Source organism: Lygodium microphyllum, chromosome 30 (genome assembly GCF_053477565.2).
Source record: "Lygodium microphyllum isolate KBCC chromosome 30, Lygodium_microphyllum_v1.1.10, whole genome shotgun sequence".
NCBI lineage: Eukaryota > Viridiplantae > Streptophyta > Polypodiopsida > Schizaeales > Lygodiaceae > Lygodium > Lygodium microphyllum.
In genome coordinates this window covers 73,662,396-73,806,574 of record NC_141164.1, presented here as the reverse complement: position 1 = coordinate 73,806,574, position 144,179 = coordinate 73,662,396, and the positions used below count along the sequence as shown (strand labels likewise).

Below are 144,179 nucleotides of genomic sequence, written 5' to 3'. Positions count from 1 at the left end.
GCCATGAGGCAACTCCTCTATAATAGCCTTTCCTCGTTGCAGTATTTGTGTTGGTCCCTCATCTTGCTGGAGATTATTCCCTTGTGTGCGATGATTAATTGGATCAGGTTGTTTACTTCCTTGTTGGAGAGAACTAATCTTACTCCTATAGGTAGTGGCTAAGTGGCTAGACTTTCCACAAATATCACATTTGAATTCCTAGGAAAATGTTGGCCACCACACCATTTATAGCTGAATCTTGAGGGGCAACCCTCTTCAAGGCTTCGACTCCCTATCAAATTCTATTGCTTCTTAAGGAAATTGACATCCATAGCTATTTGTTGTTAGTGTTCAGAGATCATATCAGTATAGTGCTTCATCATGTCCTTAACTTCACCAAGGACATTAGAGGCACTCGACTCGTATCTGTGATCGTCAATTTGTCGTTCCATGGGCCTAACCACTTGATTAGGGATTGGCCGTTGACCTACTAGGACAACATTAGGATTCATTGTTTGGCCCCCACTATTTAGTGAAGCCGCCTGACCAGCCATGGGCATAGTCATGATAGGAGGAGCTGGTAACATAGGCAAATTTGGCATGATACCTCTTCTCCCATTTGTGTTTGACATGGGATCCCCTTGACTCCCATTGGTCAAGGCCAAGTTATCACCATTCCAATTTATCCTTGCTGCATAAGCCGCTTGCAAGCGCGACTCTACTCCTTTTTCTTGGATAATAGCAGTGTCAATGTCGACCAAAGCAACACTACTCAGCTGCACATGGATATTAAAATCCAATCCATGTAGGAAATATTGTAACTGGGCAGCCGTTGGAATGGGGATATAAGTATTTAGTTTACGAAGAACTTGCTTTAATTTCTTGGCATAGGCTTGGACATTCTCATTTGGCTCTTGGCGTCTTACATTCAAGACATGCAACCAATATTATCCACCCTTCTCAGCAGGGGCAAACTCTCTACGAAAAGTTGTAAAGAATTGGGCACTGCTAGTTATGGTTCCGGCTTCGAGACCGTGGTACCATACTGCCGATCTTCCTTTTAACGTCATGTTGAAGAACATCATTAGGTGTCCTTCGTCTTGGATTCGATAATTGAACATGAGTGTTTGAAACTCCTTAATGTAGAGTTCTCCATCTTCTTCCGCTAACCCATGGAAATGGGCAACGATGCTCCTAATGTCGGCAAATCCGATGTCCTTGCTTGAATTGCAATAGGTTGTGCCATGACTACAATTGGATTGACAATAGGAGTTTGTGCAGGTGAAACTACACCCCCACTTGTTGTGGGTTGATTAATTGGAAGTAGGGAAGCACTAGGACTTCCACTTGTACTTGAAGAGCTACTCGTAACTCTTAGGTTATTAGAACCACTGCCTCTTATATGCAATGGGCTACTCCTTCGAGGAGAATAACGACTTACAATCTCCAATCGTCTTCTAGCCCTCTCAGCACGTTCTGATTTTTGTATTTTGGCTTGACGGTCCTTGTTAGAGGACATAAACCAACTATTTGGTCCCTAAAAACCCTAGATTCGAGAACCACCACTTGTTGGCAGCTCCCGACAAACACACCATTGATGGGACCTAAAATGGGCCGGCATTGACTAAGGCACTAGTCAGATCTCATGCCCTCAACAGAAACCCCACCTCACCACACGGCCTCATGGACCAAGAGAGTCTGTCGAGGGATACACTATCCTAAACACTAATCACTGCGCATTTATAGTCTGTAATCCAATGGATGTTCCCTTTCCCCATCTCCTCGGAGGGAGATTATACATGTATTGGCAATAAATTCCACATATCACAGACCCAAGGGCACCCCACTGGCTAATTGCCGTAGCCCTACTGCAGCTCTCCTATATCTTGGGGATTGTCCCCTTGTCGATGCGCTACTTCCACACTTAGACGCATTCGAAACAAATTTCCCTCTTAGTGCTAATATATTTAATGTTCCAAGAATGCACTTATTCTCACTTATCCATCCCCTTTAACCCACCGTCTAGACCTACAATCGTGTTGCACTTTCTCTACGTGGGTCAAGTGTCCTAGAGAAACCAAGTGCTATGCATCCAGGAGCTTGCAATTGATACCATACATCAGATTTTATATCATATTTCAACACTCAAACTCCCCTCTCTCCCTATCGTTTAGAGTTTTGCTTGCGGTGATAGGTAAAAGGGTAATTTCATGTGTATTTCAAACAAAATAAGCAGTAAATACTCAAAAAAACATATAAATGGGGATAACTTGAGGCAAACCCTCATGCTTTATCCTCATTATATACTCACAAACACATCCATAATTTTCCTCATCCATTCCCTATTTTTTCCCCTTTTAAAGAACATTTTCCCCTATTTTTCCTTATTTTTTATCAATAAAAATGGAAGAAAATTAGCATTATTTTAGAGTTGTGGCTCTTGTTGCGGGTTTGCAAACTAGGCCCCCGTTTGATGCTCAGCCCGCTTCCACATTGCCATCTTTAGCCCACCTTTGGTTTCAAAGCAATCTGGTACCATACAGAGGACGAGCATTCACCAATCAGGCTTCATTCTTCTTCACATGCAAGAATTGCCCCTTGCAGGAGAGAGAGGGAGGAGAGGGAAAGACTAAAAATGAGATTTTTAAATCCTCCGTTGAAATGGGCAAGCTTGCAGCCATCTTGTTTCTCTCCCTGCCTTGATTGAGAATCTCCCTCTCTCTCTCCAAACGGGTTTGAATCGGAGAGGCAACGAGCAAAAATGAGGAGGCACATTGACACTTCTCTCTGTTCGACAATTTTTGCATTAGTTTCAAGGCTTTTATTAAGCCTAAGGTTTAAAACATTAAAATAACTGGTTCATCTTTTTGTATTCACACTGTCCCGCAAGTGGATTTTTCAATTTTGAAGGCCCAAATGAACTCCGATTTGCAATCCAATTGGACAGGCAGGTTCGTGGCATTGAACTCCATCAACCTAGCCTCTCCAGCGCACTTTACGACTTTCCAATGTGGTAGCTGCTTTATAACGCCGAACCTTGTGGGGATTGAATGGAGGGTCAAACAACCTCTGATTGATGAACCGAGACTTGTGTTGGATTCTTGATGCTGAAATGCATCGAGAAAAACCCTAGCTTGGCCATCCACCACCATTTGGATTTTCATAAAAATTGTCTCTTTAACACCTCTCGGGCACTTTCTGGCTCCAAAATGAGCTTCAACGCTTAAAGAACGAGTCCAAATCGGGTCCTAAAATCAAGAACGGGTCCAAATTGGGTCCTAAAATCCAGCTCTCAGTTGTGTATCATTTTTGTGATAATGGTAGAGAACATTGGAAATTCCATCTTTGAGAAGTTGGCAAGAATAACTACCCATCATGGAAGTTCTATATGATGAACTTCCTTATTGGAAAAGGTCTTTAGAAGTTAGTTTTAGGGAAAGAAAAGAAGCCAATGCTGAGTAATTTTGTGATTGCAGATGAATTAAAGATGTGAAAAGAATGGAATGCAAAGGATAAAAAGCTAATGTATTGGCTATCTACAGTCATTGATAAAACTATGTTGGGGCATATGAAAAATATAGAACTTCACATACAGCTTGGATAATTTTTTAGTCCATATTTTCAGTAAGTACACAGGTACGAAATATTCAACTCAAGAAAGAGTTAAATACTTTGAAGAAAGGAAAAATGTATATCAATGAGTATATTTTGAAGGTGAGGAGCATTGCAGATGCTTTGGCAGTGATTGATGCAATGTTTGATGATGATGATTTGGTTCTACTTTGGGTGGCCTTAATAATAAGAAGATTTGAAAATCATCTGTCACTTCTGTATATGTATGAAAGCCATTTTAAAGTTTTGATGAGTTGGTCTCTCTCATGATCACCGAAGAGATCAAAATACATGGTAAATAATCTAAAAAAGGTGGTGAATAGGTGTAAGATTTTTACTCAACTGTAAGAAGAGGATGTGGCAGATCCTCTTTGAGAGGACATGGCATGGGAGAAGCTAGTGATAACCAGTAAAAAAAGTTAAATCAGCAATTCGGTGAAATGCAAGTTTCTTTCAAGAGGCCATGAAAACTTTAGAGGTAGGGGGAAATCCAGAGGAAGAGGTGGATGGCGTAATAGAGATTCTAGCAATTATGGTATTGTTTATCATTGTTGTAACATTCTATTCTTCCCCCCTCCACATGGGAACGACATTCCCCCCCTCCCCCTTTTAAAAAAAATCAATTTTAAAAAAAATTACAACCCCCTCCCTGGCGATGCTGCCAGCTGCTGGCAGAGGGAGGGGGGGAAGCCAAACGGCAGTCGACAGGGGTCAAGGAGGAGATCATGACGACCAAGCTGGAGTTGATGAAGATCGCAATGATGGAGGAGAGGATGGCATCGATCATATTGATAGGGGGAGGAGCACACGTGTGCTACCTCACTCCCCCTCCACTATCTCATCCCCCCTCCCCCCTAAAGTTATAATCTCCTCTCCCTTATATAAACCCCCCCCATTGTAAGGGGCAGGGGATACATTGAAATGGAAGGGGCTGGGTGTTGAGCAACATGCTGAGGTAGAGAAAGAGAGTGAGGGAGAGAGAGAGGAGGAGGAGAAGAGAAGAAGAGTAAGAGAGAGGGAGAGAGAGAGGAGAGAAGAGGAGGAGAAGAAGAAGAGAAGAAGAAGAGGAAGAGAGGGAGAGAGAGAGGGAGAAGAAGAGAAAAAGAGTAAGAGCGAGGGAGAGAGAGAGAGGAGAGATGGTGCGCAGATCGGATGCGGTATGCGCATGTAGTGAGCATCAAAAGGTCCCCAAGAACAAAAGAACTCTACTTTTTGCACACAAATCAATGTAGAAAGCTTGCACGACATGAACAAGAGACCAATTGGGTGCAAGCTCCCCCCATACCTTGTGTGAGTGCTCCACAAAGAATGTATTTCATATATTAATCATCTTCAAGCTCAAATAATAGCCCAAATTACAAAATAGCATGCTTTAGCTTTTGAGTTTGCTTTTGTGCCAAATAGAATTAAAGCTAATGGGCGCCCAAGAAATCAGGCGTACCCAAACACAATGTCCAAATACAAATATCTAAATCGTGCACCCATGTGCATACAAAAATAATAAATAAATATCAAGCGCTTTGATAAATAAGTGCGACAAAATATAGGCACCATGCCTAAGACATGTGCCCATCAAAATATTGACGATAAATTTGAATACACACTATCCTCCAATGCTTTTCACTGCCACCGCTGCTATCTCTACACATCAACTGAAGCATTCACAATCGTTAGTAAAATAATACAATTAAACCAACAAAAGTGAATACCTAGCAGTCTTCAGCTATATAAATAAATTGGTTAGAAATCAATCCTAATCTTAATTTATCACGAGTGCACACTCTAAACTCATAAACGTTTATTAATTTAAATATGTATTTTGCGAAATCACCCGCTATGGAATCACCCATGTACACATAAAATTAACAAAACGCCCGAAAAGGATGGGCGTCCCCATCGACTTCTCGCACAAAGAATCCACTTTGTGTATGAGCGCCGGTAATAAAATCTTACGGAATCCATTGTAAAACCTCACGAAATCCACCATGGCACGGAATCCACCGTGGAATATGCCTCTTGGCATCATACCCCTGGGGTGGAATAGCAATTGTCCTCAATTGCTATTAGCTCAATGTGGAGCTAACAAAGTGGGGAAAGCATTTAAGTCTCTAGCGTGCATCCATTGGGCCTCTTCAACAGGATGGTTTTTAAATTTGACCAAATATCTAGAATATCTACGGTCAGTTCTAGTAGTCATAAAGTCAGTATCTATAATAGTTTCAGGCTCAAGAATTTAAGTCTCATCATCTAGCAAAGGTGGGTTTTCATAGACAGGGTGTACAGGTAATTGGCATCTAAAGGGTCATAATAAACTGATATGAAAAGTATTGTGGATTTTCCAATGTTGTGGTAGTTCTAGTTTAAATGCATTGTCATTGATTTTATGTATGATCTTGAATGGTCCATAGAATCTAGGTGCTAATTTCACAACTGGGTGTTTATCTACACTTTGTAATCTACGTTTCTTTATGCGTAACCAAACATAGTCATCAACTTTAAAATTCATAGCCTATCTTTTCTTATTTTCTTGTTTTGTATATGATTGCTAGGCTTTGGCAATCATATCTTTAACTTCATCAAAGATAGTGGCATGCATGTTAGCAATATCATCAGCAGTCTGAATTTTGTTTGATAATGATGCAACAGGTGTAGGCAATCTATATCCATAAATAACTTCAAATGGTGCTTTCTTTGTAGCTGTGTGTGGTGTATTATTATATGCAAACTGAAGTAAATGTAGATATGTATCCCATGTGTGTGGTTTTGAAATAGTATAAGCATGCAAAAGATCTAAAATAGTACTGTTAGTAGCTTCTGTTTGACCATTTGCTTTAGGATGAAATGCAGATGAAAAATCAATCTTTGTTCCTAAGTTAGCAAACAAAGTAGTCCAAAAATTATTATAGAATCTAAAATCACGATCAGAAATAATAACTTTTGGTAAACCATGATTAGTAAACACAGTTTTCAAAAACAATTGAGCAGCTTGAGATGCAGTTAAAGTTTTCTTACATAGAATAAAATATGCTTGTTTGCTAAACCTATCTACAATAGTCCAAATCATATCATGATTAGCTTTAGTGTTAGGTAAACCAGTGATAAAATCCATTGAAATTTGTTCCCATGGTCGTGATGGAATAGATAGTGGCATAAGTAAACCATATTGTTTACCATGGTGTCTTTTAACTCATTGACAAACTAAACATTCAGATACAAAGTTAGATACATCAGTGTCCATATATGGCCAATAAAAATCTTCAGTCAATGTACGCAAAGTAGATATAATACCTTTATGAGCTTGATATGGAGCACAATGAATCTCATGCAAAACAAATGATCTAAATGGACCTGTCACACATAATCTCTTTTCATAAAACATGAATCCATTATTGTAAGACAATGAATCAACAGGAATCCAATTATTTGCAACTAATTTATTCCAATCAACTTGAAAAGTAAGATCGTGATGATAAGTATCTTTCATAGGGATAAGGGAATCAAATCATATGACAGAAATATTATGAATTGTCGGTCTTCTACTCAAAGCGTCGGCTACCACATTCTCTTTTCCTGGTTGATATTGTATAAGGGGATGAAAACTTTGAATGAAAGCTGCCCATTTAATGTGTCGGTCAAATATTTGGGGTTGACTAAGGAGATGTCTAATGCTTTGTTGGTCAGTTTTAAGTGAAATAGTTTTTTCTTTATCATGCACAAAACATTTCATTGTTAACAAAGAATGTGGAGTTGGCATACCTGGCAAAGTATCCCAAGTAGTACCAATGTCGTCATCATCTTCCATAAAGTTAAGCATTTCATCACGTTCTTCTTCTTCCATTGCACCAAGATAATTGATATGGACAGGTGGCTTTTTCGATTGACAATTGGCTCCTAGATGTCCAGGTTGATGGCATTTGTAACAAACTATGGGTTTGGCTTTAGATACATTGTTGGTAATGGCAGGAAGTTTAGGAATGTTGGGATTTGGCTGTGAGGATGGCTCAGGGTTTGGACTGGTATTTGATGGCAAAGCAGGTGGTCGTGTCCAAGACTTACGGAATGAAGATGGAAGAAAATGACTTTGATTGAATCTTCAAAAATTTGAATTGAATTGTTTGGAACCATAGTTACCATTAGTTTGAAATTGTTGTGGCCACTTGTCTCTTCCGTGAATCTTGTCTTCAGTGTCATGAGCCAAGGAAATTGCATCTTCAAGGATTGTAGGCTTGAACATATTGACTTCAACATAGTAATGTCCAAGTAGACCAGACATAAACTTGCATTTGTGAGTTACTTCAGGTACATCTTCGAGCATTCGGAGTTGCAGTAGGCCATTCCAGAAACGTTCAGTGTATTGGGAAATAGGTTCACATTCTCTTTGCTGTAGAAGATCCCATTGCTTGATGGCTTTTTCATGGAACTGAGGAGGAAGGAAATTCTACAAAAACTTCTTTTGGAAACTCTCCTAGATAGTGGGACAATCAATGCTCTTGCGGACCATAGTCCACTATAAGGATGCTTGATCAACTAAATGGTTAGTGGCACATTTAATTTTGTCTTTCTCAGCATATGTTTCTTCATGGAAGTAATCATCAAATTGACTGATAAATGCAAGTACAGTCTTTCCATCTCGTGATCCATTGAAAGTACAAAATTTAAAGTTTCTTTTACTTATCTTTGTTTCTTTGCCGATGGATTGGGCTTTAAGTGTCGCATCGATGGTATGTCGTATAAGATCTTCAAGTTGCAGTCCATCTTCGTTGCAAATTGGCCAATTGAACTTGCAAAGCTTGTCGGGCTCTTCGTTCTTCTTCGAGCTACATCATAATTAAATCCAACTTTTGTTCCATCGTTGGTTCGGGTAAATCACCTTCAGCCATAAAATTGTCCATATTTTGTTCAGTCATCCTGTAAAATTCAAAAGACCTCACACTCTCGAAATTTGATTAGCGGGATGAGCGTAGCTCAAAGACGGGTATACAAGGCTTGTAAATTTTGTTTGGCTTTTGTAGTCTTTGTCCTTTGCGTTTTGCGATATTCATTGTCTTTGTAGAAACTGCATATGAACTACGTATGACCTTCTGCGTTTGCTGAAATTGGTTCAGCGAGTCTACAGGTGTGAACAGAGTCTACATGAGAGCAATACCGTGATTCTGTGCTTCTGCGTGTGAACAGCCTTTATGGGAGTGGTTGAAGTAAGTCTTTTATGACTTCTGTGACTTGTAGGACTTGGAGAGGTAAGTAAACTTGGTAACTTGGAAGACTTAGGAGTTTAAAGCTTATGTGATTAAGCTTATAGAATCTGACTGTTGACGATTTTGTTTTTAAGGAGGGGGGGCATTTTTTGCACCGTCGACCCAGGCGAGTACATGCCGCAATACCAAATCATGAAATTGTGGGGCTTAAGCTTTTTACTAAGCTTATTAAACTTTGAGCTATGGAGTTTACTGTTAACTCACGACTTGATTAAGGAGATGTCCACGTGGTCCTCTGCCTCCACAGGCTGGTCCTTCGCGATCAGAGAGTGCAGAAGGGGGTTCTTGACCGCCAAGAACACACCAGTATCGACCGTTCTTCGTGATGAAACTGACTGTAGAGATCGATCATTCCAGGAGCTCCTCTTTCGTGCAAGATGGTAAGCGATTGGAAGCTCTCGATCTCAGCTTCGCTCTGATACCACTGGCGCGCAGATCGGATGCCGTATGCACACGTAGTGAGCGTTAGAAGGTCCCCAAGAACAAAAGAACTCTACTTTTTGCACACAAATCAATGTAGAATGCTTGCACGACATGAACAAGAGACCAATTGGATGCAATCTCCCCCCATGCCTTGTGTGAGCACTCCACAAAGCATGTATTTCATATATTAATCATCTTCAAGCTCAAATAATATCCCAAATTACAAAATAGTACGCTTTAGCTTTTGAGTTTGCTTTTGTGCCAAATAGAATTAAAGCTAATGGATGCCCAAGAAGTCAGGCGTACCCAAACACAATGTCCAAATACAAATATCTAAATCCTGCACTCATGCGCATACAAAAATAATAAATAAATATCAAGCGCTTTGATAAATAAGCACGACAAAATATAGGCTCCATGCCTAAGACACGTATCAAAATATTGACGATAAATTTAAATACATGCTATCCTCCAATGCTTTCCACTACCACCGGTGCTATCTCTACACATCAACTGAAGCATTCACAATCGTTAGTAAAATAATACAATTAAACCGACAAAAGTGAATACCTAGCAGTCTTCAGCTACATAAATAAATTGGTTAGAAATCAATCCTAACCTTAATTTATCACGAGTGCATACTCTAAACTCATAAATGTTTATTAATTTAAATATGTATTTTATGGAATCACTCGCTATGGAATTACCCATGTACATATAAAATTAACAAAACGCCCGAAAAGGATAGGTGTCCCCATCGACTTCTCGCACAAAGAATCCACTTTGTGTATGAGCCCCGGTAATAAAATCTTATGGAATCCATTGTAAAACCTCACGGAATCCACTATGGAATATGCCTCCTGGCATCAAGAGAAGAAGAGAAGGAGGAGAAGAAGAAGAGAAGAAGAAGAAGAAGAAGAAGAAGGGAGGGAGAGAGATTCTTTCCCTTCCCCTCCGAAGAGGGTGGCCACATGCATCTCTTTTCCCCCCTGTAGCCATGAACCTATACCGACTTGCGAAATTATCCCCCACTCACAAACTCAACTCTCTCCCCAATTGGACCCACTAATTGAGCACAAGGTGCGAGAGTCTTGTGTGACTCGCAAGGATCGAGGATGACCCCCAAGCAAAAAGTGACGCGCGTGGATGGAAAACCCACAATGAGCAACGAAGCCCCGGGCGAGGACATCACTGCCCATCCAACTGTGGTACATGTTTTAAGTAACATATTTCCTGATTGATAAATGCTTACTTTGATTCCCGCATGAGATGCATTAGACCCATGTTATTCTATACGGGAATAGGACATTAAAAAGGATAAACTGCATCGCAAGTGTTCGAAGGATTGCATGGCAAGCAACTTAGCCTAGAAAAGAATTGTTATCGAGCTCTAGTCCTTTGTCCAAGCTCTCGTTAATAGCTTATGTTTGATAGATTGGAAGTCTTGGTGTTGTGCGTAGTTATCACAAATGGCGATCATAAGGGCTAAAATTGAGATGCCTTGAGATTCATCTGATAGCTACAATGTTATCAATCCTATTCAAGGATTGGAATGGATACAAACAAATCTAGGCCTCAAAGGAAAATGAAGAGCTCAAGAATTAGGAAACCTTAAATCAAAGGAAAGACCAATGCCTTTGTACTCAAGAAGGCTTGGTTATCAATCAAAGTAAGGGATTATTAGAACTCATGACTTGAACAATGTTGAAACTTTGACATATGTCTTTGTATGGAGAAAGGGTTAAGTAATTTTTGCATGGAATCGCTTAGATCCCAAGGGGGAGAGCAAACACACGATGGAAGGTTATCGCGACTATTCCCACAATGTTTGGAAAAAGGATATCATTGTTTTGTTGATTGATTAAATGATTATTCCAAGTGCTTGTGTTTGATGGTAAAAGCATGGCAAGGTCAGTAATGACAAGTTGCCATGGGAATAAAGAAATATTCTTATTGGAAGATGATATTAGGATGATTGCCTTGATTGTGCTTGGTTCTTAATTGGATTCATTAATGAAGGATATTTTGTGTAGGTGGATCATCTCCAAGGTCATGCCACGTTTCAACTCGAGAGAGCACTGCTCGATTCACGGGTCGAAGGTCGAGTGGTGAAAAGGCCAACCACAAAAAGTGTGTCTCACTCCTAGGTTGCTTGGGGTCAGTGGAGCTTTGGACACTCCTTGCCGAGTCCGGAATGGAGCCATAGACTCTGCCATGAGCCCAATGTCTAGGGCGTTGGAAGATCCTATTCTAGATAATGGATAGAAATTATGGTTCCATATTTGATTTGGACTAGTCACTTCAACAAGGCAGAAGGGGTAATTCTGTTGGATAGAAGGGAATATATAATTTCTCCTATATGGGCAGGAGACAAATATTAATTTAAAGATAAGTTAAGGAGCTTGTTTGTTAAAAGGACTACTTGTTTCGTTTTCGTGTTGGTGCTATAAATTGCGCGAACTAACCCTGTTTCCTAAAAAGCCTAATTAAGGAAGCTGATTTTAAATGTCACACATAAATGTGATAGGACGTAATTAGAAAACTAAAGCTATCAAGGGAAGCAGATGGGCAGAACCCCAATGGGTTTGTCTTATGGCAGGGTGGTCCCAAAGACCTGGGAGGCTTCTCACAAGGTTTTACCATCGGTTGACCTTTAGGTATGGTTAAGCTAGAACCCGATTCATGCTATTTTATGGGATCAGAATGGGACTATGCCCTATGGATAGAGAGGTTGAGCAACACATCCATCTTGTTTCCCATTCTCCTTGAACCAAGTGCGGCATGGATTTGCTTCGAATCGGGTATCTCTATGTAAAGTAGGATGTCCAGAATCCGACGTTAGAATACTGTCAGGAGACCTTGACCCCTAGGAGCCTAGATTTTAGGTTGATCCTAGTGGGTTTGGCTGTGAATGTTTCATTGCGAGGCGGAATCAGAAAACCCTAGGCGATAAACCTCAGAACATTCCATGGGAGTGCTGGGCGACGACGCTTAGATTCGTTTCTCGATGGACTGCTAAAAACGTGCTTGGACAGCCGATAGGCGAGCATGTTACAATTATTGTGGCAAAACATGTCATATTACAGCCCATTGTTATATTAAGATGGATGATATCCATACTGGTAAATTGTAGCAAGGAAACTATATATTGTCTTCAAAACAAAATGAAGACAAAAATGAGTGCCTATTTGTTATATAGCATATGATGAATTTTGTTACATGAGAGCGGATTTTAAAGTGGGGATTCAAGTGCAAAAAGACCTCAAGACCCATGTGCAAAATAAAATAGTTGCGGATCAAGAAGTTGGAGTTTCCTAGATGCATTTTGATGTTGGGAATACAACTCAAGTGTTCGTTTGTCAATCATAGTCTATTTAACCTCCCATTTTATGGTGGCAAGTTTTGGTGTTATGAAGCAGCTACATCCAAAAGCCAAAAAGCATGTGACAAAGGCCATATTGATAGATTTTGACACCAAAAAGTCACCTATCCAGTCAAATTGCAATTCTAAGATCGTTTGCCCTCTCAACCAGACTAGAATCACTTCACACAAGTGTGAAAATGCCAAAATGAACTAGTTATTTGTTGAGTTAGGCTTAAAACTTAATTAAAGAAGGGCTAAAACTCAAGAATTGGAACAACATTGGGGAGGGGGCACTTTTTTTTGGCATCTTCTCTATCCACCCAAAAAATGATTTTTTAGTGTTATAATGATATTCTTCATCCTCCTAAGGATTGTATGCTTCAATTTTTCGCTCTCCATTGCTATGATCTATACCAAAAATGATGTATTATTTGGCAAGATAAAAAATCAATGTTTCTCTCTTCTCTTTGCTCCTTGTTCATATGGCTATTTATGAGAGAGAGAGAGAGAGAGAGAGAGGGGGGGGGGGGGGGGGGGGGGGGGGGGGATGATTTGATTAATTGGTGATGGACAATGGTTTGAAAGCGTAATGGGAAGTAGATCGAGTAATTTGGAAGCATGAACATAGCTGGGAAATTATTTCAGTGGTTCCATTTCCTCGAAATATGAGACATATGTATATGAGTTTTCGAGTAAGTGATCATTATTTAATTTGTATAATGAATCGTTAAGTGCATATGATGAGAAAATGATTGCAAATGATTGAAATATATTTGTTGATATCTATAATATTAAAAAATAATTTATTTTCCATTCTTTATATTAAAAACAATAAAATTGCAAAACCCAAAACATGGGATTTAATGAAAATGGAGATGTTCTTGGATTTTGGGATTCAAATGATGTTCATATGGCATAAAATTAAACATGTTGATATATTACACTTTTCATAAGTCATATAGATCAAAAAATCAGAAAAATCAATACTTTACTTTAAAATAAATGAGAAAATTCGTGAAAATTAGTCAAAAGAAGGAAAAAAATTAGAGAAAATAGTTTTAAAATAGTTTTTGTATGTTTAAAAAATATGAAAAACTAGAATAATATATGTGAAGCATGAGGATTTGTCTCAGTTTGCTTTTATTTATATATTTAAGTGCTCATTTTGGGGCTTATTTCTATAAAAAATTATCATAAAATCCCCCTACATAAGCAATCAATCTAAATGTAAACGATAAGGGGTGTGGGACTGAAATGAAAGTATATTTGATTAAGTTGCTAATTTCTTTGCATATATTAGCATATAGATTGTGGTTCATATAAGTTTTAAGAGGTTTAGTAGTGTGGGTTAGCCAGGTGTATTGTTCCTTAGTAATGCCACACGACGATAGTAAAAAGAAATCATTAAAAGATTGTTTGTGCATTCCACGTTGGCTAGTTTTTAGTTAAGTTGTTTGAGCAAGAAATATCTAGGCGACGACCAACATTGAGAGTGTAAGGTTTCCCTTTGTTGCAAGGTAGTTTGATATCTTTGGGGAAGTAGATTAAGTGAGGAATATATATAGTCTTTTGGATTGTTACATAAATTATAAGAGGAATTTGTTATATTCATGTTCTATATATAAGATGATACACCTTGGGGCCAATGCCCAAGATGTAAGAGAGCCGTAAAAGCCACAACATTTTGCTCCTCCAGGGGGGCTCTTATGTATGTAAATCCAGGTTACTCCCTCTATTGGAGTCGGAAAGGGTAATAACGTTAGCTTACAATCGATAGAAACACATTATTTATTTAAAGTAGTGTACAATTGCCAGACTCCCCTAGTTGTGAGGCTATGAGGGTGGTCTGATGAGGGTAGGAGGCTTGGCTAGAGACCTAGAGCCTGGACATGAGGCCATGAGGGTGGTTTGGTGAGCGTAGGAGGCCTACAGCTAGTGCCCTAGAGCCAGTATCAGGCCCATTTTAGGTATTGATAGGTGGTATATTTGTTGATAGTTGCTAATAAGTGGTGGTTTTTTAATCTTGGTTAATTAGAGACCAATCAGTTAGTGTATACCAAAGAGCATTGAGATAGATCCATTATTTACTAATAAACACTATTAAGCTGATATTCAATGACAAAAAAGAGTTGAAAGGGCTAGACGACGAGCGGAAATCATTAGGAGATATTCTCCTAAGCATAGTAGTTCGATATCGTGAAGAAAAAGAGATCGTGTTAACCCAATAAATATCCCAATCAGTTTGTCAGGGGGAGGACGAAGCTCTAGCATTCCTCTTTCTTTGAAAAGTCAATCTACTTTGAGTGGGAGTATAACCCTACTGATAAAAACTTCTAGAGAAAACTTGATTGTCATGATGGTGCAACCCTTTGTAATACCTATAGGAATGCTAGATTTGCTAGCCCTAGGTTTCCCTCTACCCATTTTTAATGGGGTAGGAGAGGAAGAAACATAACTTTATATCAGTGAGTTCTATTGTTGAATTTAGGACAACGAAGGACATCTCATGATTTTTTCAATATGGCTCTGAAAGGAAGAGTTGCAATGTAGTATCATGGCTTGGAAGTCGGGACCATAATCATGATCAACTTATTTTTTGCATCCTTTTGAAGAGAGTTTGCCCTTGTGAGAGGTGGATAGTATTGACTACGTATTCTAAAAATGTAACATATCAAGACCTCATGAGAATGCTCGAGCTTATGCCAAGAAATTGAAAGAGGTGTTTCGTAAATTGCAAATCTCTATTCATATTCCACATGCTAGCCAATTGTAGTACTTTCTCCATGGATTAGACTTCAATGTCCAAGTGCAGTTGAGTAGTACTGCTCTCTTACTAGTATGTACACTGCTATTATACAAGTAGAAGAGGTAGAGTTGCGCTTACAAGTAGCCTACACATCTAGGGCTAACCTAAATTTGAGTCTAGGTTCTAGAAATAATTTGGAATTGGTCAATGGAAGTCAAGTTGCAACTAGTACACCTATGACCAGTCTGAATGGAAGAGGAAGCATAATGCAGAATGTGCCTATGCTATCAGCTCCTCTTAATGTTGCTATGCTGATAGCTCCACTAGATAATGAAAGCCAAGTGACAAACCCTAATGTCATGTCAAATAATCAGTGGCGTCCAATCCCTAATCAAGTAGTTAGGCCATCTAAATATAGCACAAGTGGATGATCACAATTATGAGCCTAGTATGTCACATGTTCTTGGAACTTAAGGAGATGATGAATCATTATATCAATATGATAATGAAAAAATATAGAAAAATAGCCATAGATGTTAATTTCTTAAAGAAGCAACAAAACTTGATAAGAAGTGGATGTCTTGAGGAGGGTGGTCCATCAAGCTTTAACTATAACTAGTGTGGTGGTCAACACTTTTCGAGAAACTTCCCTAATGTCAAATGCAACATATGTGGGAAGTCTAGCCATCTAGCTAGTACTTGCTGGAGTAAGCAAGGGAGTAAGCAACTAGGTCCAATTAATCATCGAGCACAAGGAAATAACCTTCAACATGATGATGGACCAAAGAAAATATTGTAGAGAGGAAAAGCTATTATAGAAGAGTTTCCCAATGGTCGTGGTGTCAGTGTTATTGAAGTGGTGTGTGTTAATACCATTGAGGCTTCCAATTTATGATCTATTACAAGAGGATAGATGGTTAAAGACAAGGCATTAAAGATAATGTAAAACCTATTGAGGCAAACACTAAACAAGATGATAAGGGGACACAAGTCCTTAATCTTGATGTTGAAGCCAGACCTCTAAAAGCTATTGGTGGCAAAGCTGACTCCAATAAGGAGTTGCCAAAGAAGAAAAGTAGATGCATATGATGAATCTCCTCAAAGTGAGAGTATTTTTATCTTCGACATAATTAGATGCATTAGGGGATCCTTCTAGCAGTGAGACTTCATCAAGCGATAAATCAAGAGAGGGGTCCACTACAAAATATGTCTACCAAGTGACTCTGAATGAGCCGATAGAAGCTCAAGACAGAATTAGAGATACAAATGTGACTGAGCTAGATCTCATACGTTGGATGAGCCATGGCCGATTAAATTACGATCTATGTTTGGTATGAAAGAGAGGAAGGACTATGTGTCCTTAATCCAAGAAATCCATGATATTTTACCTAGATTTATGATGAGCTGAGGGGTATTCCTCCTAGTCTTATCATGCATACTATTCCCCTGAAGGAAGGTAGCCGACTTGTTTGACACAAAGTGAGATGTATGCCTTTTGAGCTAAGGGAGAGACTATTTGAGGGGTTACAAAAATTGCGTAAGGCTAGCCTGATATTTCATGTAAAATTTAGGAGAATATTTATGAACGTATAATGAAGGTGAAGCATGAGTGTTTATCTTAATTTGCCTTTTTTTATGTGTCAAAGTGTGTGTTTTAGGGCTCATTTCTATGGAAAATTATCAGAAATCTCCCTACATTTGCACAATCAATCTAAACATATGGTAGGGGGTGTGGATGAAATGGAAAGATATTTGATTAAGTTGCTAGTTTCTTTGCATATCTTAGCATGTAGGACATGATTTGCTTAAGTTTTACGCTCAGTAACATGGGTTATCCTAGTGCTATTCCTTAGCAACATCACACAATGCGATTAAAAAGAAATCATGAAAAGATTATTTGCGCACTTCACATTGGTTGGGTTTTGTTAATTTTTTGAGTACGAATGCCATATATTTTTTATATGAAATTTAAACATGGTATTAGAATATAAATTCCTGGATGCATTGTAATTGTATGTTTAGGTGATGACCAACACTGAGAGTGTAAGATTCCTCTTTGTTGTAGGTTAGTTTGATATTTTGGGGGGGGGGAGGCGGAATTGATTAAGTGAGGACTATACACAGTCTCTTGGATCAATACCTTCATATTATGAGAGAACTCTATCACATTCGTATTCTATGTGTAAGATGATGCAACTTGGGCCAATCCCCCGGGTGTAGGAGATCCGTAGGGGCCATAACATTCTGCTGTTGGCGGGGGGGGGGGGGGGGGGAGCTCTTTATGTGTGTTAATCAAGGTGCTAGCCACCTATATATTTGGATACTCCCTTTGTGGAGTTGGGAAAGAGCAATACCATTGGATTGCAATCGAACACATGATTGATGTAGATTAGCATCGACCTCCAGATGCCCTTGGCCGCATGGCCATGAGGGTGATTTGCTGAGCATAGGAGGCTCGGCTTGTGCCCTAAAGCTAGTGTGTCGAGCATGTTTCAGGTCCTGATAGAGGTGGTGTGTTTATCGAGAGCCACTAATAGGTGGTAGTTTTCAAATATTGGTTATTAGGGATCAGTTGTTCAGTGTATGCCAAAGGACATTGAAGTAGATCCGTTATTTCCCAATAGACACTATCAAGCCGAGATTCGACAACAAGAAAGAGCTCAAAGGGCTAGATGATGAACATGAGATATTCTCTTAGGCATAGTAGTCTGATATCACTAAGAAAGAGAGATCTTGTTGACCTAATCAATATTGCAGTCACTTCGTCAAGGGGAGGAGGAAGTTTTAGCATTCCCCTTTCCCAAGATACTCAATCTACTTCAAGTGAGAGTGTAACCCCATCGATACAAACCCCTAGAGTGAAACCGATCATGATGATGGTGCAACCCATTGCAATACCTACAAGAACACCAAATTTTCTAACCCTAGGTTTTCCTTACCCATTTTTAATGGGTTAGCAAAGGAAGATGCAGAGCTTCACATTAATAAGTTTTAGAAATTAATGTTTAATTGCCGAATTCAGGATGAAGGGCATCTCATGATGTTTTTCAATATGACTCTAAAAGGAAGAGTTGCAATGTGGTATCATGGCTTGGAAGTTAGGACCATAACCACGATTGATTTATTCTTGCGGCCTTTCGAAGAGAGTTTTCCCCTGAGAGAGATGGAGAGTATTGACTACATGTTTTGAATGTAACACAAAAAAAGCCTCATGAGAATGCTCGAGCTTATGCCAAGAAACTGAAAGAGGTGTTTTACAAATTGCAAAACCTTTTACATGGACTAGATTTCAATATCCAAGTGCAGTTAAGTAGTGTTACACTCTTGTCGATAAAGGCACTACTATTACTCGAGTAGAAGAGATAGAGTCTCGCTTACAAGTGGCCTGCACATCTAGGGTAAACCTAAATTCAAGTCTAGGTCCTAGAAATAATTTGGCATTGACGAATGGAAGTCAAGGTGTGACTAGTATACTTATGACCGATCTGAATGGAAGAGGAAGCATAATGCAGAATGTGCCCTTGCTACCGACTCCTCTTAATGTTGATATGCCAATGACTAGCCAAATGGTTTCACTAAATAGTGGAAGCCAAACGATGAATCCTAATGTCATGCCAATTAATCAAGTGGTTAGGCCAATTGAGCAGTAAGCAGACAATCATGATTATGAGTCTAATGTGCCAAATGCTCTTGGTGAAGTCAAGGACATGATGAAGCATTATATCAATATGACCATTGTGCATTTATGTCACCGACTTGTCAGTTGCAGATGTGGTTGGTACACCGCCCACGAATAATAGCTAGATGACAACTATCCTTATCTACTCTAGTTCGTGGCTCAGTTAGTATGCCACCTTAGTTACTTGAGTTTGGTTTGAGACCCATATATAGGGTTCTTCTATTTCTATGTACTTGAGTTCCTTTTTGGCTTACACAACTAAGAATAGCAAAATTGTTTTCAGCCTCCACCTTTGTGTGTATTCCCCCATTGTGCAAGCAAGAAAGCTACAAGTGAGACTCCTTCCTTCTCTCCCACAATCTTGACATGGTATCAGAGCCTTATTCGTGGTAAGGAGCTCAAGAAAGCAAACCAAGTTCATGCTGTTCTGGTAAGAGGACCAATGTTGCTTTCATTTTCTGTTTTGGGAGCAAGTCTCTGCAGGTAGCACAATCGGAAAGTGCAAGAGTGCATTGTCTCAGATTGAGACGCCCTTCGCGGTGTAGCAAGAGGACAGTATATGCTAGGGGTGAGGGCTTTAGCCCATGGTTGCTTTGTTTTTTTGATTTGAGGCCATTTCGGGGCTTGTTTTAGAGGCAGAAGTTTTCTGCACGTACTCAGGAAAAGGCCGAGTTTTATGCTGTGCGACCACTGTTCTACAGGTCAGTGAAAAGTTACTATAGAAATTGCATCGTATGCCTGTGCGCAGAGACATTAGGAGTTACAGAATCATCCTTGTTGCCTGTTGATGCAAAATCGTCACTAGGAAGTGACTACGTGGTCAAATACCACTTTCGTCAGTTTTGCAGATTTGCCCTTGTGAGGCTGAAGCTGTGTTCTTTGCAGTGACAGAATTTTTTGCAGTGTTTTGTAATGGCATCTGATTCTCTTTCACAGATTGTCACTGAAAAGCTTGACAAGAACAACTTCTAAGCATGGAAGTTCACAATGACGAATTTCCTTATGGGAAAAGGATATTGGAAATTTGTTGCAGAAAATGAAGAAGAACCAGTTCTTCCTGATGTTCCCAATCAGCAGCAAATGCAGGCATTTGAAGCATGGCATGAGAGAGCCAGGAAAGTTATGTACTGGCTGTCTATCAGTATTTCAGACTCTATGATTGTGCATATTCAGGATGCAAGTACGCCAAAGGAGACATAGGATACTCTGTCAAAAATGTATAGCACAAATACGCAAGCCAAGAAAATGCAGCTCAAGCAAGAGTTGCACAATGTGCAAAGAGAAAGTATGAGCATCAATGACTACCACATGAAGGTGAAGAAGATTGCAGATGCACTTGCTTCCGTTGGGTCACCAGTGGAAGATGATGATTTAGTTTCTGTGACCTTGAATGGTCTAGGAAAGGATTATGCACAGTTCTGAACATCCATTTCTGTCCGTGAAAGATTTCCTGATTTTGAGGAGTTGATTGCTCTTCTAATTTCTGAGGAGCAGAGAAATGGTGGTGCATCTTCTTCAGGAGGAACTTCAAAAGAAGCTGTCTTCTACTCAAATGCTGGAAGAGGCAGAGGCAGAGGTAGAGGAGGCCGATCTAGAGGCCCTGGTAGAAATCAGAATATGCAACAAACTCAAGAAAACCAGTCCTATGGAGGAGGACGTGGTAACTCTAGAGGCAGGGGGAGCCAAAGAGGTCGTGGTGGATGGCAAAGAGGCCAAAATGCAAACAGTAATATTGAATGCTACTACTGTGGTAAAATGGGTCATATGTCTAAAGACTGCTATAAAAAGCAGAATGACATCATGAATGGAAAATTGCAACAAGGGAATTATGCATCTTCTAGTAGACAGGGTGATGACAGAAATGAGCATTTGTTTATGGTGCAGCACATGAACAATTCTATGACAAGTTTAGAAGAAAGCAACGATGTATGGTATGTTCACTCAGGTGCATCAAACCACATGACAGGTCATGCAGAATGGATGGAGGATGTAAGGAAAATGGAAAAACCAGGATTTGTGGAGATTGGTGATGATACTGCACATTCTATTGTGCAAATTGGAAAATTTCCTTTGTCTATGCAGGATGGGAAAAAGAAATACCTGTCAGATGTATTTCATGTCCCGAATATCACCAAGAATCTGGTTTCTGTTGGTCAAATGGTTGAGCAGGGCTTGCAGGTCATATTTAATCCTCATGGATGCTTTGTTGAGGATATGAAAAATAAAGGTCGCTTGATAGCAAAAGGAAAGAAGAAGGGCAGAATGTTTACGTTGGATGCTGACATGCCTGAATTGAGTGCAGCAATGTTTGCACATGGGACCGGTGTAGTTGCAGATATTGATATTTGGCATAAACGCATTGGTCATGTTAATGTACAATGACTTAAATCAATGCAAGCCCAAAATATTGTTGCAGGATTGCCTAAATTCAAGGTTGTAGAAATGCATAAGGTATGTGAAGCCTGTCAATTTGGAAAACAGGCAAGGAAACCATTTCCTAGACATGTTCAAGAGAGTAAGAAGCCATTGGAATTAATCCACTCTTATGTGTGGACTACTAAAGCTACATCTCTTGGAGGTTGTCATTATTTTGTCACTTTTATTGATGACTATAGCAGAAAAGTTTGGGTGTATTTTATGAAAAAGAAAAGTGAAGTATTTGGGCATTTCAAAACTCTTAAAGCTATGGTTGAAAAAGAAACAGGCCTACAAATAAAATGCCTAAGGTCAGATGGAGAGGGAGAGTACCTCTCAAATGAGTTTGCAATGTTCCTGCAGGAGCATGGCATAAAGCAGCAATATTCATGCAGTCATACCCCACAACAAAATGGAATTGTAGAAAGGAAAAACAAGCATATTGGAGAGGTATCTCGTGCCATGCTCAACGAAAAAGACTTGCCAGATTTTTACTGGGCTGAAGCAGTTGCTACAGCAGTCTACATAATGAACAAGACTCCTACTGCAGCAATACATGGGATGACTCCAAAGGAGAGGTATACTGGTAGGAAACCAAATATTTCTCATTTGAATATTTTTTGTTGCATTGCCTATGTTCATGTGCCAGATGAGTTGAGATCCAAGTTGGATCCAAAAGCTGAGAAGTGCATCTTTATTGGTTACTCTCTGTAGAAAGGGTATAGATGCTATAACCCTTCTACTCGTAAGTTTATAGTGAGCAGAGATGTTGTTTTTTATGAGATGAGTAGCTGGTATAAACCAGTAAATGTGATTGATGATGTAGATGCACAAAATGGTAATGCTGCACAAAATTCACAGCAGTAGTCACAAGATATTAGTGGACCTGGAGCGTCCTCTAGTAGTGGTTCACATTCTTCGCCATGGACAAGCAGATTGAGATCAGGAGAATCTTCTCAAAGCAATGCAGATAGTGGTATGCAGGTATCACGAAAAGGAAAAGAGAAGGTAGATCAGCCCATGTTTTATGTGAATGCAGGTCACTCTTATGTGGATGGTGAATCCAGTGGCTCAGAACAGAGCATTGATGATGAGTTGGGTATTCCTTCTATTGTTACACCTGGAGTAAGGAAGACCAGGGATGTTTTGAGAGCACCTGGGAGTGAACCTACTTTGTGCAGGTCTACTAGAGCTAGGTATCCTGTGGATAGGCTGAAATATGATGGATTTACAGCCATTCACTATGCATATATGGTCAAAGTGATACAGGAACCAGAACCCGCTTCTTTTGAGCAAGCCATGGGAAAAGAAAAATGGGAGAAAGCCATGGATGAAGAAATGGATGCCTTAGAAGCAAATGCTACATGGGAATTGGTACCTTTGCCTAAAGGTAAGAATGCAATTGGTTGTAAGTGGGTTTATAAGGTGAAGCACAATGCAGATGGTTCTGTGAATAGATACAAGGCAAGATTAGTAGTCAAGGGGTATGCACAAACATACGGCATTGATTATGAAGAAACATTCAATCCGGTTGCAAGGATGGCAACCGTAAGAGTAGTCATTGCTATGGCTGCATCAAAGGGTTGGTCTCTACATCAGATGGATGTAAGGAATGCCTTCTTGCATGGTGATTTGCAAGAAGAGGTCTATATGGAGCAGCCATCTGGTTATGTGCATGCTGTTCATCCTGAGTTTGTTTGCAGGTTGAAGAAAGCCTTGTATGGCTTGAAGCAAGCACCTAGAGCATGGTCTGACAAGATAGGACAGTATCTTATCACTATTGGCTTTCAGATTTCCAAGGTAGATTTCTCACTTTATGTGAGAAAAATAGAGAAAGGTATTATGCTACTTGTCATTTATGTTGATGATTTGATTATGACAGGTGACAGTGATGAAGATATCCTTCATGTGAAAATGCTATTGAAGCAGAAGTTTGAGATGAAGGATTTTGGAGAGCTGCGTTATTTCTTGGGCATTGAGGTGATTAGATCACCAAGTGGGATACGGCTCTTGTAGAGGCAGTATGGATTGGAAATGCTATCCAAATATGGGATGACAGGCTGTAAGCCTATTTCAGTTTCTTTGGAGCAAAATGTGAAGCTGAGTGCAGATGCAGGTGAGCTTCTCGAAGACCCTACTATGTACAGACGCATAGTAGGAAGTTTGATTTATATGACTATTATCAGGCCAGATTTGAGCTATGATGTTGGATTGGTAAGTCAGTTTATGCAGGCTCCAAGGAAACCGCATTTGGATGCGGCTAGACGCATACTCAGGTATGTGAAGTCCACATTACAGTATGGACTACTTTATGAGACTGGGGTTCAGATATAGTTGCATGGATACACTGATGTTGATTGGGCTGGTAGTATTTCTGATAAACGATCTACCAGTGGGTATGTGTTCTCTTTTGGGAGTGGTGCACTCACTTGGAGCAGCAAGAAACAGCCTACAGTTGCCTTGTCGAGCATAGAGGCTGAGTATAGGGGCGCAGCAATGGCTGCATGTGAGGTAGCTTGGTTGCATAAGCTACTTTATGATATGCATCGGCCTACAGATGGGCCAGTTGTCATTTATTGTGACAACATGAGTAGTATACACTTGGCAAATAACCCAGTCTATCATGCTAGAACAAAGCACATTGAGGTGCATTATCACTATATGCCGGAGAGGGTTTTACTAGGTCTTATTGATCTAGTTTATGTCAGCAAAGAGGATCAAGTAGCTGACATATTCACGAAGGCATTGGGCACAGAGAAGCTGAGCAAGTTCAGAGACCTGCTTGGTGTGCAGGAATTGGGATTGAGCTCGAGGGGGAGTGTTGAGATATCGAGCTCCACTCGTGATATGCCAAGGTGACCGTTGTGCATTTATGTCACCGACTTGTCAGTTGCAGATGTGGCTGGTACACCGCCCATGAATAATAGCTAGATGACAGCTATCCTTATCTACTCTAGTTCATGGCTCAATTAGTATGCCACTTAGTTAGTTGAGTTTGGTTTGAGACCCATATATAGGGTTCTTCTATTTCGATGTACTTGAGTTCCTTTTTGGCTTACACGATTAAGAAGAGGAAAGCTGTTTTCAGTCTCCACCTTTATGTGTATCCCCCTATTGTGCAAGCAAGAAAGCTACAAGTGAGACTCCTTCCTTCTCTCCCACAATCTTGACAGTATGGTGGTCAACACTTTTTGAGAAATTGCCCTAGTGTCAAATGTGACATATGTGGAAAGTCCAGCCATCTAGCCAGTACTTGTTGGAATAAGATTAGTTCTCTTTAGTAGGGGAGTAAGAAGCCAAGTCCAATTAATCATCAAGCACAAGGGAATAACCTTTAGCAAGAGGAGAGACCAAAGAAAATATTACAGAGAGGAAAAGCTATAGTAGAAGAGCTTTCCGAGTGATAGTGGTATCAACATTATCAAAGTTGTTCCTTTCAATACCACTGAGGCTTGTAAATTGTTGAGATGGCAAGCTCAACACGTGCAGACATTGATGATGGACCACCTAGCTAGATGGGTCTACGTGTCTACACTTAGTACATCAATGGTCATTATGATCCTCTCATGGCCCTGACTAACTTATCACTTACTATATTTAGTTTTTTGCACATATCTACAACTGGCATAATTATAGTGCCATTCAATTAGTATAGTCAGTTATGCACTATTTGACTTAGTAGACCACTTTTCTTTATGTTGTATATTATCTATACTTTGTGTACATTGTATTGTGTGTGGAAGAAGAAAAAAAAAATGGCAAGAAAATTTTTTGGCCTCCATCTCTCTTCTTGTGTCATTGAATGAACTTCCTCTTATATGTATGATGTGTGTTTGGCATAGCAACTCAAGAAACTCCCCCCACCATGCAATTCTTGACATGGTATTAGAGTGGTGCTATTGAGAGAGGCTGGTTTTGAAGGATGAAGTGAAGGAAAAGAAGTAAGGATTCGAGCAAGCAAGCAATGGTAAGAAAATCTCCCATTCTTCCACTCTTTCTCTTGGATAGTGCTTGTGGAGGCACCAGAAGCAGCATGGCAAAGTGAAAATCTCAAATTGTTGTGAGATTTGGTGTGCAAGCAGAGCATTGTATATTCCCTTGATTTTTTGGGTATTTGAGGTCATTTGGGGCCCCATTTTAGAGCCACAAGGTTGCGGATAGTATTTCTAGGTATATTAGAATTTCGGTTGTATCAATTAAAAGTGAGTGCACAAGTTGCATATTTTAAATCTTTACTTTTTGGAGTGTTTTCCACTAGGAAGAAAACATAAGTCTTATCTACAAACAAGTTATAGATTACATGTACTGTTGAGCAATCAGTGAAAAGGGTTGCTTGGTATATTGCTATACACTTGTTGTGAAAGGTTGTAGAAGACTTGCTTGTTTTTTTGTATCATTTTTATGGTAATGGTAGAAATGTCATCATTGAGAAGTTGATGGACAATAACAACTACCCTTAATGGAAGTTCTATGTGACAAACTTCTCATTAGAAAGGATCTTTATGAGTTTGTTTTGGGTGAAGAAAAGGAGCCATAGCTGAGTATTCCTACGACTGTAGATGAATTAAAGATGTGGAAAGAATGAAATGAAAAAGACAAAAAGGTGATGTATTGGCTATCTGCAGTTCATTGATAACATTATGCTGGCACATTCATGCAAAAACTTCACATATAGCTTGGACAAATTTTTAGTACATGTTTTTACTAAATATAAAGGCACATATTCAACTCAAGAAAGAGTCGAATACCTCGAAAAAGAAAGGGAAAATGTCTATCAATGAGTATTTTTTGAAGGTGAGGAGCATTGCAAATGCTTTAGCAGTGATTGATGCAATGCCCGATGATGATGATTTGGTTTCATCTACATTGGGTGGCATTAATAATGAGAAGGCTTGGAAATCATACACTATATCAAGAAGGGGTTGATGATGTTTATCATCAATGTGTTATGCCCGATGAGGTTCCATTTATCTCAGAAGAGTATCATGATTTCGATTGTGGAGGGCACTTTTCTAGATGATGGACTGCACATAAAAGTTTTGAGAGCCAGATATTAGTGACCGTAAATTTTTCAAGATGCATTTGCATATGTTAAGAGATATGACACATGTCAAGGCATGACAATAGGGAGAATAGGACACATGCACACTGACTCCTATTATGGAAATACTACCATTTGAGAAGTGCGACATTGATTTCATTGGACCTATACATCATTCGTCAACTATATGAAAGCGTGATATTATTGTGGCAACAGACTATTTCATAAAGTGGTATGAAGCCCACACTACAATGAAGGATAATGCCAAGGAAATGACCAGTTTTATTTTGAAACAAATTGTTTGTCATTTTGGTCCACCTAAGGATCTTGTGTCTGACCGTGGGACATATTTTTTGAATAAAGTGATTGAGGCTCTGAGAGAAGCTCTAAAATTTAAACATAACAAGACCACGCCTTATTGTCCCTAAGATAATGGACAACTAGAGAGTATGAATAAGCAACTTGTGGGGATTTTATATAAGATTGTATTTGAAGGTAACCATGATTGGAATAAGAAGTTGTATATGGAATTTTGGGCTTATAATACGACATTTAAAAGAGCTATAAGCCACACTCCTTTTAAATTAGTATATGGAAAAGAGTGAGTTTTATCTTTGGATATTGAGTTACCTACAATAAGGTTTGCTCTAAACCATTCCTTGGGAGAAGAGGAAGCATTACAAGAAAGGTTCATCTCCCTTGCACATCTGAACGAGACTAGTTACAAGCTTTGTTAGATTAGGAAGTAGGGAAGAAGCAAATGAAAATACTTCATGACCTTCAAGCTAAGAAGTATAAATTTACTAAGAATCAACTAGTTTTATATTACGGTCCTTATTATAAAATTGTTCGCATAGGAAATAATGGCTCTATGGCCCTTTTAGCAAATTTGCAAGGGATAGAGTTCAAAACTAAAGTAAATTTCAATCAATTGAAGCCCTACTATTATAGGGACCGATGTCAAACTTGGTTCTTTTGTAGGTCCTTTTTCGGGATCCAGTTTAAACTTTCAGAGGATACTGAGACTATTGGATGGGAAAAATCATTCCTTATCTTGAGCATCCATATTTAGAGCAGTATTACCACCAAGGCAAAGTGATTTGGTGGAGTAAGGGTTATCATGTTACTGAAAGGGATGCAGGAGACGCGGGAGAGAAGAGCACACACAATGTAGGTGCTGTCAACAATGTTATGGCATCCTTATTGCACTTTCATATATATATGAAGAAAGAATATGGGCGGTCACTGTACACAGGCAGGCCCAAGGGCCTTTTACTCCAACAACCTCCCACTAAAAGGCCAATGGGTTAGGGAGTAAAAAAACAAAACAAAAGAAAAGAGACAGGGTGAGGAATCATGACATCTTACCCAACGCCCAATTGCAAAGCGAGCTGTGCAATAAGTGTTGGGAATCTTCGAGTCCAAGACATCCAGGAGGCAAGTGATCCCGCAGTCCATACAACAGAGCAATGCAACACAACTCATGAGTGCAAGGCTGTACATCATCATCCTCAGAGAAGTGCATAGCATCGGCATGGCGCATAAAAGATAGCGGAGAGCATCCATACTCTCTAGAGTCAATCATTGAAAGAGGGCCAGCATCCCAAACATAATTCAGATGGTGTCTCAAGACAGTATACAGGCTCAACAAAGTGAAAGACTGACATACAGTTGTAGAATTAGCCATAAAGCACACTGAACGTGCATCAAGAGGCCTGAGAGGTGTCTGCATCTCATAAAAGACAGCATGACGGCTGCGTAGAACCTGTTGGGCATCCAAATCCCAAAACTTGTAAGTTGTAAAGTCACCATCTCCATAACTAAGGAGTATGCATCTGTGTGACATAGGCTCATGTGGTATACTGACATATGCCTAGCAACCAAACATCCTCAAGTGATCATAGGAGGTTTTCATGCCTCTACATGCCTCATGCGGTGTAATACCATCCAAATCAAGCACAACATCCTGTTAACCAAGTAGACTGCCGTCATAAGGGCCTTGGTCCAAAATCCATAAGACAATCCAACTGTGGTAAGTATAGCAACAACCTTCACCTGTAAGGTTAGGCACATACCATGATCAATCCGATAATATCAGGGGCATAAGAAATCAATGCCATACTGCTGACAAGAGATTCGCAAGCTGGGAGAGATAGCATAGCTCTCATAATCCATCTACAAGCACCTAGGCCTGCAACCAGCAGAATCCATAAACCTGTCAAGCATAGCTATGGCATCCTCAATCTGTACCAAAGGGTAAAACCAAACATGGTGGGTAGCATGATCCATGAAGGTCACAAAATACGATGCTCCACCAAGTGACTGGGAAGGCATAGGTCCATTTACTGCAACATGGACTAGACCTAGAGGAGCATGCCTCACACGATCGCCATAAGCCAAATAGGCTCTGCATGGACCATGAGTACAATTAGGGCAAGTAGCATGGGGAAGAGCATGCAATAAGCCCATATCACATAAAGGATCCATCTCAGTGTGTCGTACATGGCCTAGGTGACAATGCCATAACAATGCATGTGGTATCTGTGTAACTGCAACCATAGAATCTCCCACATGAGAGACATGCACTACATAATGACTGCCATATCTAGCACCTCTGGCCAATACCAAGCAACCACAATGAATTTTCCATGAAGTATCCCCAAGAGAGACATAATATCTTGCACCATGCAACTGACTGATAGAGATTAGGCTCTTACTAAGCGTAGGTATATGCAAGACATCACAGAGCATAAGAGAAGACCCATTTGGCAAAGCCAAGTGTATATCCCCTGTACCAATAACATGACAATCTTGCTCAAGGCCCAAAGAAATACATCCGTCAACCTCCCTGTAAGAAGAGAACCAAGCTCTATGCAGAGTAACATGACAAGATGCCATACTGTCTAAAAGCCAATCAAAGGTATAGGCCATATCACTGAGCAAGTAATCTGCAGGGTAACACGATGCCAGGAGTCTAGGCTCAGCTACATCATCATGGGTAACTACATGCACCATACCACTATCAACAGTGGTCTCATCTACTGTATCAATGACTCTACTCTTATGTCTAGTGCGGCGCAATCTTTTCTACTCTCTAATCCACTTGAAGCATTTATGCTTCACATGCCCTGTCTTTCCACAATGAAAGCAAACAGAACCTATAAAACCTGTAGAAGAGGACAACTGCTTTGTAATAGCATGAGTAGGGATGTCCAATACATCCAAGGAGCTCAAAGAATCAGGGGAACTCTCATAAGAGAGAACGTGCTCATCAAGAGGACTGTCTGCATGACTAGAAGAGCTGAAAGTCATCATAGCATACTACAAAGGAGACTCATCCAAACTAAAAGGGAAGAACACAAAGGTATCAACCACGGATGCAAAAGCTCCCACACAAACAAGCCTAGCAGAAAAAAGCATGGCATATCCAACCACTATAGCTTGTAACCATAAAATCATAAGCATGCCTCACATCTATAAATGAATAAGCATCCCCGAAACATAGGAGTATACATAACTTTGCAGTGTCTCATACCATGTAGTGACATGCGTGTCCAGCCAAGAACGGCAGGTAGCAAATAAACTTGCAAGAATCAAGCTCGAATTAAAGCCCAAATATCTGTGTAAAAGCATCCAAGTAAGAGGCTCTATAAAATACATAGCAGCAGACCATGTGCATACACGGGTGGCCATAAAGATCAACTGCTTCCAACTGCTTCCTGACATACACGGGCAATAGTAACCCAAATAGCATAGATGCCATACAATAGAGAAGCAAGATGGCCATAACTGTAAATTCCAAGCACTATCCAAGTCCATTGATCAATAATTATCCCGCATATCAAATGCAAATGAGCAATCACAGCTCAATAGGCAATTGCCAAAACAAGGAAGTAGTTCACTACTCAATACCTATAAGTGCATCCAAGTAATAGCCAAGATCCATAATTAGAGCATCAAATCCCATATAGTATCCAAGGTCCTAATGGAAAAAGCCAGTTCAATGTCGAACTGCTCAAGGGAATACTCAAATGAATGTCGAGATGAGCTCAATAACAACTGCCATCCACAGCCAAAGCATAAAGCATTCACTAAGACATCATAACCCGTACTGGGTAGCCTAGGCATAAACCATGTCATAGATGAAATGCCAACTGCAAAGAAGTGATAGTAAAACCCAAATCTAGCTCTAATCTCAGCTCAAAAGCGTTCCAAAGCATAAACAAGACATGTGGCATAGTCCAAATACATCATGACATCATACTGAGTAGCCGGGAGCACCCCGTGGCCAATAGGCATAACCCAACTGTAGCATAAATAGCCTCAATCCTAAAGTTTTGAGTAGCATATAACCTCTGTAAACTGAGAAAATCAGTGCTCAATCCAAGCTCAAATCCATAGGCAAACCATAGGTATACATTCCCGTATGTATAGGCACCAACGAGGCATAATTGGGCATCAAATGCCAAGACCTGTAAGCATAAAATTGAAGTAACAGGTGGCTGCCCTGTTTTGGACAGATCTGAGACTATTCAAAATTGTCAATGCTGAGCTAAATCATCTCCAAATGTGTCTCACATAAGAGGCATAGCATCCACAAGTGATCCAGTATTAATAGACATCAGTAGAAGCATCACATAAGCCATAGGCATACAAATATATGCTGTCTCAGATCTGAAATCTGTTGCAAAATATTTTGTCATGAGAATTTGGCAAATCCAACATCACCATTTCTTGCAAAGCGCACCAAAACCCCAACTTAGACTCTTACCTTGCCTGAATCGGGTTCCGAATGCCCAAGATATGACAAAAAGAGTGATTTTTGAGCCATTTTTGCAAACATACTCAAATAAACGTGAGCATGCTACTATACTTGAGGGGCCAAATCAAGGGGGATAAGCAAGAGCCCAATGAAGGCCTACAATAGGCCTACACATGCCTAGGACAAGTCCAAGCAAGAGGTGAAGATAACAAGCTTCAATGATGGAAGTTATGGTTGCCTCTTCATGAAACTCTGGTGTTCATGTTAAAGAATGACTGAGAGCTGAGTGGGAAGCAAGCTCTCATACCTCGTGTAGATGCCGAGGAAGGCCGGGAAGCACTCACAAAGGACTTGATCTAATACCAGTTGAAAGGGATATAGGAGACGTGGGAGAGAAGAGCACACACAATGTAGGTGCTGTCAACAATGTTATGACAGCCTTATTGCACTTTCATATATATATGAATAAAGAATATGGCAGTCACTGTACACAAGCAGGCCCAAGAGCCTTTTACCCCAGCAGTTACTGAGTGGCAAGATGGATCTTTTACATGGGATATTCATGTCTACTACCACCACTATCATAGGGTTCTTACTAGCGTCCCTACTGAGTATGATGGATCCTTTACATGGAATATTCAGTTCTACTACCACCACTATCATAGGGTTCTTACTAGTGTCCCTACTGAGTCCAATGAGGAAGGAGGGATTGCCCATGTCTTACACTCCCTCTCTCAATTAGATTTTGATTATCATAAGTACAAGTACGTTTATTGCCATGGCAGGTTATTTCAATGAAGCTTGGGTTTATACATTATATTTTGATGGAGCTTTTTGAAGGCCTGCTAAGCATACAAGTGTTAGGGTTGTTGTAAAAGATCCCCGTCATCGAGTAGTTTTAAAAATTTGGTGTATTTAGGCACTGTGTTTACAAATAACATAGTGGAATATAAGGCCTTGATTATGGGATTGAATCAACTAATTGAATGGAACCTATAATGTGAGAGATCCCATTCTATGAATGTACCATCATGAAACCTTGGACATCCTTGAGATCTTTGAGGTAGTGACTTGCCAGAGCTGATTCCCTGAGAGTGGAATCACTTTGCAGATTCCCTTGCTAATTATGCCTTTGTTGAAGATGTCTTTCTAAACTATGGTCCTAAGGGGTTTTTACAATTGCCTTATGATGTTAGTCCAAGGATATTATGGGGACTACTTGCTGACATGTCCTATTTTGCTCGGTGATGGTTAGTATGTGTTATGAGCCAGGTAGCGATTGACCATCTTCGTATTCTATCATGGATGCATCGCATCATTCAATGGCATATTTGTAGGATACCCCTTGTTGTTTATGCAAGGGGTTAGCTAATAATTTGATGTATTTAGTGTAGGGCGTGAGCAATTCACACCTTGGTCAAGTTTTGTGCTTCAGTATGGTTTATATGGGGGACCAAGGGTCCATTTTCAGTAGGTAGGATGCTGAATGCTTTATGGCTACATTTCATTAGGACAAGAGGGCCTTTTATTCTTGAAAATATTTGTCTAATTCATTAAGCCAAGAGGACCATTTATTTTGCAATGAAATAGATTTATCTTATTAGGCCAAGAGGGCCATTTGTTTGTTTGGTGTGGGTTAATGGTTTCTTGTCTTAGTGCTATACTAAATAGATTCGATGAAGCACCTCATTAGAGCCTCTTGCTACATGGATGCTTCTTGTGGCCAAGTCTAGGTGATGTCCTTCATTTATGAGTTCTTTCCCTTTACCTTTTATGTGTATATGTATGTGCGAAATTTATTTTTCTTTTCTTGGGGAGCAGCATTCAAGGCATGAAATCCTAGGGTTAGGTTAAATCATCATCATCAAACATTGCATCAATCACTGCCAAAGCATCTGCAATGCTCCTCACCTTCAAAATATACTCATTGATATACATTTTCCCTTTCTTCAAAGTATTTAACTCTTTCTTGAGTTGAATATTTTGTACCTTTGTAATTACTGAAAATATGTTCTCAAAAATTATCCAAGCTATATGTGAAGTTTCTACATTTTTTATATGCCCCAACATAGTTTTATCAATGACTACAGATAGCCAATACATTAGCTTTTTGTCCTTTGCATTCCATTCTTTTCACACCTTTAATCCATCTGCAATCACAAAATTACTCAGCATTGGCTTCTTTTCTTCCCCTAAAACTAACTCCTAAAGACCTTTTCCAATAAGGAAGTTCATCACATAGAACTTCCATTATGGGTAATTATTATTGCCAACTTCTGAAAGATGGAATTTTCAATGTTCTCTACCATTATCACAAAAATGATACACAACAGTAAGCAAGTCTTATGCAACCTTTCACAATAAGTACACAATAATATACCAAGCAACTTTTTTCACTAATTACTCAATAGTACATGCAATATACAACCTGTTTGTACATAAAACTTATGTTTGCTTCCTAGAAAACACCTCAAAGCTTATAACTATGAAATTTGTAACCTGCGCACCCACTTTCAACTGACGCAACTCAAATTGCATATGCCCTGAAATTGTTGCATGCAACCTTGCTTGTCTAAAAGGCGGCCCAAAACAGCCTCAAATGCCTAAAGAAAAAGTAAAATTTTTTAAAGGGGTTTATTTGGGGAATATATAGTGCTCTGCTTACACATCAAATCTCACAACAATATGAGATTTTCACTCTGCCTTGCTTTCGGTGCCTTCACAAGCACTATCCAAGAGAAAGAGTGGAAGAATGAAAGAGCTTCTTAGCCATTGCTTACTTGGTCGAATCATTGCTTCTTCTCCTTCACTTTAGCCTTCAAAACCAATCTCTCTTAGTGGTGCCACTCTGATACCATGTCAAGAATCGTGTAGTGGGAGACTTGTTTGAGTTGCTATGCTAAACACACACCACACACACAAGAGGAAGCCCACTCAAGAATACAAGAAGAGAGATGGAGACCAAAAAAATTTCTTGCTCATTTTTTCTTCTTCTTTCACAAAATACAATATACATAAAGTATATATCAGATACAACATAGAAGAAAGTGGCGTACTAAGTCAAACAATACATAACTGACTATACTAATTGACTAACACTATAACTATGCCAACTATAGGTAGATGCATTAAACTAAATATAATAAGTGATAATTCTATGGCCATGTGAGAATCATAATGACCATTAATATGCTATGTGTAGATGTGTAGACCCATCTAGCCATAAGGTCATCCATGAATGTCTGCACATATTGAGCTTGCCATCTCAACATTGGAGAGGTTCAAAAATCTTCAAGCTTTTAAACAAAAACATTTATGATAAGGTTTCTTGATTGTATTTTCTTTATGAGATATAAATCAACCATTATTCTCTCATTTTTTCCTAGTTTAGACTACCATTCAAACTATTGTGTATGTTTATATATCTTTTGTACATGTAATCTATGTGATTTTATAACATATTTGTTCCCTAATTGTAGAAGATAACACTTGATAGTTCTCCAAGGTCTATCCTAGCTACCAGAAACCATGCTCCATAGGAATAATAGGTGGCCTTGGGTTTGCCTTGCATTGAAGCGCTTAGTCTTGACCCACAACGATCGACCTAAAAGTTCCTAAATACCTAACAATCTCTAATAGCATTCTAGCACTTAGTTAGGATGATCACATGGTAATCCATTAAGACCAAGAGTGAGTCAATTGCCACACTTGGTTCATAGTGAGGGAGAGGCGAGGGGAAGCTAAACTCTACCCTTTGTCCACAAGGCAAAATCTCATCTTTGTTTCCCTAAAATAATGTATGACCAGTTTTGAGACCAAATTCTTAAAAAATTATGCATTTAGCTCTTGTTCTAAAATTCTTATATGAGGAAAGTTGGTTTTCTATTCAAACATGGTTTTGTTTAGTTTTTAAAACATAACATCCTAACATACTATTTGACATTTAAAAGTAGGTTTTTTAATTGTTCGTTAATACTAGGTTTGTTTCATGTATTCTTAAAGTACAATACAAAAATAGTAAAGTTAGTCCTTTCAAAAGATTTGTGTTGATATTTACAATATTTACACAAATTTCTGCTTATAGAGAAATGTACAAATATCCACTCTCTTCTTCATAGCATTAACTAGCCAATAATTTCTAGGCTCTTGATGCTCATCGCATTATATTTATATAGATTTCTTCTCCATCATAGAACCAATTATGCAATTATCATTTTTTAACTAGAGCCCCTTGGTTATGTGTTGCCATAGAAGGGAACCTTCCTGCCTAGATGTTATTGGGTGCTAGTTCTGTTAAACATGACAAGACCAGCTCAAATTGAGTGTAAGAAATTGCCCTTGGGAGAGTCCAAAGTGTTGAATCCTACCCGTCATCTGGGCATAAGTTAAAAAAATTATAAATTTCTAGATATATTTTTGTAAAAAGTAATAATTCCAAAGTAGTAACTAATTAGGCCTTCTCGCATAGTATTTTACTTATCTACTACTAAAAGGATATTATATCATTTTTGTAAGCTTATGCTTTTTTACAATAAGCCCCCCAAAAATCACTACATCGTATTGGCTAGAATTACGTGCTTTTACTATCATACACACCTTGTCATCTATGAATAATTATGACTTTCTAATTGTGTGTATATCTATTATACAGTTTTAATAATAATTATAAATATTTAGGCCTCATTTTATATAACCAACAAATGGTTGAGACTATTTTTCTACTTTTCCTAGCATGATTCTAAATTATAAAATCTAGGTGGATTTCTATTTGTACTCCTGGTTCCATATGATATGGTCATTCATGTGTAATGCAAAATTAGGGTATCCATAAAGTTGTGACTATGGACATAAATCTATCATACAATCTTATATATGTGCAGTCCTAACCATAGGGCTAGCTATTGCAAGGCTTAGTGGCTGCAATATACTCTATCTTAGTAGTAGATAAGATCGTGCATTTCTACATCCTAGACATCCAAGAAATAGTATCTCTAGCAAAATTAAAGACATACATAGAGGTGGACTACCTACTATATGCATGTGCTACATAGTCAGAGTCAGTATAATACACAATTGTAGTATCATGGCCACCCTAGTAAATATACATATCTATAGTTTCTTTCAAGTACCTCCTCATAATATCCTTCATGGCGTCCTAATGTCTCCAACCAAGTGTAGCCATATAGTGTACCATAATTTCCACTACAAATACTCTAGTAGGGTAAGTGGCTATCATGGCATACATCAAAATACCCACTGCAAATAATAAGTAAAATTGGCCATCTCAACCTTGTTTATCATCTGATGACTAAGAGCAATCGGCTTGACTAACCTTCACATGGGAAGGTAAATGATAGCCAATAATCTTAACATCTTATATATGGAATCACTCAAGCACCTTTTGTATATATGCCTTCTATGAAATGTAAAGGAGCCTCTTAGAGAAATCATGCATGATACAAATATCGAGAATATATGAGGTCTACCCCATATCTTTCATCTCAAATCTCTTCTTGAGCTCATTCTTCAAAGCATCCAAATGAGTTCTCCCAGTACTCAACGTATCATGGACATAAAGCACCAAGATAATAAGGCCACCATCTGAGCCTTTTTTGTATATAAATGTGGATCTATATTACTATGAGTATATTGATGCAAACACATGTAAGCGCACCATTTTCTAAGAGCCTATTTAAGGCCATAAAAGCTCTTTCTCAACTTGCACACTTGGTGTTCCTTGTCCTTTTCAATAAAGCCCTTAGGATGATGCATATAGATATTCTCATGCAAGTCCCCATGCAAAAAATCCATATTCACATCCATCTAATATAGATCTAGATCTAACCGCACAAGCAATACCAAAACCAACCATAGGGTAGTCTTGTTGACTATAGGAAAAAAGACTTTATCAAAGTCAACACCATGCTCCTACTTAAAACCCTTAGCAACCAATTGTTGAGATGGCAAGCTCAACATATGCAATCATTGATAGTTGACTGCCTAGTGAAATGGGTCCATATGTCTACACTTAGTACATTTTTTGTCTATATGATCCTCACATAGCTACTAACTTATCACTTATTATATTTATTTGTTACACCTACCTATAAAGCTTGTATAATTGTAGCACCAACAATTGATTATTATAGTCAATTATGCATTGTTTGACTTAGAAGGCCACTGTCCTTTATATTATATTTTATCTATACTTTGTACACATTGTATTATGAGAGAAAGAAAGAAGAAAAACCAATAAGAAATCATTTTGGTCTCCATCTCTCTTCTTGTGTTCTTGAGTGAGCTTCTGCTTGTGTATATTGTGTGTATTGGGCAAATTATCTCAAGCAAGTCTCCCCATCATGTTATTCGTGACATGATATCAAAGTAACACCATCCAAAGAGGCTAATTTTGAAGGCTAAAGTGAAGGAGAAGGAGCAAGATTTCAAGTAGTTAGTAAAAATCTCTCCCATTCTATCTCTTTCCCTTGGATAGTGCCTATGGAGGCACCAAAAGTAGGGCAAATCAAAAATCTCATATTGCAAAATGGGATTTGGTGAGAAAACAAAATTTGAGGCCATTTTGGGCCCTGTTTTAGCTCTGTAGGCTTGCAAATAACAATTTTAGGGTATATTATAATCTTGTCTATGTCAGCCATTCTCTAGTACAAAGGTTACAAATTTCAAACATATAAGTGCTAAGGTGTTTATTAAGAAACAAATACAAGTTTTATTTTTAAATAATTTGCAAATTGTTATATATTAATGAGTAGTCAGTGAAAAATGCTAGCCAAACTATGTACCTTTTGTGAAGGGTTGCAAAAGTTTTACTTATCATTTGGTAGTCAATTGTGTCATAATGGCTTAGAATAATGGAAATCATATCATTGACAAGCTAGATAAGAATAATTACCTATCATGGAAGTTTTGTGTGATGAAATTCCTTATTGGAAAATGCCTCTTTGAGCTCATTTTAGGTGAGGAAAAGCAACCAGAGCTAAGTGATCCTATGGATACATAAGAATTGAAAGTACCAAAAGAATGGAATGCAAAACACAAAAAGATAATGTATTGGCTATCTACAAACCATTGATAATACTATACTGGGGTATATCAAAAATGCAAAAAGTTCACATGCAACTTGGATAACATTCGAGATAATATTTTCAGTAAATACAAAGGTATGAAAAATTCAACTCAAGCAAGATTTGAATGCATTAAAGAAAGCAAAGATATTTATAAACGAGTATGTTCTGAAGGTGAGAAGCATTACATATGCCTTAGCAACTATTGATGCAATGCATGATGAAGGTGATTTGGTTTCATATACTTTGGGTTTGTTACTTCTGTGTATGTACATAAGGTGTTTTCAAACTCTAAGGATTTGGTCTCTCTCATGATCATTGAAGAGATCAACATATAGGATGATTTATCTGAAAGAAGTAGTGAACATGTCCAAGCATTTTACTCAAGTTCAAAAAGGAGATATAGTGGATCCTCTTCAAGAGGCCATGGTATGGGACATGCTACTAGTAACTAGCAAATAAGTTAAATCAACAATTTCATAATATGCAGATTTCAAGAGACCTTGGTAATTATAGATATAGGGGGAGCTCTACAAGAAGAGATGGATGGCAAAACAAAGGTTCTAATAATTTTGGTATTGTTTGTCATTATTGTGGGAGAACATGTCATATTATAGTCTATTGTTTGGATAAGAAGGATGACATTTGCAACGGTAAGTTACAACAAGGAAATTATGCATCAACTTCAAGACGAAATGATGAAAAAAATGAGTGTTTATTTGTTATATAGCATATTATGAATGATATTATAGGAAATGGGGTATGTGATGATGTATGGTATATTGATTCTGTTATATCTAATCATACGGTTGGCCATACTGAATGGTTTGGAGGGATGCAAGATTTACAAAGCCCAAGCTATATAAAAGATAGGTGATGATTCGTGTACTTTGATTCCATATATCAAAAAAATTTATTTGTCCTTTCATGATGGTCAAACAAAGTGTTTGTCAAATTTTAACATGTGTCATCCATCATAGAGAACTTGGTATATGAAGGTTAGATGATGGTAGAACAAGGGCTACATATCAGATTTAATGCAAATAGCTGCTTTGTTAAAGACTTTAATTTAATTTATTAGGAACCTAGTGTTCCATGCTAGAATAAAACATATTGACATGCATTACCATTTTGTGAGAGAGATGGTCCTTGCAAGAGAGATTGACTTAGTATATGTCAATACACAGGATCAAATAGCTTACATCTTCATAAAGGCATTGGGTATAAAGAAGCTTTAAAAATTTTGAAACTTACTTGGAGTTGCAAATATGCAATTGATCATGAGGGGGAGTGTTGAGATGGCAAGCTCAACATGTGTGGACATTGATGGTGGACCACTTGGTAAAATGGATTTGGGCATCTATACTTAGCACATTGGCAATTACTATGATCCTCACATAGCCACTAGCATATCACTTATTATATTTGGTTTGTTACACCTACCTATAGTTGGCTTAGTTATAGTGTCAATCAATTAGTATAATGATTTATGCACTATTTGACTTAGTAGGACACTTTCCTTTATATTGTATCTTATCTATAATTTGTGTGTATAGCATAGTAGCTCAAGCAAGTCCCTCCACCATGTGATTCATGACACCAATATGGCCTTATGTGTTAGCTCAAGGTATGCAAGGATAATCTTCAACTTGTACATTCACTTACATAGCAATGCATGGTTCCCCTTAGGAAAAGAAACCAAATCCCATGTATGATTTTTCTACAATAATGAATCAAACTCAAACTACATGGCCGTCTCCCAATAGTGACTATCACCTCTATGCATAGTCTCCTCAAGAGTAAGGGGCTCACCAAAAGGTGTCACCATAACATACCTATAAAGGGTTTAGGCTAATGTTTATCTCTAGTAGACAGACTATGGTGGAATATCAACTCTGATGGCTTTCTAGCTAGCTATACGTTAATAGGAGGCTTTTCCTGAAAGATCACTCTATGTATTCAAATACCTACTCAAGCTACCTATGCATCTTCTCTTCATGGAAACAACATCATGGATATAGATTACCTTCCAAGTCTACAGATCCCATAAGTGATAGCCCATCTCACCTATATCTCCATAACTAAGAAAGTTACATTTTATTGACTTAAGATCCAGCTCATTACATTTATCCTTGGGTACATGGCAGAAACAATTGGCCAAGAATTCCACTCTTCCATGCAAAGATAAAGCATCTTGAGTTGTGCTATCACTTCTTCAAGGAGGTGGTAGAGAACAAGTTTGTTGAGCTTGCAACTAATGAGAATCATGAATATCTGCTGACTAAAGGTCTCTTAATGGAATATTTTGGCTTCCTTAGGAAGATGATGGGTGTAGGATGAGATGATATCTATTCTTCATCTCATGTTGTACTTATGTACATTTATACTTTGTCACTTTTTTTTAATTCTCTCCTCACTCGAGATACATTTTTTATTTAAGTGTATAGTCATGGTTTATATATTAAGGCATACATAGAGGTGGACTTCTTACTATCTTCATGTCCTACATAGTCAGAGTCAGTATAACCCACAATTGTAGTATCATGGCCACCATAGAAAATATACATATCTACATTTCCTTTCAAGTATCTCCTCATAATGCCCTTCATGGCATCCCAATGTCTCTCACCAAGTGTAGCCATATAGTGTACCACAATTTTTACTACAAATACTATGTTAGGGTAAGTGGCTATCATGGCATACATCAAGCTATCCACTACAAATACATTAAAAAAATTGGCCATCTTAGCCTTTTGGTCATCTGACTAGGGACGACAAGTCTAACTAACCTTCATATGGGAAGGTAAAGGATAGCCAATAGGCTTAACATCTTATTAATGGAATTGCTCAACCATCTTCTATATATACGCTTATTGTGACAGGTAAACGAGCCTCTTAGAGCAATCATGCATGATGCACATACCAAGAATATGTGAGGCCTATCCTATATCTTTCATCTCAAACCTCTTATTGAGTTGAGTCTTCAAAGCATCCAGATGAGCTCTCCCAGTACTCAACATATCATGGACATAAAGTACCAAGATAATAAGGCTACCATCATGAGCCTTCTCTATGTATAAACTTGGATCTATATTACTATGAGTATAATCATGCAAATGCATGCAAGCATCAAAGTTATGGTACCATTTCCTAGGAGTCTATTTAAAGCCATGAAAGCTCCTTCTCAACTTCCACACTTGGTTTTCCTTGTCCTTTTCAATAAAGCCCTTAGACTGCTGCATATAGATATTCTCATGCAAGTCCCTATGCAAAAAAACCATATTCACATCCATCTGATAGAGGTCCAAATCTAACTACATAACCAAGACCAAAACCAACCATAGGGTAGTCATCTTGGCTATAGGACAAAAGACTTTATCAAAGTAAACACCATGCTCATGCCTAAAAACCTTGGCAACCAATTATTAAGATAGCAAGCTCAACATGTGCAAACATTGATAGTTGATTGCCTAGTTAAATGGGTCCATATGTCTACACTTAGTACATTTTTTGTCTTTATGATCCTCACGCAACTACTAACTTATCACTTATTATATTTTATTTGTTACACCAACCTATAGCTGGGATAATTATAGCACCAACTATCAACTAGTATAGTCAATTATGCATTTTTTGAATTAGAAGGCTACTTTTCTTTATATTGTATTATGTATATACTTTGTTGATATTGTATTATGAGAGAAAGAAAGAAGAAAAACCAATTAAAAATAAGTTTGATCTCCATCTCTCTTCTTGTGTTCTAGAGTGAGCTTCTGTTTGTGTATATTGTGTGTATTGGGCACATTACCTCAAGCAAGTCTCCCCATCATGTTATTCGTGACATAGTATCAAAGTAACACCATTCAAAGAGGCTAATTTTGAAGGCTAAAGTGAAGGAGAAGGAGCAAGATTTCAAGTAGTTAGTAAAAATCTCTCCCATTCTCTCACTTTGCCTTTGATAGTGTCTATAGAGACACTAAAAGTAGGGCAAATAAAAAATCTCATATTGCTATATGAGATTTGGTGAGCAAGCAAAATTTAAGGCCATTTTGATACCAATTTTTGCCCCATAGGCTTGCAGATAACAATTTTAGGGTATAATATAATCTCGTGTCAGTTATCCTCTAGTACAAAGGTTACAGATTTCAAACCTGTAAGTTCTGAGGTGTTGATCAAGAAACAAACACAAGATGTATAAGGGCAAACATCTTAGGCGGATTATTTTTGGCATATATATGAACCTTATCTTATGTCTGGTAACTTTTCAGATATTAGGAAGTAAAAATGGGTGTTTGGCTTTTCAGTTGCACAACCATATTCAGATATATAAGGCAGATGCAAGGGGCAGAAGTTATGATGGCTATGGCTGAATTTCTGATATGACAAATGGAGTTTGCAATTTACATTTTGTCTTCTTCTCTATCCCAATAATCTGTATTTTTTGTGTATTTCATGTTTAAGAGTGCAGTAACAATGTAGTGATGCTGAGTGGGGAATGTTCATGTTGTTGTAGTGACGTTTTTGTGAAATAGGTGGAATTCTGATGTTTGTCAGGGTAGAAGTCACATAGTTTTGTCAAAGTCTGTATAGAAACTGCTTGGCTGTGTAACCTTAATACACTAGCAATCATGGTGTTTATGAAGGGTGTTCATGGTCAAGTTTGCTCTCTTATGTGGGATGAGTGCCATGCTGAGAAGTGGTTTTGGGGGTAGTTACATTGGTGGTTATGTTATTTTTGGAAGTCAGATGTTGAATGATATTTCGTTCTAGAGAATTCACAGCAACCCGTACACCCGTATTTCATAAGGTGGGTAGCACAGCAGCAAGTGTGTAGCAGCGTGCAAAAGGGCATGAAGGTGGTGAAGATAGTGGGATGCAAAGTGAAAATTTGGAGGATGAGTTAAATCAAGGTGCAAAGGAATTGAAGGATATAAAGAATTATGGAGGACTTTTCAATGAACCTAGAGGAGTTGGGCAATTGGATCTGACTTTTGTAGGAGGAGTAGTTTTGCAGCAGGCATTTGTGGTGAGAAGACATTTGCAATTTGACCCTTTGGGAATTCGAAGAGGCGTACCAATACATCCTTCAGTACATACAGCATTAACATCATCTTCAATAGGGCATTTGACCCCAAATACGTAAATGAATATGGCAGTAGTGGCTAGAGTAGATTTATGTGTCTAGTTCGGGACCTTTTTCGATAAGTTCAAATAAGACCCCGATTGCCACATAGCTCAATTTAAGACAATGTGGCAGGCCAGAGGATTTGACAGAGTGTATGATGCGCAAGTCAAGATGTGACAATTCCAAGCAACACTTGAGGAAAGAGCCATGTAGTGGTTGAGAAATTTCAATGTAGGGCATTTTGCAGATTATACTGCATTAAGGGATGCATTTTTGAATAGATTCCATAAAAGGAGAAAACTCCAAATGATGAGCTTACAAAAATCATAGGGATTAAGCAGAAGAAAATGTCTGTGGAGGATTACACTCAGAAATTCAATCAATATTTGAAGAGGCTTACAAATGCAGAAAGGCCTACAGATGAAATGTTGGCTGGATATTACATGCATGGTCTGCGGAAGGAATTGCGGAATGCAGTAACAGGTGTAGATGTCAAAGCTGGTTTTAATGCCTTGGTGGACATTGCAACAAGAGTAGAAAAGAGATTTGGAGTTACAAATCCAAGTTCATCAAGGAAGAGTTCTCGGGTGAAAAGGAAGAGAAAGAAGGGGAGGAAGAAGAAGAAATCTTTGGATGACAATAGTGATGATGATTCTGATACAGATATAAATTCAGATATAGATCTCGATTTCAATTCAAAAGCAAGTAGTTGTTCAAATTATGCCTCCAATTCCGATTCAAATAAAGGAGATAAGAAGAGGAAGCATAAGAAGAAGGGTAAAGAAAAGATCAAGGGGAGTTTATTTCAAAAGATGGTGGAGAAGAAGTTGAGAAGGAAATGGGTGTCAAGCAGGAATCAAGTAGCAAGAAGGCTCATTGTGGCATTTGTGAAAAAGATGGTCATTTGACAACTAATTGCTAGTATAACTCAAACTTTTGAGGACAAATTCTAGAGCGGGTGTTTAGCACAAGATTCAACAAAATTTGGCACATGCAAGTGGAGTGTTTCCTGATGCTGTAGGATAGCAAAGGCCATTTAACAATTCAGGATGGCAAAGGCAACAACAACAGTTCTCTAGATGGAGACCACCTTTCAATCAAGATAGGCCATTCAAAGGGAATTACAATCAAGGGTTCCGAGACCAAGACTTGGTGGATTTCAAAATTCGAGACCGTGAGGAGGAAATTGGAAGCAACAACAAGGATGGCAACAGCCACCGAATTGGAATCAGTAGAACTAGAATCAGCAAGGGTGGAATTCACAAGGCTAGAATCAGCAACCACCAAATGAGCAGTTACCACGGCTACCTGCCCCACTTGTGCAGTCGAGGGAATTAGAGAAAGCACCTCAAAGCAATTTAATTGATGTGGAGATGTCTAAGGATCATGGGACAAATCGAGTGTCAACAGATTGTTATCTAGAATGTGATTGTTTGCAATGCAAGTTAGGTGAACAAGAAGTATTGGTGGTCACATGCTCTAAAGCAAAGATAAAATCACCTTTGGATTGGGAGGAACAGAAAGAAGTTAGAGATGACATGGTTGAAGAAGTGGAGAAGTCAAAGGGAGAAGAGATGATATCCAAGCAGAAGAAAATGCAATTGAAGTGGAGAATTCTAAATTGACATCAGGAGCATTGTTTGAAGAATTGTTGAATACTCCTATGCATTTTACATTAGATCAATTGCTCTCATTGGTCTCGATTTTCAGGGATAGGTTTTACTCAGTTACAAGGATGTCAATTGTTCCAAAGATTCAAAGTGCATTGAAGGAGAATGTTGGAAGCTATTAGATCTGTCCTTGTAACATGTCCACTTGTATCTTTAGGACACGTCTTAGCTGTCCATCGGAAAGGATGTCTAGAAAGCTTCGCCCGGCACTCCCATGGAATGTTAGGGGGTTTGAGATCTAGGGCTTTTCGTGTCTGCCACAAAGTGGAAGTATTCCGGCCGTCCCCACTTAGGATCGACCTGAATTAGGGTTTTCTTTATTGGTCATTTCCTAACGGCAACTAGCGTCGGACACAAGCGAACTACTTTACGCAGAAACACCAGGTCCGAAGCGGATTCACGCTGCACTTGGTTCAAGGAGAATGGGAAACGAGAGGGATGCAAAGCTCAACCTCTCTGCCATAAGGCATAGTCCCATTCCGTTCCCCTAAAACAGCGTAAATCGGGTTCAATCATAACTCTAGGTCAACGCTCTTGTTATTCGTGTTCTTTGACGATCTTCCTACTGTCCATCGTGATTTGAGAAAAGTTCCCAGCCAACTGGGACCACCCATCTGTAGGAGGGACCTATGGCCCATCCTCCGCACTTTCCTCAGGTTGTTTTAGTTATTTAATTACCTAACACATTAGTTGGACATGTAACAACCATCTTCTTTAATTAACCCGTTATGCACTAGTTCTTTCACATAATCTTATCACTTGACATAGAAAAACAATATCAAATAAGTTCCTTATTAACAAGTTATCATATTTATCTTTGAAATACAAAGAGTCCAGCCCGTAGGCTTATCCACAATCCGCCCGAAGGCTATCCAGCAATCCACAGGGATCACTAATCCAAGTTTTCGCCCGTAGACTAGTATGTGGACCTCGAGATCCAATCCCGAGTCACGTTAGCCTCTTGTGCAGGGCCCGAAAGGCGAGGGATTTACGGCCAGAGCCACCTCTGGCACCCAAACGTCCTCCTGCTCTAAGTAGTGCTCAACGGAGAGACCTCTCGCGGCGGGTTTGGTCCACTTTCTCAGCACGGTCAACAACCCCCTTGGTTAGGGTCAGGCAGGCAGTCGAGGATAACTGAAGCTGCCTCTCCCTTCAAGACTTCAACCTGAAGTATAGATATCCATTTATCTTTTAATTCATTGATCAAACAAAGCCAAACAGTGCTCTAAAATCTGTAGCAAGCACAAACATTTCCATTGATCGTTTTTGTTGGCAAACTGCTAAGGAATGAATCCTTCCTTTCAAATGCATCCAGCACTCGATCCAGGATGACTTGCAACTTGGCAAGATCCCCTATATCCTGGGTTAGGGCATACCCTATTAACCCAACTTGGTCAAACCTTAAGTTCATTGGTTACTTCAGTTTATCGGCTGGTCTTTAGTTTCCAATCAATCTTCTTTACTCAAGAAAGACCACTAAATTAGGATGATTATTCGTCCTCTTGCAAGATAACTTGCGTAAGGACATGCCAACTTCATTGCGAGAACTTGGCCATTCCCTTGTGATCCAATCACAAGATCATATGACTTCGCATTTGTTGCGCAAGTGCTGCATCGAACTATGAGCCTATGGAGTCACGAAACAATCTGTTTCAGGTTCTTTAGGCTGATGTTGTTAGACCTAGGGTTTCCAAGTTTCATCTTTGTAAGATTCTTAGGGACAAACCCTAGTTCACTTTATGATTACAATTCACTATCCCTACATTCAGTGAATGTGGGCAAGTATTTAAGGTATAGGCGTCTCTTGGAATTTAACTCATTCCAAACAAGTACTCCGCGGTTTAGGTGTTTTAGATTTATGCCAATTTTTTTAACTCTAGAAAATAATTACGGGATCATTTCTACATGACTTGTTTTCTATGCGTAAATTGATTTTTCAACCCTAAACTTATCGATTTGAGGTTAGGCATAGGTTAGGTTATTTCCAACTAATCTTCCTATACTTTGCGAACAAAATTCTTGCTAAATAAGCAAGCTTTTACTTGATAATTTATGCAGTTGACAAACGATATTTTCCTAGAGTTTATGCATCGTAAGAATCATTTCATGCTTGCACTTTCCATGATGATTCATTGCGAAGAGGATATGGGTTAATAGTGCGATACGTAGTTTATACATCTAGGCTTAAACGAAGTATACTATTTTAATGGATAATAATCTAGTTTATAATTCATTTCAATGCATAAAGCTATTTGCTAGAAATGCATTTATGCTTTCTTTAATTTGCATGTTTCATTTAAAAGTATTGATGACTAAGTTCCTCCGTTGTGAGCATCTAGGACAAAAATATATCCTATTTCTAACAATTAACGTTGCATGATAAAATTACAACAATATCAAATCAAAATTAGGAAGGAAAACCTGGGATTGGGGTGAGATGTCCACGTGGATGCCCGAAGATGACCCTCCCGCGGCTACACCCTAGACTTTCTTAGGAGGCATCGCAATTGTAGTCTTTCGGACGTGGAAGCAGCTTTACAACTCCTCTTTGGAATTCCACCATCGCTCCCTTGCACCGTCCGTCGAAGTTAGTTTTAGAAGGCCTCCTCCTTGAAGTCGGGAATTCGAAAGGGGTGTTTCAGAATCTTTCACGACTAAGACCCATTAAGCCATAGGGAAGGCTTAATGGCCTTTGTAAGGACTCGCACGAATGGGGAATAACAAGGTGTGGAATCCCTTACAAGGTTTTTTTGAGTGGGAAAGGGAGGTGTTTAAAAACCCTCAACACTCTCTTTCCTTTAGCAAGTGGGGAAAAAAACAAAGCCCAAGGTACTTTGCATAGCCCAAGGAAGGGGCTGAGGGGTTTAAACACGAGGGGGGGTGTGGTTTCAAGATGCCCAAGGGAAGGGCTTAAGGGTTAAAACACGAGGGAGGAAAAGGGTTTTAAAGCCTAAGGGAAAGGCTTAGGGGATAAAACACCGCCGGGGGGGGGGGGGGGGGGGGGGGGGAAAGGTTTCAAAAGGCACAAGAAGGGGGGCCTTGGGAGGTTTTAAGACACGGGGATGAAAGGGGGCTTGTCTAGCCCTTTAGAAGCTTCCCCCCATGAAGCTTCTAAAGCTTCCGCCACATGGGAGGGGGGGAAGCTCACGACGACTCGGCGGTGATTAGGCAGCTGGGGGGCGCGGACTGACAGTAGAGGCGATGCCGTTCTGGGCTTTGGCGGCAATCAGCGCCTCATCCTCTCCCTCTCACAACATCCGTCTCCACCTCGTATTCCTCCCCCAGGCTCTGGTGATGACAGGCAGCCCGGCAGCTCGCACCCTTACGAGTTGAGTGGAGAGACTCACTCTCTCCCTCTCTGCAATGATGGCGCACGGCGTCTTTTCTTCAAAATCTCTACCACTCTGTTATCCTTCATCTTGTGGCCCCCCCTCGATTATATAGGGGAGGGGAGAGGGATCCTCCCTCTCCTAACGTGTCGACAGGCATGGCCATATCACCCTGCGAGCTCCACCGAGGAGCTTCAGCATCCTTTCTATTCCCCTCCCCTTCCAGCACAACAGTCGGCTGGGGAGGGGAATAAGGAAAAAAAATTTGCATTATCCTTAGGAAATTATCAACATTGCTATATCATTATCCCCATTACTTAAAAGGGGGTTCATGTGGGTAGTGTTTTGGTATATATTACAGTCCTAATGATGTTGATTTTACCATTCCAACTATTAATCTTGAGTTTGATGGTCGCACATTTTCAAATGTTTTTCTAGATAGCAGATCTAGGGTATGCAAAGCTTGAACTGGCACCATTTCAAGTAAGGATGGTGGATTAGTGAAGAGTGCAACTGATAGGGATGCTGAGAGGGCAAACCCTCAAAGTGCACAAGTTGTCATTTCAAGCAAATTTCATTGTTTTGAAAATGCATGATGCATGTAATGCTTATTCAATGCTATTGGGAAGACCCTGGTTCAAATTAGCAAAGCTTAAGCAGGACTAGGAGCGAAATGAAGTGGTTTTAAAGAAAGGAAAGAATTCAATAAGGATTCCAATGACATCTATGAAGAGGTTGCCAACAACAATAAAGCCAATGATGGGACTCAAACTATTAATTTAGCTAAGGATGTTGAAGATGAGGAGGAAGCATGTTTTCTGGATGCCAATCTCAGTGTGGTACCAGCATTTGAAGTTGATGTGGAAAGGATTGTGCAAAAGGAATCTGGGAAGTTAGTTAAGGAGTCATCTAGTAAATCAAAGGATGTGGATGTAGAGCAGAATCCAACTCAGGAGTCAAGAGTTTCTCATCAATTAAAGTTGAGGAGGATTTGGAATGTGCCAAAGGGGAGGTTGCACGAAAGGAGGCAATAACCAGAGCTGAATTCTTGTATGAAAAACTGATGGAAAAGGTTTCACGGGTCAAAGAGGATGATTTGCAAGATTTGAATTTGGCATCTAAAGTTAGCCCGAAAGTTGTTAAAGTCAGTGTCAATTTGGATGACAGATTTAAGGAGGATCTTAAGAAGTTGTTGCAGGAGTTCATGGATGTATTTGCTTGGGATTATTCTGACCTGAAAGGCATGGATCCAGGAGTGTATAAGCATTAGATCAATTTGAAGGAGGATGCAATGCCAGTGATTCAACAACATTATAAGATGAATCCAAATTATGCAAAGCAAGTGAAGGAGGAGTTAGATAAGATTTTTCAAGTGGGTTTCATTGTCCCAATAGATCAAGCAGAATGGCTATCGCTGATAGCGGTTGTTCCAAAGAAAGTCAGAGTGTGTGTGGATTATAGGAAACTAATTGCAGCAACAATCGCAAATCCATTTCCATTGCCATTTGTGAATTCAATTTTGGATTATGTCATTGGGCATGAGATGTACAACTTTCTTGATGGATTTTCAAGATACAATCAGATCTGGATGGCAGAAGAGGATGTTGCCAAGATGGCTTTTATAACTGAATGGGGAGCATTTGCATACACAGTGATGAGCTTTGGATTGAAGAATGGACCACCATCATTTTCTAAAGCAGCTTTCAAAACTTTTGAGTTGTACCTGACGGAATTTATGAGGATTTTTATGGATGACTTTTTGGTGTTTGGAGCAAAGGCAAAGCATCTGGAGTATCTTAGGAAATGTTTGGAGAGATGTCGATTGTTTCGGATGTCTTTGAATCCTTACAAGTGTGCAATTGTTGTGCTAAGAGGGAAATTGTTGGGTCATATCATCTCAACGGAAGGGAAGTCAATTGACTCTGGCAAGATAGGTGCAATCCAGAAGGCAGTAGCACTTGACAACTTGAAGGCGATGTCAAGATTCATGGGGCAAATAAAGTGGCATAACTAGTGTTTGCGGTATTTGGCAGATGTCAGTTCACATTTGACTTATCTAACAAAGAAAGATGTTGAGTTTGTGTGGGGAGATGCTCAAGAGAAGGCATTTCAAATTATAAAAAAGATGCTTGTGGTTTCCCCTATCATCCAACCACCACATTGGCAGTTACCATTTCATGTGTTTGTGGAAACCTCGAATATGGCAGTCAGAGCAATCTTGATGTAGGAAAATATCCAAGGATGGTTCAAACTGGTGTATTATGCTAGTCTCATGACTAAACCGGAGAAAAAGTTTAGGCGTTATTTGCTATATGGAATAAAGTGATCTTTCATGTGGATCATCAAGCGCTCATTTTCTTGATGAAGAAACCAAAGCTGGAAGGTCAACTTGCTAGATGGATGCTTTTATTACAAGAATTTAATTATACAGTGCTGCATACACCAGGCAACAAACATGCAGTGGCAGATTATCTTAGCAGATTAGAGCATGTGCAGGAGGCGCTTGGATTGTAGATCAACTTCTAGATGCGGAATTGTTTCAAATACAAAGGCAAGCTTTTGACAATTGGTATGACCAAATGGTACAGTTTTCGATAGATGGAGTGTTGCCTTTTGATATGTTAATAGACCAGAAGAAGAAGTTTGCTTTGTTGAGTAGGCCATTCTTAATAATTGCTGGAGCATTGTATAGGAAAGGAGCATATCAGATAATTAGAAGATGTGTTCCAGATGAGGAGCAAAAGGCGGTTTTGCAAGAAGCACATCATGGATTAGCTGGAGGGGATTTTTTAGGTGAAATTACGGAAGAAAGATTATGCAAGCAGGTTTGTGGTGGCCATTGTTGCTTAAGGATGCATATCAGTTTGCTAGGGAATGTTTGTAATGTCAAAATATTGGGCAACCAACTTCAATGGATAGGATGTAAGATCATCCTGTGTTGCCACTTGAGCCATTCCAAAAGTGGGGATTAGACTTTGCAGGTCCCATGAAGCCAAAAGCTAGCAAGACAGGAGCAAGATATACTCTAGTTGCAACGCACTACACCATAAAGTGGGTAGAAGCAATACCTTTGAGAGATAACAAAGCAGTAAGTGTGGCCAAATTCTTGTACAAGCACATTATGACAAGATTTGGATGTCCAATTGAGCTAGTGTTTGATCAGGGTATGCATTTTGTGAATTCAGTTATTGAAGAGTTGACAAGTAATCATATGATCATGCATAAGAAGTCAACCCCATATCATCCATAAGCGAATGGGCAAGGAGAAAGTACCAATAAAGTGCTGGTGAGGATTTTGAAAAAGATAGTGGCAGAGAACAAATCTGATTGGGATGACAAGTTGGATTCAGCATTGTGGTCATTCCACATAGCATACAAAGTTGCAACAAGGATGACACCTTTCAAGCTAGTTTATGGGATTGAAGCTATTGTAGTATGTAGTTCCCAGCTTGAGTGAGGCTAGCAATACAGCATAGGATGAGCCCCAAGGATTCAGTTTTGCATACACAAAGGGAGTTGCTGAAGCTGGAGGAAGATCGAATTCAAAGTGCATATGCAGTAGAAATAAATTAGAATAGAAGGCAAGCATGGATTTCAAGGTAGGTAAAATTTAAGATATTTCAAAAAGGGGACTGGGTGATGCTCTATAACTCAAAGTTAGGACCACATCCTAGTAAATTGAAGTTGAGGTATTTTGGGCCATATCAAATTGTTGAAGAATTGGAACAAGGCACTTTCAAGTTGAAGGATGTATTTGGAACTCCGGTATTAAAGCCGGTGAATGGATTCCCATTGAAAAAGTTCTATGCCAGAGGATCCGTGAACTCCCTCATTGGATGGTGAATAAAGCTTATGATATAGCAATTAAGTGGGTTGATGTTGTTCTTGCGGTCCTTGAGGAAGACCCAACAGAGTTGTGGAGAAGTTAACCTTTGGAAGATATGTCAAGATGTCAGAGTTGCAGTGGAATGCACAAGGCAGATGCAGCGGGGAGTCATCAAGTGGAAGTTGGAATGGAGATGCGATGAAAAAGGCAGAAGGTTTTGAAGACATGGCTAGTGGCTGAGTGGATCAAGGGACTGTGGGTCAACTATTGCCTCAAGCCACCGAGTTGTGCCAAGTGTATAAGGGCAAGCATCTTAGGCAGATTATTATTGGCATATGTATGAACCTTAGCTTATGTATGGTGGCTCTTCAGATCTTAGGAAGTAAAAATGGACGTTTGGCTTTTCAATTGCACAACCATATTCAGATATATAAGGCAGATGCAAGGGGCGGAAGTTATGATGGCTATGGTTGAATTTTTTATATGACAAATGCATTTCACGATTTAAATTTTGTATTCTTATATGTCCCAATAATCTATCTTTTCTACGTATTTCATGTTTTGGAGTTCAGTAACAATGTAGTGATACTGAGTGGGGAATGTTTATGTTGCTATAATGACGTTTTTGTGAAATAGGTGGAATTCTGATGTTTGTCAGGATAGAAGTCACACAGTATTGTCAAAGTTTGTGCAGAAACTACTTGGCTATGTAACCTTAATACACAAGTTTTATTTACAAATAATTTGTAGATTATTATATATTATTGAGTAGTCAATGAAAAGTTCTATCCAATTTATTACTATGTACCTTTTGTAAAAGGTTGCAGAAGTTTTACTTCTTGTTTGGTAGTCTATATGTAGAGGGAGCTCTACAAGAAGAGGTGGATGGAAAAATAGAGGTTATAATAATTCTAGTATTGTTTGTCATTATTGTAGAAGAACATGTCACATTGTAGCCTATTGTTTTGATAAGAAGGATGACACTTGCAGTAGTAAGTTGCAATAGGAAAATTATGCATCATCTTCAATATAAAATGATGAAAAAATCAGTGTTTATTTATTATGCAACATATGATGACTGATGTTACAAAAAATGGGATATGTGATTATGTATGGTATATTGATTCTATTGTATCTAATCATATGATTGGCCATGCTGAATGGTTTGGAGAGATGCAAGATTTACAAAGCCCAAGCTATAAAAGATAGGTGATAATTCATGTCATTTAATTTCATATATCAAAAAACTTTATTTGTCATTTCATGATGTCAAACAAAGTGTTTGTCATATTTTTAACATGTGTCATCCATCATAAAGAATTTGGTATATGAAGATTAGATGGTAGAACAAGGGCTACTTATCAGATTTAATGCAAAGGGCTGCTTTGTTGAAGACTTTAATTTAATTGATTGGGAACCTAGTGTTCCATGCTAGAATAAACATATTGACATGCATTACCATTTTGTGAGAGAGATTGTCCTTGCAAAAGAGATTGACTTAGTATATATCAGCACACAGGATCAAATAGCTTACATCTTCATAAAGGCATTGGATACAAAGAAGCTTTAAAAATTCGAAAAGCTTACTTGGAGTTGCAAAAATGCAATTGACACCATGAGGGGGAGTATTGAGATGGCAAGCTCAACATGTGTGCACATTAATGGTGAACCACTTGGTTAAATGGATATGCACATATATACATAGCACATTGGCAATCACTATGATCCTCACATGGCAACTAACTTATCACTTATTATATTTGGTTTGTTACACCTAACTATAGCTGGCTTAGTTATAGTGTCAATCAATTATTATAATGAGTTATGCACTATTTGACTTAGTAGGCCACTTTTCTTTATATTGTATCTTATCTATAATTTGTGTGTATTGTATTGTGATAGGAAGAAAGAAGAGAAACCAACAAGAAAACATTTAGACCTCTATCTTTATTCTTATGTTTGGTGAGTAAGCTTCCTCTCATGTGTATTGTGTGTGTTCAGTATAGTAGCTCAAGCAAGTCCCTCCACCATGTGATTCATGACACCAATATGGCCTTATATGTTGGCTCAGGCCATCCAAGGATACTCTTCAACTTGTACAATCACTTGCATAGCAATGCATCTTTCCCACTAGGAAAAGAAAACCAAATCCCATGTATGATTTTTTTGTAATGAATCAAACTCAAACAATATGGCCCTCTCCCAAGAGTGACTATCACCTCTTTGCATAGTCTTCTAAAGAGTAAGGGGCTTACCAAAACCTATAATTGTAATATAGTCCATAATAGTCCATAAAGGGTGAAAATAGATTAGACTAACATTTATCTCTAGTAGACCGTCTATGGTGCTTGTACATCCTATCCAACATTATGATCATGGACCATTGGAACATCGGCTCGGTTGGCTATCTACCTAACTATACAATAATAGGACGCTTCTCTTGAAGGATCACCCTATGTATCTCAACTACCTATTTAGGCTACTTATGCATCTTCTTCTCATGGAAATAACATCATCGCTATGGATGACCTTCCAAGTGTATAGATCCTATAAGTGATAGCCCATCTAACTTGTATCTCGATAACTAAGAAAGATACACTTCACTGACTTAGGAATCTAGGATCCAATTTATTACATTTGTGCTTGCAAGCCTCACGTCTAGAGACTCTAAGATGTGCATATGAGGGAGGCTTTCCAAACCATACCTCCTTTACAACCTGAGAGCCAATAGTAGTGTATAGGGATCTATTTATCAAATGTACATTAGTAGTAACTACCTCAATCCAAAAATATTGTGATAAGCTTGCTTGGGACTAAGCATACTTTGGATTGTTTCCTAAATGGTCATGTTCATGCACTCAATAACATCATTCTGGGATGGGATGTATGGAGTAGTTAACTGACACTTAATATCCCTCTCATCACAAAATTGCATAAATACTTTAGAAACATACTCACTTCCATTGTCAAACCTTAGGCATTTAAACCTATACCGAGACTTGTTCTCAATAAGAGCAAGCCAACACTTAAAGGTAGATAAAATATCGAAATTTTTCTTAATAGGATATGCCTAGACCTTATATGGATAATTGTCAATGAACATAACAAAGTACTTCATGCCACCCAATGTGACTAACAAGGCATGGAACCAGATATGTCAAAATGTACAAGATCCAAAGGCTCGCCCATGCATGTAATGCCAAACTTCTTATGAGAGCTATGTGTCTGCTTGCCATAAAGACAATGGTTCTAAAAATTGAAACATTTGTAATCAAGAGATGGAAGATACTACAAACAAGTAAGAATTTTCATTCCCTTTAAGGACATATGCCTAAGGTGATGATGTCATAAAGATACATGTTGTATGTCAAAACATGCTCAAGGGATCCAAGTACAACTAAAGGATAGAGGCTATTAGCCTTGACACCTCAGACAAAAAACAAGATTTCCAGGACATCTCTCATGCAAAATTGGATTATCAAAAGATACGTAATAGCCTACATCATCCAACTACCTCTAGCAGATAGAAGGCTCTTCGTCAAAGCTAATACATGGCATTGTCGTGACACTACACATCCACCATTGTGAATTTACTTTGGACTCTTCTAATGACCCTTGCAAACTTTACAAACCATTTCCAGATTGGATTAGGTGTAAAATGTGGAGTGATGTAATTTGACCATGAAAAAGGGGCTCTAGATTTGTCTTTGTGTGGTTTGGAGACGAGCTCAAGTAGTACTTCAGTGGAGGAGAGGGATGATGGAATTGACATGACAAAGGGTGATATAGTTGGGGGAAGAGTATCAAAGTTGCTACTAGGATCTGGTAGATTGAAAGTACAGCTTTATCCACATGTGTTTGGAAGAGTGTGCATTATTGATCTATCCGATGTTCTTCAATCTCAAATCAATGAAAGACTTAATTAGAATTCCAATCTGACAAGGTCTGATTCAGTTTTAGCATTGGAGAAGCTAAAAGATCTAAGGGAGGAGATGGAAGTGCAAGGCTTTGTCAAGAATGTGACAAAGAAAGGTTGCTTCATAACCCTTTCACGACATATAGATGCGAGAGTTCTGACACCTTCGTAGGGGAACCATATGCAACAGGAAGACCACCCATACAAAGGGGTTCTGGTGGCCGGTCTAGTGGGGCTTTTGGAGGTGGTGGTTACAATCACAGTTCCTGATCCTCTCATTATGGTCATGGTGGCTCAAATTATAGGTCTCTCTCTACCTTTGGAAGGGGTGATTGGTCTATCAGGTCATCTAGTAGTTCTCAATCTTGTTCTCGAGGAACTAGTAGCAGTTCTAGCTCAACTGGGATTCCTTCATCATCTACCAGTGGCTCTAAAAATAGGTATTTTGTTGGTCAATGTCTCCGATGTGGGTAGTCACGACACCATGCTTCAAGCTTTTTTTCGAAGTGAAGGCCCTAAATCTACAAAACTAATATTGAACAAAGATTAGATGGTCCTAAGGGGCAAGTGATTGCCCTGTCAGTAGAAGCCAACAAATTGTACACTCGAGGCCAAGATTAGACCATTTGCATATGGGATTGTGGAGTTGGGGAGTGCACCACTGGTGTTGCCATGGGAGGTGATGTTGGGTGCTTGCTCATGAAGGCAAGGTGGCATTTATATATTCAAAATCATAAGCAACAGTAGTCAAAAACATAGCAATTTAGTCAATGACCATTCTAAGATGGTGCTCATTAAAGGCCGAGAATACTTCAAAATTGAAGTGGCAATGAACATGTAACAGTTATAGTCTATTCATTGAGACCAAAACCATGAATGCCATTAACACTTAGAGGAGGAGCTCTGATCACGATCTGAAGTGATCTATCATCATAAGGACCATTGAATAAAGCACATGATAGCAGTCGTTGATGATTCAAGAAGGTGGCAAAAAGCATTCTAGTCATTAAAAGCTTAAAAGCTTTAAACCCATCGTTTTTGTTAAAACTCTTAATTTAAAACAAACTAAAGTAAGAAAATGCCTCTCAACCTATGGAAAGAAAATCTATATAAGAGGAGGTGTATGAGGAGTTTAGGGACACCATCCTTGATCTCTCCAAGAAAACCATGTATGAGAGGCTCTTGAGTTGAGCTTTAAGATCATCGCCTCTTCAAAGGAGGGCCATCAAATAAAGTGAGAGAGACTAGAGGTGGAGCTTGTATCCCTCGCCCTCTTCAAAGATCTTATCATCGAATTTAGGAGAGAAGGCTTGAGGCCGAGCTTCAAACCCCTCGCCTGAAATTTCCACCATCGAGTCGCCTATGAAGATTGAGCTTTAATGTTCTTGCCTACTTTTGAAGATTGTCATCAAGTTCCATGAAGTGGCTTCCGAGTCGAGCTATGAGCTCCTTGCCCTCTTCGAAATTCTCATCATCAATTCTACAAGAGTGGTTTGAGTTCAAGCTTGGTGCTCCTCACCTTCCTCTAAAATCTTTCCTTAAAATCTAACATTCCACCTTCGCTTCTCTCTCCGTTTGAGATTTCAACCTTGTCTTTCCCCAAACTCTTGTGATTAAATCTGAAAGTCTTTTGAACCTGTATCTTGCCTATACCTTTATTCAAGAATTTGTTTTCTCATTCGACTTGAATCTAAACTCATCTGGAAAATTATTTTACATTGAGTTCTCCCATCTCAAAGCGCCCCTACGGCAAGCGACTTTCAGGAACCCTCGCACAAATCCCATGCAACATGTAATGAACCTAACATAAAAGTGTTCCTTCTTATCATCGAGATGGGAGACTCTTTGAATAATCCATCTTCTTCATCAACTGCTTCTTCCTTTTCGACCGATGAGATGAAGTCTTTATTACAAACTTTTTCTTCAACCATTATGATGTAGAATCAGCATATACAATTATCTATGCAATGCAACAATCGTAGCAGTTACATCAACAACAATTAGATCAACAATGAATGTTGCATCAAGAACAATTGAAGAGCATGCACATGGTGCGACCAAGGTAATCAAGGCTGTGGTTAGTGAGTGCAAATTATTTGATGGCCAAAATGTATTGGCCTACATTAAAACCTTTCAAAGCCAAATGCGGTTGTTCCGAGTCGTCTGATTGGAGCAACTATTTCTTATGGCTTGTCATGCCTACTTTGCGGATTAGAGTGACAGATTTGTTTGTGCAAGACTTTAACTGGAATTTTTTCAAAAGAAAGCACTCAAATATGAATATTTTCTAGAGAATTCTGGTATTGCTACATGGAAGACATTCAGAGAGTGGGTTTATCAGCCGAATAAAGGTCTTGTTACTTCTGAATTGCTGCAAGAACTTGAGCAATATAATCAATTGGATGCACTAGAGCAAAGAGCTCTAAACTTGGAGAAAGTGGAGTTATTCTTACATGTGGTTGATCGTGCACTTCAAGATGAGTTGGGAGAGATTCTTGAAGACCATACGTAGCCTATGGGATTGAAGACAAATTGATAGGATGCTGTCGATGCAGTTTCTACACTTACAAAGAGGCAGAGATGGAAGGCTTGCTTGCAAAACGGAATGCAATCACCATCATCGATGTCTTCTCCTACCACGACCTCTCCTACTTCTCGTGTTGCACCATCCGCTACTTCTCCTATTTCTATGCATGTGTCTTTACCTATACCTATTCTTGCTATGATTGTTAGCCCAATTACAAAATCAACTGTTGAAGATATGATGGAGGAGATTTTAAAGAACTCAAAGGACCGACAAAACAAGATGACTAGAAGGGAGCAACAGCCAACTCCAATTTCAGTCCCGATTTCATCTACCCTTGCAAATTCTTCTAGGATGGCAAAATCTCAGGGAATCGAAGTGCTTGTTGAGGAGAAGCAGAGAAGAGATGATGTTAACCCCCAAACGAACGAAGGTGGAAAATCTGAAAAAGCTAAAGCAGAAGACAAAGACAAAAGCCAAGGCAAAGAGAAACGGAAGACAAAGATGCACAAGGAGAAGAGTCCTAAATAAGGGAGAAAGGCGCAAAGGAAAAGCGCAAGTCAAAACTTTTGTAAAAGAGCACAAGCGCATCATGGTTTAATTCAAGGAGCGCCGGGCTCTCACCCGTGCAATTTCTAAATGTAGACGCGGGCGGTGGAAAGGAAGCTAGGAAGATAGAAGGACAATGGGAAAAAGGGCCTAGGCTACAGCCGGCCATGCAAAAAAGGGGAAAAGGGGATGACTGCCCAAAAGGGATTTAGGGTTTTGTATATAAAGTTGAAAAGTGAATGAGAAGCTCGTTCTTGTGTGTGGCAAAAAGTAGCTCTCCTCTTCTTCTTCTTCTTCTTCTTCTTCTTCTTCTTCTTCTTCTTCTTCTTCTTCTTCTTCTTCTTGTTGCTTGCTTGAGCTTGTGCTTGAGAGAGGGAGTGTGAGAGTGTGAGGGAGTGAGTGTGTGAGGATGAGGGACCGAGGAGGAGAAGCTCTCCATCTTCTCCTCTCTTCTTCTCTTCTCTTCTCTTCTCTTCTCTTGCTTGCGGCAATGGAGCTTGGAGCGTGGAGCTTGAGGATGGAGCTTGCTTGAAGCTTGCACTTGGATCGTGGAGCTACCGGAGTGCGCGGGAGAGGAGGTAACTCAAACGGCACGGAGGTAAGATCACTACACCCTTAGATATGGATGGCGTGTCGATTATGTGAGAGGTAGCTATTAGTGCTCGGCTTGGAACGCTTGAAACAATAAGCGGTCCGTGGGTCTTGGCGGTTGAGTGAAAGCTCCCACAGATGATGATTCATTTGAAGGTTCGAAGAGGGTGACTAGAAGGAGTGATCTAGTTTCTCAGTCTTCTTTAGGACCAGATCAGAGTATGATGTTCAAAAGCTGAAAGTACAAGAAGATCAAAAAGCTCAGAAGACAAAGGATCCGAAGCCAAAAAAGCAACCTAGATTTAAGCTACTTTTTAACATTGAGATGACTACCGAGGACTTGAAGAAGAATGAGGAGATTGATTTTATGAGGAGATTACTGATGGTCTCTATGACGGGATATTATGCTTGATATTATGGAAAATCTTTCAACATTGCTGAAAACTAGAAATCAAGAGTTGTCATTGTGGGAGCTTTCGCTCAACTTCCAAGACCCATGGACCACTTATTGTTCAAGCGTTCCAAGTGAGCTCTAATGGCTATCTCTCACCTAGCCGACGATTCTTGATGCTAGCTCAAGCATCCTCAAGCCTCCTCCGTCTCCAAGCTCCATCCTCCATAGCTGCGCGCGTAAGAGAAGAGAAGAGAGGAGAAGAGAAGAAGAGAAGAGGAGATGGCAAAGATCTTCACCCTCTTGATCCCTCACTCCCACACACACTCACTCCCTCACACTCTCACACTCCCTCTCTCAAGAGCACACACAAGCAAGAAGGAGAGAAGAAGAGAAGAAGAAGAAGACTCTTTTTTCCACACACCAAAGAATGAGCTTCTCATTCACTTTTCAACTTTATATACAAGCCCTAAATCCTTTTTGGGCGGTCATCCCCTTTTCCCTTTTTTTACATGGCCGGTCATAGCCTAGGCCCTTTTTCCCATTTCCCACCATTCTAATTTATCCTGTTCCCAACTAATGCATACACTTTGCACAGGAGCGAGCCTGGCGCTCTTTTACAAGGATTTGGGAGTGTTTTCATATTTAATGGTGCGCCTTTTACTCTTTTGTCACCTTGGGCGACACTGAGACTTTCTGAGGGTTGTGCCCGAACCTTTAAATTTTTCAAGGTCTAGTTACTGGTCAAGGTGCCTTTTTTGCTATTTCCCTTTTTTCCGTTTTCCGCTCCTCTGTGCTGCGGGAAACACGGTAACATTACCCCCTCCTAGCCAAGTGCCAGTCCCGTGGCACTACGATGGGAAGTAGTGGCTAGTTAGGGTTGCTACGAGACGGAACTGGTGGGTGGATGACACCTCTTCCAAGGTGGTTGTGTGAATGAGAGTTGATGGAGTTTAGTGATGATGACCAGAAGAGGTTCCAGCGTGCTTTAGGCTCCATGGAGATGCTCGGCATCTTTCACACAGTTGTGGCATCCCGTTATGTAGCCGGTCGTCCCTTGAGCATCAGAAACACTTTAAGCAATAAGCAATCCCTTAGGAGGATGGTATTGGAGGGATTTATTCTGGAGAAGGCCCCCCCCCCCCCCTCGAACTCTATTTTGATAAAGATATAGTTTGTCTTCGTATTGAAAATCTGTGTCGTTGATTTGAAGGTCTTTGTCTTTGAGTTGAAGGTCTTCAGTACGGTATTGAAGATCTTCAACCCTGCATTGAAATTCTTCAGACTGGTGGAATCAATAAGTGATCCGTAGATCTTGAGGCGTTGGGCATGCATCTTTGGAAGATGAGGTTTCAAGATCTATGCCAATGGCAAATCTATCTTGACTTGGTTCAATCATGGTAGTCATCAGCAGGCAGATGGCTGGATGCCGGCACATCGAAAGAAGTTTTGGTCATTAAAGGATGCCGTGGGTGATCCTCTTCCTCGGAGTAGCCATTTCTTGAAACTCGAACATAACCTGCAAGAAAAGTTGTGCACTCCCTAAGGGGTGTGTCTGTCTCGTCGTGTAGTGTGTGGTGCCTGTGGCATTGGAACTGGGAGATCGGTCTAACCTTGGGCAAGCCCTTGGTAACGTCCCACACTTAAGGACCCAGTTCGTGCGTCGTTGGAGGTGCGATGCAAGTCTTAGGGTGACAAGTCTGAAAGTCCTACCCTTGGTGTGCCCTAAGTGTGAAGTGGGGAGGGGGCTAGGGAAAACCCTAGGTGCAGTGACTGTGGTGCATTTCCCTTCTTTTTCTTTTCTTTTCATTTCTTTTCTTTTCTTTTCTTTTTTTTTGGAAATGATAAATAGGCCTAATTGTCTTCATCGGAATGAGGAGGAGAAGGGGGTCAAATAGATTTGCTCAAAAACTGGCGACTTTGCATGTAATCTTTTAGATTTATGCGGACATGAAGAGAAGTGGTGGAGAGGAAAGGGTGATTGCACCTAATGAATTGGCTGTCGTTCATATCTTCTAGGAGGGATAGGCAAAAAGAGGGAAGGAGACTAACCCTCATCATGAGACGAGCCATGGTGCAATTGTCTATAGCATTAGGATCAAAGAATAGGGGAGGTAGGCCGCGCTCTTGTGGAGCCGGGTCCTACTTAAGAAGTAGCCTAAGTAACCTAAGATAATTACAAGTTGTTACAAAAGCGGGGTCAAGACATGAGGAGAAATCCGCAAGAAAGCGCATCATAGACTCATCTAGGCTTTCGGCGGTAAAAAGAAGGGCATGCTCAAAGGATACTACAGTGGAGTTATAAATAATGGGAAAGTTGTACCGCCCGTGGAGGGTGGCATCAAAATTTACCCCTACCCTTCGAGGGTACGCCATGTAGGTAGGGTTGTTCCACTCTGATGCCAGGAGGCATATTCCACGGTGGATTCCGTGAGGTTTTACGGTGGATTCCGTAAACTTACTTAGATGACCGGGGCTCATACGCAAAGAGGATTCTTTGTGCGAGAAGTTGATGGGGATGCCTGTCCTTTTCGGGCGTTTCATTAATTTAGTGTGTACATGGGTGATTCCATAGCGGGTGATTCCGCAAAATGCATATTAAATTAATAAACGTTTATGAGTTTAGAGTGCGCACTCGTAATAAATTAAGGTTAGGATTTATTTCTAACCAGTTGATTTATTTATGTAGCTGAAGACTGCTAGGTATTCACTTTTGTCAGTTTAATTGTGTTATTTTACTAACGATTGTGAATGCTTCAGTTGATGTGTAGAGATAGCAGCAGTGGTGGAGGAAAGCATTGGAGTCTAGCGGGTTTTCGACCTTTCGACTATATTTTGATAGGCGCCACGCCTATATTTTGATTATGTCTATAGAGACATCGATTATTTATTATTATTTTGTATGCGCTTATGCGCCTGGATATGTTATTTTTATTTGGACATTGAGATTGGGCGTGCCAGACTCTTTGGGCACCATCCATTAGCTTTATTTTCCTATTTTTGGTAGAAAGCAAACTCAAAAGCTAAAAGCTTGTCATATTTTTGTAATTGGGCTATTTTTGAGCAAAAAGATTGGAAATATACATTAAATACATGCTTTGTGAAGCGCTCACACAAGGCATGGGGGAGATTCAACCCAATTTGTCTCTTGTCTCATGTCGTGCTTGCTTTTATATTGGTTTTTGTGCTAAAAAGTAGAGTACTTTGTTCTTGGGGACCTTTGGGAATTCACTACGTGAGCTACCTGCGTCCGATCTGCGCACTAGTGGTATCAGAGCGGAGCAGAGATCAAGGGCTTCCAATCGCTACCAATCTCGGGCGAAGGCGGAGCTCTAGGAACAAACGGCCTCTACAGTCAATCTCGTCGCGAACCGTCGATACAGGCAGACTTCTGGCGATCAAGAACCCCTATTTCCACTCTCAGATCGCGAAGGACCACTCTCTGTTGGCGGAGGACCACTCATCAATTCTCTTCATCAAGTCGTGATAAAACAGTGAGAAAGCTCTAATCTTCTTCATTAAAAAGCTTAATTACAAAGCTTAAGAACTTAAGAGAAGCTTGATAAGCTTCAAAACGACAAATCGATCAGCAAGGGAGACGCCCGAAAATCACGCGGAAAAAAAAAAACGCCCCCCCCCCCTCACGACTGAAAAACGGCGGCCAGTTTAAGCTTATTAAGCTTAAGCTTAATATATTAAGCTTAAGCTTAATAAATTAAGCTTAAGTCATCAAGCTACTCTCAAGTCAGTGAAGGCAGACAAGTCTGCAAACTCCGGGTCTCGCACTACAGCAGTCAAGTTTCGCAAGTCGATTCTAATCAAGTACTGCAAGTCCTGCAAGTCGGCTAAGTCCAGCAAGTCAACAACTCTGCAAGTCTACTAAGTCTGCAACTCTGCAAGTCAGACTAAATCAGAACTGACTAACGCTCGAAACTCCTAGAAGACTTGTTCGTTTGCAAAAACTCAGAACTGGAAATTTGTTCGCAGCAAGCTGTTTTACCTATCTACAAGTTCGTTGAAGTACTTTCAGCAAACGGATACAGAAATATTGCAGAATTTCTGAAAATTGAAGAAGAAAATACCCAAAAATACATAGCCTTGTAACCCCAAATTTGAGCTACGCTCATCCCGCTAACTGATTTTGAGTGAGTAAGGTTTGTTGAGTTTTACAGGATGACTACCCCACATATGGATGATCCTATGGCTGAAGACGACCTACCCGAGCCTACCATGGAACAAAACCTGGATCTTATCATGTTACAATTGGACGAAGAGCGAAGAGCTAGGCAAGCCTTGCAAGCGCAATTGACAAAGCTACAAGGAGCGTCCACTGATAAAGAAGAACCCCAAGCTGAAGATCTGATTCGCCGTACCATCGACGCCACTCTTGAAGCACAAACCATTCGCAAGGAATCCAAGATAAGTAAACGAAGTTTCAAGTTTCGCACTTTCAATGGCATAAGAGAAGGAAAGACTGTTTTATCATTCATTAGCCAGTTTGATGACTATTTCCATGAGGAAACTTATCCTGAGAAAGATAAAATCAAGTGTGTTACTAATCATCTGATAGATAGAGCATCACTTTGGTGGACTGTAGTCCGCAAGAGCATAGAATGTCCTGCTACATGGGAAGATTTTAAGAAGAAGTTCATGCAAAATTTCTTACCACCGCAATTTCATGAGAAGGCTATCAAGCAATGGGATTTACTTCAACAACGCGACCGTGAGCCTATTCCACAGTATACAGAGCGTTTTTGGAATGCACTCTTACAGCTACGCATGCTTGAAGACGTACCAGAGACGACACATAAGCAGAAGTACATGTCTGGACTTCTTGGACATTACTACGCTGAGGTGAATATGTTCAAGCCTGCTACCCTTGAAGATGCCATCTCCTTAGCTCACGACACTGAAGATAAGTTACGTGGAAGAGATCGACGACCACAACCATTCCAAGCAAACGGTAATTATGGATCTAAACAATTCAATTCAAATTTCAGAAGGTTTAATCCAGGTCGTTTTTCATCACCATCTTTCCGCAAGAATTGGCCTAAACCACCTGCATTACCATCCACTGTCAATCCAAATCCTAAGCCTATCCAACAAGCAAATCCAAATATACCCAGACTCCCAGCCATTGCAAATAATGTGACCAAAGCCAAGCCCATCGTATGTTACAAGTGTCACCAGCCAGGCCATCTCGCAGCAAATTGTCATTCAAAGAAGCCATCAGCACATATCAACTACCTTGGAGCTATGGACGAGGACGAGCATGAGGATATGCCGGATTTCACTGAAGAGGAAGATGATCCTACTACTACTTCCGATACTTTACCAGGTATGCCTACTTTACATTCATTATTGACTATGAAATGTATGGTGCATGGAAAAGAAAGAATTATATTGCATGATGACGGTAGTACGCATGATTTTATTTCAGCAAAATTGGTAAAGGAATTGAAACTGCATACAGTACCTACGCATTATCGCATAAAAGCTGCATTTTTAGGCACTAGGTACAATGGCACACAAGAAGTTCAAGATTTAGAAATTCAAATTGGTCCATATATTGAAAGAAGAAATTTCTTAGTTGTCCCATTACAATCTAGCGACATTATTCTAGGAATGCCATGGAGACACCAACATAATCCCAATATAGATTATTCCACACACACAATGAATATTAATTTTCAAGGAAAATCTATTACATTATTTGGTATGCATGCATCTCATATGTTTCCACTGCTTTCGCATACTCAAGCAAAACGTGCACTACGCAAGAATACTAAATCATATCTCATTTGGGTGAATGAATTACACGCAAAAGAAACTCATATGCACCCTAGACATAAGGAATTTCTTGCATATTTTAAGGACTGTTTTGCAGAAGACCTACCACCAGGTTTACCTCCATCACGTCCAGAAGACCATAAGATTGACCTAATACCTGGCACACAACCACCTTGCAAAGCCCCATATAGGCACAATCAAATAGAGCAAAAAGAAATCCAGACTCAAGTAGAAGAATTACTAAATAGAGGTTTAATTCGACCTAGCAGTTCTCCATTCGGTGCACCTGTGCTCTTAGTCAAGAAAAAGAATAATACTTATCGGATGTGTATTGACTACCGAGCATTAAACAAGATCACTGTAAAGAATAGGTATCCTATACCTAGAGTTGATGACCTTATGGACAAACTGCAAGGATCTTCTATATTTAGTAAAATTGACCTTAAATCTGGATATCATCAGGTGAGGCTAGATAGATCCGACATATTTAAGACTGCATTCAGGACACAGTTTGGCCATTACGAATTCTTAGTTATGCCATTCGGATTAACTAATGCACCTGCCACTTTCAGTAGAATGATAAACCGTATTTTTCTAAAATATCAGTATTGTGTGATTGTTTTCTTTGATGATATTTTAGTGTTCAGTCAAAGTGAAGAAGAGCATTATGAGCATTTATCATTAGTTTTTCAATTACTGAAAGAAAATCAATTGTTTGCAAATCCTGGCAAGAGTGAATTCTTTAAGACAGAAATAGAATATCTAGGTCATATTGTATCAAAAGAAGGAATAAAAGTTGATCCTAAGAAAATTGATGCAATATTGCATTGGCCTATTCCTAAAAATGTACATGAATTACGCTCATTTCTTGGTCTTGCTAGTTTCTATAGGAAGTTTGTACGTAATTTCTCATTACTTGCTTTACCACTGACCAAACTTCTTAAGAAATGTATTGTTTATCAATGGACTGAAAACCAGCAGAAATCCTTTGATTTACTTAAATGTGCATTGACCAATGCCCCTGTCCTACAATTGCCTGACTTTAATAGACCATTCTTTTTAGTTGTGACTGATGCTAGCGGATCAGGAATAGGAGCCGTGCTTATGCAAGACAACCATCCAATAGCATATTCTAGTTCTAAGCTGAAACCCTCTAAGCTCAAATATTCCACTTATGACAAAGAAACTCTTAGCAGTTGTCCAAGCATTGAAACAATTGAAGCATTATTTAATGGGTTCAGAATTCATGATAAAGACTGACCAGCAAAGCATTAGACATCTACTTAGCCAACCCCAAATTTCTGACCGTCATATGAAATGGGCTTCATTCATTCAAAGTTTCCATCCTATCATTCAATACCAACCTGGAAAAGAAAATGTAGTTGCTGATGCATTGAGTAGAAGACCTGCAATTCATAACATTTCTATCATATCTTTTGATTCTTTGATTGCTATGAAAGACACATATCACCAGGATATTACTTTTCATTCTGATTGGCAAAAATTAGTTCAAAATAATTTCATTCCTGTTGATTCATTGTCATATAATTATGGATTCATGTTCTTTGAAAAGAGACTGTGTGTTACTATTCCATTCCGATCTTTTGTTTTAAATGAAATTCATTGTCCCCCATATCAAGGTCATAGAGGTATCATTTCTACATTACGCATGTTAACTGAAGATTTTTATTGGCCGCATATGGATGCAAATGTGTCTAATTTTGTTTCTGAATGTCTGATTTGTCAAAGAATAAAAAGACATCATGGTAAACAGTATGGGTTATTAATGCCTTTATCTATTCCATCTAAACCTTGGGAACATATATCTATGGATTTCATTACTGGCTTACCAAATACTAAATCTAACCATGACATGATTTGGACAATTGTAGATAGATTTAGTAAGCAAGCATATTTCATTGCATGTAAAAAAACTTTAACAGCATCACAAGCAGCACAGTTATTTTTGAAAACTGTTTTTACTAACCATGGATTGCCGAAAGTGATTATTTCAGATAGAGATTCTAGATTTTGTAATAATTTTTGGATTACACTGTTTGCAAATCTAGGCACAAAGATTGATTTTTCATCTGCATTTCATCCAGAAACAAATGGACAAACAGTAGCCACAAATAGCACTATTTTAGATCTTTTACGTGCATACACTATCTCTAAACCTCAGACATGGGATACTCATTTGCATTTATTACAGTTTGCTTACAATAATACACCGCACACATCTACAAAGAAAGCACCTTTTGAAGTTATTTATGGATATAGATTATCTACACCTATTGCATCTTTGTCTAATAGAATACAAAGTGCCGATGATATTGCTGTTATGCATAACACTATTTTTGATGAAGTAAAGGATATGATTGCTAAAGCCCAACAATCATATACCAAACAAGCCAACAAGAAAAGACAAGCCATGAATTTCAAAGTTGATGATTATGTTTGGCTTAGAATAGAAAAGCGTAGACTGCAAAGTGTAGATAGACATCCAGTTGTCAAATTAGCCCCTAGATTCTACGGACCATTTAGAATCATTCATAAGATTAATGACAATGCATTCAAGTTAGAATTGCCATCTCATTGGAAAATTCATAATACATTTCATATTAGTTTATTGAGACCATTTAGAGGACAATTACCTATCCACCCTGTATATGAAAACCCACCTTTACTAGAAGAAGAGACTGAAATCCTTCAACCAGAAGCCATCATAGACACTGATTACATGACCACTAGAACTGGCCGAAGGTACTCTAGATATCTCGTGAAATTTAAGAACCATCCTGTAGAAGAAGCACAATGGATGCACGCTAGAGACCTAAATGCTTTCCCCACTCTGTTAGCTCCACATTGAGCTAATAGCAATTGAGGTCAATTGCTATCCCACCCCGGGGGTATGATGCCAGGAGGCATATTCCACGGTGGATTCCGTGAGGTTTTACGGTGGATTCCGTAAACTTACTTAGATGACCGGGGCTCATACGCAAAGAGGATTCTTTGTGCGAGAAGTTGATGGGGATGCCTGTCCTTTTCGGGCGTTTCATTAATTTAGTGTGTACATGGGTGATTCCATAGCGGGTGATTCCGCAAAATGCATATTAAATTAATAAACGTTTATGAGTTTAGAGTGCGCACTCGTAATAAATTAAGGTTAGGATTTATTTCTAACCAGTTGATTTATTTATGTAGCTGAAGACTGCTAGGTATTCACTTTTGTCGGTTTAATTGTGTTATTTTACTAACGATTGTGAATGCTTCAGTTGATGTGTAGAGATAGCAGCAGTGGCGGAGGAAAGCATTGGAGTCTAGCGGGTTTTCGACCTTTCGACTATATTTTGATAGGCGCCACGCCTATATTTTGATTATGTCTATAGAGACATCGATTATTTATTATTATTTTGTATGCGCTTATGCGCCTGGATATGTTATTTTTATTTGGACATTGAGATTGGGCGTGCCAGACTCTTTGGGCACCGTCCATTAGCTTTATTTTCCTATTTTTGGTAGAAAGCAAACTCAAAAGCTAAAAGCTTGTCATATTTTTGTAATTGGGCTATTTTTGAGCAAAAAGATTGGAAATATACATTAAATACATGCTTTGTGAAGCGCTCACACAAGGCATGGGGGAGATTAAACCCAATTTGTCTCTTGTCTCATGTCGTGCTTGCTTTTATATTGGTTTTTGTGCTAAAAAGTAGAGTACTTTGTTCTTGGGGACCTTTGGGAATTCACTACGTGAGCTACCTGCGTCCGATCTGCGCACCACACTCAAATGGCAGGGTGTTACAAAACGCCATCCAGGTGAGTGCTGATGTCGCATACTCGCCTCCTCCACAAGGGTTGGCTTTTGTAGCCATGTACCGTGTGTGGGACTTCAAAAACTTTATTTTGCTAGTAGTTGGCTGCTTCTGTGTCCCAAGAGGTCGGGGTCTTTTCCCGCTCTTCTAGCCACCTTTGCCCCAACCGGCCCCACCGACCGCGATTAACTCATGCATCACCTTGAGCGGCAGGACCCTCCGTAGACTGTTGGGTAGGAGGAAACTAAAGGGGAATGGATCCTTCCCTAGTTCCTGTATCTCCCACAACACCAGTTCTGCTTGGAATCCTGCGGGAAGATCATCAGGACACTGCTATCTTGCATTCCTCCTTAGCCATCTTGCATTCCTTCTCGGCTGCCAACTCAGCCACTGCTATCTTGCATTCCTCCTTAGCTTTCTCCAATTGGGAGAGCAGCTCGACGACGTATTCATCGTAATTAGCCGATGGCATCATCGTTCAATATACTTTGTGAGGTTGCATTGTTCCACCACCCTCCTGGCTGCTTCCTCCTTGGCCACCACGACTTCTATGTTGTGGATGGTTCGGAACTTAAGCTGGCTGAAGCCGCGGTTCTCTAGATGGATGTGGTATTGCTCCCTTTTCTCATCTGTGAACGGGAGTCGATGGGCGCAGTCTTGCTACGACATTTTATGCTCCTGCCATAATTTGTAACTTTCATTGGTAATGTTACCGCATTTCCCGCAACACAGAGGAGCGAAAAACGAAAAAAGGAAAATAGCGAAAAAGGTGCCTTGACCGGTAACCAGACCCTAAAAAATTTAAAGGTTCGAGCACAACCCTCAAAAAGTCTCAGTATCGCCCAAGGCGACAAAAGAGTAAAAGGCACACCATTAAATACAGAAGAGCTCCAAAATCCTTGTAAAAGAGTGCCAGGCTCACTCATATATGCAAAGTGTATGCATTAGTTTGGAACAAGATAAATTAGAATGGTGGGAAATGGGAAAAAGGGCCTAGGCTACGGCCGGCATGTAAAAAAAGGGAAAAGGGGATGACTGCCCAAAAAGGATTTAGGGCTTGTATATAAAGTTGAAAAGTGAATGAGAAACTCATTCTTTGGTGTGTGGCAAAAAGAGTCTTCTTCTTCTTCTCTTCTTCTCTCCTTCTTGCTTGTGTATGCTCTTGAGAGAGGGAGTGTGAGAGTGTGAGGGAGTGAGTGTGTGTGGGAGTGAGGGATCAAGAGGGTGAAGCTCTTCGCCATCTCCTCTTCTCTTCTCCTCTCCTGTCTCCTTGTCCTCTCTCTCTCCTTTGCTTCTTTTAGGGACTCTTTCTTCGCTCTTTCCACGTCTTCTCTCTCCTTCTTTCTACCTTCGTCATCCTTCTTCTTCCTCTGCATTGTCTTCTTCTTGGTTTTCCTGATTGTCTTTTTGCTAGTCTGTCCCTCCCCTTCTTCTTTTGTTTCAGTTTTGTCGGTGGACCTATCTTTGTCCTGGTGAGGAGGCGACCTCTTTGGCGTTTCCCCTTCTCTCTCTTCCGCCTCCTGTGCTTCCTTTACTGCCTCCTAGATGAGTGCAGTCAAGACTCCTCCATACCCAATGAAGGAGGCTTTGGAGGAGGCTTTCTTCCTTTCCGTAACTTTAGAAGCCGAAGACTCTCCTCCTACTGGTACACTTCCTAGGGCCAGCGCTTTGGCCGCTTGATCAATCGTTTTCCGCACGTACGCATTCCAATCTACTTCGTCTAGGGTATGGGCTGCTACATTCTCCAGCACAGGTACGCTAATTCAATGCATCAAGGAATTGTAATGTTGGCTGGAGAAGAGCACATGTACCAACTTGGCCTGCAACTTGACTTCTATGTCAGGGATGTCCTGGATGCTTATGCCGTCATTTGTGAGCACCTCTTCCTTCTTCATTTTCAGCATGGCATACACATCCCTTTTTTGTTTCCTTTCTGTCTTTGGTACCAATCCCAAAGCCTTCTCCACCAAGGCTGGATCCAACCGGACTTGTACCTACTTTGCACCTTCTCCTTTGCCCACTATTACAATACCACTTTCTTGGTATGGGTTTTATGTTCTAAGGAACTCCACGCACTTTAGGTGGTCCAGCTCCTGCGAGAATTTTTCACTATACTTTGTGAGGTTGCATTGTTCCACCACCCTCCTGGCTGCTTCCTCCTTGGCCACCACGACTTCTATGTTGTGGATGGTTCGGAACTTGAGCTAGCTGAAGGCGCGGTTCTCTAGATGGATGCGGTATTGCTCCCTTTCCTCGTCTGTGAATGGGAGTCGATGGGTGCGGTCTTGCTGCGATATTTTATGCTCCTGTCATAATTCGTAACTTTCATTAGTATTTTCCACATATCAATTCGCTGGTTGCGTAAGAATAAAAACTCTTGAATGAATTTCTTAGGAAGCCATTTTTTCATATTATATGCTTATGCTTTTTCACTACCTTTACTTTACTGTGTTCCTTTTGATTCATTTCCAATCTGATTCCTTTCACCTTCACCATACCCCCTCCCCTTCCATCTTGAAAAGAATCCTTCCTAGGATTGGGGGTCAAAAGGTTAGGGGATTTCAGTATGTTGGGGTAGGAGTTACTTATGAAGGAGCCAAGTGTAGAAATTTGGATTGTATTCCAATTGAGCAGCCCGGTCTAGATCAAAGGGTCAAATTCCTACGTGTGTGACGTATGTGAGGACATCTGTGAGGAAGTCACCAAAGTCGACCCGACTCGCGATGTGGAGATCTTCCTCTGTTAAGAGGCGGTCAAGGTAGGGATGCCCCTTGATATGCTCGGGCCCTGAAGAGTGGTTAACACTCTATACGAGGTAGGCGCGACGTAAGTGGGATAATACTCTGTCGTTTTGATGGCTCGGCATTGGTCATTATGCGACATCCGTCAACTTCCCATTGCAACCTAAGAGCATATCACTACCTCAAGAAAGGTGATCCAGTGTCAGCAAGGTGGGATAACCTTGCAATCTCTTGGTCAGTGATAGCAGAAGTGGTCCGTGGATCATATGACGTGATGAGACGTTGTTTAATGGCTTGCTCTTTGGAGACCTCGCTACCGAGCAACTCAGCAGTAGAGCGAGAAGCCTTTGCAAATGCGAATTCAAAAGTCTCCCAAGAGCAAGGCATATTGCACACTTCCGTTGCAAAGGGTTCTTCTAATAGACCCAAGTCCAAGCGGTCGTAGCTGAGGGCTAGCGATACGAAGGTGGCATCCAGTCGTTTAATGCATTCCACTACGTCATCCCAAGTGTCCTCCGCAAGGTCTGGAGTGGTCCCCAGTGTGCGACTCTCTTGGGCCAAAGCGTAGATGAGTCGGATGGTTGGGGCTCTAGAGAGCGTTGCGGCCTATGGTTGGGCTGTGTTGAGGGACGCGGGCTGATCAAGCTGGCATATGACTTGTGCCGTTGGCCGTAGGGGCCTTAGGGAACCACAGAGAGGTATTTCCCTCATAGTAGCCTTGCGCATGCAAGAGGGCTTTAGGGACCCATCTTTGCTTAATCACGCGGCTCTTCCTGTGATTGCATTTGGGCCTCCTGGGTTTAGAGTGCTGGGGTTTATGAGGATAGGTGCATCTAGTCCTAGGCGGTTCTCGCGACTGTTTAGGCACCCATTGAAAGTGAGGCTGTTGGGCCCTTGCTTTGGTTGTTGCGGGCTGCGGTTTATGGAAGTCAGGGAACGGCAGCCGTGCACTACCCCCCTCCTTAGTCTTGCCTACGGACGTCTCGATCGGTGGCTTTGTGGACAGTGATAATATCGTGCAGCCCTTGTCGAAATCTGTGACAATGCGCACGTTTCCTATTACTAGGTGGATGCGCTGCGACTCATAATCAATATTGCAGTGAGTCTTGACATGACTACCATTGAAGAAGCCTATTCCTTCACCGTCTAGGGTCTCAAGCTCGACATTGTCGGTTCGGCTGATTGCATGAACCTTGAAGGTTCGGCTTATGCCCTTTAACTGAGTAAAGGAGCACTAAGTCACCATGTTCGAATCCACACTGCTTGGCATGCTTGTCGAACCAGGTTTTGCGTCGGGCTTTCTCACAAATCAGCGCGTGGGTGGCTAGAAGATGAGTTTCTGATAGGCGTTCCAGCTCAACCAGGCATTGCATCCATGCCTCCTTCTCTTCCCATCGTTCTTGAAGTGCTATTCTCAGGCTAGGAACGAAGAATTCTAACGGTAGAATTGCCTCAGTCCTATAGGTCAGCCTAAAGGGGGTTTGGCGGACCGCCGTTTTATAAGCTGTGCGGTAGGCCCACAAGGCTGCCATCAACTTGTTGTCCCAGTCACTTCGTGAGGCTGAGACTACTTTAGTCAGGACATTGATAAGAATCTTGTTAGTTGATTCTGCATGGCCATTAGCTTGAGGGTAGTATGGTGAGGATTTGCGATGGATGATGAGGAAGGTGGATAGGAGATATGCTATCACTTCGTTGATGAAATGTGTGCCTTGGTTGCTAACTAGTTCGATGGGGCAACCGAAGCATGAGATTACTTGCTCCCATAAGAACTTGGCAGTCGTCCTAGCGTCATTTTTTCGTGTGGCTCTTGCCTCTGCCCATTTCGTGAGGTAATCTGTGGCCACCACGATGTACTTGGCTTGCGAGTACTGCGCCGCAGGACTGATGGGTCCTATGAAGTCAATTTTCCATTTTTCGAAGGGTTGGCGAGCAATAATTGGGGTCAACTCCATTTGATCCTTACAATTTGGGACTTTTGTCCATTGGCACTCGTCAAAATGCTTGACAAATCGCGTGGCATCGCGGAAAAGTGTGGGCCACCATAGTTGAGGCTGCAGCACCTTCCGTGCTGTCATGTCTCCACTAAAGTGTCCTCCCGCAATGCCGTTGTGTGCCTCCGAGAGCACACCGTGCATCTCATGCTCACACACGCACCTACGTAGTAATCTGTCTTGCCCCAGCCTATAGAGTTGGCCTGCAATCAGCTGGTAGGGCTGGATCTTCAGGATCAAGCGTCTAAGTCGTGCCTTTTCTATTGGTCACTCAGGTAGTCCGTGCTCGAGCACTTGGACTATATTGTTTGCCCAGTATGGTGTTAGATCGGCCTTAAATAGATCTCTCTCGCTGGACAGGTGGAATAAGTGGGCGTCAGATAACTCCTCAACGATGCCTTGTCCAGTGGCTTCTCCTGTGGGTATGCGGGACATGTGATCAACCATGTAATGTTGTTTTTCCTTTCGTACCACCAGGAAGAAGTCGAACTCTAGGAGCAGGAGGAGCCATCGAGCTATGCGCCCTGTAGCACAAGGTTTGTTTACTAAATAGAGCAGGGCTTAATGGTCCACAAAGAAGATGAAGGGTGTGGCCAATAGATAATGCCAGAATTTCTTTACAACGAACACCATGGCTAGTCCCTCTGTTTCTGTTGTCGAGTAGTTCATCTCCATCTCAGTGAGTTGTCTACTAGCAAAGCTCACTGGATAATCTAAGTTGTGCTCACCAGGTTGGCACAACACTACCCCCACGGCAAACTTAGAAGCATCAATGTGCATGTGGAAGGTAATGGTCCAATCTAGGGCTCGTAGAATTGGTGCTATTGTTAGAGCCTTTTTCAATTCTTTGTATGCCCATTGGCATGCCTCGATCCACTCGAAGACAATCAGCAGCTTGTACAATGGTCGAACGATTAGCGCGTAGTTTAGTACAAATCGCCGATAGTATCATGTATGGCCTAAAAAGCATTGAACTCCCTTGTAATTAATTGGGGGTGGAAGGTCAACAATAACCCTGACCTTCGAGAAGTCAGTGGCAATGCCGTTCTTCGACACCACATGTCCTAAGATGCATACGTGCTTTACCCAAAACTGACACTTCAAGGGGTTCAAGGAGAGATGATATAAGCGGCACTGTTCAAAGACTGCACGGATTTTGTCTAAGTGTTTGATCCAGGTCGAATGGACACACAGGTCATTGACAAAGACCTCTAACTCCTTGCGAAGAATGTCCTTAAAGATGGTGCACATGAGGCGTTGGAAATTAGTGGGGGCATTGGTCAACCCGAAGGGAATGACTATGTATGCAAAGATGCCCCACTCAGTGGCAAAGGCGGTCTTGTGCCTATCGACAGGATGCACTTGCACCTGGTTATACCTTGAGAAGCCGTCCAGAAAACTGTAGGCTTCCTTGCCTGCCACCCTCTCAAGCATGTGCTCGGTGTACGGCAATGGATAGTTGTCTCTCTTCGTAGCAGCATTCACCTTCTTATAATTGACGCACACTCGGATTTTTCCATTCTTCTTCATCACGATGACTATGGGTGATACCCAGTTCGTGTGCTCAATTTTGTAAATGAATCCAGCTCTCATCAGCTTGTCAATTTCCTCTTTGACAGCATGAGCATATTTTGGATTCATAGGGTATGGTCGCTGCTTGACCGGCGTTGCATCCGTCATCATGGGTATGTTGTGAGTCACAACACTCGGATCTACCCCTTGTAGCTCTTCTAAGGACCACGCAAACACGTCTATGTACTCCCGCAAGAGAGTGACAAGACTCAATTCTTATTTACCAGTCAAGTCATCGGCAATGAATACTGGTCGGGGTGTTTCCCCTTCCAGGGCTAGGTCTACCTCTTTGACTTTGGCTGGTCCTTCGATTGGTTCGCTCATCTGCCGTTGACGTTTGGCACCTAATAGAACTACCACCCTATCCCCTTTTTTGAATTTCGTGAAGCGTTTGGGGAGGTCTTGCGGCTTTCGCTATTCTTCTAATTGTGTATCCCTGGGGTGCTGTGCCTTTTCCTGCCTTAACTGTCTGCGCCTCAGGTGGAAAGGTAGGTCCCCCTTGGTGCGTCTGGTCATGGGCAGCCTAGGGATCTTTGGATCACTGTCCGAAGTAACTTCCGATTCAGAGTCAAACCCTCCATCTTCACTAGATGAGGTGGTCTCCCCTGGTGGCCGTAATTCAGATGGTGATTCAGTCCTAAGTATTGACGTCATTCCTAGCTGGGCTAGGCTTGCTTGCTCAAGGTCTATGGCTCCTATGCATTCCAACCAAGCGTGATCACATTCCATGCGCATGACTCCTCGCTCTATTCCAGGGGTCTACCTTCCCTGCGGCTTGGCGTCTGCTCGTATCTGCTCAATTTCTCGTCCTTCAGTGTCGTATTCTATGGTATCTATTTCACCCTCGCTCTCTTCGCTGAAGGATTGGCAGTCTTCGTATTCTTCGCTGGAATCCTTGTCATCCGACTGCTCGTCATCTCCTAGGGCTTGGTATGCCTCGTGTCGTTGGTCAGGAACTAGGATCCAGTTATACATGAGGTTTAAATTGTGCACCCTGGTCCATTGCCACTTGGAATCCTTTAAGAGATCCTGGAGTGGTTTGAAATTTGCAGCTGGGTTGCCAGCTAGCTGGTCCGTTAGGTATTCCAATACCCCCTGGAGTTCCCTTTTGTTGGATGGTACTTGGAAGGTGATAGGCTCAGGCTTTCCCCGACGGCCTCGTGCCATCATGCAGACTGGTGCAAAGAGTGCTTCGTTAGACTTGCTGATCATTTTGATGGCCTGCTCATATGCCTCATGATCCGAGAATGGCAAGTCGATTGTAGCGAGAACATGCATCCAATCCTGCTCATCCTCTGGGCATGGGATATACTTGGTCAAGGGCCCATAGGGCTTCTTGACCTGTATGTTCCCTTTGAGCATGGCAGAGATGGCATCTAGGTCGACTGGTGAGGTCTTCCAAGTGTCCATCTCTATTCTTACTACATCCATTCTATTACTAAGAAAGATCAAGCTGTTACCCCAATCTTTGATGACTCTAGCATTGCGCATCCAGGTTCGGCCTAACAGGACATCATAGTCCAATCCCTTCATGACTATAAAGTTGATAGAGAACTGGACACCTACGATCTTCACTGGCCAATTTTTTAGTACCTCGAATGGTTTCACTCTCATACCGTTTGCTAGTGTGACATTAAACCTAGCAGCTTTGACAGGCGGATTTTCCCAAGTCTGAAGCACTGCGTGGCTAAGCACACTAACCCCAGCTCCCGTTTCTATGATTCCCTTTCTTGTTGTGTCACCCAGGGCTAGGACCAATAGGACCGCATGCATCTCAGAGCCTTCCCAAAAGGCGTTGACGTGAAAGGATTTAGGCACGGAGTGCAGCGTCAAACTTGGCAATTGTGTTTCTGCGTCCTGGTCTCGAGGGTCTGTCGTGACCTGCTCTTGTGATCCTTCGACCCACCGCTTAAGGTCTTGCCATAGGGTATTTTGCTACTTAAGCAGATCTCCCAGGCTAAGTGTTACAGGGGTGGTCACTAGCGTGGTCAAGAGATCATTAGATACTCATCCTTCCCCCAGCCTAGACTTTCCGAGCCAATGGCCGCGGCTGATCTGCGGTTCTATCGCGTCTAGGCTCGGCCTTAGCGGCACTGCTTGTGGCACAGTTGCTTCTTCCGACTTAGGTTGAGGCGATGATATTGGCATGCTTACGCTGGAGAGATCATCGATCTCGTCCTCTATGATGGGCTCACCGTCTTTGAGATGCTATTGAACCTCCCTTACCCATTCCCTCACCTTTTCTATGGCCTCTAATTGTCGCTTTGGATGCGAGTATTCCCCTACCTTAGCGCTTCCTTTTTCGGCTGTCTTAGGGACTGAAGTCTATGCCTCCACATCTGAAACCTTCTTACCCGCAGGTAGAGTCGTAGCACTCTCAGTCTTTAGTGCGACCTTAGCTTTCGATCTCTTCTTTTTCAGCCTGCGACTTTTCTTTCCTATCGAGGTTGCGTCAAGATTGCTAGGTCCTAGCAGAGAGATGCCGGCCTGCTTCGTTTGGGCTCGGGTCATAACCCGCAATGGAATAGGTGTGGCCTCCCCATCGGGGTTTTCGACACCAAAGAGTCTCATGGGACAGATGGCAAGTTGGTTGAGCTAGAGGATGGCTTTCGCTTTGGGCAATCTATGAAAATATGGATGATTCCGCACTCTGCGCACCTTTGGTCAGCCTTGTCTCTATTTTGCTACTCTCTTTCAGGGCAACATGATGAGACATGACCGGGGTGACCACAAGTCCAACAAGTGACCGGATCATGTGGCTGCCCTCCTAGGCCTCTACCTCGCCCTCGTCTTAGCGCCACCACCGACATGGGTCGATAATCCATGAGGACCACATTGCCCTCGTCGTCGTGCGAGACGTAAGGGTATATGTAAGTCTCTTCATCATTCGGCTCCTCCACGTAGTGTACTGGATCATCGCTCGATGGGTGGGTCACGTAAGGACCAAGCGGCCTAGGAATGCCTATAGGATTTATGTCCATTCTAGGGACGGGTGGTTTCATATCATTAGGTGCGAGAAGAGCCAATGGGGCTCCCCTTCCGAAGAATGGCTGCAGCCTGTTCGCTAGGTAAGGCTAGCCGTAAGGTTGCGAGTATGGAAGTCTTCTTGGTAACCTACAATGTGCGACATCATGGCCGAACCTACCGCAGTTAGTGCAAGGTCTTGACCTAGAGTCTTGACACTCGGCCGGCAAGTGGTTTCCGCCATAGTACACGCATTGGACATGCAGGCACGTTGGTCATCTCAACATGTCTTGTAACTTGGCTAATTCCATCTTGACCTCAGCCAAGCCTTGGTCTGTCTCGGTGGCCTTCCCCTTATCTTGGGATGATGGGATGGACCACTCACTAGAGGCTGACATTCTCTCTGAGCTTCGCGAGTTGGGTTCTTCTAGATTTGAGCTCCTAGAGCTCCGCTCTTTCAACTGGTCATCTATTCTGATGGCTTCCTCAAATACTCTAGCCACCACGTCCCGCTGCAAGCTTGAATTGCTTGCCAAAGCCTTATATAACTCCTCGTCCCGAATTCCGCTAATGAATACAGTCGAAACTGCTCTGTCAGCTAGTCACTCGCCTAGAGGGATTCTCTTAAAGAGACTCCTCACATGGGTCACGTAGTCGCGGATGTCCTCCTTCTCTTTCTGCTTGACGTTCATCAAGCGTACTAGCAGGTTATCTGAGTATCCGGGCTCGGTGAATCTCTTGACGAAGAGATCCTTGAGATTATTGAAGTTGGCTCGTTCTATGGCATCCAGGCTTGTATACCACGTCCTACCCTTGTTGCCTAGGCAAAGACCGAATGCTTGCGAACGTTGAGTCTGGTCGTTGAGGCCGTTGGCTTCGCAGACTTGCTCAAACTGCTCAACAAAGCTGTATGGATCTCGTCATGTGGTTGGTACTTATCGAGTTGCTTGGCAACAATCGGTATTTTGGCCTGGCTTTTTGGGCCTTGGTTCGCCCCTAATCCTGTAAGCAGAGACGTTGCTAGTGCGGTGGCACTCTACTCTACTGCAGTGTTATCGAGCAGCCGTTTCATGAGGAGCTCGCTCAATGTCAAGTCTCCCTCTAGTGCTCTCTCATGGTTCGTTCGGTTTCGGCCAGCCAACTTCAGCACTCGTTGCACCTCATGCAGCTCCATGCTTTGCCTTTGACTCCTAGCCTGCTGATCCCTATTATAATCAGCCATTCCCTGCAATGCCTTGCGGGCTAGCCTTCTCTCCTCCTCTAGGTCTGCAATAATTGCATCTGTTGTCCTGCCGCGGTGCTCATACCAGGCGTGCGCATCGTAACTACTCAGCTAAATAGCATCTGGGAATACACTCAAATCGAGCTCCTCATTAGACCGATGGTTTGAGCTTTCTTCTGTCATGGTCGAATTCTTGCGCTCCACTACGCTGTCAATCAAGTTGAATAGTCTTGACAGATCTTCGTCGTTGGCCTTCCTTGCTTGGTCCTACTCTGTGCTTGATGGTTTGTCTATATCTTGGGTCCTCTCCTAGTGGTGGGTTCCTTGAGTGTTTTATCTGAGTGAGTCCCTTTGGTTATTGAATACAGACCTCAATTTAGGGTCACTCGATGAGTGTGTCATTCCTCGTGCACTTGTCCCCAATCAAGCTTTTAGCTTTCTTAAGTGTACTTCAAGTGCGAAAATTCCATGTGAGTGCAGCGACCCATTCCTCAGCGTCCTACACACTATCACTTGTTTCAGGCCTAATAGGCTTGTAGGTCCATTTTCTGGCCATTTAGTCAGGTTTAGGGTTTCCTTGTATGTTGCCTTATTCGCTTCCGGTCGATCAAGTTTTACGGTTCAGCGGCTCGTGTCCAAGTCCTTGGGTCTCGCAACTGTCCACTTCTAGCTGCTAAGCGGCTGCGCACTACAATTTCTCTTGTCACGTGTGCCAAAATCCAGTTCTGGGCGCCCGAAGGGTTTTGACAGTTTGCGCTAATGCGTATTTGCCTAGTCAGGTCAAATTTCTGACAGATTTGACAAAAAGTTACACTTGGACCGACTGGTCCAAATTGCAGGGTCCGAGTAGGTCACTCGAACGGGCTGAGGCACGGGGTCGAGGGCCGAATTTCCAAATTTGACTCGAACGATTTTGATTCGGACGGGCCGAACGGCGAATTCGGATAGGGTAATTCGGACGGGCCAAACGGTGCTTGGCCGAGGGCCGAATCCCGGGTGTGGCCGAGGGCCGAATTTGAGACTCGAACAGGTTGCTTGGACGCGGATATGCCACGTGGCAAAGAGATTTGACTCGGACTGCCGAGTGGGTTGACTCGGATAGTTGCCTCGGATAGGCCGAGGGCCGATTCTGGGACTCGGCCCAAGAGAGGCCACTTGGACGGGCCGAATGAGGTGCACGTAACCCACGCGAACGCGATTTCGATCGTTTTACCAAATGTAGGCCGGGACCATGGTCATGCACTTCCAGATCCTATCTAGGAGAGTAGAGGGAGAGGTTTGTATACCTGAACGGGCTAGTAAGTACGTCGGTGATGCGATCGAAACAACACAGGCTGGAGCTCTCTCTCTCTCTCTCTCTCTCTCTCTCTCTCTCTCTCTCTCTTTGAAATGGCACAAATGAGCTCTCTTTTGGCCTCCTGTCTCTTATATGCCTTCCCAAATGTGGTGTTGACGCCCCAGTCGCTCACTTTGCCGATGTTAGCATCATTAGCGAGCATTTTACACATTTTGCACGATTTTTTCCTATTTTGCCCTGTTTTGAAACAGTAAACCCTACCTTTTCCGGTTCGATCTCCTAACGCTAACCTACGCTAAAGGCAAAAAACTAAAATAGATTCTCCATGCTTTCCAATCATCAAACAACCAAAATATCCCAAAATACTTACTTGTTTTGAAGATTAAAAACACCCAAACTTCCTACCTATCTCAAGCTCCGTTTCAGGGATGAGTACCCTACTTCGATGCTCAATATGAGGCACGCAAGTGATCAAGCTTGAATCTGTTGGTCCCGGTAACGGAACCAAAATGTGGGAGCTTTTGCTCAACCGCCAAGACCCACAGACCGCTTATTGTTCAAGCGTTCCAAGTGAGCTCTAATGGCTATCTCTCACCTAGCCGACGTGCCGTCGAACCTACGAGTGTAGTGAGCTTACCTTGATACTTGATCAAGTACCCTCCTCTCTCTTGCACTCCAGTAGCTCCACGATTCTTGATGCTAGCTCAAGCATCCTCAAGCCTCCTCCGTCTCCAAGCTCCATCCTCCATAGCCGCGCACGCAAGAGAAGAGAAGAGAGGAGAAGAGAAGAAGAGAAGAGGAGATGGCGAAGAGCTTCACCCTCTTGATCCCTCACTCCCACACACACTCACTCCCTCACACTCTCACACTCCCTCTCTCAAGAGCACACACAAGCAAGAAGGAGAGAAGAAGAGAAGAAGAAGAATACTCTTTTTGCCACACACCAAAGAATGAGCTTCTCATTCACTTTTCAACTTTATATACAAGCCCTAAATCCTTTTTGGGTGGTCATTCCCTTTTCCCTTTTTTTACATGGCCGGCTGTAGCCTAGGCCCTTTTTCCCATTTCCCACCATTCTAATTTATCATGTTCCCAACTAATGTGTACACTTTGCACAGGGGCAGGTTTAGCCTCATCACTTGTACATAAGCATTGAACACACCCAAAGTGCACCTTTAACAAAACCTCTCTCTCTCTCTCTCTCTCTCTCTCTCTCTCTCTCTCTCTCTCTCTCTCTCTCTCTCTCTCTTTTCTACTACTGCTACTGCTGCTGTTGTTGCTGCTGTTGCTGCTGCTACTGCTACTGCTACTGCTACTGCTACTGCTACTGCTACTGCTACCGCTACTGCTACCGCTACCGCTACCGCTACCACTACCACTACCACTACCACTACCACTATGGCTGCTGCTGCTGCTGCTGCTGCTGCTGCTGCTGCTACTGCTACTGCTACTGCTACTGCTACTGCTACTGCTACTGCTACTGCTACTGCTACTGCTACTGCTACTGCTACTGCTACTGCTACTGCTACTGCTACTGCTACTGCTACTGCTACTGCTACTGCTACTACTACTACTACTACTACTACCACCACCATTCCACCTTTCATATATTGCTCAACAATTTCAAAAAACGAGAGTACAGCAGACGTGATGGCCATTTCTCTCTTCCTATTCCTTTCTTCTTCTCCCTCTCTCATTTCCTATATTTCTTTTTCTCTCTCTCTTTCTTTGTTGCCCCTCTCTTTGTTTCTCTCCACCCCCTTATGTTTTCTCACTCATTCTCCTCTCTTCCTCCCTCTCTCTCTCTCTCTCTCTTTCCCCATTTCTTTGTTCTCTCTTCCTTTTCCTTTCTTCTTCTCCCTCTCTCGTTTCCTATCATTCTCCCTCAATGCACCACATTCTGTGCCCTCTCTCATTTCTGATCTCATTTTCTCTCTTTCTCCCTCATCAATGCACATCATTGTAAAAAAAACAAAGAAGAAAAGAAGAAATTAAAGAACAAGAACTAACCCTCTCTTTGTTTTTCTCTACCTCCTCGTGTTTTCTCATTCATTCTCCTCTCTCTCTCTCTCTCTCTCTCTCTCTCTCTCTCTCTCTCTCTCTCTCTCTCTCTCTCTCTCTCTCTCTCTCTCTCTCTCTCTCTCTCTCTCTCTCTCTCTCTCTCTCTCTCTCTCTCTCTCTCTCTCTCTATTTCTCTCTTTCTTTATTATGTTTCATGCTTATTACCTCTCACTCTTGTTCTTTCTTCCTTTTTCTTTCTTCTTCGCCCTCTCCCATTTCCTCTCTTTCTCCCTCAATGCACATCATTATAAAAAAACAAACAAAAAAAAGAAAAAATTAAAAACAAGAACAAGCCCTCTCTTCATTTTTCTCTATCCCCTCGTGTTGTCTCATTCATTCTCCTCTCTTCCTCCCTCTCTCTCTCTCTTGTTCTTTATTAATTTTTCTTTCTTCTTCTCCCTCTCTCATTTCCTCTATTTCTCCCTCAATGCACCTCATTCTCAACAAAAACAAACAAAAGAAAAGGAGAAATAACAAGAACAAACCAAGAGGGAGCAATGCACTCACCGCAAAGGCCCGAGAATGGATTCTTCATCTTTTTATCACGACGGCGACTCCTCTTCACCCTTCGTGCACTTCCTCCTCTTCTTCGCGAACAACAGTGGCAACGGTGAGAAGCTCTCCTTTCCTCTCTTTCTCTCCCTCTCCCTCCCAAACATACAATCTATTTTGCTCTCTCTTTCGCTCTTCATGGCAAAATGTCACGCTCGAGTTTTGATCCTTTTTTTTGTTTGAGTACCATTGCTATTTGTGTCGCATTTGTGATGCAAATAGCGATGCTACTAATTTGCGTCAAAACTACCCATTGCTATTCATGAATATCCTTATAGTGACAACACATCATCCACTCTTGCAGTCCATTCACTACATGGTGTAGGAAATATATATCCCGAATACATAGCACTTGCTTTTATAAACGTTCACCCACGAATGCTCAGGGTGAGGAGTCCCAAGCTATAGGATTAGTATATTCATTTCTTTGGGAACTAATAAAGTGAGGATACAAACTATCTCCAGGAATGATCGGTTAAAAGAGAGGAATGTATATTGTACATGTTATATGTTTGAATGGTGCATCTTGGAATCCATCCCTGAGGTGTATGAGAGCCGTAGTGGAGCTACACGGCAGTCAATCAAGGGGTGCTTCCTATGTATGTTCTACAAGGTGCTAGGCACCACTATGTTTAGGTACTCTCTGTGAGGATTTGGGATGGGATCCGTTGGACAATAAATAATATAAATGTGTGTTTAGGTTAGACCAGTTTGTATAGCCTCTAGACGCTTCTAGTCGCGAGACTGTGGGATGTTTTGGTTGAGCATAGAGGCCCGGTTAGAGCCTTAGAGCCAATATTAGGCCTAGTTTAGATCCTGACAAGTGGTGCATTTTTTGGGAGCCAATAATAAGTAGCAGTGTCCAAATCTTGATCGATAGAGGACCAGTTGATTAGTGTATACTAAAGGGTAGTGAAATAGATCCAAAAGACCGTCAGGCCAAGCTTCAAAAGCAAGAAAGAGCTTAAAGGGCTAGATAGCGGGATGAATTTATTAAGAAGTATTCTCCTCAATGAAGCAATCTAATATCCCTACAAGGAAGGGGTCTTAGCAACCCTAATTCTATGAGTAGTTCTTTGGGAGGAGGGGGAAGCTCTAGTACTTCCCCTCTCCTAGTCGGTCAACCCACTTCGGGTGGGGTAATAGCTCCAATAGTTCAAAGACCTTAGCAAATCCGATTGTCGTCATGGCACAACCCATTGCAATCCCAGTAGGGATGCTATATCTGCTAGCCTTAGGATTCCCTCTACTCATTTTTAATGGGTTAGCAAAGGAAGACGTGGAGCTCCACATTAATGAGTTCTAAAAGTTAATGTTCAATTGTCAAATCCAAGATGAAGGACATCTGATAATATTCTTTAATATGACTCTAAAAGGATGAGCTGTAGTATGGTATCATGTTGAGATATTTGCAATCACACCTACTTCAGTCTCTTTGTAAGGAGCTGTGTGGGCTCAGGGCTAGAATCCCATATGCATAGTAGGAGAAGTGCTACCATTCAATTTCCTATAAAGCATTGTACTTACACTCTTTTCAATGTAATGAAAGTACTCTTTTCTTTTCAGTAAAGTGTCCTTCACTGTCCACACACAAGATTGTATTTATGAGTCTAAGTCTCAATCTTGGAACCTAATTCACTTGTGTAACAATTTGACTTGTCAATGTCAATGTCTTCATGAGTTCATTCTTCCTATTTCAACCTCCACAGCTTCTGTCATAGCCATGTCCTAGATCCAAGTTTTCACATGGTATCAGAGCCCAGTCGGGCATGGCCTAGTTTTCTCTATGCTCTTCCACCTTCTCTTTATCTTTTCCCAACTCAGATTGATTTCATGACATCATCTCCAGCTCCAATTCCACTTCCATATCTCCCTTTGACCTTCATGGTAGCCATAGCCTGCAGGACCTTGCCTCCTTGAAACTTCCATATCTCTCTTTACAAACTATATCATTAGGAGCTCTCTTGTAGGATTTTGTTCATCTGCTGAAGGCGCTTCTCTATATCACCTCATAACTTGACATTGCCCTATCTACTACTCAGCATTGTCACTTTTTCAGGCTCTGTCTTGTGTGACCTCCACAGCCAAGCAGTACCTAGTCACCTGAGGCCCTAGATATCACACTACAAGCCTTCATTCATCATGAATTCTTCTAGGGAAATCCTCTTTAACTTCAGGCACATCTTTTTGGCACATCACATCTCGACATTGATGCCGCTTCAGCCTGACATTGCACAAAAATTACATTGCTATCAGAAAAATGGTGCAATCTAATTATGTGCTTCATGCTCTCTCCAAACGATGTGATGTTGGCCTCCATGATAGGGCTTTAGTAGCCTATCACCTAAGCTTCCTTGCCATATAGAAGGCTCTTGAAATAATTCAATTTGCAGTGCACATAGAAGAGAAAACCAGGCCTAGGTCAGAAACCCTAATCCAGACTCCATAGCCAAAGCTCCAACACTTTCTCAAGCTCACTAGAGCTCCTGCCACTCAATTCTACTACCTAACCAAAACAACAAATCAATAAGGAGGGGAGATCTTACAGACTTGAAAGATTTGGAGAAAGCAACAAGACATTTAAGCTCAACATCAAGTTCAAGCATAGTACCTACATAGTGTGTTTTCACACTACCATTGTTTGTGTCTTTTGACACATTAAATTTCATCTCTACTACTGAAAAGTTTCAGAGTTTCAAGACTGATTCTCAATGGAAATTATGAAGACTTAGATGTGAAAGATCTTGAAGGACTTTGAAGGTTTGAAGATTCAAGGAAAAAGTTACAGACATAGTGTCCATTGATACTCACCTAGTGCTTCTTGGCACTTGTGCTCAACTCTTCTGCTACTGAAATCTGAGAATTTTAGTGCTGATTTGTTGTTGCTCCAGCTATCTAACATGAGAAAATACTCTCCAACTTCTTGCTTCAAAGGAGTCGGGTTTCACACCTGGCAAACGCGCATCAAACTCATCATGATGAAGAAGGGCCTCTGGGCCATTACTACTGGAAAAGAAAAGAAGCCTCGTGATACGGATCTTGCAGTCACTTGGCAAAAGAATGATGATAAGGCTCAAGCCATTATCAAACTGGAGCTAGACGAAAGCTATATCCACCATGTGGATAACTGTGATACTTCACAGGATACATGGAAGAGACTTGACACCTTGTTTACTGCACTGTCTAAGTCATCAAAGTATGGTCTCTTGATTGAATTTTTCAGGCTTGAAATGAAGTCCAGCACATCACTTGCCACGCATCTAAATTACATGAAAGGACTTCTAACCCAACTTCCAAGAATCAACATTAAAATGGAAGAAGATGTTTGCATTCGTGTTCTACTTAAAAGTTTTCCTTCTGAATATAATAATGTATCAACAACTCTAATCAATATGCCAAACCATGGGCTTGTTGATATCCAGGCATCACTGTTAGAGGAGGAAAAGAAGCTAAAAACTAAGGAAGAACCAAGCACCTCTAGAGATGAACATGCATTATATGTTGGCAACATATACAAAGGCAAGAAGGACCATCTTTTCTGTGACTTCTGCAAAAGGGCCAGACACAATGAGAAGTTCTGTCACGCCAGAAAGAGGTCCCAAAAGGCCTATCTAGTTGTAGTTAAAGAAGAAGAAGAAGAAGAAGAAGAATTCTATTTGGATAGACTTTTTTAGCCTTGTATTTCCTAGCCCTAATGCTCCAAACATAAACTTGTAAACTCCTCATGTAGCCTTGTACTCTGTGTGAGGCCCCTACTACAGCCTCTAGATAGCCATCATATTTGTGGTACCCACACTTAGCCTTTCTGTGACAGACTCTCGAGTTTTGGCATATTTATGGTGTGCCCACACTTTGCAAGAGTTGCTCTCACTAAAGCCTCTACACACTTTGTACTTTTGGTTGTGATTGAGGAGGGGTATTGAGATATTTGCAATCACACCTATTTCAGTCTCTTTATAAGAAGATGTGTGGGCTTAGGGCTAGAATCCCATATGGAGAGTAGGAGAAGTGCTACCATTCAATTTCATATAAAGCATTGTACTTACACTCTTTTTCAATGTAATAAAAGTACTCTTTTCTTTCCAGTAAAGTGTCCTTATCACTATCCACACACAAGATTGTGTTTATGAGTCCAAGTCTCAATCTTGGAACCTAATTCACTTGTGTGACAATTTGACTTGTCTGTGTCAATGTCATCATGAGTTCATTCTTCTTATTTCAACCTCCATAGATTCTGTCATAGCCATGTCCTAGATCCAAGTTTTCACATATCATAGCCTAGAAGATGGAATCATGCTGATTTTTTTTCTTTACGAAAAGAAAAATAACTACAATTGATCTATTTTTTTTAGCCTTCTGAAGAGAGTTTGCCCCTGAAAGAGGTGGTTAGCATTGGCTATGTCTTCTTAATGTAACATGTCAAGAACTTCATGAGAATGTTTGAGGCTATGCCAAGAAACTAAAAGAAGTATTTCATTAATTTTAGACTTATATTCCCATTCCATCTCTGTTGCTCAACTATAGTACCTTTTTGCATAGGCTGGGACTTTAATATCTAAGTGTCGTTGAGCAATGTTTCATACTACGATTACACGAGCAAAGGAGGTAGAGTTGCAATTGCAAGTGGCCTACGCCTCTAGTGTAAACTTAAATTCAAGTCTAGGGCTTGGAAATAATTTGGCATTGATCGTCGGTGGAAGTGAAGGAACACCCATAACAATTTGAACGAGAGAGGAAGCATAATGCAAAGTGTGCCTATGTTACAAGCTTCCTCTAATGTGATTATGCTGACATCTAGTTAGATGGCTCCACTGAATAATGGAAGCCAAAATGACAAACCCTAATGTCGTTCCAATTACTCAGCAATAACCGATCCCTAATCAGTTGGTTAGACTGACTAAATGGCAAGTAGATGATCATGACTATGAGGCTAGTGCATCAAATGTTCTTGGCAAAGTTAGGGACATGATGAAGCATTATACTGATATGATAACGGAACAATATAGACAAATAGTCATGGATGGTAATTTCCTAAAGAAGCAGTAGAATGAAGCAATAGAACATGATATGAACTCGATGCCTTGAAGAGGTTGGTCCATCAATATTCAGTTGTAAGTAGTGTGGCAGTCTGCATTTTTTAAGAAACTGCCCTAATGACGAGTGTGACATATGTGGGAAGTCCAGTAATTTAGCTAGACTTGATGGAGTAAGATCATCTCTTTTCACCAAGGGAGTAAGCAGCCAGGTCCAATTAACCATCGAGCATAAGGGAACAACCTTCAATGAGATGAAGGACCAAAACAAATACTACAAAGAGAAAAAGCTACCATAGAGGAGCTACCTAGTGGTAGTGGTGTCATCCTTATCAAAGCTATGCATGTTAATACCACTAATGTTGAGATATTTGCAATCACACCTATTGTAGCCTCTTTGTATAAGGAAATTCTGGGCTTAGGACATGCAGGGAGACTAGATCCCATATGCACAGAAAGGAAAAACTGCTACATATCTAGCAACTATAAAACATTGTACTTGACTACCACTTTTCATATGGAATGAATACAATGTCATGATGCTTTGTACTTTTAGTTAACTATCTTGTCTTTGTCAGTCCTACACAAGATTGTGTTTATGAGTCCAAGCTGCTATCTTGGAACCTAATTCACTTGTGTAATAGTTTGTCTCTACTTGTCTATTTTATCATGAGTTTGGTCTTCATCTTCCATCTACCATAGCTCTTTGCCATGTCCTAGATCCCACACATTTTCACATGGTATCAGAGCCTAGTCAGGCATGGCACTACCTCTCCATCCTCTCTTGGTTTCTCTCAACCTCAGTCCAGCTCACTGTCAGTCCATGACTTCATTTTCAACTTCATTTTCATCTTGCACTGCTTAGAAGCCATAGCCATCCTGCACCCACCTATCTTGGAGCTTCCTAATCTCCTTCTATAGGCTATATCTCCTCATGCCTTCTTCGACAAAAAACTTTCCTAACCCAAGGCACATGTGCATATTACCATAGACCCCAACATTGGTGCACCTTGAGCCAGCATTGTGTAATTTCATCATCATTGCCAAAATTGTGCCTGTGAGAGGTCGTACTCCTACCACCATCACTATAGTCCACGATTTGACCTGTGCATATGACATTTGAAGCTCCTAATATAAGCTCTCTCCCCACTAAGTATTTTTGCATTAGTCTTCCTGATCCTCTTTTTCTTCAAGGGGATTCGAATATAAGCATGTCGGTCCTTGACCCAATTTTTTACTAACTTTTTCAACCTTGTATTGCCTAGCCCAAAATGTCTTTATCATAAGCTTGTAAACTCCTCATGTAGGCATGTACTATAGCCTCTGTAAGGCCCTTGTTACAGCTGTTGGATGTCCTTCATGTTTGTGGTACCCACACTTAGCCTTTTCTGCAACAACCTCTAGTGATTTGCCATGTTTATGGTGTGCCCACACTTTGCAGGTGTTGCTCTCACTAAAGCCTCTACACAATTTGTACTTTCTGGTTATGATTGAGGAGGGGTGTTGTGATATTTGCAATCACACCTATTGTAGCCTCTTTGCATGGGGAAATTCTGAGCTTAGTACATGCATGTAGACTGAATCCCATATGCACAGAAAGGGAAAACTGCTGCACATCCAGTGACTATAAAGCATTATACTTGACTACCACTTTTCATATGGAATGAATACAATGTCATGATTCTTTATACTTTTAGTTAAGTATCTTGTCTTTGTCAGTCCTACACAAGATTGTGTTTATGAGTCCAAGCTGCCATCTTGGAACCTAATTTACTTGTGTAACAGTTTATCTCATCTTGTCTATGTCATCATGAGTTTGGTCTTCATCTTCCATCCACCATAGCTCTTTTCCATGTCCTAGATCCCGCACATTTCCACAACTAAGGCTTCCAATTTGCAAGCCACTATAAGAGGACAAAAGGTTAAAGAAGGTGACAATGATAATATAAAACTTGTTGAGAAAAACCCTAAACATGATGATAAAAGGTGATGCCAAAGAAGATGATAAAAGCTAAGAAAGAGATGCCAAATCCTATTCACCGACCAAGAGAAAGAATGGTCTGGTAGAAGAAGAGAACCATTGCTAATTATCATGAATTTGATTTAGCAAGTTCTCTTTGTGTGAGGTAAAGCCTAATGTGAATCTCCTGCAGGTAGCTGATCAAGTTATCTCCAGGAATGCATAATGAGTTCAAGAAGATTCTTCACACTTGGTATAACACTGAGCCCTTGGGAATAGCTTGGGTGAAAAATGATTGGTTTGAATATACTGAAAAGCATTGCCCAAGGGTAGCAGCATACATTGATGGCATATTAGTAGAACATGCCATTATGGACACGAGATCCTCTGTCAATATTATGAGTTTAGAATTGATGGAAAGATTAGGACTGGAAATTCAAAAGGATGCCTCCACAATCCTCCGAATGGTTGATGATAGGTTAAGGCAACCTGAAGGTTGCATTACCAAAGTCCACGTGACTGTTTCTAATGTGGAATGCATTGTGGAATTTAGGGTTATCACATTTGTAGGATAGCCAAGCTATCAAGTATTATTAGGAAGGCCATGGATTTTACAATCCAACTGTCAAGTTGATATATCCACTGGTCATCTAATTTTTAGTAGAGGTACTCGACGTGTGATAATAACACCATATTAGAGATTTTGGAAATTTTCCAAGTCCCACTTTTAATGAATGTCTTACTTTTGTGAATGAAAGAGAGCACTATGTTTATGTTTATCTTTAAAGGGCACTTTGTATGTTACAAATATGAGATCACATATCTTGAGAGCTTAAATGATGAATGTAAGCTATGTGGCTATTAAGATATTTGGATTTCACCTCTATCTTTTCTAGCATACTAACAAAATATGATGTTGTATGGTGGTGGAAACATCAAGGAGGCTTAACTAGTATATACCTAGGAAATTTCCAAGTTTAATATAAGAATACAAGGTTTGAAGGAATGCACAGAGAATTTAGAATACAAGAGCCTTAAACATTATATGAAAATATGTTATCATGGCCAAAATTTATAATGTATAGATTTAAAGATATTATAATATGAGTTTTTTCTTTTAGATATAGCATCATTTAAAGTGACATGTATAAGTTTTATAAACTAGGACCTTAAAAGAGTCACCACTAACTAGGTGTGGTTTAATAACTTGATCTAATACCATATAGTAATAAGTTTGGATAACATATGATATGATGGTTCTTTTTTTTGTGTAAACCAATAGACACAAGTATGTTAAATAATTGCTCACCCCATTTATATTTTTTGTATGTATATGCATGATATATAAATATCTTTTGTTCAAAATTTCTATATATCTTGACAATATATGGATAAGATGGATATTGGCTTTGGCCAAAATCAACTAGCTTCACGCTTTGACTAGCTAAATGAACTTTCATATCATAAAATGAAGATTTATATACCAAGCTAGAAGTTTATGATTTTTCTAAGACCAAAGATTTAACCTTTGACCAATGGTTTGTGTTTCCAAAGAAATAGACATAAATTTTATTATTAATTAAGACTTATTTGTTAGCTAAGTCATAAAGTACAAAATTGGACTTAAACTACTTTATAAGAAATTTCAACACAATTAAATAATGTTATTGAAAGAATTAAAAACATTAAGTAGATTCTCTCATTGATATTGGTGGCCTTTAAAAACACCAAGGTAACTACATAAAACACTTTAAATGTCCAACAAACATATATTTCATAGCCATGCAAAAGCCCTTAATGTAAGGGATATATTTACTATGGAAGTCAAAATTAGTCCATATAGAGTCACTGCCTTGTTGCATCATGTATATTGAAAAAATACAACTTTTGTAGATATCTCCACTACCATTTATGAAATGTTTGTGATATCCTAACTCGTGAGGAAGTTGCATTGCTTCCATATCTTTCAAAGTAGAGACTAAAGGAGTTTGTTTCAACTTGGATAATTCAGTCCTGAACAACCGCCATCACCAAATGGAACATGCCCGGATGGCTTGCCATTTGCGGTTATGCAAATCTATTTGGTGCGTATAATAGATGGTCATAAAGTACAAAATAGGATTTAAATCACTTTATAAGAAATTTCAACACAATTAACTAATGTTATTGAAAGAATAAAAAACATTAAGTAGATTCTCTCATTGATATTGGTGGTGTTTAGAAATACCAAGGTAACTACATAAAGCACTTTAAATTTCTAACAAGCATATATTTCATAGCTATGCAAAAGCCTTTAATGTAAGGGATATATTTATTATGAAAGTCAAAATTAGTCCATATAGAGTCATCGCCTTGTTACATCATGTATATTGGAAAAATACAACTTTTGTAGATTTTGTATAAAACTTTTAGCTACACTACCATTTATGAAATATTTGTGATATCCTAACTCATGAGCAAGTTGCATTGCTTCCATACCTTTCAAAGTAGAGACTAAAGGAGTCTGCTTCAACATGGATAATCGTGAGCTGTTCAATGTAAGAGACGGATGACGTGAGGCATTTATTGAGGATGTTTGTATAGTAGATGGTCTCTTGAAGCAAGAAGTAATTGAAGGTTGAACATATATACCATCTTTATCAATCATGGTCTCGTGCGGTGCTGATGATAATGATGAAATACCATCATTCTCTACTCTAGTCCATTCATCAATGACAACCTTGAATTGAGTATACAATTCATGTCCATATTGAACTGGATCCTGTCTATATCGATCAAACTTGATGACTTCACGTGCATCATGGTATTTTCTTAAGCGAGTAAAGTATTATAGAAGTTCTTTGATCAAGATAGAGTCTTCACAATCAATATCAAATATTTTTGGATAAATGCAATTCTCAACAGGATTTGGGCATCCTTTGTAAGGACTGTCATCTATGAGAATAGTCGTGGTATGCTAACAAACATCTCCATATTGATCCATACATACTTCAAAGGCTTGAACATTGCTTCTACTCCCATCTTATCTGGCCTATATATGATTTTGAGTCGATGTCTATGACATTATTCTTGGCTCCAAATCATGAAAAAATGATACTTTCTTTTTGCATGGATCTCCAAGCACTTAATAACTGCCATGACATTCTTATGTAAAGCTGTTAACCAAACTCCGACTTAGAATCTTGCAAATAAGGCTTCAAGAAACTCCATACATCCTGGTCGAAGAACATGCCATTGCTTTCCCATTTGAAAGCTTTGAAACCTTTTAGACTTAGCAAAGTATCATTGTAAAAGAAGACCATTGAGATCAAGTATTACACATAATTGTGTTACATTTCTTATCAAGGACACATCAATCACATCATTGTGCTCTACTGTTGTTGAATATGTTAGATATCCAACCATAAATGTCTTAATTGAAGTTACAAAGAAGAAAAATAAGCACATTAGATTCATTTGCTTCCTCATCATTCTACTTAATGTTTGAGCTATAAATTGGCATAGAACACTAAAGCAATTTAACTTCACATTGACAAATACAGATATAAGTACTACTTAATAAATGATGTCTTAAGAAAAGAGACATTTGACCATGTGGACAAATCTAACCAAGAGTAATATCATGAGGTGAAAAAAACATATATGATGATTTCTTTGAAGTAAAATCTATTCTAATAAAATCATTTTTTCATACCTACATTTTATCGCTAATTATAAGTATACTTGGGATACTAACAATATATTCTTGTAATTATTTGTAAAAAATTATCTTATCATTATAATATTAAGCATAGTTAGTTTTTAAAAAGGCCTTCAAAATGGCATGTACAAAGAAGGTGTTTATTAGTCCTAATTATTAAAAGAAAATTTAAATGTAATCATTTTGACCATGTGACTAAAACTATATCACATATATGAGTGGCACGTGATAATTTAATTGAGATAATTTATACTCTGTTTGGATACTTTTCATAGTTTCTTCTTAAGACTAACCATTCTATTTCTGAACTAGTTATATCCCATAGATATTTAAACTCGTGAATTGTAACAAGGATTTTACCTTAATATTCCATATACACATCTCAAAAGATACATTGGAGTGAAATCTTTGTTGCAATATTTACTACTTAGGTAAAACTCCTTTGGGAGATGCAATGAATCTTTATTGGGGTGTGCAATATATTGTTGGCTCTCTTATCCTAAGGTACATGCATAGACATACACTAGTGATGTTTTAAAAGAGGCTATAAGAGATAAGAGATTTGACCATATGGACAAATCTAACCAAAACTAACATGACAAGATCATTACACAACACATATAAGAGTTTAATTGAAATAAGATCTAAAATAGACTTAAGTAAATTTTTCATAGCTAGCTCAAACTTTTCATTATAATAAGTATTCTTACACACTAGATTACAATTAAACAGTTATCCTTACAAAGGATGATAAATTTTAATGAGATCTTTAATATTGTTTTAGCAAAAAAATTACTTAAATAGATTTTTTAAACCAAACATGCTTTGTACCTTTTGTAAAAAATTAAAAAACTAAAGATAGTTTATTTAAGTAATGTCACCAAAGAAAGAAAATATTGCAAATGCTAATGAAAGTAACTTCTCAAGAAAAAAATCAAACTTACATCAATGTGTCTTCCTTGATGAAAGGAGAAGGAATAGAGTTTAAACACCTAAAGTAGTCTTTAATTTCTCTTTCATAATTAGACTTGCCATATCTTGGCTTAATTCTTCTATGCCCTCGAGTGGTACTTCAAGAACTTGAACTTTAGTAGAAGGAACCTCTTGGGAGTTTGAATTTTGTTTGACACTCTCATGGACCCTCCACAATTATACTTCAACCTCTCTTTGCTCTTGAGTGTTGCAAATCACTACAATAGTCTTCATATGATTTACCAATGTCACCTTAGATGCAAGTCCACTTGCATATATATCAAATACAACCTCATGAGCATCATTGAATGCTTTGATTGTAGTTTCCATAACTTTCATTTTCTTTCTCAAAACGGCCTTTGAAATCCTTTGTTCTTCTTCAATATCTTCATCATTACACTCCTTGTCCAAGCCTTTAAAGTCCAAAATGGAAGGCTTGTTGACATTGTTTATATATCGCTCAAAATTGATGAAGCTTTTCTCCATGGAAACTAATATCAAATCCACAAAAGAATCTATAGATCCAAAAGCAAACGTTCTATCCATTGGTAGAAAGTCAACACTACCAACTAACATGCGATACTTGCAAGAAATGCTTTTAAGAGCATTTTTCAAAGCTACCATTTGCTTTCAATCAAGAAATGATAACAACATGAATTGTTTAGGTCGACATGTCATTTGTAGTAGAGTGGATACAACCTTTCCAAACTTTATAGAGTCCCATTTCATTCCCTCAACCCCATGTGCTGCATCTAGAACAACAATCCCAATGGTAATTGGATCTCAGTAAACATTATGTGTAAGATCAAAGGTTTCTAGATTGCATTCGACAACATATACACGCCAAGGGGCAGTAGTGGAGGATTGAAGAGGATTTTACTTTTTTCCAATTAGGAAGTTCACAATATCTTTTGCTCCATTTGGTAGGGACCATGCATCAGCTCCACGTGTGAGCTTCTTTGATACCCAATCATTGCAAATGCCTAAAATCTTTGTGTAGACTTCATCATTGATATCATAATCATCAAGAAGCTCTTCCCAAGTCTTCATTACATCACTACTTTCTGAAGCTGAAGCATTGAAAAGAGTGACTAATTCCTCCTTTAGGACCCTATCTTTCTTAATTTGCTTAGCCCTTGTTTCCATGTCAATCATATCTTCCTTATCCCATTTGTTTCTAAGAAAAATGATATGGTCTTCATTGATCTCCTCTTGTAGTGTAAGGATGTCTCCATCCTTTAAACCCATAAGGCAACGAAATGCAATCGGAGAAGGTTGTCTTCCCTTTTTTCTCGAACTCTCCTCTTGGGATATAAGCTCACCTCTAGAGTATCTCTTCATGATTTTGATCCAACTATCAAATAGTTCTTGGGAGCTAACAATCATATGGCAATCTCTAAATGCATAATTTTCTCCAATGTATGCCACAAATCTCTGCCAAAAAAATATCAAAATAGTGAGCATAGAACAAAAGAAAGAGTATCACACTAATCTTCATGAAAAGAGAATGTAAGCTTATATGTGATTACCTGTCATGGTACTCTTTGAGAGCTTGTCTTAGAAAGCCCTTGTTGAGGTTTTGGTGGAGAACCAAATGCTAGCCACCGCTGATCTTTTAATTGTTGAAGTTGCTCAACATAAGGGGCATTTTTCAAACATAAGGGAAAATTGTGTTGTTGGACCAAATGGAAAGAATTTTTCAAACATGTGAAATCCTAATTCTTTCTTCTTTCCCTTCCTAACTATCTCAAGAATGTTCTTTCTACTTCCTTGACCTCAAGAGAAATTATTGGCTTTGCAAGTGTAACTTCCAGCATGGAAGGTAAAGTGGCATCATTCTCAGTAGTATTAGCAACCATACTAACAACAAGAGCTTGTGACAAGGAACTTTGTTGAGGTGATTTTGACTTTGAGCTTGTGGGATTTGGTGAATTAATTTCTTCTTGAGGAGAAGTTGAAGATCTCAAGTCTATTTATTTATCTTGGAGCTTCATTCTTTTGTTGGGGTGATCACCTTTTCTTGATAGGGAAGTAGCTCACTATTTTGGTCAGCTTGGAATGCTAATATAATGTCTTATGTGCCCTTTACCTCCTCAAATAAGGCCCATCCCATTGTTTTCAAGGATTATTCTTCATCCTCTTTAATATAGGAAAAGTGAAATGACAAAATCAAGTTTGTATACTACATTTTTTCCCTTGATCTTAACATAGTACATGGTATTGCCTCTTTCCCAACACATCCATCTGTTATCTTCTCTATGACACCATCTTGTTGAAAAAATGCAATATCACTCTTTAAAGTAAATAAGAGAGCATTGTCAGTCCTTTTTCCTTTGACTATCATAAACATCCACATACCATGGATACACAAAATCACCACTAACTCCATCAATGGTTTGGGTCTTCTTTTTGGATATGCTATCTTTCTTTGCCATTGAATAGTTCTACAAAGAGAAAAAGTTGTTAGAAAAAAGTGGATTTAAAAATATTCAAAATTCACAAAACTCAAATAAATGTATAAGATTTCTAGGTTGCAAATTGAAAACACAACACAAGATTTTTCGAAATACAAGACAAATGTACTCCAAAGGGACTCTTCCATAAAATGAAATATTGAAATTTGAGATTAAGTGTGGTATGAGATCCAACCATAAATATATGTGCTTATATATCAAATCTCATGGATTATTATGGCCCTAAGTTAGCAATAATTATGTTTCTCTTGCAAGAATCATATAGTAAAAACTTTGCTATGGACTTTGATGAGAAGATCAAATTCTATTAATAGTGAGACTTGACCATGGGCTTAACCAAATGGTCAAGTAATAATGAAATGTTGAGTGTGAGTGTGGTATGAGATACAGTAAAAAATCATTGTGGTTATGTAGAAAATGTCGTGGGTGAGTTAACATTGGATTTCTTCTCCATGTAAGTTTCTTATGCAAGGATCATACTCTAGGAACTTTGCTACGATATTTGGCCATTTGGTCAAATCCTATTTAATCAAAGAATGAGATTTAGTCCAATATGAGATCCACCCATATATCAATGTGGTTATATAGCCATCTCACGATTCCATTTGGCCCAAAGTTAACATTTTAATTAGTGCACATGTAAGTTTTCCTTGAAAGGAGCTATATTGTAAAAACATTGTTACTGGTTTTAGCCATGTGGTCAAATCCTATTTAGTCATAAGACTTATCTATAAGATTAGAAACTTTGCCATGGTTTTTTATCATATGGTTTGTAAAGGCTAGTTAAAGAGAGGATGTGGTTTATTGTGATATGAGATTCACATATAAATAAATATGGCTATGTAGCAAATCCCATAGATATCAATATAAGGTAATGTAAAAAACACTTGAAAGGTGGAGATCTAATCTCGCAGTGAAACCTACAAGATAAGACGATTTCTATAAACTAGTTTTAACCATATGGCCGAATATAGTGTGTCTTGTTGTATGTCAATTCTACATCAAGGAGGAATGTGTATAAGTTGTATTGGATTTTTATGTTAGCCCAAGACCGCCAATTGTTTTGAATACATAATGATCTGTTTTATTAGGCCATAAGAGCCATATATTTGTTTGGTGCAGATATGTTTAATGGTTCTCTATTTTAGTATTGTACCAAACAGGTTTGATGGAGTGCCTAGAGGGAGCCTCTTGCTGCATCGACGGTTCTTGTGGCCACGTCCAAGTGGCTATTTTGAGCCAGTAGTTTTACATGACAAATCTTTGGATCCTCCACTTCTTTCTTGGATTGGAAACTAGGTGCTAAAACACCCAAGGCTGCCACCAACAAGGAGCGCCCACCCATGACCTCGCAAGGCTAGAAGCTTGTATTTAAAGTCCTTCCTTTATGAGTTCTTTCCCTTTATGCTAAATGGTTGTGTATCTGTGGGGACTTTTCTTTCTTTTATTAGGGACTGGCAGTCAAGGCATGAAGTCCCAAAGTTTAGGTTATGTGTGTTTAAGGAGGTTCAAGTAGTTGTCTACCTCCTATAAAGACATTGTCAAGCATCCTAAGAACTATTTTAGAAGATAGTCCTAGTGACCCTATTCTGCTTTGTAGAAGTTTCTGTTAGTTGTGAGGTAGCTAGAGAAGCCCGTCAAAAAAAAAAAAAAGTATATATCTAAAGACTATAGTATACGGAGGTGTGTAAAAAGGGATTCTAATCCCTAAACAAAAGAAAAAAAATGAAACGAAAGAAAAATCAAAGAGCAGATAATCATCACCTTGCAAAGGCCTGGTAGATTTTGGGGATGAATCAAACCCGAGGCTGATGCCTTGTCATCCTGGGAGTGATATTTGGCAATTAAGTATATTCCTACTCACATTTCTATCATGCAAAAAAGGTTGTCTTGCTTGCTTATCAAACTGACATGCTTCATACACTTTATGAAATTTTACAATTCTAAAAGTAAGCAACTCTTTAACTAATCCTTTGGATTATCTTAATTTTAGCATTTACACATTTGCATGTACAATACGTTTGTGCCATGTTTCAATATCTACAACCACTCCTTTACCTTTACCATACATAACAACATTCATAGCAAGAATTCACATATCCAAAGTGAACATGTAGCCAACTCTACTCCCTTTTGCGACCTTTGTCATTAGAGTCTTTCATATAGCAATATTTTACATTAAATCAAACTTACAACCCTTGCTTTACCATCTAGCGGCCAACAGAAACCAAATTCTTTGTGATGGATGGTACATGTAATATATCTAATAAACTTTGTTTCATCATCATGCAAGGATAAGATAACTTTTTCAATGTGTAAATTTGGATTGCATGAATCATCACCTATCTACACATAATCTCGATTTTACAAATCTTATATCTCTCCAAACCATTCAGTATGGCTGGTCATATGATTAGATGCACTTGAATCAATATACCATACATCATGCGTTTTCTTTTCTATAACAATATTCATATGTTGCATAATAAATAGATGCTCATTTTTATCTTCATTCTGTCATGAAGATTATGCATAGTTTCCTTGATGCAATTTATCATTGCAAATATCATTTTTCATAGCATAACATTGGGTTGCAATATGAGATATTTTGCCACAATAATGATATACAATACTAGAATTGCTAGAATCTTTATTCTAATATACACCTCTTCCTCTAGAGCTTTCCTTGTCTCTAAATTTGTCACAACCTCCTAAAACCTACATTTTATCAAACCACTAATTTAACTTGTTTTATTGGTTATCACCAAGATGTTCCATGCCGCGATCTCTTGAAAAGGATCTGCCAAGCCTTTTTTCTAAACTTTGGTAAAATGCTTGGATATGTTTACTACTTCTTTAAGATTATTCACATATGTTGATCTCTTCAATGATCATAAGAGAGACCAACTCATCAACATTTGAAAATAGTTTTTCTACATACACAAAAATAAAAAATAATTTTTAGGCATCATTATTAAGACCACCCAAAGTAGAATAAACTAAATCATCATCATCATCAAGCATTGTATCGATAGCTACTAAGGCATATGTAATGCTTCTTATTTTTAAAACATATTTGTTTACAAATATATTTATTGTGCCATGCACTTTGTCTCTATTTTTCTCTTGTTGAGTTATGATGAACAATTCCAACATTGATATCAAAGTTATTTGTATTGTTAAGTCACAACAATTGCTTTTCTATCGTCGAGCAATCTTATCATTATTGATTTAGTTTATTTAGATAAGAGATTTGATTGTCATATTTGATATGGATTTTTCTCTCTTCATTCACCACAAGGTCATGACTTATTGCACACATGCAAACGTATAGCCTTGATCACACCATACTAGGTGATTGATAGGAAAATTAGTGTTTTTTTAAGAGAGATTATTAGATTGGGGAATTGAAGGAAACTATAATTTTTATATTTCACCAAGAAAGCCCTATATGAAGCATAAACAATATTTTTGACATATACTATTTATGTGCTTAGTGTACAAGACATTCTATATTTTTTGTGTTTCTATGTTGTGGCCCTTAGATTGGACATATTTAAGTCCCAAAGATATTGTTTGAAATGCTAGATATCATTTAGATATTAGAATAAGAGGAGCCATCCATGAAAATAAACAAAAAGTGTGGATATATTATCTTATTTTTTAGCACAAGATCAAAGAAATCAATAAATGCGTACATTGAGAAAAGCCCTCTCAATACATAAAGGGAGATTGTCCCAATGACTCTATGTTTTGCTCATATAACTTTTACTTCATGGATTTTGAGTTACTAATTGTATTGTAAAGAAGTACACCATGTTGAGATTATCTTATCTTAAATTTGTACCCCTTAGGATTGCTAAATTGAAAAAATAATGTATTTGTAAAGAATGTTGGGATCTCTATACCAAGAAGTCTTAAACATCTTGCAAAATGCTAAAAATTTTCATATTACTAAATTAGGGCCTTGTACTCTTGCAAAAGTAGTAGACTTTTTGTTTTATTTGATCACTCAAGTGCTTGATAAGGCAATGAACTAAGTGGTGAGTGCCTCATGACATATGACCACTCTAGAGATGCAAGAGAGCTTAATAAGGCTTTAAACTCATAAATCCCTTGTAACCATGGAAGGAATGTGACCAAATACCAATCTTACAAGATTAAAAGATTCCATTCTAGGCTTGAAAACTTTTACCACTTGTGGGAGTGATGGTTTTGTAATAAGCACTTTGAGTTAATATTTATTGTTTATTCATATATGTAAAAGTTGTGAGTGAACCTTGTGTAACAAATCAATAAAATAAAAGTACTTTTATATATTTACACCATGTGGTAGTATAATTTGTCTAATTAGGTAACTAAAACAAACCCATCAAGAAAAATAAAAGGCCTTAATTCCAAGAACTAAGAGTTTATAGTTGGGTAGATCTAATTAGTCTAATAACTTTTCTAAACATTGTATAAAGTTGCTAGAATGTAATCCCCTAGTTTGGTTTTACAGATTTGATTTAACACTATTTTAGGGGACCGAAGCATAATTAAGTGTATTGATCCTAATAGCTATGAAAGTTTAATAGGCAATGCCACTCTTCAAACCAATTGCCATGTTAGCCTACTCCCACCTTTGATTTTCTAATCACCATGAAATTTTTAAGTATAGCTCCACTCTCTGAACCAATTGCCATGTTAGTCTACGACCTTTGATTGGTTGCAAAGCAACCCTACTTAGATGGATATTAATTTGTTATTAGGGGTGATTGATCAAGTGATTGTTCCATGTTTCCCTCACGAAGGGGAACCAAAACTTGCATACTTAATTAAGTTTGTCATTTCTAAGGGGAGATTGAATGGTACTACACAAGTATTTCAAGTTTTAGATGACTACTTGATGCCAGGAGGCATATTCCACGGTGGATTCCATGAGGTTTTGCGGTGGATTCCGTAAAATGTTATTATCGAGACTCATACACAAAGTGATTCTTTGTGCAAGAAGTCGATGGGAACGCCTATCCTTTTCGGGTGTTTTGTTAATTTTATGTGTACATGGGTGATTCCATAGCGGGTGATTCTGCAAAATATATATTTAAATTAATAAATATTTATGAGTTTAGAGTACGCACTCGTAATAAATTAAGGTTAGGATTGATTTCTAACCAATTTATTTATGTAGCTGAAGACTGCTAGGTATTCACTTTTGTCGGTTTAATTGTATTATTTTTCTAACAATTGTGAATGCTTCAGTTGATATGTAGAGCAAGTAGCGGTGGTAGTAGGAAGCATTGGAGGATAGCGTGTATTCAAGTTATCGTCAATATTTTGATGGGCGCGTATCTTAGACATGGCACCTATATTTTGTCGCGCTTATTTATCAAAGTGCTTGATATTTATTTATTATTTTTGTATGCATATGGATGCACGATTTAAATACTTGTATTGGACATTGTATTTGGGTACCACCTGACTTCTTGGGCACCCATTAGCTTTAATTCTTTATTGGTACAAAAGCAAACTCAAAAGCTAAAGCGTGCTATTTTGTAATTTGGGCTATTATTTGAGCTTGAATATGAATAATATATTAAATACATGCTTTGTGGAGCACTCACACAAGGCATGGGAGGAGATTGCACCCAATTGGTCTCTTGTTCATGTCGTGCAAGCTTTTTTCATTGATTTTTGTATAAAAAGTAAAGTTATTTTGTTCTTGGGAACCTTCTGACGCTCACTACGCGCGCATACGACGACCGATCTATGCACCAGTGGTATTAGAGCGAAGCTGAGATCGAGAGCTTCCAATCACTTACCATCTTGCGTGAAGGCGGAGCTCCTGGAACGATCGAGCTCTACAGCCAGTTTCGTCGCGAACGGTCGATACCATCGTGTTCCTGGCAGTCAAGAACCCCCTTCTGCACTCTCTCATCGCGAAAGACTAGCCTCTCTAGGCGAAGGACCGGCGGCAAAGTTCCTTACTCAAGTCATCAATATGCAAATAAGCCTCCATAGCTTCATACCTTTAAGCTTAAGCCAAAAGCTTATTAAGCTTAACACTAAGCTTAATTTTAAAAAAAGCTTTACAAATGAAATTTTCGCATCTATGGCGACAGTATGTACTGCCCGCCGTCGACGCTAGCGAGGACATACTCTTGTCCTTTAAATCCACGCTTGATCAAATAAATATAAAGCTTTTAAGTCCTCCAAGTACTCCAAGCTTTTTTAATTCTGCAAGTCACAAAGGTCACTAAAGACTTACTCAATAACTATCATAGAGACAGTTCACACGCAGAAGCACACGAATCAGTCTATTGCTCTCTGAAAGTCCCTATTCACACTTATAGACTTGCTTAACCAGATTCAGCAAATACAAAAGTTCATACACAGTTTCTACGCAACACTATTCTTTTGGAAGATGGTTGTGATAACGAATACCGCAAATGTAAAGGAGAAAGACTACAAAAGTCAAACAAAATATACAAGCCTTGTAAACCCACCTTTGAGCTACGCTCATCCCGCTAATAAGATTTCGAGAGTGTGAGGTCTTTTGGATTTTGCAGGATGACTGATCAAAACATGGACGATCTTATGGTTGAAGGTGATCTACCCAACGACGGAGCAAAAGTTGGATTTGATTATGTGATGCAGCTCGAAGAAGAACGAAGAGCCCGACAAGCTTTGCAAGTTCAACTAGCCAATCTGCAACGATCTACCACTGACCAAGATGAATTGCAACCCGAAGATCTTATACGACGTACCATTGATGCAACACTTGAAGTCCAATCCATTCGTAAAGAAACAAAGATAAGTTAAAAAAACTTCAAATTTCGTACTTTCAATGGATCACGCGATGAAAATACTACTTGCTTTTATCAATCAATTTGATGATTACTTCCATGAAGAAACATATACTGAGAATGAAAAAATTAAATGTGACATTAACAATTTAGTTGATTGAGCATCCTTATGGTGGACTGTGGTCCACAAGAGTGTTGATTGCCCCACTACATGGGAGACTTTCCAAAAGAAATTTTTGCAGAATTTCCTTCCTCCTCAATTCCATGAAAAAACCATCAAGCAATGGGATCTTCTACAGCAAAGGGATCGCGAACCTATTTCTCAATACAGTGAACGTTTCTGGAATGCTCTACTGCAAGTACGTATACTCGAAGATGTACCTGAAGCAACTCATAAACGCAAGTTTATGTCTGGCCTACTTGGACATTTCTATGCTGAAGTCAATATGTTCAAGCCAACAACCCTTGAAGATACAATTTCCTTGGCTCATGACACTGAAGACAAGATTGGAGGACGAGACAAGCAACCACAACAATTTCCAACTAATTGTAACTTTGGTTCCAAACAATTCAATTCAAATTTTCGAAGATTCAATCAAAGTTATTTTCTTCCATCTTCATTCCGTAAATCTTGGATACGACTACCTGCCTTGCCATCAAACACCAATCCAAACCCTAAGCTATCCTCACAGTCAAATCTCAATATTCCTAAACTTCCTGCCATTACCAATAATGTATCTAAAGCAAAACCCATAGTTTATTACAAATGCCATCAACCTGGACATCTAGCAGTCAATTGTTAATCGAAAAAGCCATCTATCCATATCAATTATCTTGGAGCCATGGAAGAAAAAAAACGTGAGAAAATGCCGAACTTTACGGAAGATGATGACGGCATTGGTACTACTTCGGATACTTTGCCAAGTATTCCAACTCCTCATTCTTTATTAACAATGAAATGTTTTGTGCATAATAAAGAAAAGACTATTTTACATGATGATGGGAGCACACATGACTTTATTTCTGCAAAGTTAAAGAATTAAATTTACAAACTGTTTCTACACATTATCGTATCAACGCTGCATTCTTAAGTAGTCTAGTGACATTATCTTAGAAATGCCTTGGTGTCATCAATACAATCCTGACATAGATTATTCTACGCATTCAATTAAAATTTATTTTCAAGGAAAACAAATCACATTACATGGTATACATGCTTGTAATAATTTTTCACTTCTTACTCATAATCAGGCTAAATGTGCACTACGTAAAGGTAGCAAATCTTATTTAATATGGATGAATAAAATTCAAGCTTTAAAAAAATAAATGTATCCTAAGCATACACGATTTCTTGCCCAATTTCAAGATTGTTTGCTATTGATTTACCATCTGGATTACCACCTTCATGTCCTAAAAATCATAAGATAGATTTAATTCCTGAAACACAGCCACCATGTAAAGCACAATTTAAACATAACCAAATTGAACAGAAAGAAATTCAAAATCAAATAGAAAAATTACTTAACAAAGGATTAATTAGACGTAGTACTTCTCCATTTGGTGCACATGTCTTATTAGTGAAGAAGAAAAATAATACTTATCGCATGTGCATTGATTATCGTGCCCTGAATAAAATTATTGCTAAGAATAGATATCCGATTCCTAGGGTAGATGATCTTATGGATAAGCTACAAGAATCTGTCATATTCAATAAGATAGATCTCAAATCTGGCTATGATCAAGTAAGTTTGGACAAATCTGATATATTCAAAACTGCATTTAGAACACAATTTGGACACTATGAATTTTTAGTTATGCCTTTCGGTTTAACTAATGCACCAACCACATTTAGTCGTATGATGAATCGCATATTTTTAAAACATCAATATTGTATCATAGTATTCTTTGATGATGTATTAGTATTCAATAAAAATGAGAATAAGCATTATGAATATTTGTCTTTAGTTTTTAAATTGTTAAAAGACAATCAATTATATGTTAATCCAAAAAAGTATGAATTTTTCTAGATAGAAATTGAATTTCTAAGACATATTATTTCATCAGAAGGTATTAAAGTCGATCCTAAAAAGATAGAAGCAATTTTAAATTGACCCATAGTCAAAAATGTGCATGAATTACGTTCTTTTCTAGGTCTTGCTAGCTTTTACAAAAAGTTTGTGAGAAATTTCTCATTACTTGCATTACCTTTGACAAAACTTTTAAAGAATGGTATTGTGTATAACTGGTCTGACAATCAACAAAAATCCTTTGATTTATTGAAACATGCTTTAACACGTGCTCATGTATTACAACTACCTGACTTCAATAGACCATTCTTCTTAGTAGTTACTGATGCAAGTGGATCTGGAAGAAGAGCCGTTCTTATCCAATATAATCATCCCATAGCCTACTCTAGTTGCAAACTCAAACCATCTGAACTTAAATATTCTACCTATGATAAAGAATTGCTAGCTGTAGTACAAGTCTTACGTTAATGAAAATATTATTTAATGAAATCTGAATTTATGATCAAAACTAACCAACAAAGCATTAGACATCTTCTTAGTCAACCACAAATATCTAACCGACACATTAAATGGATCGCTTTTATTCAAAGTTTTCATCCCCTTATACAATATCAACCAAGAAAAGAGAATGTTGTAGCTGATGCTTTGAGTAGACTTCCGACAATTCACAATATTTATGTGATATCATTTGATTCCCTTATTCCTATGAAAGATACTTATCATCAAGATCCTACTTTTCAAGCTGATTGGAATAAACTAGTTGCAAATAATTGGATTCCTATTGATTCACTATCTTACAATAATGGATTCATGTTTTATGAAAAAAGATTATGTGAGACAATTCCATTTAGATCTTTTGTTTTGCATGAAATTCATTGTCCTCCATATCAAGGTCATAGAGGAATTATATCTACTTTATGTATATTAACTGAAGATTTTTATTGGCCACATATGGACACTGATGTATCTAACTTTGTATCTAAATGTTTAATTTGTCAACGAGTTAAAAGATACCATGGTAAACAATATGGTTTACTAATGCCATTATCTATTCCATCACGACCATAAAAATAGATTTCAATGGATTTTATCACTGGTTCATCTAACACTAAAGCTAACTATGATATGATTTAGACTATTGTAGATAGATTTAGCAAACAAGCATATTTTATTCCATGCAAAAAAACTTGAGCTGCATCTCAAGTTACTCAAATGTTTTTTAAAACAGTTTTCACTAATCATGGTTTACCAAAAGTTATTATATCCGATCATGATTCTAGATTTTGTAATAATTTTTGGATTACTTTGTTTGCTAACTTAAAAACAAAGATTGATTTTTCATCTATATTTCATCCTGAAATAAATGGTCAAACAGAGGCTACTAACAGTACTATTTTAGATATTTTGCGTACTTACACCATTTCAAAACCACACATGAAATACACATCTACATTTACTTCAATTTGCATACAATAATACACCACATACAGCTACAAAGAAAGCACCATTTGAAGTTATTTATGAATATCGATTGCCTACACATGTTACATCATTATCAAACAAAATTCAAACTACTAATAATATTACTAACATGCATGCTACTATTTTTTATGAAGTTAAAGATATGATTGCCAAAGCCCAACAACCATACACAAAACAAGCAAACTAAAAAAGACAGGCTTTAAATTTTAAAGTTGATTATGTTTGGTTACGAATAGAAAAATGTAAATTACAAAGTGTAGATAAACACCTAGTTATGAAATCAGCACCTAGATTTTATGAACTATTCAAGATCACGTGAGGTTTTGTGGTGGATTTCTGTGAGGTGCTCGCCCATCGGCTTTCCAGACACTCTTTTAGTGGTCTATCGAGAAACGAATCTAAGCGTCACTACTCGGCACTCCCCGGGAATGTTCCGAGTTTTGTCGCCTAGGGTTTCCCGAATCCGCCTCGCAACGGAATGTTCATGACCGAACCCACTAGGATCGACCTGAAATTCGGGTTCCTAGTTGTCAAGGTCTCCTATTAGCATTCTAGCATTGGGTTTTGGGCATCCTACTTTACGCAGAGATATCCAATCCGAAGCAGACCCATGCCGCACTTGGTTCAAAGAGAATAGGAAACGAGAGGGATGCGCTGCTCAACCTCTCTGTCCATAGGGCATAGTCCCATTCCGGTCCCCTAAAACGGCATGAATCGGGTTCTAACCTATCAATACCTAAAGCTCGAATGACGATAAAAACTTGTGAGAACCCTCCCAGTTCTCTGGGACCACCCTGCCGTAGGACGGACCCATCGGGGATTCCGCCCACCCGCTTCCCTTAATAGCTTTAGTTTTCTAATTAGGTCCTACCACATTTATGTGTGACACTTAAAATCAGCTTCATTAATTAAGCCTTTTAGGGAACAGGGTTCGTTCGCATAAATTATAGCACACACACGAAAACAGAGCAAAGCAATCTATTGACAAACAAGATCAAACAAGTTCCTTAACTTATCTTCAAGTTAATCTTTGTCTCCCGCCCATACAAGAGAAATTATGTTTCGCTTCTGTCCAACAGAATTATCCCTTCTGCCCTGCAGAAGTAACTGGTCCAATTCACATGGCACCAAAACTCAATCATTTATCTAGAATAGAATCTCCCAACATGCCCAGATGTTGGGGGCCACGGAGGTCTTCAACTCCATTCTTGACCTAGCAAGGGGTGTCCAGAGCTCCAACTGACCCGCAAGCTGTCTAGGAGCGAAACATCATTCCCGTGGTTGACCTTTTCACCACTCGACCTTCGGCCCGTGAATCGAGCAGTGCCCTTTCGGGTTAATACGCGGTGCGACCATGGAGGTGATCCACCCGTACAATATATCCTTCCTTAATTAAATCCTTTAAGAATCAAGCACAAACAAGGCATTCAGCCTAAAATCATTTTCCAAGAAAACATTCCTTTATTCCCATGGCGACTTGTCATCACAGACCCTTGCCATGCATTTACCATAAATCACAAGCACTTGGAATAATTATCCAAACAACTAACAACCGATTGAATGTAAAAGCATTCAGGATATTGTTTGATCACCCAACAAAACCAATTGCATTCTTTCCAAAACAATGCAAGAGTAGATGAAATAATATTTCACATTGCATAATTGCTCTTCCCCTTGGGATCTAAGAGTAATATTATGCAAAAATGTTCTTAACACTTTCTTCCTTCGACTAGGGTATAGGTTAAGGGTTCAAACATTATTCATGATGTAAATTCTATAGGTCACTTACCTTGATTGATAACCCAACCCTGAGTTTGGATTAGTAAAAGTCATCGTTATCCAACGGATCTCAAGACATCCTAGTTTTAACCCTTATGATCAATTTCTTGTACTAGCTCTTAGTCAAGTCATGAGGCAAATAGAAATTTATCCTCATATATCAAACATGTTATAGGCATAACGTATAAATACTTGATAAGATAAGTGCGAGATGATCTCAAGTAATTAGACTCCTAGGCTCTTGGGCTAAGTACTTTTGAAGTATCTAAACTTTAAACTGGTACTTCTCTATTCATGATTCTTAATGTCATATTCTTTTAGCAATCATACAAGTTATAACCCTTGACTATACTTTAATCTAGAACTTGTATGCCCAATCTTTTAATGTCGTTCTTTTGACGACTATGCCATTCATAACGCTTGACTAATTCTTCCTTATAATTGCTCTACTAGCACATAAGTCATATGTGACTAGGTGCAATTATCTTCCCTTGATATATGCACTTTACAAACTCCATCTTCCGAATAGGTGAGATGAAATTTATCCTTTCCCATTACCTATACTCATGCAATAGTATGGGGCCTAACGTATCTCATACGAGAATCAAAGCAAGCATCAATCAATTTGAAAATACATTACTTACGACCGGAACCGCAGTTGAATTGACGGTGATGCCTTTGCTCGAAGCCTTGTTGCTGGTTGCAGGATTATCATCCGCACGCGACATTCTTCGCTTGGAGGCCATCATCCGCAGGTAGACTCAAGAGATTAAGAAGGTGGAATAGATTCAAGATGGCAGAGCGTAAGAGAAGATGGTTAAGTCGAGGATCGAGATAGAGGGAATTGAGCTAATTCTCTTCCTTGCAGCCTCTCGGGGTGACTATTCTCTCTCTCTCTCTCTCTCTCTCTCTCTCTCTCTCTCTCTCTCTCTCTCTCTCTCTCTCTCTCTCTCTCTCTCAAGCTCTCTTTCAAGCTCTTCCTCACAATCTCTTGGAGGGGTATCCTTCTCTCTACCTCTCTCTCGCAGTCTCTCGGTGTCTCCTTATCCTTCTTATGCCTCTCCCATGCCTCATATTTATAGTGAATTAGAGAAGAGGGCTTGTAGTTGAGAAGTGAAGCTCTTTGTGGAGGGGGATCTTGGAAAGATCAGTGATCTGATGCTCAGATCATAAATCTGATGGTTCCATTGGCTTCGAAAGGGGGGTAAAACCCCAAAACACTTGATTAGAAAGCTCTCAGTTCACTCATTTTCTCTGTTCGAAGTACTGTCTACTGCCTGTAAACTGCGATCGCGGCGCGCGCGATTTCGCCAGTCACTTTTCTTTATTTTTCTTTTTATAAAATCTTCAAACTAACTAAAATATCACTTGTCTTTTCTTTTAAATGACATCCAGTTCCATATCGTTTTTTTAGGATAATATCTAAAATATACTAGCTTTGCCCAAAATCTAATGTTTTTGGACATTCCAAACTATACACATGAACTTAGTGATTAATATAACTCATAAGTCTCATTCACGTTGTAATTTACGTGAAGGGTAGCTACGGTCTTTGCTAATTCGAGAAAAATATCGAATTTACGACTCTTGATTTTTCTAAATAAAATATTTTAAATTAAATAAAAATTATCAATAATTAATGTTAGTTAGTTTTTACCTTAGTTAGTCTTTAGTTAGTAATCTTACTAACTTATTAATTGACTAACTAACTTAGGAACCAACCAACTAACTTTTATTATGCGGAGATATTACATCCTCCTCCCCTTAGAGAAATCGAGATGTCCTCATCTCGAGAGAAACATAGGGTATCATCTTGGAATATGTGGGTTATGGAACACCACGCTTCTGCTGCGCTACTCTGATCTCTCACAGACATACGATCTTTTGGAAAAAACAACTTATGGTATTTGATATGTTTGAGTCTTGGTTACAATAGAAAATTTATTGTAGTTACATCTCATGGATATCTTCTAGGTTTTTCCTAAGCACTTGGTATATTCTAGATCATTGGAGCTTGTACAGCTTATTTCTTGTAAGCTTAAGTTCTCTTCGAGCTCTGTTGGGACAATTGATATAGTTATATCCAATGTTGTGGCACTCGGAGCATCGGTGTTTAGGGTACCTTGGGCATTCCCTTTTGAAATGACCTAACTCCCTGCAATAGAAACAACGCGGAGCTTTATCACTTGTGGTCACAAGATTTTTGGTTGTCCTTGGTAGGATTTTCTTCTTTAGACCAAAGTGTCCTAGGATTTTTCAGATTGGAGTGATCCTTTATCTTGGAAACTACATTTCCAGATTGTCCTGCCCTTAGTTCGGGACTGAGCTCCATGGACAATTGGCTTTGCTTGTAATACTAAAGAATACTTCCAAGCTTCGACATTCTGGTAAGACCCAATCTATATTAGTTGAGAATAAATGACTTAAGAGAATTTCATTGCACATTATGACTATCATTCCTTGCCAGAGTATCTCCAATCATTTGCAAGTTCTAGGCTCAAAATAGACGCAACTCATATTACTCAAGTTAACTGTAGTTACAAGAGTAAAGTTTATTCCAATACAAGTTGTATTTCATGTCGACAAAATTTCTAGGATTTCTAATAATCTTAAAGTGGTGTAGTAGGTTCTAAGTATTCGTCTTCATCTGATTCTTCTATATATCCAAAGACTGCACTTGTGTAACTTCGTTTTCTTGGAGACTCCGTATCTTTTGGACTTAAGTCAGGGCAGTCTACTTGGACATGTCCTAGCTCATTGCAATGGAAACATTGACGGTAGGGACATCTCCTACGGATGTGCCCTATCTCTCCACATGTATGGCATCTCTTACCCAGATCTCGGGAGTCATCTTTACTAAAATTTTCCGATTTAAATTCTTGGACGATTGGATTCGCTCGGAGTAATGCGTCTTGCAAGTCTGTTGGACGCATTGCTTCAAGACGATGGTTCAGAGGAGTGTTTAGGCCATGGCAAAACTTAGATACTTGCTGCGCAATATCCATAGGTGGTGCGTATTTTAGTAGGGTTACAAACTTTGAGTAGTAGGCTTCCAAAGTTAATTCTAGTTGCTTTAGCCTAAAGAATTCATTCATCTTCAAAGTCTGGTAGGTTGGCGGAAGGTATCGTATGCGTACAGCATCTTTCAACTGAACCCAAGTAACAGCGGCTTCAGAAACACCTTCATCTTTGCACCATTGCTTCCACCATAATCGAGCCTGGACAACTAACTTAAGTTTGGCTATCATTGCTTGATTGGTAGAGGCAGTTCCCAAAGCAAAGAAATAGTCATCCATTGACTCAATCCATATCTCCACCTCTGCTGCAATGTCTATCCCTTCTCCATCAAACTCGTGTACCTTAATTTGCTTGAGAAGGAATTTCTTCTCTTGCATGTCAACATTCGTGGGTACAGAAAGTGCCTAACAATCAAGCCATACTGCTTAGATTATTTTGTTTAGGATATGTCTACAAACTATACATTAATCAATCATGTATCATTACAAAATTTCGCTCTGATACCAACTGTGAGGTGCCCGCCCATCGGCTTTCCAGGCACACTTTTAGCGGTCTATCGAGAAACAAATCTAAGCGTCGCTACTCGGCACTCCCAGGGAATGTTCCGAGTTTTGTCGCCTAGGGTTTCCCGAATCCGCCTCGCAACGGAATGTTCATGACCAAACCCACTAGGATCGACCTGAAATTCGGGTTTCTAGTTGTCAAGGTCTCCTATTAGCATTCTAGCATCGGGTTTTGGACATCCTACTTTACGCAGAGATATCCAATCCGAAGCAGACCCATGCCGCACTTGGTTCAAAGAGAATGGGAAACGAGAGGGATGCGCTACTCAACCTCTCTGCCCATAGGACATAGTCCCATTCCGGTCCCCTAAAACGGCATGAATCGGGTTCTAACCTATCAATACCTAAAGGTCGAATGACGATAAAAACTTGTGAGAAGCCTCCCAATTCTCTGGGACCACCCTGCCGTAGGACGGACCCGTCGAGGATTCCGCCCACCCGCTTCCCTTAATAGCTTTAGTTTTCTAATTAGGTTCTACCACATTTATGTGTGACACTTAAAATCAGCTTCATTAATTAAGCCTTTTAGGGAACAGGGTTCGTTCGCAAAGCAATCTATTGACAAACAAGATCAAACAAGTTCCTTAACTTATCTTCAAGTTAATCTTTGTCTCCCGCCCATACAAGAGAAACTATGTTTCGCTTCTGTCCAACAGAAGTATCCCTTCTTCCCTACAGAAGTAACTGGTCCAATTCACATGGCACCAAAACTCAATCCTTTATCTAGAATAGGATCTCCCAACATGCCCAGATGTTGGGGGCCACGGAGGTCTTCAACTCCATTCTTGACCTAGCAATGGTTGTCCAGAGCTCCAATTGACCCGCAAGCTGTCTAGGAGCGAAACATCATTCCCGTGGTTGGCCTTTTCACCACTCGACCTTCGGCCCGTGAATCGAGTAGTGCCCTTTCGGGTTAATACGCGGTACGACCATGGAGGTAATCCACCCGTACAATATATCATTCCTTAATTAAATCCTTTAAGAATCAAGCACAAACAAGGCATTCAACCTAAAATCATTTTCCAAGAAAACATTCCTTTATTCCCATGGCGACTTGTCATCACAGACCCTTGCCATGCATTTACCATAAATCACAAGCACTTGAAATAATCATCCAAACAACAACTAACAACCGATTGAATGTAAAAGCATTCAGGATATTGTTTAATCAACCAACAAAACTAATTGCATTCTTTCCAAAACAATGCAAGAGTAGATGAAATAATATTTCACATTGCATAATTGCTCTTCCCCTTGGGATCTAAGAGTAATATTATGCAAAAATATTCTTAACACTTTCTTCCTTCGGCTAGGGTATATGTTAAGGGTTCAAACATTATTCATGATGTAAATTCTATAGGTCACTTACCTTGATTGATAACCCAACCCTGAGTTTGGATTAGCAAAAGTCATCGTTATCCAACGGATCTCAAGACATCCTAGTTTTAACCCTTATGATCAATTTCTTGTACTAGCTCTTAGTCAAGTCATGAGGCAAATAGAAATTTATCCTCATATATCAAATATGTTATAGGCATAACATATAAATACTTGATAAGATAAGTGCGAGATGATCTCAAGTAATTAGACTCCTAGGCTCTTAGACTAAGTACTTTTGAAGTATCTAAACTTTAAACTAGTACTTCTCTATTCATGATTCTTAATGTCATATTCTTTTAGCAATCATGCAAGTTATAACCCTTGACTATACTTTAATCTAGAACTTGTATGCCAAATCTTTTAATGTCGTTCTTTTGACGACTATGCCATTCATAACGCTTGACTAATTCTTCCTTGTAATTGCTCTACTAGCAAATAAGTCATATGTAACTAGGTACAATTATCTTCCCTTGATATATGCACTTCACAAACTCCATCTTCCGAATAGGTGAGATGAAATTTATCCTTTCCCATTACCTATACTCATGCAATAGTATGGGGCCTAACGTATCTCATACGAGAATCAAAGCAAGCATCAATCAATTTGAAAATACATTACTTACGACCGGAACCGCAGTTGGATTGACGATGATGCCTTTGCTCAAAGCCTTGTTGCTGGTTGCAGGATTATCATCCGCACGCGACATTCTTCGCTTGGAGGCCATCATCCGCAGGTAGACTCAAGAGATTAAGAAGATGGAATATATTCAAGATGGCAGAGCGTAAGAGAAGATGGTTAAGTCGAGGATCGAGATAGAGGGAATTGAGCTAATTCTCTTCCTTGCAGCCTCTCGGGGTGACTATTCTCTCTCTCTCTCTCTCTCTCTCTCTCTCAAGCTCTCTTTCAAGCTCTTCCTCACAATCTCTTGGAGGGGTATCCTTCTCTCTACCTCTCTCTCGCAGGCTCTCGGTGTCTCCTTATCCTTCTTATGCCTCTCCCATGCCTCATATTTATAGTGAATTAGAAAAGAGGGATTGTGGTTGAGAAGTGGAGCTCTTTGTGGAGGGGGATCTTCGAAAGATCAGTGATCTGATGCTCAAATCATAAATCTAATGGTTCCATTGGCTCCGAAAGGGGGGTAAAACTCCAGGACACTTGGTTAGAAAGCTCTCAATTCAGTCATTTTCTCTGTTCGAAGTGCTGTCTACTGCCTGTAAACTGCGATCGCGGCGTGCGCGCTTTTGCCAGTCACTTTTTTTTATTTTTCTTTTTATAAAATCTTCAAACTAACTAAAATATCACTTGTCTTTTCTTTTAAATGACATCCATTTCCATATCGTTTTTTTAGGATAATATCTAAAATATACTAGCTTTGCCCAAAATCTAATGTTTTTGGACCTTCCAAACTATACACATGAACTTAGTGATTAATATAACTCATAAGTCTCGTTCACGTTGTAATTTACGTGAAGGGTAGCTACGGTCTTTGCTAATTCGAGAAAAATATCGAATTTACGACTCTTGATTTTTCTAAATAAAATATTTTAAATTAAATAAAAATTATCAATAATTAATGTTTGTTAGTTTTTACCTTAATTAGTCTTTAGTTAGCAATCTTACTAACTTATTAATTGACTAACTAACTTACGAACCAACCAACTAACTTTTATTATGCGGAGATATTACAATTTCGTAAAATTTTATTACTAGGGCTCATACACAAAGTGAATTCTTTGTGGAAAAAGTCAATGGAAACGCCTATGCTTTTCGAGCGTTTTGTTAATTTCATGTGTACAGTGATGATTCCATAGCGAGTGATTCCACAAAATACATTTTTAAATTAATAAATGTTTATAAGTTTAGAGTACGTACTCGTAATAAATTAAGATTAAGATTGATTTCTAACCAATTTATTTAAATAGCTAAAGACTGCTAAGTATTCACTTTTATTGGTTTAATTATATTATTTTTCTAACAATTGTGAATGCTTCAATTGATGTGTAGAGCAAGCAACGATGGCAATGAAAAGCATTGGAGGATAACGTGTATTTAAGTTTTCGTCAATATTTTGATGGGCGTGTATGTTAGACATGGCATCTATATTTTGTCACGCTTATTTATCAAAGCGCTTGATATTTATTTATTATTTTTGTATGTGCATGGACGCATGATTTAAATACTTATATTAAACATTGTATTTGGATAGCGTCCGACTTCTTGAACGCCCATTAGCTTTAATTCTTTATTGGCACAAAAGCAAACTCAAAAGCTAAAGCATGCTATTTTGTAATTTGAACTATTATTTGAGCTTAAAGATGAATAATATATTAAATACATGCTTTGTGAAACACTCACACAAGGCATAGAGAAAGATTGCACCCAATTGATCTCTTGTTCATATCGTGCAAGCTTTCTTCGTTGGTTTTTTGTGTAAAAAGTAGAGTTATTTTGTTCTTGGGGACCTTCAGACGCTCACTACGCGCATATGACGACCGATCTATGCACCACTACTAAAGAACTCCTTAAGTTTTTAGAGAAGATTCCTAATTTGATGAGAAGATATCATTCATTTTCTTTCTAAGTTCTTAATCTTGAGTCAACAATCTTCTTTACAAGTGTAACTATGTGACTACATAATCTTTACAAAACTTAAAGAAAAGCTTTGAACATTAGAAAGCCTTAAGCCTATATAAAGAGGGGAGAGTTAAGTAGCATGGGCCATTTTCTTCATTACAAAATTCGCCTCTTATTTGAGGAGAGTATATTATGTTTGCAAAATAAGATTAATTCAAATCTTCATCATTCATCCATTATAAGATTAATTTGAACAATTTTATTCGTCTTTTTAGTTTATTAAGATTAAATTCAAATCTACATTTCATTGTTTTTAGGATTAGTTTAAACAAATTTGTCCATTTTTTCATTTATTATAATTAATTAATATTAGTTAATCTTAGTTCATCTTTAGAATAGCTAGTTTTGTTAAGATTAGTTTATCACAATTAGTTAACATGGTTAGTTTATTATAATTAGCTAACATTTTTTTTTACTTCTTAATAATAATATTAATAGCTCTAATGTAATTAGTAAATTAGATTTACTTCTATAATATCAATAGCATTTGTCTTTGTAATAGTTAGTATGTAATTAATAGTTATAATATTAGTAGATAAATTTATGTTGGTTAATATCTAAATAGTAGTGAAACAAAAATGAAAGAAAACGATCTTTTGAACATATGGCAAAAACAAAAACATAACAAACTTTCAAATGTGCTAAAAAAACAAAAACATGAATCTTCTATATTGAATGGACAAAAAAATAACACATTTTCACATAATTATTCGATTATGAAGATATTCGTTTAACTATATAGCATTTTTTTTATTTCATTTAATTTTTATATTTTTAAATACTATTATCATTTATTTATTTTATTAAAATTACTATGAAAAAAAGAAAAATTTATCATCTTTACTCGCAAGCAAGGCCACTTATTCAAGGAGCTTCAATCAAAGCCTAAAAATGACAATTTTGGAGACATTTCTCCAAACATAAGACCATATGGCTTATTCATCAAAAGATCCCATGGCTAATACCAAAGTGACTAAAGAAAAAATGCCAAAAAACTTATATTGGGATTTTGTGCAAATAGGTGGCAAGAACTATATGCAGAGCTTCATATCTTCTTTACTTCTAGTGTGAACCTGGTTCTTACATCTACTTTCCTTTTCCAGTGATGGCATCCTTCTTTTTGGACCTTGAATAGAGAACCCACACTTTACTCTCACATGTAGGCAATATTCATCTCCTTTACTAAGCCGCACATGTCAACCTATTTGTTGCCTCTACTTTCCTTTTATAGTGATGACATCCTTCTTTGTGGACCTTGATTAGAAAATCCACCCCCCTCTCACATGCAGGCCGTATTCATCTCCTTTGCTGAGCTGCACGTGTTAACCTAGTTCTTACTTTAGTAAGCTGCACGTGTCAACCTAATTTTTACCTCTACTTTCCTTTTATAGTGATGGTATTCTTCTTTGTGGACCTTGATTAGAGAACCCACACCTCACTCTCCCATGCAGGCAGTATTCATCTCCTTTACTGAGCCGCACATGTCAACCTAAGTTCTTACTTCTACAGTGACGGCATCCTTCTATCTCCACACCTCACTCTCACATGCAGGCAGTAGCCTTGACTAATTGCATTATGGCATGATACCCCCGGCAGGTGAGCTAAGAGGCGTGATGCGCCGAGCAGGGCACAAGCAACATGTTGCAACCGGATGGCCAATGGCCAAAAACCCGTCTTGTATCTTCCTTCAATTATTGCCCCTCACCTCTTCAGATCTCCCTGCAGCTGCCCGAAATCTCTACGCGTATAAATTCTCACGTGGAGAGCAACGTGCTCCAGCAAGGAACTCCTACACGTTAACAGATTCAACCCAAGGTGCGGCGCCCATTTATGGCAGTAGTTGCTTCCCTTAGCTCTAATCTTCCTATCGAAGCATAGCACCTGGATATGGCAGATCATGTACCTTTCAATGTTTGCAGGAAAGGATGCTTTTTCCCTCTAGAGAGCGTACATACCCTACACATCGTAACACAAAGTTTACCAGTGCTGGAACTAATAGACCTCGAACAGTTGCGCGAGATGCTATTGGAAAGTCCTGTTGTCCCTGCGATGCTCAAGACAAGAAGGTAGGGGTGTAGTTTACAGGTTTATAGTTAAAATGCAGGAGCACACAGTCTCTCGGAAGTTTAAGACAAGAAGCTAATGGAGTCTCTGTTTATCTCAGAGTTCAAGCTTCAAAGTTACACAGGCGATGCTCTTAGGCACGTCCCATAATTTTCTTGTAATTCATCACGACATGAAAAGACCATTGTCCCAATACCTCATATTTACTCCTCATAACTGCTACGTCACGAGTAACCCGTTGAGCAGCGCATGCAAGCTGGCACTGGGAGGACTACTAGAGAAGCACTTCAGAGAGGAGGTCCATGTGGTGGAGGTGACTCTATGGCTCAATCCAGATGAGAACAAATTTGTTGTGCTCCATGGTAGAAAACTTGTCCCATGTTCATGTCATGCGTTGGAACGTTTGCTTGGGCAAGAAGGGGAGAGGTGAGATGCATGGGTGTAAGGTTGTATGTGAAGGCAATCAACAACAATAGAGGGGAGTTTTTGCCCATCTAAAGAAGGATGATAATGTATTACCTTTTAAAAAAACAATAATTTTTTAAAAATAGTTACAAGCCCTTCCAATCTCTTTAAAAAGAAAAGAAAAGGCTTCTCTAAAACCTTCTACATTTAAAAAAAAAGCTGGGAAACCCTTCAAATTTGAGGCCCGCTTAGGTACATGTGATGCCTATGTCCTACATTGTTGGTAGGACCCACGAATGAGTAGGCAAGATTGCTAAAACAATCGAGCCCATGTCACCTTTTACTGTATACAATGTGAGTATATTTAGTCGTTTTATTTAATGGGTCGTTTCTGTTCACATCAAACCGGCAGCAAGGTTATTGTAGTACTCCTTCACTCTAATAATGTTATAGCGAGTGAACAAGAATCAACGAACGTTCTGTGAGAGAAAGAGAAAGAGACCAGCTGCCTATCATCTGTCAACACATGAGACCAGAGCAATTCACATTTCATCCTTGGGACTCCAGCTTTTCGGGCCTTGATGAGATTACAAATTCCGGAAAGCAAAAACCACACAATCTACACACACATGGCTGTGTTGTCAGGAGCTGCAGCTGGTACTGCAAATTGCAATGCAGCTGCCATTGCAGGAAATATTTGAATTCTGGGGAAAGGCACCAACATTATGATGGAGCTGGTGGTACTCCTGGCAAGTGGACGATGGGACAACAATTAATGAAGGGGAGAGGAGACAAATGCTTTTGACAGAATAAATTAAGAATTTCTAGTCTTGGATTGTAAGAATTGATTTTGGGGGGGAAGGGGGAGTCCTATAGGGAGGCTAGTTGCTGGACATTCATGGGGAAGATTTCAGAGGTGTCGCCCGAGAAGATACTCTTGCCCAGGATGGCATTGGTGGCATCAGAGGGGTGGAAGGCATCCCAAAACAAGTGCGTATTGCGATCTGGGCATAGCTTCGCCAGCGGTGGCAAGCATGTGAGCTGGCCCCGGAACTTGCCCACCCCACAACACCCAGACTTGACCTCGGTGAAGCCTGTCTCCCATCCATTGTTAGCATCAATCAATCATAAACGATTGCATTATCAAAACCTAAACCCCAAACCCTAAACATTGCAACAGTCATGAACAAATGCATAAAGCCCCAAATCCTCAACCCTAAAACTGTATTTTCTATGCTGCTTACTAGAAAATCTAAGTAAGCAATCTTCACCTTTGTCAGTACTTACCATATTGAGAAGGGTTGCTGAGGATCCTGGAAAAGGCCTCGTAAACCCTCCCATAGACAAAAGTAACTCCTGGGAGTTGGGGGTCAGCATTGAGCTGGGTAACCAGCTGCTCCACCTGTTATCAATGCTCTCATAAACCAATTAATGGAGTGAACTTCGAAATTGCAATTATCGATCCTAGATAATGGTTGAGATGCATTTTCTCATTGGCACTTCCGAGGCCTATCTAAGATAAACCTAGTATAATGTCACATGAACCTTGGTAGACAATACTGCAGTCTAGAAAACCTTTACTTGCTAAACTTCAAGACAGTCTAGCAAGTACCTCAGAGAGGAACTCTGACGGAACACTTGAAAACACACATATATGATGCATGTCAAGTAAGTCTTCTTAATTCCATATATATAGGGCTTGGGAGCTAAATAAAAGATGAAATCTCACATCAGAGAGCACTGACCTCGGCATTGAAGCCCTGCACAAGTTCGTTGATATACTCCACGCAATTGCCGTCTTTGCTCTTGGTTGCCAGCACATTGGGTATGCACCCCAGAGGCCCTACCCCGGATATCACAAACTTCCGCGCCCCCAGCTGATACAAAGTCTAATCGATCTCATCACAAAAAAAACAAATCAATCAGATTCAGATACAAAATCACTGGCAATAACCAGCACAAATCAGACAGCAGTAATGAAGGTTCAGGCCCATGGAAGGACATTACTATGAGCTGCTGCGCGAAGGTCTGAGTCACAAGCACTTTATATTGTTCCGGGGTATACTTCTGGCTAAGCCCGGTTGAGTTGATGAGATAATTGTTGAGATAATCGTTGCTCCCCAGCACGATCGCAAACAGAGACTTGGACAGATACTCGGCGGTTGCCTGTGGACCCCCGAGCAGGGCCTTCAGTTCGATAAGAGTGAACTGGAAGTTGGATATCTGTGTATTGAAGGGCAACCGGGCCACCTGCAGTTCCCACAGAGACAGCAAATGTGAGCTCAAGCACACTACTATGAAACCCACAGAACAATTGACAACCAGCTTAACTAAGCTTAGCTACAAATTCCCTGCTCTTATAATTAGACATCTATAAGAAATCGTAGCCTGTACATGCCTGGCTTGTTGGAATACAATACCAATACCACAGTGCAAATGGCACCTATGTTGATACCCCTCTGGAGTAGTTCCCCACCTCTCACAAGCTCAAGTGTGGGTTAGTTTCATTCAAGGTGCCCATATCTATGCATGGAGACCCGCATTGCGACAATTTATGCGATACCTTCCTTCAAGGAGCTAAAGACCCTGATCTTCCTACATAAGCATAGCATACTGTCTCACATATTACAAAATCAGTAAAAGCAGATGGCCTCGAGGCTGCATTCCTTACATAATTCTTCCCAGAGCTGTCTAAGATGCCACCTGCAGCAGAGGCAAAGTTGACCCCATTCAGAATGGCCGGTCCTGTTGTGTTGGGATTCAGGTAAGCCGGAAGGAAAGGGAGCCCCAAGTATTGACCTGATACGAAGACAACAGCAGCAATGCGGCTAATCTCAGAGAAGCAGGAAGCCAAAGGAGCAAAAATGCATCACACTTCCACGAGTCGCAGAACAAAATGCCTACATTATTCGAATGCTTGCATACCTACAACATCAATGACAGTGCGGCCATTGCAGAACCTTCCGGTCGGGCCAAGGGGGAAGTCAATTCCATAAGGCTTAAAATTGGACCTAGCAAGGGATGGGATGTAATTATTGTTGCCATCGTCTACAAGAGAGTCTCCGAACACGAACATGGCTGGCACCAGGGGCTGCTGCTGGGACAGTACCAATGTGGCATAGCTCAGGCTGCAGAATACAAGCAGGCATGTCTGCGTCCACACGAGGGAGGTCTGCGGGGCGCTACTACATCTCGACATCCCTTATTATCTCTCTCGATTCCTCTGCAGGGAGCTAGCTTTACTGGATTCCCCTCCCCCCTCCTCTCTCTCTCTCTCTCTCTCTCTCTCAGTGTAGCTTGCTATCTTCAAGCTTAGAGCATGGCAGCCTCAACGAATTCTGAAGTTATCGTGTGCAGATAAGCAAAGCTGGCAGCCCAAAAGTTGTAATAATCAATCCCCCACCAACCCACCCTCTCTCACATCAACCCTCCAAACTCTCCCTCTCACAGCAAGCCTCGTAGCCTGCCCCCGTTGGCACCGGCACCTCAGCCTTTACTGCCTTTACGATCCCCAACGTGAAGAATCGGTCGTCCGCACCCCGCCTTCCCGGTCCCCCGGCCCCCGCGGGATCAATTAACCAGGCCGCTAACCGTGGTTTGTTTTCGCTATGAGAACGGTGTCGATGGCGCAAATATGGTAGGGAAGTTGGAAGATGCGGGAAATCCGCAAACATTGACGTTCATTAACGTATAAGTCCTGATATGAGTCTTAAGGCCTGCCACCCACACTAAGAGCCGCATCATACAAAGTAGGGAAATTTGACACTCAATTCACACTCCAAAACTCTATGTGTGCTTGTTCAACTTGACCTGACTTGACTCTATCTCCTACAAAAGAGGAACTCGTTGGAGTGAATACTGAGTTAATCAATACAAGTATTGCTCATGTGTTCCATAGCAATTGGTAGCGCAACCATTCCACGCTCATTAATAAACCTTCCTCTCTTCATTTGATGTGTTCTGCCATTATATATAGCCAAGTTTTCCTGATGTGTGACTTGTGGGTGGCCATGCACCGTCTAGTTAATGGTCTCGCCACTACAAGTTCATGTACTTACATGTGGCAGGGCTCTCAAGTATACCAACCCAATGAAGTGCACTTAGTCATGAGTTTCCTCCACGTGATTGTGACGCTATGAACTCGAAGAATGTTGAAGGTCCACCATTCACAGGATCTCCAGATTGAGCCAAGTCATTGAAGCACCTCCAAAAATGGAAGCACTTTGTAAACAATCTCCTCTTTCCTATTGCACTTTCTTTCTGCTCGAATTTAGCTTGCTCATATCTTTTTTAGGTGCTTCTTTAAGGCAGTTTACTCTACATTCTCCAATTTGCTACGTGCACAAGGAATAGTTTTAACTAATGGACATACACCTTGTGCCCTTGGTTTTTAATGGCTTGACTTATTTCTTTTGCACCAATACCTACCAAATCTCGGTCTTCCAATATTGGAAGTTATTGCCATCCAACTTATTTATATTAAAGGCAGTGTTGAGACCTAACGATATTAGAGATATAGATGCAATTTGAAGCAAACAAGTAGCATATGTATATAAGCCAACTATACATAAGAGATCTCCAAAGTAACAAAGATCCACCAATTTGCAAGTAACTCACTATATATGAACAATGAAGCTCAAGTATATAGCCAAGAGTGTATCCAAAGATGACAAACCCATCTAACAGAAGGAAGTGCTGGGTGTACAAACCAAATCTAAACTAGCCCATAAATGAGAAACCACATGAAGCAAATAGGCATTGCGAATATGTAGCCAAAGGAGCTTAAATCCAAGGCCTAGAGCTCATGTTGAATATGGAGCCAAAGGAGGTGGGAAGGACCACCAAGTTCTAGACAATGACTAGCAGTGATGCCAGGACGCATATTACACGGTGGATTTCGTGAGGTTTTATGGTGGATTCCGTAAACTTTTATTACCGAGGCTCATACACAAAGTGCATTCTTTGTGCGAGAGGTCGATGGGGACGCCTATCCTTTTTGGCCGTTTTGTTAATTTTATGTGTCCATGGGTGATTCCATAGCGGGTGATGTCGCAAAATACATATTTAAATTAATAAATGTTTATGAGTTTAGAGTGCGCACTCGTGATAAATTAAGGTTAGGATTGATTTCTAACCAATTTATTTATGTAGCTGAAGACTGCCAGGTATTCACTTTTGTCGGTTTAATTGTATTATTTTACTAACAATTGTGAATGCTTCAGTTGATGTGTAGAGATAGCAGCGGTGGCAGTGGAAAGCATTGGAGGATAGCGTGTATTCAAATTTATTGTCAATACTTTAGGCATGGCACCTATATTTTGTCGCGCTTATTTATCAAAGTGCTTGATATTTATTTATTATTTTTGTATGCACATGGGTGCACAATTTAGATATTTGTATTAGACATTGTATTTGGGTACGCCTGACTTCTTGGGCGCCCATTAGCTTTAATTTTATTTGGCACAAAAGCAAACTCAAAAGCTAAAGCGTGCTATTTTGTAATTTGGGCTATTATTTGAGCTTGAAGATGATTAATATATGAAATACATGCTTTGTGGAGCGCTCACACAAGGCATAGGGGGAGATTGCACCCAATTGGTCTTTTGTTCATGTCGTGCAAGCTTTCTACATTGATTTGTGTGCAAAAAGTAGAGTTCTTGTGTTCTTGGGGACCTTCTGACGCTCACTACGTATGCATACAGCATCCGATCTGTGCACCAAGCAGGAGCTAAAGAGGAAGTAAATGAGGGGGACCAATAGGGTGTAGCCCTAAATATGCATTGAAATTTGTGAGCTATTCTTCACTCCCTCTCTAGGCTGTTATTGATTGTGGAAGAGCTCTTAGCACTCACCAAAGACTTAGGCAAGGGATGAGAAATGATCTAGAAAGATGGAGAGCTAATTTGGGAGCAATGGGATTGATACATACCTTAATGAATAGCTGCTATGGAATATGTGAATGAAGTTCTCTTCCCAAGCTGAAGTGAATGTCGGTGAAGCTCCTCAAATGGCTACTCTAGTACCAACTAAAAGGTGGATCAAGAATGAGGGCACAAGTGGAAGCACAAACTATGGAAGAAATTCCAATAGTCACAATGTGTGACATGCCTTTACTTATTTTATTATTAAAGAAAGAATAAAGAAAAAAGTGACAGTGATGGGCGGCTACTACCTACAGTGTACAGGTAAGCGGGCATTGTATACAAAGTAAATGTAGGCAATTAGGCACATGTGGCCTTTAACCCCCAACACTCTTTGTCTGTTGAGAGAGTCCGAGCATATTAAACATTGTTTATAGAATTATAGAGAAATTAAGCACTTATGGATCAAGATCGTGAAGATTATGAAGCTCATTGATATGCATGATTGTATATATATGGAAATGTACTTTTCTCGAAGATGGAGGCCATATGAATGATGAATCAAAAAAGGTTTGGGATATAGTTAGGTTGTTGGGATAAGAAGAATTTGGTTCTTTATGAATGTTCAATGCTCTATACTTAGGTTTGTTTCCTATTGTTAAGCTTTATTGCATTTTACTAAACGAAGCTATTGTTATTATTGTTAAACTTGCTAGGAAGAATCCCACATTTAGGATGGCCTTAAGTAGGAAATTTTAGTGTAATCCTTCTTAAGAATGATGCATATATTTTAATATAAAATATAATTAACCATGCATCATAAAAAGTGTACATCATATACAAAAAACTAGTAGACCTAGAGCAATAGACTTAGATGCCACTAGCAATATATTATAGTAATGCATGTCATTGTAATATTTTGTATGTCAAAAGTATATAACTTGCATAAGATAAATAATGATTAGTTTAAAGAGTCTAGTCTTTTGACTCATCTAAAGTGATCCAATATTTTTATAAAATGACCACATTCAAATTCAGTTAATAATCATTTTTCTTCCCATATTGCCCCCCCAAATAATGATTTTCTTCCCATGTTTCCCCTACATAACCCCAAACAATTATTTTTCCCTCGGTTATGCTTGTCGAGATTTCTTCCTAGAGCATCCACATTCCCTGTAATCCATCAACAACCACATCAGCTTTGCATATATAGTTTGTTCCCCCCATTGTGCATAATCATGAATAATGGAATACTCGCAATGATTGCATGGGATCCGATTTGTAAGAGATGCACAGGGGTGCATAGGAACAAGAAATTGAAGAATTTTTTAAAACCTTTGTTGAAAATATTAACCGGAAAGAAAAAGAAAGAAATAAGAAGGGAATATAGCAATTGGTCAATCTTCCACATCAATAACAAAAATTTTGTAATTACTAAACTAATTAAACCCCCTACCCCTCTACTTGCATACAATACTAGTCGCATTATGCCTTGCAAATAGATGAAAAGGATATTAATGTGTGTTGTGCTATGATGAGCAAATAAATAGATGGAGTAAGTGGCATTATTATTTTTGAGTACCAATTTTGTGGGTGAAAGTTATGCACTTTACAATTTATTTTTTTTAAACCAAAAGCATTATATTTTATATGCACCTATTAGCGCAATGACTTTGCATACATGTAAAGCTATTAGAATACAGAGTGTTTTGATTTATTTGCACAAATGCAAGTTGTGTAATGTGAGGAAAAGCAAGAAACACAAAAGAAAATAAAGTAGACACAAAAGTCTACTTTAATATTATAAATTTATGCATGAGAAAGGTACTCACCCATGCATGGGTGGAGATTGTACCCAATCTTATGTCGTGTATGCTTTCTCTATATCTCTTCTCTTGTTGAATTTGAGTTTCTTCCTTTGGAAAAGCAAGAAACACAAAATAAAAAATGCTTTCAATGTATTTTGGGCACAAAAGTCTACTTTAATATTATAAATGCATGCATGGGAAAGGTGCTCACCCATGCACGGATGGAGATTCTACCCAATCTTATGTAGTGTATGCTTTCTCTATTTCTCTTCTCTTGTTCAATTTGTGTTTCTTGCTTTTCCTCACTTTGCACTACTTGCTTTTGTGTAAATAAAGCAAAACAAACTCTATTCTAATAGCTTTACAAAAATAGTATTTAGTATTCTCTAAAAATTACATCCAAAATAAATCTATTGCGCATGTGTACATGCAAAGTCCTTGTGCTAATAAACACATACAAATACAATGCTTTTAATAGTATTTTTCCACATTGTAGAGCATATAAATTCAACGCACAAAATTGCACACTCTAATAATAATAATTTCACTTACTCCATCTAATTGTCTCCTCATCACAACACAACACACATTTGTATCCTTCCATCTATCTGCCATGCACTTCCTATGTGTGTCCCCATGTGACACACTATTACTCACACTTTACATATGTGTACCTATGTGGCACACTTCTCTCCACACCTTACATCCATGTCCTCACACCATACAATCTCTAGCATATAGAGTGCTTTCACACATATACACACACACACCCACAAACATCACATATTATATTCTCAACAAATTTTGTTCTTTACTTGATCCTTCGGAGCTAGCTAGACTTGGTTGTATCCATTGAAACTATTTAGGAATGAGTGTATTTCATAACCAACCACTTTATCTAAGATACTATCCAAGTACGATAAAAAAGGATATGGGATTGTTGCCTCATTCAACTTCTAATAGTCCACATGGATCTTGAGTTTCTTATTATTATTATTCGTTAAGACTATGACAATAGGAGAAATCCATTCTACTTGATCTACTAGAGATATGAATCCCACTTTAAGTAGTCTATCTAGCTCATCCTTTACTAGATTGGCCATGTGCATATTCATCATGTATCTTTGCATTTAGATGGACATTGCATATTTGATGCGATGCCGATAAAATTAGGGGTCGATGAGGCCCTTCATGTCAAAGTTATCCCATGTGAATACATCTCTCAGTTCTATTAGTAATGCAATAAGCTACATTCGAAATTCCAAATTTAGGTGTACATTAATTTTCATTGGTTTGTTCTCATCCAACCAAACTATGGATAGCTCATCCTCTATCACCCTAGTAACCTTTTAAAGCTAAGCCTTGCATTCCCTCTCCTACCACCACACTTCTAACACATCCAATGTTGCAATGGCTTTGAATCCTTAGAAGCAAGTTGCTTGTGAACCAAAACATCTTCAACTTTTTCCTGCTTGGAAGAAAGGTGATCTTGAGACTTTGGTCTCAAACACTACTGATGACTGATTTGTAAGTCAGCAACTAGCACAAGGGTTATGGGTCCATATAAGCATCTAAGAACTCTACCTCTTCATCATCGTCCAATCCTTCCACCATGTTGACCATCTTTGCCATGACTGGTTGGAATGCTATTGGCGAAGGAGAAATCTTGCTCAAGAGAATCGATAAAGATTCAACTTTATTATGGCCACTACAAAGAGTCAACCAGTTCCATTCCCAATTATGACTATATCAACTAGGGAAGTCCCAATAAGAGGTGATAATCTTCTCCCAATTGCTCCATTTTCAAAGATAACTAATGATACCATGAAGGGAATATTGACCGGTTCAATAAGGAATGATCAAAGAATTCCATGCGGCTACACTATTTGTTGATTTGCCATTCTAATGAACAATGGGGCTAGCCTCCAATCCATCAACTCGAAGTCTTTACATGCCACGTACTCGAAATCGAGTAGCATAGGATTGAACTATGGAATCCCCCTACTTGAGACTCCAATGGCATTCCAACTTCCATGTATTTATATAGCTTAGCATCATTGCTAATACTCTCCAAATACATAGTCAAATTCAAGAACTAATTGGTATGCTCTCTCACAGTTTTTTTCCAATTGGTACCATCCCCTTGCCAACCTCTCCTTCTTTATGGATGATACGAAGACTTGGGCCAAAATGATCCCATCCATTTATTTTCTGATTTTCTCTTTTGGCATACCTTCACCAAGTGTGGGCAAATCTTTCTAGATGGAGGGTAGCTCATTGGATCTTTAGATAATCCAATCTTGGATATATGTCAAAGTAAAATTCCAATTTTCATGTCCACTCCTCTAAATCTGATGGGGAAAGATGAATGCCCATTGTACTTGGTAAGAATGATCTTATCCCAAAGTTCCCTCTCATTGAAACCTTGTTGTTCACGATTTTGTTGCTCAAAATATATATTACTTGGGCCCACATTATTAGAGAAACTACTTGCAAATGTTGGTTGAAACCTTCCCATAGGTGGCTAACCTCTTATCCCTTGAGAGTTAATGCCATTAATACTTGCAATCGGGTCTTCATTCCTTTGTGATGGCTCCCCTACTTTATAACTACTATTTGGAATGCCTTTCTCCCAATGACTCCATGCTAAGAGTTTGTGCTCAAGGGCTAAAAGGGTTGCTTTACTTTAGTAGTAGCTTATGACTTTTCTCTACTTTCTCTATCTGCCAATTGGAGAGCTACTAGGTGGGAGATTCGGGCCATTGAGTTTGTCTACTTCTTCTTTAGTTTGAGTGCTTGAAAGAGCCATTTGATACACCATTTGATCTATTTTAGACACAAGCTCATGGTTCCTAATTGCATGATGCATCTCATGATTACAAAGAGTAGCATTTAAAGTTCTATACTCTTCTTTGCTATTGGGGCTCTTCTAAACTTAATGTAGACTTGAAAGCTCAACGTACTCCATTGCAATATCCCTTAGCCATGGTAGCTTGAAGGTTGATATAGCTTGAATCCATAGTGATCTCCAGCAATCTTCAAAGCTCGGAAGTGAAGGATTGAGCCAATGCATCCATTTTTGCAAATCAAGCTGCATAGGTGAAATCTTGACTAAGAATGGTTCAATGCCTTCAATCTTTCAACAAACCTAAAGTACCACTCCTGTAGGCAAGCTTTATAATCAAGATTTTAATCTCCCTTTCAAATATTTCAAGCTTGAAGCCAAATTTTCATAGATGTCTCATCGAAGGTTTCAAAAGGAGAAAGATGAAGCCAAAAGAATGATCTCTGCCTGTAACGTGTCCACTAGTATCATCCAGGACACGTCTTTAGTAGTCCATCAGAAAGGGTGTCTAGAAAGCTCCGCCCGGCACTCCCATGGAATGCTACAGGGTTTGCGACCTAGGGCTTTCTGCGTCTGCCACATAGCGAAAGTATTCCGACCGTTCCCACTTAGGATCGACCTGAATTAGGGTTTTTCCTGATTGCTCATTTCCTAACAGCCACTAGCGTCGGACCCAAGCGAACTACTTTACGCAGAAATGCCAGGTCCGAAGTGGGTTCACGCTGCACTTGGTTCAAGGAGAATGGGAAACGAGAGGGATGCAAAGCTCAACCTCTCTGCCATAAGGCATAGTCCCATTCCGTTCCCCTAAAACATCGTAAATCGGGTTAAATCATAACTCTAGGTCAACGCTTTTGTTGTTCATGTCCTTTGACGATCATCCTGCTGTTCCTCGTAATTTGAGAAAAGTTCCCAACCAACCGGGACCACCCATCCATAGGACGGACCTATGGCCCATCCTCCGCACTTTCCTCGGGTTGTTTTAGTTATTTACTTATCTAACACATGAGTTGGACATGTAACAACCATCTTCTTTAATTAACCCGTTAGGCACTGGTTCCTTCACATAATCTTATCACTTGACATAGAAAAACAATATCAGACAAGTTCTTTATTAACAGGTCATTATATTTATCCTTGAAATACAAAGAGTCCTGCCCGTAGGCTTATCCACAATCCGCCCGAAGGCTATCCAGCAATCCACATGGATCACTATTCCAAGTTTCCGCCTATAGACTAGTATGCGGGCCTCAAGATCCAATCCCGAGTCACGTTAACATCTTGCGCAGGGCCCGGAAGGCGAGGGATTTACGGCCAGAGCCCCCCCTGGCACCCAAGCGTCCTCCTGCTCCAAGTAGTGCTCAACGAAGAGACCTCTCGCGGAGGGTTTGGTCCATGTTCCCGACGCGGTCAACAACCCCCTTGGTTAGGGTCAAACAGGCAGTCGGGGATAACTGAAGCTGCCTCTCCCTTCAGGCCTTCAACCTGAAGTATAGATATTCATTTATCTTTTAATTCATTGGTCAAACAAGTCAAATAGTGCTCTAAAATTTGTAGCAAGCACAAACGTTTCCATTGATCGTTTTTATTGGCAAACTGCTAAGGAATGAATCCTTCCTTTCGAATGCATCCAGCATTCGATCGGGGATGACTTGCAACTTGGCAAGATCCCCTATATCCTATTAACCCAACTTGGTCAAACCTTAAGGTTCATTGGGTACTTCAGTTTCTTGGTCTTTAATCTTCAATTAATCTTCCTTACTCAAGAAGGATATCAAAGTATACATCCTCTTGCAAGATAACTTGCATAAGGATCCGCCATCCTCATTGCGAGAATTTGGCCTTTCTTCTTGTGATCCAATCACAAGACCATATGACTCCGTACTTGCTGTTGCGCAAGTGCCGCATCGTACTATGCGATAATGGAGTCACGAAACAATCTGTTTCACGTTCTTTAAGTTGATGTCATTAGACCTAGGGTTTCCTAGCTTCATTTTTGTAAGATTCTCAGGGTCAAACCCTAGATCCTTTTACGATTACAAATCATTGTCCCTACATTTAGTGAATGTGGGCAAGTATTTAAGGTATAGATGTTACTTGGAATTTAACTTATTCCCAACGAGTATTTCGCAGTATAGGTGTTTTAAGTTTATATCAATTTGGTTAACTCTAGAAGATAATTTCGAGATTACTTCCACTTGATTCGTTGTCTATGCGTAATCCTAACTTATCGATTTGAGGTTAGGCATAGGTTAGGTTAATTTCAACTAATCTTCCCATTTCTTTGCGAATACAACTCATGCTAAATAAGCAACCTTTTTCTTGCTAAGTTATGCAATTAACAATGATAATTTCATAGAGTTTATGCATCGTAAGAGTCATTTCATGATTTGCACTTTCCATGATGATTCATTGTAAAAAGAATAGGGTTAATAGTGCGAGATGTAGTTTTATACCTTTAGGCTTAACCGAAGTATACTATTTTAATGGGTAATAATCTAGCTTATAATTCATTTCAATGCATAAAGCTATTTGCAAAAAAAATACGTTTATACTTTATTTATTTTGCATGTTCCATTAGATGTATTAATGACTAAATTCCTTCGTCGTGAACAACTAGGACAAAATATATCCTATTTCTAACAATAAACCTTGCATGACTGAATTACAACGATATAAAATAAAAATTAAAAAGGAAAACCTAGTTTTGGGGTGAGATATTCACATGGATACCGGGGGATGACCCTCCCGCGGCTGCGCCTTGGACTTTCTTAGGAGGCATCGCAATTGTAGTCCTTCGGACGTGGAAGCAGCTTTACACTCCTTTTCTAAATTCCACCGTTGCTCCCTTGCACCTCAATACTTTTCTTCTCTTTTTTCGAGTAGGGGAAAAAAATCAAGTCCCAAGGGTATTTTGAAAAGGGTAAGGAACGGCTAAGGGTTTTAACCGCGGGAGAAATGGGGAGTAATCCCTAAGTCCAAGAGAAAGGCTTAAGGAATTTTATAAGGCACGCGTTTTTTAAAGCCCACGGGAAACATGGGAAGGCTAAGGAAAAAAAAAAAAGAAACCTTATGAGCTTTAAACATGAGGGGGTCTTCAATATGTCACAAGGGAAGGGAGATAAGGGATTTTACACACGAGGGTTTTCAATATGTCATGGACAAGGGCTTAAGAGTTTAGACATGGGGTTCCACCACCCATGAAAGAAGGGCAAATAATGCTTTAGACACGGGGGGGTGTTTTTGGCTTAAGGGATAAGAGGGGTGATAAGACCTTTAAAGCATAAAGGTTTAAAGGATAAGGGGGATGATAAGACCCGGGGGGGGGGGGGGGGGGGGGGGTGAAAGGTTTTCGAAAGGCACAATAGGGGGTGAAAGGGGTTTATACGGCCCAAGACAAAGGGTTATTGAGTTTAGCACCGGAGGGGGGGGGGGGGTAGGGAGAATTTGGTGAGGCACAAGAAGGGATGAAAGACCCTTAAGATAATTAAAACCGGAGGGGGGGGTTTAAAGGAAAGGTTTACAAGCCCATAAGAAAAGGGGCTTAAGGGGAGTTTAAAACTCGGGGGCAGGGGGGGTGTGGTTTCAAATTGCACAACAAAGGGGGCCTTGAGAAATTTTGGGGCACGGGGGGTGAAATTTCCAAGCCCACAGGAAGGGGGGGGGAGCTTGGAGGAGATTCTTAGAAGCTTCTAAGAATCTTCTTAGAAGCTTCTGGGGGAAAAGGGGTAGGAGCCTACGTGACACCACGTGGAGGGAGGTGGCTCCCTTTCACAGCATGGCGGCATGCAGAAACCTCCTCGCCCTTCAGCCTGGCGGCGACTCCCCTTGCACCACCTCACCCTTCAGCCTGGTGGCGACTCCTCTTGCACCTCCTCGATAGCAGATGACGTCGAATTCCTGGCAGCATCCTACCTTTGGCCGTCCTACCCTGTCTCCCTTGAGTGGGGGTTTTTTTAGGGAGAGGGAAGGGAACCCTCCCTCTCTTCATGTCGTCATGCATGGCGGCTGGAAGCACCGAGCTCCACCAAGGAGCTTTGTCATTCTTTCTATTCCCCTCCCCTTCCAGCACGATAGTCGGCTGGGGAGGGAAATAAAAAAAATTTGCAATTATTTCTTTTAAAGGAATTATCCCCATAGTTATCCTACCCTTAAGAGGGTTTCCTATGTGAATGGTATTTTCATCCTTTTTGGAGTTGTTACACTGCCATTTGCTTCAAGTTATGCCAAATCAAATGACATTGATGATGCTTAATGATAGAGGAATGATACAAGAGCCATAAAGATCATGATCTTTGAGGCTATGAAAACAACACAAATACACTAGCATGTCAAGCTATGTTGATTGATGCAAACTCCATTAAAATGGTCGTATACTTGCTCTAGATGATGCTAGGGTCACTCGTGTGAAGTGCTATATTGCCTTGAAAAAAGAGCATGAAAATATAAACTCCAAGGTTCCATGGCAACTTAAGAAGCATGAAAGGAAGAGAAAAGAGAATATTTCTCAAGAGTAGTCAAGTCTTTTTCTCTCTTCTAGCTTTATTGAAGGCCCCTTTTTAGAAATACTTGTTAAAGTGGTATTAAATTTGTCCATAAGTTGCTATATTGGTCTTACCACTTCCAAGTTTGTCCAAATCTCGTATCAAAGAATGGCTATCTGCTACCTATGTGGTAGATCACTAACCACTATAATGCTCCATCTCTACACTTGTACCTATTGGACCTAAACTATAATGGATTTCCTATGGTAAAAATGAAATAGGATAGGAGAGATGAAATAAAAGTGGATGAAAAATTGAACTCTGATACCACTTGCTAGGAGAGAGAATGGTGAGAAGAGAGAAAGATTCCAAAATAGAGAGAAATAAGACAGAGAAGACTAGAAGAAGAGAGATAAAGACAAGAAAAAGAGACAGATGGTGAAGGAGGCCATGAAAGCTATGCAAGAAGGCTGGAAGATGTAAGAGACTTTGATTATTTTCGAATGGTGAAAAAAAAGAAGCCTCTTTACATCTTTTATACCATGCTAGTGTAAAGTTTCACTTGTTTTTCCCAAAATAATAGTGTATTTCTACTTCTTCTACCAAAAGTGATGCCATAGAAAAATTGATGGATATTTGCTGATAGCTACAACATGATCTTTAACCCCAAAGACATGCAAAGGATCTAAATCAATAGCTTTATGCCATTTGGAAAAACAATAAGAGACCCTTTGTAAATTTTCCATACACGATATCCAAAGATCACCTTGTAACCACAATCATCAAGTAGTCTAGTACTAATCAGACTCTTAGTCAAGTCTGAGATATCTGATACATTGTGCAAGACAAAAGAATATCCATTAGGTACTGACAAATGTACATCCCCTATATCAACAATGCTACATGTATAGTTGTTACTAAGACGGTCTCCTAACATCATAAATGTTGAACCAATCTCTATGCAAAGTGAGATGGAATGATGTTCTTGAGTCCAAATTCCAATATGCCATTATCCATAGCAACCAAGAATGTATCACCAAAAGAGAAAAATAACATACATGACATTCTATCTTTACCTTAGACTTCTCTTCCTCTTTGCCATCATCCTCATTAAGATTTTTGCCCTTTTTGCTTGTTTTTCCACTTGTAGCAATCTTTCTTTATAAATCCCTTTTTATTACAAAAGAAGCATTCAACATCCATCTTATTACGAGACTTACTCCTTGACTTGACTCTCTCATAAGAGTTTTAGATGGCATTTGACCTTCCTCTCATAGTGAGTGCACTAGAGTTCTTAGAACTTGTATAATTCTTTCTATTCATATCATCAATGAGCAAACTTCTCTTAACATTAGTATTTGTAAGACAAGTTGATGTAGGTGTAGACTTACTAATGCTATCATGTTCCAACTTTCAAGCAAGGTCACAAACAAGAACATAGCCTTAACCAAATCGTGAAAAGTGATCTTTTGTGTTGTCAACTAATGGAAAATGGTATTAAATTCATTGAGATAATTGGACATGGCTAAAAGCAAGGTTTGGTGGTTAAAATAAAAAGGGCCAATTTGAGTTCCACCTTCTTGGTACATATACCAAGAGTCCTTTGGAATTTTTGAGGGAATCTCTTGAGGGAAAACAAAATTTAATATGTAACTAAAAGTATTCTTTAGAGTGCACTACAAATCTTTAGGCTAGAATAAATGTGGAACCACCTTGTGTGAAAGAGGTGGTGTCATTTGTGGGTGGAGTGGTCGAGTTTGAACTCATATGCCATTCCTACACACATGTATCACATTGAACATCCTACTTTTGACGTGCTTGTTGTTTGATGACTCTGCTGCATTTTCCTTGCTCTAACTCTGGTGCATCATTCCTGCTGTTAGAGCTCTAGAGGCCGTCATAGGTCTAGTAGGGAAATTTCAGGCACTCTTTCCTACTGTGTTGTCCCATGAGGACCCTAAGGAGCAAGGTTGCTGTCAGCTGAGCCTCACCAAAGCCCACATCAAAGAGCAAGGAGGGCATGTCAAAATCCCCTCAAAGCATCAACAAGAATTTAGCACTACCATTAAAAGTTGAGGTATAGCAGAAAAGTACTCCCAACACAAGGGCAAGTGCTAAGCAGTGCAAGCCATTGAGCTTTTTGACTTTGAGTGAATCTCTATCATCTTCGATGACGAGGAGACCAAGTCTATCAGCAAGCTAAGAGGTGAGTGGAGAGGATGATCAATCTAGCTTTTACTTTACATGCAAGCATGCATGTAGTCTCTAGTCAATCTTGTTGGTTGGTGAATATGGGTTGTTTTCTAGTTTAGCTACATGCACATGCTAAATCTCGATGAAGGTTGGTGTCTGGTTTGATTGAAGATTATGCACATGTTGTGATTGTTAAGAGTTCTATGCAACTTTGTATTTATGGATAGTTTTATACAAAACCAAATCAGGCATATTTCTAATTTTCATGTTGTTTAAACGCAATTAAGCATATAAGATTATATGCAATCTGCCACGTACGTTTTCTTCTTATTTCATGAAACCATGCATGTTGTGAAATGCGATGATGTAAAATGTGTGTAGTACCAAATTTCGTACTTTGGAGTATCAATTTTGGTATTGTGAGTCACCACTTTGAAGACATGGCACCAAAAATACATTATGCTAGTAAATTATTACCTTTTAGTAAGTAATTGTTTTGCATGTACAAAGTACAAATATGTACTTTCTTAAAAAGAATGGAGAGGGTATTTCTAATTACTTTTTGTTTTTTCAAAATTTAGGTAAAAACGAAATGGAAGAATATCCTTAGCAAACAAAATTTTACTTTACAGGACAGGACTTGCATGAAGAGTATGGGTTGAGTCTTGAAGGAAAGCTTCCAAAGGATCTCAGCGCAATGATGATCTATCTCCTAGCCAGTGGGTTGATAGTCTTCAAGTACAAGTATCAAAAAATTTAAAAGATCTACTTGAATCATTTGCATTCGCATTTCTTCGACGATTGCAAAATTTTGTATTACAAATTTTATCAAGGTCCCCCTTCATGTGGTGAATTAACCAACAAGTTTGCGTGATGTTATGCTTATGAAAAATGCCATGCAACCACAAAAGACCCTTTAAAAGGACATAAGGTTGTTAGGATAAAGTTTGGATAAAATAAGGAGATGCAAATATGTGGACAAAAGGATCCTATAGTTATCCTCATTGTGAATATCCTAGATATTTAGAATGGGAGCTCACCTATCTCATTTAATGAACCATGTATATATATAGCTACTATTAGTAAAATCAACAACTACAGTTCACTCTACTTTTCATATTCTCTCTCTCTCTCTCATTGTACACAATGTCTTCTCATATATTTATCATCTAGTATTTGCTTTTCACCACGAGGTATCAAAGCCCCCTTGGTTCTAGTTTTTTAGCATATCGTAAAAACACAAATCACTTATCTCCCTTTACTCTCATTGCTCCAATGGCTCTTGTCAATGCCACTACCTCTTACAACCACCACATCAAGATCGACAAACTCAATGGCAGCAACTTTTAAGTCTAGAAGCTGAGGATGGAGCTATACCTATCCCAAGCTAGCCTCTGGAATATCATTAATGGCAAGGAAGAATGCCTTGAACAAGAAGCAAATAGGGAAGACTAGATGCAAAAAGATGCAATTGCAAGGATGGAGATTCTTATCCATTGTGGAGATCGACAAGTACAACTAGTAAGAACAATACCCACCACTGCAAAATGTATTTGGAACTTGTTCAACAATACCTATGAACACATAGATGTTGTATATCAAATGACCATGTTCAAAAAGTTAGCCACCACTACCACTATGCATGAAGATCTATTTTCCACTAAGTTCTTAGAGTAGTGGGAGCCCTTGCTAGATGAAACCATAATATCTAGATTAGTCATCTCTGAAAAACTACAAGCTCTATTTCTTCTCTTTTCTTTGCCACTATCCTAGAGAGCCTTTATTACCACTCAAACCTCCATTGATAAACTCAAGCTTCAATCTCTCATCAATAGAATCAAGCAAGAGCAAGTCATGAGGGATACTCTTTCCACTTCACTTATCTTCACAACAGATTGTATTCTACCTCTCTTCACAATCACACTACTGATGAATTATGGTTTGGCCACCCTCTTGAATTATCATATATGAAGATATTTGGATGCACTGCCTTTCTTGTCAACATGGATCGCAAATTAAAATTCTCATCACGAGCCACATAGCTTATCTTTGTCGGATATGGTAAGCCTTATGGTCACAAAGCTTATAGATTTTATGACCCATAGCACGAAGTTTTTATTTATGGTAGGAGTGCCATCTTTAACAAACTCCATATCCTTTAGGTTGCTCCAACCACCACAAACTCTCAATCTCTTACTCTCTATCCAATTGCACCCCTTTGTAACCACATCTTTGACTTCATCCCTTGCCAGGCACACACCTCTAATGTTGGGTCCACAACTTCAAGTTCATCCCCTGCAACACACACATCTAATTCTAGCTCCACATCTTCAAGTTCCTCTCTTGCTACTTACACCTCCAATTCTAGGTGTCCTGCCTCTTCTCCACACACTTGCCACTTCATAAAACCTTGTACCCACTTGCCACATGGGACACCACTCTAAAGCCCCAATAATTTAATGTCCCTAGTTCAATTACTACTTGTTGCCAAAGATTATTTCCTTCTTGCTCTAGCTGACGACTTTCTAGTGGTGGCCATATTTCTGTGCCAGACTCAATGCCATCTCCTCCTCCTCCTTCCATCATGACTCCTCCCCATTATCCTCTGATTGAAGTAGGTCCAATACACAATACAATCAATGTCACTCATGACTCAAATTAGGAGGATATATTTTAACATATGGTGCCAACATTTTCATGCCAACATGCTGCAATGACAGCCTGTCACAGTCTTGCTACCCAACCTCTCTTCTGAACTCCTATCTCATCCACTCATTCTTCCACAAATCCTTGCCACACCAACTCATTAGCTATACCTTCTCAATTCTCTCCATTTCAACTGCCAAATGATGCTCAAACCTCAATTATATTAGTAAACAATACTGAAAACATAGTCACGCAAAACTTATCCACTCCAACATCACTACCTTCAGCTCCCAAAAACTCCTATGTTATCTTCGTCTCCTGAGCAACTCTTGAGGAGCTCCATTTAATCAAAAGAGGAAATCCAAGAAGAAAAGCAACCTCCAACTCTACCTGCAATCTTCATAGGTCAGCAAGGATAACTGCCATGTCTTCAACTTCCAGCAACTCACCTCTTGCTACCCTCATTGTCACTACTCTCAAACCTTCATCTCCCATCTCCTCCTCCAAGACCATCACTCTCTTCAACTCTTCTGACTCTAAAGATGATGCAGTCATGTCCTTACCTACTCCATGCTACAAGAGCTTGGATGATCTCTATGTCCAAGCTAATATTGTAGTTGGACAAGCCAAAAATCCACTTAATGATAGCATTTCTGAGCCACCAAATTGTCCCTTTGTTACTCAAGCACTCCGAGGTCATGAAGCTCCTCATTGGCAAGCTTCCATGCTTGAGGAATACAAGGATCTTCTTCAAAACCACACCTAGCATTGGTCTCTCTTCCTCCTAGACAATCAGTAATCAATTGTTGCAAATGGGTGCTTCAAAAAAAGTTCAAATCAACGGTACCATTGACAAGTATAAAGCCCGCTTGTGGTAGCTTGTGGTTTCGAAGAGATCAGAGGCCTCCACTACGGAAGTACATTCTTTGCAGTACTCTCCAAGACTTCCTTACAAGTATTAGTTTCCATGGTTTCTTGTTTCAAATTACTTCTGCATCATATCATTGTCAAAATTTCTTTCCTACATGGTCACTTGGATGAAGAAATTTATATGTCCCAGCCTCCTATTTTTGTGGATTGAAAATTTCCTATCCATGTTTGTCTTTTACATAAAGCTCTATATGGCTTACAATAGGCATTAAAACAATGGTACACTCGCATTCATACTCACTTAGTATACCATGGCTTTAGAAGGTTGAATATAGATTATAATATCTATATTCTTATCTAAGGAAACACATTCATTATCTTAGGTCTCTATGTTGATGACATTCCTATCCTAACTAACTCTTATTATGCAATGCCATAGGCCAAATCTATAATATCCTCCCAATTTGCTATAACATATTATGGTCCTATGCATTATTGTATTGGCATTGAAATTGAACAGTCACCCACATCCATAAAAATGCATCAACATACCTACATCGTGACTAATCTCTCCTACTATTCCATGCAAAATTGTGATCCCATGGTCACTCCTCTTGCTCAAAATCTCTAGCGCAATCCAACTTCATTTCATTCTCTCTCCAACAAGCAAGCATGTGAAACGGAAACTATTCCCTATATGGAAGCACTTGGATATCTTAGGTATTTGATTACTTGCATCCATCCATATGTAGGACACATTCTTTCCAAGGCTATGCATCAACCCACATACGAGCATTGGAAGCATCTAAAAAGAGTTTTGAGATACATCAAGGCCATATGTGGGTCTATGTTTTTCTAAAGACAACAATGAATTTCTTTTAAAGGGCTATTTGGATGTAGATCAAGATGGAGATCTTGCTACCAGAAGATCTCTCATAGGTTTCATTATTACTCTATCAAGTGGTCCTATTTCTTGGAACACTAAGTAGCAACACTTTATAGCACTTTCTACTACGATATGGCATGCAACATGTAGCTCAAGAAGTTATCTACATCAAGAAACTCTTGGAGGACATCGGTTTTGGATACCACCCTTAGTAAATCCCCATCTTCACTAACAACAAAGCATGTATCTTTGTGGTTCGTCTTAAAATCTGCCATATTGATCCGAAATATCATTTTGTAAGAGAATTAGTAGAGAATTCTCCTATCACCATTGATTATGTACCCTCCTGTGACAATGCTGCTAATTTCCTCACCAAATCAGTTTCACACTTAAAGCACAAAATTACAATGCAAATCCTTTGAATGCTCTAGGGGAGGGGCATGATATCATAGATGGATGTAAATCATGATCTTTAGTGGTACCTTCTTTTTTCTAGTTGTATCTAGTTGTATTCAATTAAATTTTCTATGGAATCCTTTTGAGGGGGGATGCTAAGATAAAGTCTTGGTAAGATAAGGATATGCAAACATGTGGACAAAAGGATCCCATAATTATCCTCATTTTAAATATCCTAAATATTTAAAATGAAATCAACAACTACAATTCAATCTACTTTCCACACACGCACGCACTCGTGCGCGCGCACACACACACACACACACGCACACACACACGCACGCGCACGCGCGCGCGCACGCACACACACACACACACACACACACACACACACACACACACACACACACACACACACACACACACACACACACACACACACACACACACACACACACACACACACACACACACACACACACACACACACACACACACACACACACACACACACACACACACACACACACACACACACACACACACACACACACACACATTGTGCATAGTGTCTTCTCATCTATTTATCCTCTAGTCTATGCTTTTCACCCCGCAAAGGTGGCATGGAACCCCTTTGGCGAAGGTGTCGTGAATACATATAGATGCATGGCTAGAGGTTTGGAGAGAAAAATTGAATCACGGAGGAGGCTAAACGGTGCATCCCAAGGAGGTCTCCCCCATTCTAACAAGAATCCTTGCATGACATAAAGTGCAATGACATATGCATACAAATATAGCATTTGTACATATGGCCATTGGGTTTGATTATGTTCCTAATTTGGAGGCATTACTTGAAAGGATGACATGGAGCTTGGGAGAGTTGGCAAGGAGGCTGACAGAGCTCAAGGATGCTATCTGATAAAACAAGGACACATTACTAGTGTATGAAGGTAAAGAGGGTGTGTTGAAGAGCATCATGGAGATATTGAAAGTCCTTATGGTTATGGTGGTACTTCTAGACTACTTTTGATAGCTTTTGTAATTTTCGTGGTATTAATTAGAGTTTTTTTTGTTTGTTTTTTAAAACTATTTGGCACTTTCTAATGTTATGGAACTCTTTTTTTGCTAGTTTTGTTACTCCTTGATATTCTTTGGTGCATTTGGTATTATTTTGGAACTCCTTGTCTATTTGATATTTTCGATACTCCTTGGTACTCTCCAATGCTTTTTGAGTTTTGGTACTCCTTGATATTCTATGTTGCTTTTGGTATTGCTTTGGAACTCTTTGTGCTAGTTGATATTTTTGGTACTCCTTGGTACTCTCCAGTGCTCTTTGTGAGTTCTTGGTTCTTTATTATATTCTTTGGTGCTTTTGTGGTCCTATTTGAATCCCATTGGTATTATTGGATACTTTTTGGTACATAATGCTACTTCTTTTTCTTGGTTAAATTTCTATTTGGGTATTTCTAGTATTATCTTTTGTTATCATACTTTTGATACTTTCTAGTATTTGAAGCTTTTTGGTACTTCATGTAATGCGTGGCTTATGGTGTTTGTTATTACTTCTTATGGTACTGTCTGATTGCTGGTAGGTGCGAAACTTGAGATGTTAGGGGTTTATATGTCTAA

General features: G+C 39.5%; 1 protein-coding gene across 1 annotated transcript; it reads right to left on the bottom strand.

Annotated features, from left to right (window-relative positions):
* Window positions 1-121,018: 121,018 nt before the first annotated feature.
* On the bottom strand, window positions 121,019-123,939 carry LOC148009998 (GDSL esterase/lipase At1g71691-like). Its single transcript, XM_087672904.1, has 6 exons — window positions 123,487-123,939; window positions 123,233-123,360; window positions 122,569-122,811; window positions 122,307-122,450; window positions 121,849-121,963; window positions 121,019-121,655 (listed from the first exon to the last, which is right to left on the bottom strand). Exons 1-6 carry the CDS (start codon window positions 123,758-123,760, stop codon window positions 121,432-121,434), a joined length of 1,128 nt encoding a protein of 375 aa, XP_087529030.1. The 5' UTR covers window positions 123,761-123,939; the 3' UTR covers window positions 121,019-121,431.
* Window positions 123,940-144,179: the final 20,240 nt, after the last annotated feature.

Bases quoted from the DNA above. Each gene is read 5' to 3' on its own strand.
- LOC148009998 (XM_087672904.1), bottom strand. From the start codon at position 123,760: ATGTCGAGATGTAGTAGCGCCCCGCAGACCTCCCTCGTGTGGACGCAG. The intron at 123,361-123,486 runs GTATGCAAGCAT...TCTTCGTATCAG, and splicing joins CACTGTCATTGATGTTGTAG to GTCAATACTTGGGGCTCCCT. The intron at 122,451-122,568 runs GTAATGTCCTTC...GAGATCGATTAG, and splicing joins CCTTCGCGCAGCAGCTCATA to ACTTTGTATCAGCTGGGGGC.